Source organism: Planococcus citri, chromosome 4 (genome assembly GCF_950023065.1).
Source record: "Planococcus citri chromosome 4, ihPlaCitr1.1, whole genome shotgun sequence".
Classification (NCBI taxonomy): domain Eukaryota; kingdom Metazoa; phylum Arthropoda; class Insecta; order Hemiptera; family Pseudococcidae; genus Planococcus; species Planococcus citri.
In genome coordinates, this window is record NC_088680.1 from 40,188,081 (window position 1) to 40,307,338 (window position 119,258).

The following is a 119,258-nucleotide window of genomic DNA, read 5'->3' on the forward strand; positions in this document are numbered from 1 at the left end:
AAACTATAAATACTAGTAGTGTATTTGGATTTAGCAATTTAGAATAAATGGATTACAGACAAGCTAGATATTATAAAAGTTTGGAAATATTGCCTATACCTGAGAGGGTTACCTCTGGAAAAGGTATAATTAATTCTGCAATTAATAATTTACCGTTTGAAATGCATATGCCTGGTTATAATTACTTAGGACCCGGTACAAAACTTCAAAAACGTCTTGATAGAGGTGATGAACCAAGTAACAAACTTGATGAGCTAGCTATGCAGCATGATATAGCGTATTCTAAATCTAAAAATTTGGATGATCGCCATGCTGCTGATTATGCTTTACAAGAAGGTGCTTGGAATCGTGTACTTGCAAAAGATGCTGGATTCGGTGAGAAAGCAGTTGCATGGTTAACCACCAATGCTATGAAAGCAAAAAGAGCGTTGGGTGCTGGTTTATTGACAAAATACCCTGTTTCTATGGATGCTGAGGAACACCAGAAACTTGCTGCAGCTGTGCAAGCACAAAAGGCTGTATCGTTAAGGGTGAGTGGGGCTAGAACAAAAGAATCTGTTATGAATGAGACCTACTTGCCTTTAACGAAGAGTCAAATTGCTAATCTCAAGAAAGGTGGTGGTGGTATAAAAACTATTCGCCTTTCTGCTGCACAAGTTGAAAAAGTTAAATCTGGTGGTTATCTAAAGACAATCCTACAGTATGGACCAGCAGCAATTGGTGCTGTTTCAGCGCTTGTTGATCTTGTTAAAAGCAAGAAAAAAGATGGTAAAGGTGTTTACATTAACAAAAAGCCGAAAGGTTCTGGAGTTTACATAAACAAAAAACCTAAAGGTAATGGTCTTTTAGAAGTGCTAATGAAAAAAAAAAAGATTCTCCTCTAAATAATTTGGAACTAACTGAATATGCTGCAGCATTGAAAATTCCATATTTTAGAGGAGTCTTTATGCGTGATGCACTGCCTTCCAGAATTTTTAAAAATGAATCTGCTATTGTTAATTTGGATTCAAGCTCTGGTCCAGGTACACATTGGGTAGCATATGTTAAGCATGGTCCTAGTATAGAATATTATGATTCTTTTGGTGTAGCACCTCCTGCTGAACTAGTGAAATATTTTGGTAACAAATCAACAGTAGTTTATAATTATGAGCAAGACCAAAAGTTGAGTCAAGTAATTTGTGGGCATTTGTGCTTGAAGTTTTTGCATAAATACATGCAGTTAATGTGTGAAGCCTTTATTATTACAATGGATTTAGCACGTGAATTACATAAACCAGTAATAAAGAAATTTAAAACTCGACAGATAATAACCCATGGAATTGACCACATTTGGGAAGCTGATTTATTGATCATGTCCCAGTACAAAAAAGAAAACAATAGTTTTGCTTATATTTTGAATGTTATTGACTGCTTTAGTAAATACGCATGGTGTATTCCACTGAAGCAGAAGACAGGTAAAGAGGTCAGCATAGCATTTGCTGCAATTTTGAAAAAACGTAAGCCTAAACTTCTGCATGTTGATCGTGGCAAAGAGTTTGTTAATGCAACATTTAAGAAACTGCTGAAGAACAATAATATTGGAATCTACCATACGTTTACAGAAATTAAAGCAGCCATAGTTGAGAGGTTTAATCGTACATTAAATGAGAAAATGAAGCTCTACTTTGAGGTGAACCAAAATCATCAGTGGATTGAAATTTTGCCCAAACTTGTGAAGCAGTACAATGAAAAGGACATCCATAGAACCATTGGTTTAGCACCTGTTGAAGTTACTAAGAAAACTGAAACAGATGTGTATAAAAAAGTGTATGGATTGAAGAACTTTAGGCGACCTAAGCCTACATTGAAATCTGGTGATCGTGTACGCATTACTGCATATCGCTACACTTTTGGGAATAAATACTCCAGAAAGTGGACAAACGAGATTTTTGTGGTCGATAAGGTTCACTACACAGTACCTGAAACATATAGCATTAGAGCTTTGGATGACGAAGCAGTGTCTGGTAAATTTTATAAGCAGGAATTGCAAAAAACAAAATTCTGACTGCGCATGTGTATAGTACACCTCACAAGGTATAAATATAGGAGCACCTTGAGATTCTGGTCATTATTGATCTGTTCTTTGTGCAAACAACATGGCGCTCTTGAATTCTTATTATGCGTTACCTAGACCTATTGATGAAACTGATTATGAAATTCTTAAATTGGTGCATCAACCTGGATCAGGTTTGGTATTTGTATACACAGAAAATTTTGCTTACCACTTACCTGTCCGATGGAATAAAAAATGTGATATTGTTACACGTGTCAATTATTGGGACAAATTACCTGGTAAGTACCTCCGGAGCTATTGGTTCAATGATAATGAAATCCGTTGGGAATTGTGGTGATTGAATACGCAGCTTGGATGGTGGTCGTTGTTTTTTAATGATGATAATTAAAATTGTAAAAAAAAAAAAAAACAAAACACAAAAAAAAATATAAAATATAAAAAACACAAAAAAAAAATATAAAATATAAAACCCAAAAAAATTTAGCATTAGTTTTAGTTTTAAGTTAGTTTTAAGTTATTTTTAGTTTTAGTATAGTTTTAAGTTAGTTTTAGTTTAGTTTAGTTTAGTTTTAAGAAGTTGCGCGCGCATCTAGGAGAGGGGTGGGAGAATAATATAAATAGTGGTGTAGGTTGGATAGAAGCTCAGTATTTGCCAACCCCTGGAACATCACATTAGGTTAGCAGAATTGTGGATTGTTAGGTTAGGTTAAAAACTATGAGCTCAGTTCACCTACGTTAGGTTAACCTCACCCCGAACACAAAATTTCCCACCAGCCGGCTGTGGGAACAACACCAACACGGGCACTTTGGGACTGGGGCCCAAGCACACCAACTTTCCACCATGGGAAACATCAGGCTCGGCTCGGGCTGTTCCATAGTGATGTTAGGTTAAGAACTAAGAGCTCAGTTCACCTACGTTAGGTTAACCTACACGGGCGCTTTAGCTCACAGGTCCGAGCACACCAACTTCCCACCACGGGAAACATCAGGCTCGGCTCGGGCTGTTCCATAGGTTAAAAACACAGAGCTCAATTCACCTACGTTAGGTTAGGTTAAAAAAAGGAGTCACTATAGCACATACACTCGCAAAGTCGTTCGCGAAGTGATTCACTTCAAAGTCGTTCACCAAGTGATTCACTTTGACCATTTTGAACGATTCGAGTTAAGGACGGGCAAAATGACTCTTTTGCTCGGAACTGTGCTATAGTGACCCGAATACTACTAATGATGGAAAAAGGTGAATTTTCATAAAATATCAAAATGGCCGTATAAGTTGAGTACGGCATTTTGTGAATGATGGAAAAAGGTGAAAATTTCCACTTACCAAGCACCTATGATTTGTGGAGACTTGGTCAGTGATTTTCAAGAAATATCAAAATGGCCGTATAAGTTGAGTACGGCATTTTGTGAATGATGGAAAAAGGTGAAAATTTCCACTTACCAAGCACCTATGATTTGTGGTGACTTGGTCAGTGATTTTCATAAAATATCAAAATGGCCGTATAAGTTGAGTACGGCATTTTGTGAATGATGGAAAAAGGTGAAAATTTCCACTTACCAAGCACCTATGATTTGTGGAGACTTGGTCAGTGATTTTCATAAAATATCAAGATGGCCGTATAAGTTGAGTACGGCATTTTGTGAATGATGGAAAAAGGTGAAAATTTCCACTTACCAAGCAACCATGATTTGTGGAGACTTGGTCAGTGATTTTCATAAAATATCAAAATGGCCGTATAAGTTGAGTACAGAATTTTGTGAATGATGGAAAAAGGTGAAAATTTCCACTTACCAAGCACCTATGATTTGTGGAGACTTGGTCAATGATTTTCAAGAAATATCAAAATGGCAGTATAAGTTGAGTACGGCATTTTGTGAATGATGGAAAAAGGTGGAAATTTCCACTTACCAAGCTCCTATGATTTGTGGAGACTTGGTCAGTGATTTTCATAAAATATCAAAATGGGCGTATAAGTTGAGTACTGCATTTTGTGAATGATGGAAAAAGGTGAAAATTTCCACTTACCAAGCACCTATGATTTGTGGAGACTTGGTCAGTGATTTTCATAAAATATCAAAATGGCTGTATAAGTTGAGTACGGCATTTTGTGAATGATGGAAAAAGGTGAATTTTCATAAAATATCAAAATGGCCGTATAAGTTGAGTACGGCATTTTGTGAATGATGGAAAAAGGTGAAAATTTCCACTTACCAAGCACCTACAATTTGTGGAGACTTGGTCAGAGATTTTCAAGAAATATCAAAATGGCCGTAGAAGTTGAGTACGGCATTTTGTGAATGATGGAAAAAGGTGAATTTTCATAAAATATCAAAATGGCCGTATAAGTTGAGTACGGCATTTTGTGAATGATGGAAAAAGGTGAAAATTTCCACTTACCAAGCACCTATGATTTGTGGAGACTTGGTCAGTGATTTTCATAAAATATCAAAATGGCCGTATAAGTTGAGTACGGCATTTTGTGAATGATGGAAAAAGGTGAAAATTTCCACTTACCAAGCACCTATGATTTGTGGAGACTTGGTCTGTGATTTTCAAGAAATATCAAAATGGCCGTATGAGTTGAGTACAGCATTTTGTGAATGATGGAAAAAGGTGAAAATTTCCACTTACCAAGCACCTATGATTTGTGGAGACTTGGTCAGTGATTTTCAAGAAATATCAAAATGGCCGTATAAGTTGAGTACGGCATTTTGTGAATGATGGAAAAAGGTGAAAATTTCCACTTACCAAGCACCTATGATTTGTGGAGACTTGGTCAGTGATTTTCAAGAAATATCAAAATGGCCGTATAAGTTGAGTACGGCATTTTGTGAATGATGGAAAAAGGTGAAAATTTCCACTTACCAAGCACCTATGATTTGTGGAGACTTGGTCAGTGATTTTCAAGAAATATCAAAATGGGCGTATAAGTTGAGTACGGCATTTTGTGAATGATGGAAAAAGGTGAAAATTTCCACTTACCAAGCACCTATGATTTGTGGAGACTTGGTCAGTGATTTTAATAAAATATCAAAATGGCCGTATAAGTTGAGTACGGCATTTTGTGAATGATGGAAAAAGGTGAATTTTCATAAAATATCAAAAAGGCAGTATAAGTTGAGTACGGCATTTTGTGAATGATGGAAAAAGGTGAAAATTTCCACTTACCAAGCACCTATGATTTGTGGAGACTTGGTCAGTGATTTTCAAGAAATATCAAAATGGCAGTATAAGTTGAGTACGGCATTTTGTGAATGATGGAAAAAGGTGAAAATTTCCACTTACCAAGCTCCTATGATTTGTGGAGACTTGGTCAGTGATTTTCATAAAATATCAAAATGGGCGTATAAGTTGAGTACTGCATTTTGTGAATGATGGAAAAAGGTGAAAATTTCCACTTACCAAGCACCTATGATTTGTGGAGACTTGGTCAGTGATTTTCATAAAATATCAAAATGGCTGTATAAGTTGAGTACGGCATTTTGTGAATGATGGAAAAATGTGAATTTTCATAAAATATCAAAATGGCCGTATAAGTTGAGTACGGCATTTTGTGAATGATGGAAAAAGGTGAAAATTTCCACTTACCAAGCACCTATGATTTGTGGAGACTTGGTCAGTGATTTTCAAGAAATATCAAAATGGCCGTATAAGTTGAGTACGGCATTTTGTGAATGATGGAAAAAGGTGAGAATTTCCACTTACCAAGCACCTATGATTTGTGGAGACTTGGTCAGTGATTTTCAAGAAATATCAAAATGGCCGTATAAGTTGAGTAGGGCATTTTGTGAATGATGGAAAAAGGTGAAAATTTCCACTTACCAAGCACCTATGATTTGTGAAGACTTGGTCAGTGATTTTCATAAAATATCAAAATGGCCGTATAAGTTGTGTACGGCATTTTGTGAATGATGGAAAAAGGTGAATTTTCATAAAATATCAAAAAGGCCGTATAAGTTGAGTACGGCATTTTGTGAATGATGGAAAAAGGTGAAAATTTCCACTTACCAAGCACCTATGATTTGTGGAGACTTGGTCAGTGATTTTCAAGAAATATCAAAATGGCAGTATAAGTTGAGTACGGCATTTTGTGAATGATGGAAAAAGGTGAAAATTTCCACTTACCAAGCTCCTATGATTTGTGGAGACTTGGTCAGTGATTTTCATAAAATATCAAAATGGGCGTATAAGTTGAGTACTGCATTTTGTGAATGATGGAAAAAGGTGAAAATTTCCACTTACCAAGCACCTATGATTTGTGGAGACTTGGTCAGTGATTTTCATAAAATATCAAAATGGCTGTATAAGTTGAGTACGGCATTTTGTGAATGATGGAAAAAGGTGAATTTTCATAAAATATCAAAATGGCCGTATAAGTTGAGTACGGCATTTTGTGAATGATGGAAAAAGGTGAAAATTTCCACTTAACAAGCACCTATGATTTGTGGAGACTTGGTCAGTGATTTTCAAGAAATATCAAAATGGCCGTATGAGTTGAGTACGGCATTTTGTGAATGATGGAAAAAGGTGAATTTTCATAAAATATCAAAATGGCCGTATAAGTTGAGTACGGCATTTTGTGAATGATGGAAAAAGGTGAAAATTTCCACTTACCAAGCACCTATGATTTGTGGAGACTTGGTCAGTGATTTTCATAAAATATCAAGATGGCCGTATAAGTTGAGTACGGCATTTTGTAAATGATGGAAAAAGGTGAAAATTTCCACTTACCAAGCAACCATGATTTGTGGAGACTTGGTCAGTGATTTTCATAAAATATCAAAATGGCCGTATAAGTTGAGTACAGAATTTTGTGAATGATGGAAAAAGGTGAAAATTTCCACTTACCAAGCACCTATGATTTGTGGAGACTTGGTCAATGATTTTCAAGAAATATCAAAATGGCAGTATAAGTTGAGTACGGCATTTTGTGAATGATGGAAAAAGGTGGAAATTTCCACTTACCAAGCTCCTATGATTTGTGGAGACTTGGTCAGTGATTTTCATAAAATATCAAAATGGGCGTATAAGTTGAGTACTGCATTTTGTGAATGATGGAAAAAGGTGAAAATTTCCACTTACCAAGCACCTATGATTTGTGGAGACTTGGTCAGTGATTTTCATAAAATATCAAAATGGCTGTATAAGTTGAGTACGGCATTTTGTGAATGATGGAAAAAGGTGAATTTTCATAAAATATCAAAATGGCCGTATAAGTTGAGTACGGCATTTTGTGAATGATGGAAAAAGGTGAAAATTTCCACTTACCAAGCACCTACAATTTGTGGAGACTTGGTCAGAGATTTTCAAGAAATATCAAAATGGCCGTAGAAGTTGAGTACGGCATTTTGTGAATGATGGAAAAAGGTGAATTTTCATAAAATATCAAAATGGCCGTATAAGTTGAGTACGGCATTTTGTGAATGATGGAAAAAGGTGAAAATTTCCACTTACCAAGCACCTATGATTTGTGGAGACTTGGTCAGTGATTTTCATAAAATATCAAAATGGCCGTATAAGTTGAGTACGGCATTTTGTGAATGATGGAAAAAGGTGAAAATTTCCACTTACCAAGCACCTATGATTTGTGGAGACTTGGTCTGTGATTTTCAAGAAATATCAAAATGGCCGTATGAGTTGAGTACAGCATTTTGTGAATGATGGAAAAAGGTGAAAATTTCCACTTACCAAGCACCTATGATTTGTGGAGACTTGGTCAGTGATTTTCAAGAAATATCAAAATGGCCGTATAAGTTGAGTACGGCATTTTGTGAATGATGGAAAAAGGTGAAAATTTCCACTTACCAAGCACCTATGATTTGTGGAGACTTGGTCAGTGATTTTCAAGAAATATCAAAATGGCCGTATAAGTTGAGTACGGCATTTTGTGAATGATGGAAAAAGGTGAAAATTTCCACTTACCAAGCACCTATGATTTGTGGAGACTTGGTCAGTGATTTTCAAGAAATATCAAAATGGGCGTATAAGTTGAGTACGGCATTTTGTGAATGATGGAAAAAGGTGAAAATTTCCACTTACCAAGCACCTATGATTTGTGGAGACTTGGTCAGTGATTTTAATAAAATATCAAAATGGCCGTATAAGTTGAGTACGGCATTTTGTGAATGATGGAAAAAGGTGAATTTTCATAAAATATCAAAAAGGCAGTATAAGTTGAGTACGGCATTTTGTGAATGATGGAAAAAGGTGAAAATTTCCACTTACCAAGCACCTATGATTTGTGGAGACTTGGTCAGTGATTTTCAAGAAATATCAAAATGGCAGTATAAGTTGAGTACGGCATTTTGTGAATGATGGAAAAAGGTGAAAATTTCCACTTACCAAGCTCCTATGATTTGTGGAGACTTGGTCAGTGATTTTCATAAAATATCAAAATGGGCGTATAAGTTGAGTACTGCATTTTGTGAATGATGGAAAAAGGTGAAAATTTCCACTTACCAAGCACCTATGATTTGTGGAGACTTGGTCAGTGATTTTCATAAAATATCAAAATGGCTGTATAAGTTGAGTACGGCATTTTGTGAATGATGGAAAAATGTGAATTTTCATAAAATATCAAAATGGCCGTATAAGTTGAGTACGGCATTTTGTGAATGATGGAAAAAGGTGAAAATTTCCACTTACCAAGCACCTATGATTTGTGGAGACTTGGTCAGTGATTTTCAAGAAATATCAAAATGGCCGTATAAGTTGAGTACGGCATTTTGTGAATGATGGAAAAAGGTGAGAATTTCCACTTACCAAGCACCTATGATTTGTGGAGACTTGGTCAGTGATTTTCAAGAAATATCAAAATGGCCGTATAAGTTGAGTAGGGCATTTTGTGAATGATGGAAAAAGGTGAAAATTTCCACTTACCAAGCACCTATGATTTGTGAAGACTTGGTCAGTGATTTTCATAAAATATCAAAATGGCCGTATAAGTTGTGTACGGCATTTTGTGAATGATGGAAAAAGGTGAATTTTCATAAAATATCAAAAAGGCCGTATAAGTTGAGTACGGCATTTTGTGAATGATGGAAAAAGGTGAAAATTTCCACTTACCAAGCACCTATGATTTGTGGAGACTTGGTCAGTGATTTTCAAGAAATATCAAAATGGCAGTATAAGTTGAGTACGGCATTTTGTGAATGATGGAAAAAGGTGAAAATTTCCACTTACCAAGCTCCTATGATTTGTGGAGACTTGGTCAGTGATTTTCATAAAATATCAAAATGGGCGTATAAGTTGAGTACTGCATTTTGTGAATGATGGAAAAAGGTGAAAATTTCCACTTACCAAGCACCTATGATTTGTGGAGACTTGGTCAGTGATTTTCATAAAATATCAAAATGGCTGTATAAGTTGAGTACGGCATTTTGTGAATGATGGAAAAAGGTGAATTTTCATAAAATATCAAAATGGCCGTATAAGTTGAGTACGGCATTTTGTGAATGATGGAAAAAGGTGAAAATTTCCACTTAACAAGCACCTATGATTTGTGGAGACTTGGTCAGTGATTTTCAAGAAATATCAAAATGGCCGTATGAGTTGAGTACGGCATTTTGTGAATGATGGAAAAAGGTGAATTTTCATAAAATATCAAAATGGCCGTATAAGTTGAGTACGGCATTTTGTGAATGATGGAAAAAGGTGAAAATTTCCACTTACCAAGCACCTATGATTTGTGGAGACTTGGTCTGTTATTTTCATAAAATATCAAAATGGCCGTATAAGTTGAGTACGGCATTTTGTGAATGATGGAAAAAGGTTAAAATTTCCACTTACCAAGCACCTATGATTTGTGGAGACTTGGTCTGTGATTTTCATAAAATATCAAAATGGCCGTATAAGTTGAGTACGGCATTTTGTGAATGATGGAAAAAGGTGAAAATTTCCACTTACCAAGCACCTATGATTTGTGGAGACTTGGTCAGTGATTTTCAAGAAATATCAAAATGGCCGTACAAGTTGAGTACGGCATTTTGTGAATGATGGAAAAAGGTGAAAATTTCCACTTACCAAGCTCCTATGATTTGTGGAGACTTGGTCAGTGATTTTCATAAAATATCAAAATGGCCGTATAAGTTGAGTACGGCATTTTGTGAATGATGGAAAAAGGTGAATTTTCATAAAATATCAAAAAGGCAGTATAAGTTGAGTATGGCATTTTGTGAATGATGGAAAAAGGTGAAAATTTCCACTTACCAAGCACCTATGATTTGTGGAGACTTGGTCTGTGATTTTCAAGAAATATCAAAATGGCAGTATAAGTTGAGTACGGCATTTTGTGAATGATGGAAAAAGGTGAAAATTTCCACTTACCAAGCTCCTATGATTTGTGGAGACTTGGTCAGTGATTTTCATAAAATATCAAAATGGGCGTATAAGTTGAGTACTGCATTTTGTGAATGATGGAAAAAGGTGAAAATTTCCACTTACCAAGCACCTATGATTTGTGGAGACTTGGTCAGTGATTTTCATAAAATATCAAAATGGCTGTATAAGTTGAGTACGGCATTTTGTGAATGATGGAAAAAGGTGAATTTTCATAAAATATCAAAATGGCCGTATAAGTTGAGTACGGCATTTGGTGAATGATGGAAAAAGGTGAAAATTTCCACTTACCAAGCACCTATGATTTGTGGAGACTTGGTCAGTGATTTTCAAGAAATATCAAAATGGCCGTATAAGTTGAGTACGGCATTTTGTGAATGATGGAAAAAGGTGAAAATTTCCACTTACCAAGCACCTATGATTTGTGGAGACTTGGTCAGTGATTTTCAAGAAATATCAAAATGGCAGTATAAGTTGAGTACGGCATTTTGTGAATGATGGAAAAAGGTGAAAATTTCCACTTACCAAGCTCCTATGATTTGTGGAGACTTGGTCAGTGATTTTCATAAAATATCAAAATGGGCGTATAAGTTGAGTACTGCATTTTGTGAATGATGGAAAAAGGTGAAAATTTCCATTTACCAAGCACCTATGATTTGTGGAGACTTGGTCAGTGATTTTCAAGAAATATCAAAATGGCCGTATGAGTTGAGTACGGCATTTTGTGAATGATGGAAAAAGGTGAATTTTCATAAAATATCAAAATGGCCGTATAAGTTGAGTACGGCATTTTGTGAATGATGGAAAAAGGTGAAAATTTCCACTTACCAAGCACCTATGATTTGTGGAGACTTGGTCAGTGATTTTCATAAAATATCAAAATGGCAGTATAAGTTGAGTACGGCATTTTGTGAATGATGGAAAAAGGTGAAAATTTCCACTTACCAAGCACCTATGATTTGTGGAGACTTGGTCTGTTATTTTCATAAAATATCAAAATGGCCGTATAAGTTGAGTACGGCATTTTGTGAATGATGGAAAAAGTTGAAAATTTCCACTTACCAAGCACCTATGATTTGTGGAGACTTGGTCTGTGATTTTCATAAAATATCAAAATGGCCGTATAAGTTGAGTACGGCATTTTGTGAATGATGGAAAAAGGTGAAAATTTCCACTTACCAAGCACCTATGATTTGTGGAGACTTGGTCAGTGATTTTCAAGAAATATCAAAATGGCCGTACAAGTTGAGTACGGCATTTTGTGAATGATGGAAAAAGGTGAAAATTTCCACTTACCAAGCACCTATGATTTGTGGAGACTTGGTCAGTGATTTTCATAAAATATCAAAATGGCCGTATAAGTTGAGTACGGCATTTTGTGAATGATGGAAAAAGGTGAATTTTCATAAAATATCAAAAAGGCAGTATAAGTTGAGTATGGCATTTTGTGAATGATGGAAAAAGGTGAAAATTTCCACTTACCAAGCACCTATGATTTGTGGAGACTTGGTCTGTGATTTTCAAGAAATATCAAAATGGCAGTATAAGTTGAGTACGGCATTTTGTGAATGATGGAAAAAGGTGAAAATTTCCACTTACCAAGCTCCTATGATTTGTGGAGACTTGGTCAGTGATTTTCATAAAATATCAAAATGGGCGTATAAGTTGAGTACTGCATTTTGTGAATGATGGAAAAAGGTGAAAATTTCCACTTACCAAGCACCTATGATTTGTGGAGACTTGGTCAGTGATTTTCATAAAATATCAAAATGGCTGTATAAGTTGAGTACGGCATTTTGTGAATGATGGAAAAAGGTGAAAATTTCCACTTACCAAGCACCTATGATTTGTGGAGACTTGGTCAGTGATTTTAATAAAATATCAAAATGGCCGTATAAGTTGAGTACGGCATTTTGTGAATGATGGAAAAAGGTGAAAATTTCCACTTACCAAGCACCTATGATTTGTGGAGACTTGGTCAGTGATTTTCATAAAATATCAAAATGGCCGTATAAGTTGAGTACGGCATTTTGTGAATGATGGAAAAAGGTGGAAATTTCCATTTACCAAGCACCTATGATTTGTGGAGACTTGGTCAGTGATTTTCAAGAAATATCAAAATGGCCGTATAAGTTGAGTACGGCATTTTGTGAATGATGGAAAAAGGTGAAAATTTCCACTTACCAAGCACCTATGATTTGTGGAGACTTGGTCAGTGATTTTCAAGAAATATCAAAATGGCCGTATAAGTTGAGTACGGCATTTTGTGAATGATGGAAAAAGGTGAATTTTCATAAAATATCAAAATGGCCGTATAAGTTGAGTACGGCATTTTGTGAATGATGGAAAAAGGTGAAAATTTCCACTTACCAAGCACCTATGATTTGTGGAGACTTGGTCAGTGATTTTCATAAAATATCAAAATGGCCGTATAAGTTGAGTACGGCATTTTGTGAATGATGGAAAAAGGTGAAAATTTCCACTTACCAAGCACCTATGATTTGTGGAGACTTGGTCAGTGATTTTCAAGAAATATCAAAATGGCCGTATGAGTTGAGTACAGCATTTTGTGAATGATGGAAAAAGGTGAAAATTTCCACTTACCAAGCACCTATGATTTGTGGAGACTTGGTCAGTGATTTTCAAGAAATATCAAAATGGCCGTATAAGTTGAGTACGGCATTTTGTGAATGATGGAAAAAGGTGAAAATTTCCACTTACCAAGCACCTATGATTTGTGGAGACTTGGTCAGTGATTTTCAAGAAATATCAAAATGGCCATATAAGTTGAGTACGGCATTTTGTGAATGATGGAAAAAGGTGAAAATTTCCACTTACAAAACAACTATGATTTGTGGAGACTTGGTCAGTGATTTTCATAAAATATCAAAATGGCCGTATAAGTTGAGTACGGCATTTTGTGAATGATGGAAAAAGGTGAATTTTCATAAAATATCAAAATGGCCGTATAATTTGAGTACGGCATTTTGTGAATGATGGAAAAAGGTGAGAATTTCCACTTACCAAGCACCTATGATTTGTGGAGACTTGGTCAGTGATTTTCAAGAAATATCAAAATGGCCGTATAAGTTGAGTAGGGCATTTTGTGAATGATGGAAAAAGGTGAAAATTTCCACTTACCAAGCACCTATGATTTGTGGAGACTTGGTCAGTGATTTTCATAAAATATCAAAATGGCCGTATAAGTTGTGTACGGCATTTTGTGAATGATGGAAAAAGGTGAATTTTCATAAAATATCAAAAAGGCCGTATAAGTTGAGTACGGCATTTTGTGAATGATGGAAAAAGGTGAAAATTTCCACTTACCAAGCACCTATGATTTGTGGAGACTTGGTCAGTGATTTTCAAGAAATATCAAAATGGCAGTATAAGTTGAGTACGGCATTTTGTGAATGATGGAAAAAGGTGAAAATTTCCACTTACCAAGCTCCTATGATTTGTGGAGACTTGGTCAGTGATTTTCATAAAATATCAAAATGGGCGTATAAGTTGAGTACTGCATTTTGTGAATGATGGAAAAAGGTGAAAATTTCCACTTACCAAGCACCTATGATTTGTGGAGACTTGGTCAGTGATTTTCATAAAATATCAAAATGGCTGTATAAGTTGAGTACGGCATTTTGTGAATGATGGAAAAAGGTGAATTTTCATAAAATATCAAAATGGCCGTATAAGTTGAGTACGGCATTTGGTGAATGATGGAAAAAGGTGAAAATTTCCACTTACCAAGCACCTATGATTTGTGGAGACTTGGTCAGTGATTTTCAAGAAATATCAAAATGGCCGTATAAGTTGAGTACGGCATTTTGTGAATGATGGAAAAAGGTGAAAATTTCCACTTACCAAGCACCTATGATTTGTGGAGACTTGGTCAGTGATTTTAATAAAATATCAAAATGGCCGTATAAGTTGAGTACGGCATTTTGTGAATGATGGAAAAAGGTGAAAATTTCCACTTACCAAGCACCTATGATTTGTGGAGACTTGGTCAGTGATTTTCATAAAATATCAAAATGGCCGTATAAGTTGAGTACGGCATTTTGTGAATGATGGAAAAAGGTGGAAATTTCCATTTACCAAGCACCTATGATTTGTGGAGACTTGGTCAGTGATTTTCAAGAAATATCAAAATGGCCGTATAAGTTGAGTACGGCATTTTGTGAATGATGGAAAAAGGTGAAAATTTCCACTTACCAAGCACCTATGATTTGTGGAGACTTGGTCAGTGATTTTCAAGAAATATCAAAATGGCCGTATAAGTTGAGTACGGCATTTTGTGAATGATGGAAAAAGGTGAATTTTCATAAAATATCAAAATGGCCGTATAAGTTGAGTACGGCATTTTGTGAATGATGGAAAAAGGTGAAAATTTCCACTTACCAAGCACCTATGATTTGTGGAGACTTGGTCAGTGATTTTCATAAAATATCAAAATGGCCGTATAAGTTGAGTACGGCATTTTGTGAATGATGGAAAAAGGTGAAAATTTCCACTTACCAAGCACCTATGATTTGTGGAGACTTGGTCAGTGATTTTCAAGAAATATCAAAATGGCCGTATGAGTTGAGTACAGCATTTTGTGAATGATGGAAAAAGGTGAAAATTTCCACTTACCAAGCACCTATGATTTGTGGAGACTTGGTCAGTGATTTTCAAGAAATATCAAAATGGCCGTATAAGTTGAGTACGGCATTTTGTGAATGATGGAAAAAGGTGAAAATTTCCACTTACCAAGCACCTATGATTTGTGGAGACTTGGTCAGTGATTTTCAAGAAATATCAAAATGGCCATATAAGTTGAGTACGGCATTTTGTGAATGATGGAAAAAGGTGAAAATTTCCACTTACAAAACAACTATGATTTGTGGAGACTTGGTCAGTGATTTTCATAAAATATCAAAATGGCCGTATAAGTTGAGTACGGCATTTTGTGAATGATGGAAAAAGGTGAATTTTCATAAAATATCAAAATGGCCGTATAATTTGAGTACGGCATTTTGTGAATGATGGAAAAAGGTGAGAATTTCCACTTACCAAGCACCTATGATTTGTGGAGACTTGGTCAGTGATTTTCAAGAAATATCAAAATGGCCGTATAAGTTGAGTAGGGCATTTTGTGAATGATGGAAAAAGGTGAAAATTTCCACTTACCAAGCACCTATGATTTGTGGAGACTTGGTCAGTGATTTTCAAGAAATATCAAAATGGCAGTATAAGTTGAGTACGGCATTTTGTGAATGATGGAAAAAGGTGAAAATTTCCACTTACCAAGCTCCTATGATTTGTGGAGACTTGGTCAGTGATTTTCATAAAATATCAAAATGGGCGTATAAGTTGAGTACTGCATTTTGTGAATGATGGAAAAAGGTGAAAATTTCCATTTACCAAGCACCTATGATTTGTGGAGACTTGGTCAGTGATTTTCAAGAAATATCAAAATGGCCGTATGAGTTGAGTACGGCATTTTGTGAATGATGGAAAAAGGTGAATTTTCATAAAATATCAAAATGGCCGTATAAGTTGAGTACGGCATTTTGTGAATGATGGAAAAAGGTGAAAATTTCCACTTACCAAGCACCTATGATTTGTGGAGACTTGGTCAGTGATTTTCATAAAATATCAAAATGGCAGTATAAGTTGAGTACGGCATTTTGTGAATGATGGAAAAAGGTGAAAATTTCCACTTACCAAGCACCTATGATTTGTGGAGACTTGGTCTGTTATTTTCATAAAATATCAAAATGGCCGTATAAGTTGAGTACGGCATTTTGTGAATGATGGAAAAAGTTGAAAATTTCCACTTACCAAGCACCTATGATTTGTGGAGACTTGGTCTGTGATTTTCATAAAATATCAAAATGGCCGTATAAGTTGAGTACGGCATTTTGTGAATGATGGAAAAAGGTGAAAATTTCCACTTACCAAGCACCTATGATTTGTGGAGACTTGGTCAGTGATTTTCAAGAAATATCAAAATGGCCGTACAAGTTGAGTACGGCATTTTGTGAATGATGGAAAAAGGTGAAAATTTCCACTTACCAAGCACCTATGATTTGTGGAGACTTGGTCAGTGATTTTCATAAAATATCAAAATGGCCGTATAAGTTGAGTACGGCATTTTGTGAATGATGGAAAAAGGTGAATTTTCATAAAATATCAAAAAGGCAGTATAAGTTGAGTATGGCATTTTGTGAATGATGGAAAAAGGTGAAAATTTCCACTTACCAAGCACCTATGATTTGTGGAGACTTGGTCTGTGATTTTCAAGAAATATCAAAATGGCAGTATAAGTTGAGTACGGCATTTTGTGAATGATGGAAAAAGGTGAAAATTTCCACTTACCAAGCTCCTATGATTTGTGGAGACTTGGTCAGTGATTTTCATAAAATATCAAAATGGGCGTATAAGTTGAGTACTGCATTTTGTGAATGATGGAAAAAGGTGAAAATTTCCACTTACCAAGCACCTATGATTTGTGGAGACTTGGTCAGTGATTTTCATAAAATATCAAAATGGCTGTATAAGTTGAGTACGGCATTTTGTGAATGATGGAAAAAGGTGAATTTTCATAAAATATCAAAATGGCCGTATAAGTTGAGTACGGCATTTGGTGAATGATGGAAAAAGGTGAAAATTTCCACTTACCAAGCACCTATGATTTGTGGAGACTTGGTCAGTGATTTTCAAGAAATATCAAAATGGCCGTATAAGTTGAGTACGGCATTTTGTGAATGATGGAAAAAGGTGAAAATTTCCACTTACCAAGCACCTATGATTTGTGGAGACTTGGTCAGTGATTTTAATAAAATATCAAAATGGCCGTATAAGTTGAGTACGGCATTTTGTGAATGATGGAAAAAGGTGAAAATTTCCACTTACCAAGCACCTATGATTTGTGGAGACTTGGTCAGTGATTTTCATAAAATATCAAAATGGCCGTATAAGTTGAGTACGGCATTTTGTGAATGATGGAAAAAGGTGGAAATTTCCATTTACCAAGCACCTATGATTTGTGGAGACTTGGTCAGTGATTTTCAAGAAATATCAAAATGGCCGTATAAGTTGAGTACGGCATTTTGTGAATGATGGAAAAAGGTGAAAATTTCCACTTACCAAGCACCTATGATTTGTGGAGACTTGGTCAGTGATTTTCAAGAAATATCAAAATGGCCGTATAAGTTGAGTACGGCATTTTGTGAATGATGGAAAAAGGTGAATTTTCATAAAATATCAAAATGGCCGTATAAGTTGAGTACGGCATTTTGTGAATGATGGAAAAAGGTGAAAATTTCCACTTACCAAGCACCTATGATTTGTGGAGACTTGGTCAGTGATTTTCATAAAATATCAAAATGGCCGTATAAGTTGAGTACGGCATTTTGTGAATGATGGAAAAAGGTGAAAATTTCCACTTACCAAGCACCTATGATTTGTGGAGACTTGGTCAGTGATTTTCAAGAAATATCAAAATGGCCGTATGAGTTGAGTACAGCATTTTGTGAATGATGGAAAAAGGTGAAAATTTCCACTTACCAAGCACCTATGATTTGTGGAGACTTGGTCAGTGATTTTCAAGAAATATCAAAATGGCCGTATAAGTTGAGTACGGCATTTTGTGAATGATGGAAAAAGGTGAAAATTTCCACTTACCAAGCACCTATGATTTGTGGAGACTTGGTCAGTGATTTTCAAGAAATATCAAAATGGCCATATAAGTTGAGTACGGCATTTTGTGAATGATGGAAAAAGGTGAAAATTTCCACTTACAAAACAACTATGATTTGTGGAGACTTGGTCAGTGATTTTCATAAAATATCAAAATGGCCGTATAAGTTGAGTACGGCATTTTGTGAATGATGGAAAAAGGTGAATTTTCATAAAATATCAAAATGGCCGTATAATTTGAGTACGGCATTTTGTGAATGATGGAAAAAGGTGAGAATTTCCACTTACCAAGCACCTATGATTTGTGGAGACTTGGTCAGTGATTTTCAAGAAATATCAAAATGGCCGTATAAGTTGAGTAGGGCATTTTGTGAATGATGGAAAAAGGTGAAAATTTCCACTTACCAAGCACCTATGATTTGTGGAGACTTGGTCAGTGATTTTCATAAAATATCAAAATGGCCGTATAAGTTGTGTACGGCATTTTGTGAATGATGGAAAAAGGTGAATTTTCATAAAATATCAAAAAGGCCGTATAAGTTGAGTACGGCATTTTGTGAATGATGGAAAAAGGTGAAAATTTCCACTTACCAAGCACCTATGATTTGTGGAGACTTGGTCAGTGATTTTCAAGAAATATCAAAATGGCAGTATAAGTTGAGTACGGCATTTTGTGAATGATGGAAAAAGGTGAAAATTTCCACTTACCAAGCTCCTATGATTTGTGGAGACTTGGTCAGTGATTTTCATAAAATATCAAAATGGGCGTATAAGTTGAGTACTGCATTTTGTGAATGATGGAAAAAGGTGAAAATTTCCACTTACCAAGCACCTATGATTTGTGGAGACTTGGTCAGTGATTTTCATAAAATATCAAAATGGCTGTATAAGTTGAGTACGGCATTTTGTGAATGATGGAAAAAGGTGAATTTTCATAAAATATCAAAATGGCCGTATAAGTTGAGTACGGCATTTGGTGAATGATGGAAAAAGGTGAAAATTTCCACTTACCAAGCACCTATGATTTGTGGAGACTTGGTCAGTGATTTTCAAGAAATATCAAAATGGCCGTATAAGTTGAGTACGGCATTTTGTGAATGATGGAAAAAGGTGAAAATTTCCACTTACCAAGCACCTATGATTTGTGGAGACTTGGTCAGTGATTTTAATAAAATATCAAAATGGCCGTATAAGTTGAGTACGGCATTTTGTGAATGATGGAAAAAGGTGAAAATTTCCACTTACCAAGCACCTATGATTTGTGGAGACTTGGTCAGTGATTTTCATAAAATATCAAAATGGCCGTATAAGTTGAGTACGGCATTTTGTGAATGATGGAAAAAGGTGGAAATTTCCATTTACCAAGCACCTATGATTTGTGGAGACTTGGTCAGTGATTTTCAAGAAATATCAAAATGGCCGTATAAGTTGAGTACGGCATTTTGTGAATGATGGAAAAAGGTGAAAATTTCCACTTACCAAGCACCTATGATTTGTGGAGACTTGGTCAGTGACTTTCAAGAAATATCAAAATGGCCGTATAAGTTGAGTACGGCATTTTGTGAATGATGGAAAAAGGTGAATTTTCATAAAATATCAAAATGGCCGTATAAGTTGAGTACGGCATTTTGTGAATGATGGAAAAAGGTGAAAATTTCCACTTACCAAGCACCTATGATTTGTGGAGACTTGGTCAGTGATTTTCATAAAATATCAAAATGGCCGTATAAGTTGAGTACGGCATTTTGTGAATGATGGAAAAAGGTGAAAATTTCCACTTACCAAGCACCTATGATTTGTGGAGACTTGGTCAGTGATTTTCAAGAAATATCAAAATGGCCGTATGAGTTGAGTACAGCATTTTGTGAATGATGGAAAAAGGTGAAAATTTCCACTTACCAAGCACCTATGATTTGTGGAGACTTGGTCAGTGATTTTCAAGAAATATCAAAATGGCCGTATAAGTTGAGTACGGCATTTTGTGAATGATGGAAAAAGGTGAAAATTTCCACTTACCAAGCACCTATGATTTGTGGAGACTTGGTCAGTGATTTTCAAGAAATATCAAAATGGCCATATAAGTTGAGTACGGCATTTTGTGAATGATGGAAAAAGGTGAAAATTTCCACTTACAAAACAACTATGATTTGTGGAGACTTGGTCAGTGATTTTCATAAAATATCAAAATGGCCGTATAAGTTGAGTACGGCATTTTGTGAATGATGGAAAAAGGTGAATTTTCATAAAATATCAAAATGGCCGTATAATTTGAGTACGGCATTTTGTGAATGATGGAAAAAGGTGAGAATTTCCACTTACCAAGCACCTATGATTTGTGGAGACTTGGTCAGTGATTTTCATAAAATATCAAAATGGCCGTATAAGTTGAGTACGGCATTTTGTGAATGATGGAAAAAGGTGAAAATTTCCACTTACCAAGCACCTATGATTTGTGGAGACTTGGTCAGTGATTTTCATAAAATATCAAAATGGCCGTATAAGTTGTGTACGGCATTTTGTGAATGATGGAAAAAGGTGAATTTTCATAAAATATCAAAAAGGCCGTATAAGTTGAGTACGGCATTTTGTGAATGATGGAAAAAGGTGAAAATTTCCACTTACCAAGCACCTATGATTTGTGGAGACTTGGTCAGTGATTTTCAAGAAATATCAAAATGGCAGTATAAGTTGAGTACGGCATTTTGTGAATGATGGAAAAAGGTGAAAATTTCCACTTACCAAGCTCCTATGATTTGTGGAGACTTGGTCAGTGATTTTCATAAAATATCAAAATGGGCGTATAAGTTGAGTACTGCATTTTGTGAATGATGGAAAAAGGTGAAAATTTCCACTTACCAAGCACCTATGATTTGTGGAGACTTGGTCAGTGATTTTCATAAAATATCAAAATGGCTGTATAAGTTGAGTACGGCATTTTGTGAATGATGGAAAAAGGTGAATTTTCATAAAATATCAAAATGGCCGTATAAGTTGAGTACGGCATTTTGTGAATGATGGAAAAAGGTGAAAATTTCCACTTACCAAGCACCTATGATTTGTGGAGACTTGGTCAGTGATTTTCAAGAAATATCAAAATGGCCGTATAAGTTGAGTACGGCATTTTGTGAATGATGGAAAAAGGTGAAAATTTCCACTTACCAAGCACCTATGATTTGTGGAGACTTGGTCAGTGATTTTCATAAAATATCAAAATGGGCGTATAAGTTGAGTACTGCATTTTGTGAATGATGGAAAAAGGTGAAAATTTCCACTTACCAAGCACCTATGATTTGTGGAGACTTGGTCAGTGATTTTCATAAAATATCAAAATGGCTGTATAAGTTGAGTACGGCATTTTGTGAATGATGGAAAAAGGTGAATTTTCATAAAATATCAAAATGGCCGTATAAGTTGAGTACGGCATTTTGTGAATGATGGAAAAAGGTGAAAATTTCCACTTACCAAGCACCTATGATTTGTGGAGACTTGGTCAGTGATTTTCAAGAAATATCAAAATGGCCGTATAAGTTGAGTACGGCATTTTGTGAATGATGGAAAAAGGTGAAAATTTCCACTTACCAAGCACCTATGATTTGTGGAGACTTGGTCAGTGATTTTAATAAAATATCAAAATGGCCGTATAAGTTGAGTACGGCATTTTGTGAATGATGGAAAAAGGTGAAAATTTCCACTTACCAAGCACCTATGATTTGTGGTGACTTGGTCAGTGATTTTCATAAAATATCAAAATGGCGTATGAGTTGAGTACGGCATTTTGTGAATGATGGAAAAAGGTGAAAATTTCCACTTACCAAGCACCTATGATTTGTGGAGACTTGGTCAGTTATTTTCGAGAAATATCAAAATGGCGTATGAGTTGAGTACGGCATTTTGTGAATGATGGAAAAAGGTGAAAATTTCCACTTACCAAGCACCTATGATTTGTGGAGACTTGGTCAGTGATTTTCATAAAATATCAAGATGGCCGTATAAGTTGAGTACGGCATTTTGTGAATGATGGAAAAAGGTGAAAATTTCCACTTACCAAGCAACCATGATTTGTGGAGACTTGGTCAGTGATTTTCATAAAATATCAAAATGGCCGTATAAGTTGAGTACAGAATTTTGTGAATGATGGAAAAAGGTGAAAATTTCCACTTACCAAGCACCTATGATTTGTGGAGACTTGGTCAATGATTTTCAAGAAATATCAAAATGGCAGTATAAGTTGAGTACGGCATTTTGTGAATGATGGAAAAAGGTGGAAATTTCCACTTACCAAGCTCCTATGATTTGTGGAGACTTGGTCAGTGATTTTCATAAAATATCAAAATGGGCGTATAAGTTGAGTACTGCATTTTGTGAATGATGGAAAAAGGTGAAAATTTCCACTTACCAAGCACCTATGATTTGTGGAGACTTGGTCAGTGATTTTCATAAAATATCAAAATGGCTGTATAAGTTGAGTACGGCATTTTGTGAATGATGGAAAAAGGTGAATTTTCATAAAATATCAAAATGGCCGTATAAGTTGAGTACGGCATTTTGTGAATGATGGAAAAAGGTGAAAATTTCCACTTACCAAGCACCTACAATTTGTGGAGACTTGGTCAGAGATTTTCAAGAAATATCAAAATGGCTGTAGAAGTTGAGTACGGCATTTTGTGAATGATGGAAAAAGGTGAATTTTCATAAAATATCAAAATGGCCGTATAAGTTGAGTACGGCATTTTGTGAATGATGGAAAAAGGTGAAAATTTCCACTTACCAAGCACCTATGATTTGTGGAGACTTGGTCAGTGATTTTCATAAAATATCAAAATGGCCGTATAAGTTGAGTACGGCATTTTGTGAATGATGGAAAAAGGTGAAAATTTCCACTTACCAAGCACCTATGATTTGTGGAGACTTGGTCTGTGATTTTCAAGAAATATCAAAATGGCCGTATGAGTTGAGTACAGCATTTTGTGAATGATGGAAAAAGGTGAAAATTTCCACTTACCAAGCACCTATGATTTGTGGAGACTTGGTCAGTGATTTTCAAGAAATATCAAAATGGCCGTATAAGTTGTGTACGGCATTTTGTGAATGATGGAAAAAGGTGAAAATTTCCACTTACCAAGCACCTATGATTTGTGGAGACTTCGTCAGTGATTTTCAAGAAAGATCAAAATGGCCGTATGAGTTGAGTATGGCATTTTGTGAATGATGGAAAAAGGTGAAAATTTCCACTTACCAAGCACCTATGATTTGTGGAGACTTGGTCAGTGATTTTCAAGAAATATCAAAACGGTCGTATGAGTTGAGTACGGCATTTTGTGAATGATGGAAAAAGGTGAAAATTTCCACTTACCAAGCACATATGATTTGTGGAGACTTAGTCAGTGATTTTCAAGAAATATCAAAATGGCTGTATAAGTTGAGTATGGCATTTTGTGAATGATGGAAAAAGGTGAAAATTTCCACTTACAAAACAACTATGATTTGTGGAGACTTGGTCAGTGATTTTCAAGAAATATCAAAATGGCCGTATAAGTTGAGTACGGCATTTTGTGAATGATGGAAAAAGGTGAAAATTTCCACTTACCAAGCACCTATGATTTGTGGAGACTTGGTCAGTGATTTTCATAAAATATCAAAATGGCCATATAAGTTGAGTACGGCATTTTGTGAATGATGGAAAAAGGTGAATTTTCATAAAATATCAAAATGGCCGTATAAGTTGAGTACGGCATTTTGTGAATGATGGAAAAAGTTGAAAATTTCCACTTACCAAGCACCTATGATTTGTGGAGACTTGGTCAGTGATTTTCATAAAATATCATAATGGCCGTATAAGTTGAGTACGGCATTTTGTGAATGATGGAAAAAGGTGAAAATTTCCACTTACCAAGCACCTATGATTTGTGGAGACTTGGTCAGTGATTTTCAAGAAATATCAAAATGGCCATATAAGTTGAGTACGGCATTTTGTGAATGATGGAAAAAGGTGAAAATTTCCACTTACCAAGCACCTATGATTTGTGGAGACTTGGTCAGTGATTTTCAAGAAATATCAAAATGGCCATATGAGTTGAGTACGGCATTTTGTGAATGATGGAAAAAGGTGAAAATTTCCACTTACCAAGCACCTATGATTTGTGGAGACTTGGTCAGTGATTTTCAAGAAATATCAAAATGGCCGTATAAGTTGAGTACGGCATTTTGTGAATGATGGAAAAAGGTGAAAATTTCCACTTACCAAGCACCTATGATTTGTGGAGACTTGGTCAGTGATTTTCAAGAAATATCAAAATGGCCGTATGAGTTGAGTACTGCATTTTGTGAATGATGGAAAAAGGTGAAAATTTCCACTTACAAAACAACTATGATTTGTGGAAACTTGGTCAGTGATTTTCAAGAAATATCAAAATGGCCGTATAAGTTGAGTACGGCATTTTGTGAATGATGGAAAAAGGTGAAAATTTCCACTTACCAAGCACCTATGATTTGTGGAGACTTGGTCAGTGATTTTCATAAAATATCAAAATGGCCATATAAGTTGAGTACGGCATTTTGTGAATGATGGAAAAAGGTGAATTTTCATAAAATATCAAAATGGCCGTATAAGTTGAGTACGGCATTTTGTGAATGATGGAAAAAGTTGAAAATTTCCACTTACCAAGCACCTATGATTTGTGGAGACTTGGTCAGTGATTTTCATAAAATATCATAATGGCCGTATAAGTTGAGTACGGCATTTTGTGAATGATGGAAAAAGGTGAAAATTTCCACTTACCAAGCACCTATGATTTGTGGAGACTTGGTCAGTGATTTTCAAGAAATATCAAAATGGCCATATAAGTTGAGTACGGCATTTTGTGAATGATGGAAAAAGGTGAAAATTTCCACTTACCAAGCACCTATGATTTGTGGAGACTTGGTCAGTGATTTTCAAGAAATATCAAAATGGCCATATGAGTTGAGTACGGCATTTTGTGAATGATGGAAAAAGGTGAAAATTTCCACTTACCAAGCACCTATGATTTGTGGAGACTTGGTCAGTGATTTTCAAGAAATATCAAAATGGCCGTATAAGTTGAGTACGGCATTTTGTGAATGATGGAAAAAGGTGAAAATTTCCACTTACCAAGCACCTATGATTTGTGGAGACTTGGTCAGTGATTTTCAAGAAATATCAAAATGGCCGTATGAGTTGAGTACTGCATTTTGTGAATGATGGAAAAAGGTGAAAATTTCCACTTACAAAACAACTATGATTTGTGGAAACTTGGTCAGTGATTTTCAAGAAATATCAAAATGGCCGTATAAGTTGAGTACGGCATTTTGTGAATGATGGAAAAAGGTGAAAATTTCCACTTACCAAGCACCTATGATTTGTGGAGACTTGGTCAGTGATTTTCATAAAATATCAAAATGGCCGTATAAGTTGAGTACGGCATTTTGTGAATGACGGAAAAAGGTGAAAATTTCCACTTACCAAGCACCTATGATTTGTGGAGAGTTGGTCAGTGATTTTCAAGAAATATCAAAATGGCGTATGAGTTGAGTACGGCATTTTGTGAATGATGGAAAAAGGTGAAAATTTCCACTTACCAAGCACCTATGATTTGTGGAGACTTGGTCAGTTATTTTCGAGAAATATCAAAATGGCGTATGAGTTGAGTACGGCATTTTGTGAATGATGGAAAAAGGTGAAAATTTCCACTTACCAAGCACCCCGATGGTGCCAAAAACGAAATTTTATGGCACTCTAGGCTCATAAAAGTGACATAATTCCGCCATTTCATGACTCTACATTAATATGCTCTAAAAAGTGCACAAGGGATGTAACAGAAAAATGTTACAATTATGTCATGCCATTAAAATTGTGCTTCAATTGTAACAAATCAAACCATATTCTGGTGGCATGAATGTGATTTTAAAAGGTCACATTTCAATACCATTTTTAATGGATCAAAATGTGACTTGAAAATGGCATGGCATGAATTGTGTCATTTTATTGTTACCAATATGAGCAATCATCTTAGTACTCATAATGCCCCCTACAAATGTGTCATTATAGATTTTCATCTAATGCCATATTATGGGCCATAATAATAGCACATGAAAAACTACCTGAAATGGTTCAGAAATGTGACATTATCATGTCATGCAGCAAATCATGTGGTTCAACGTCACATTAATGTCACAATTTATGTTCACATATAAGGGACTTTGATCTATCCCATAATTGCACTCCACATAAGATAATATAAAGCTACCTTACAGCAGTATTCAAATAGGAAGAAGTCTCTTTTCTTGTACTGGCCTATATTGACCTGTTTTCTAATGCATCTAACGTACGAAAAATTCGTGCCCAGCCTGGGAATCGAACCCAGGCCCTCCGGATTGCCGGTCCCGCGTGCATTCCACTACACCACTGAGGCAACGAGATTAGTCGCCGTTTTAGATGCATTATCAAACAAGGTACGTTTCCGAGACCAGTACAAAGACTATACTAAAACCTCCGATGTACCTAGTCTTTGTACTGGTCTCGGAAACGTACCTTGTTTGATAATGCATCTAAAACGGCGACTAATCTCGTTGCCTCAGTGGTGTAGTGGAATGCACGCGGGACCGGCAATCCGGAGGGCCTGGGTTCGATTCCCAGGCTGGGCACGAATTTTTCGTACGTTAGATGCATTAGAAAACAGGTCAATTATAGGCCAGTAAAAGAAAAGAGACTTCTTCTTATTTGAATTATCTCACTGGCCTAAAAGTAATTTCCTGCAGGTTGCCTACCTGTACTTAGTTACAGCAGTATATAAAATTGCTCTAAAAAAGTTACAGGTATGTCATATCAGCAAATTACAAAACAATGCCAATTGTAATGGCTTTGAAAAAATATCATTTCAGAGTGAAATTAAAGTGCTTGAAGTATGACAAACACAGTTTTGCAGGAAGTTGTGTGCCTTAATGCACATAAAGGGCAAATTTTTAGTTGTTATTGATGTCACACCTTTATGCCTCATAATTTTCATTCTTTTATTGTATCATAAAAATGCCAGAAGCAAGTGCATAAAATGGAACTCATAAAAGAAACATTAGTGTCTCATCAGCAAACCATAAAATTACACATAAGAAATTTTTCAGTTTTACAGCACACAAAGACCACATTTTCAGCTTTCATGAATGTTTCTCTTTTATGTCCCATCATGTTCACTGTTTTATTGTATCATAAAAGTGCCGGAATCAAGTGCATAAAATTGCACTTGCCAAAAAAATATTTATGTCCAATCAATATGCCTTACAATGACTCTTTGGAAATAGTGAATTTTTATGACATATTAAGGTCAAATTTTCAGTTCTTACCAACATTTCTCTTTTATCTCTCATAACTTTCATTCTTTTATTGTATCATAAAAGTGCCAGAAGCAAGTGTATGACATTGCACTTGCAGAAGAAACGTTAGTGTCTCATGAGCAAACCATAAGATGACACATGAGAATTTTTCAGTTTTACAGCACACAAAGACCACATTTTCAGCTTTCATAAATGTTTCTCTTTCATGTCCCATCATTTACACTGTTTTATTGTATCATAAAAGTGCCAGAATCAAGTGCATAAAATTGCACTTGCAACAAAAACTTCAATGTCCAATCAACATACCATACAATGACTCTTTGGAAATTGTGCAGTTTTTATACTCAACACATACATTAAGATCAAATTTTCAGTTTTCATCTATGTTCCTCTTTTATTGCTTTTTTATGGTATCAATAAAGTGCCATAAGCAAGTGCTTATAATGGCACTTCCAAAAGAAACATTTATGTGCTATCAGTAAACCATCAAAATAATCTGCAGGAAATTGTTCAACTTTGCAGCAAATTTAAACCAAATAAAATTACATTTTTATGTCCCATAATTTCAATTTTTATATTGTATCGTAAAAGTGCTTTAAAAAAGCTCATAAAAATATACCCAACAAAGTGATAAGTATATCATTTCAGCAAGTCATGAAAGGACACTAATTTATGCCATGATGAAAATAATATCAACAGTATGATAAAATCACCATAAATCCCTTAAAATTAAGTGAAAAAGAAAATTGTGGCATTAATGGCATATATATGTAACAAATTATGAGGACAGTAACAATTATATTCCACTTTTGTCCTTATATGAAATATTCACAGGGTGGCTAGCTGCACTAATTTGTGCTCAGTAATCCAGAGGTGCCAGGTTCGAATCCTCCGTCCAGCAGAAAATTTATTAAAAATTGAAGCATGTTCCAGAAAAGTATCTCATAAATAAATATGTTAAGGATGGTAATACAGCTATAAATGATGAAAAAACTTGAATTAATAATTAATAAAAATAGTTAATTAATAAATACTGCTAAAATTAATAAAGTGCCATAAATGTGACATTAATGTGACCTCAGTATGATATCTTGATGAATACTCTGTGATATAAATATGGTGCACTAGGCACTTTGAATGCCCCACATATGTGACATTAGATCAGATTGGAAATGTGCCATAGCTAATGGCACATAATAGAGCATATAAATTTCGTTTTTCCTGCAACATTTTTGTCACCTGGAAAGTACACAATTTATGTGACATGAGATCAGGCCAGAAATGTACCATAGCTAATGGCACATAATAGAGCATATAAATTTCGTTTATCATGCAACAGTTATGTCACTTGGGAGGGATAAAATTTATGTAACATGAAATTGTACTTAGAAAGTGCCATGGCACATGTCACATAATACAGCCTATAAATTTCATTTTTCATGTGCCATTTATGAAATTTTAACATGATGCAGAAATGTATCATAGATATGCCAATGAAAAAGGCCTCGGCTCATGTTACATTAATGTTGCATGATAAATGAAATTTATATGCTCTATTATGTGACATGTGGCATGGCACATTTATGGCAAATACTTGGCACCGTCGGAGCTATGATTTGTGGAGACTTGGTCAGTGATTTTCAAGAAATATCAAAATGGCGTATGAGTTGAGTATGGCATTTTGTGAATGATGGAAAAAGGTGAAAATTCCCACTTATCAAGCTCCTAAAGATTCATGGAGACTTGGTCAGTGATTTTCAAGAAATATCAAAATGGCGTAGGTATGGGTTGAGTACGGCATTTTGTGAATGATGGAAAAAGGTGAAAATTTCCACTTACAAAGCACCTATGATTTGTGGAGACTTGGTCAGTGATTTTCAAGAAATATCAAAATGGCGTATGAGTTGAGTACGGCATTTTGTGAATGATGGAAAAAGGTGAAAATTTCCACTTACCAAGCACCTATGATTTGTGGAGACGTGGTCAGTGATTTTCAAGAAATATCAAAATGGCGTATGAGTTGAGTACGGCATTTTGTGAATGATGGAAAAAGGTGAAAATTTCCACTTACCAAGCACCTATGATTTGTGGAGACTTGGTGAGTGATTTTCAAGAAATATCAAAATATTTTTGTCGAGGTTGTGGTGTACTATTATCTGTTGAAAATCACTTTCTAAGTTTAATATTCATCGAATTCTTGTGAGTGCTTGTACTTTAGCACCACGAAATATGTTCTGAATGGTCTAGCTACTCCCTGCTCATCGGTTCTACATCGTTCGACTCTATCAACCTGCCTAGATTGTAAAAAAGAAAGGCTAGGGAAGCTTGCAAAACAATGTCTCTTCGTAGTCTTCGTCTGCGATCAGCAGACAAACCGCATCTCTTCACCTTACCATGGCACAACGCGCGGCAAGCCTGTAATGTTCTAAACTATGCGATTTATCAAAACAGCGTACCATATCAGTCAGCCATTTTAAAAAGAAATGTGAAAATCTTATGATGAGCTTTTCAGATAAGAGTTAATAAGGGTTCGCAAATCCCGAGGGCTCGTATAAAGTTTAACAGGGAAGTTGGCGCTGTGCTCTGTATGTATTGTACTCGCAGTATTCTGTATACTTTTAAAATCTGATCACAAAGTATGTAGTACGAGTAAAAGGCCAGGCTACGCTCTCGGTAATTGTAGTACGGCCCCGCACATCTTGCTGGGGTCATTTAAAACGGTCAGCATTTAATCTTTATTAGGACAACATGAACTGCCAGAATTTTATTTTCTTACGAACACGACCATAAGGCTTTGTTCGAGTTTTTCCTCCTTTTGAACGTCTCCTGCGTCGACTTATACCAGTACTACTTCTTTTAACTTGATTTTATCTTTTTGTCGTAACATAAAAGTTGAAAGCAAGGTCGGATTTTTTAATATTGTTTTAATGTCTCGGTAAATGGTCTTGGAATTATTTAAATAGCAATTTTTCTTTGTAAGTCGTCTTTCTTATTTCTCTATCTGTGCCCTTCTATGTCCCCTTTTTCTTCTACGTGGTTCTTTTTCAACTCTTATAAACGTCGTCGTAGTACCCTATCGTTTTAGCTGGATTCGCATTTTTTTCCCTCCTTTCTTTTTCATTTTCCTAATCTAATGCTTTCGCTTATAAACCATCCTCTTCGCTGACTTTTTCTCACTCCAATATCCACGCGTACCTTTTTCTCTCCTTTTTTGCGAGACGAATTTGTAAGTACTTAGCATTGATGCGCGTTTGAATATTTTTTTTCAACTTTTTTTCCTAGTGTAGATTCATCCTCCTTCTCTGATCTCGCGTGTATCTCGTGACTGTGCTTTTAAACGAGTTTATGACGCTTCGTTTTTCAACTTGTGACAAAGTAGCAGAAGAGTTTCATTCCTCTTTGCTTTAGAACTCCTTCGATGACGCGTGTTTTTTTAAGCCAGCGAATTATTTTTCAGCTTTGTTTTTCACGTGTTGATAATTTGTAATAAAAAATGGTAGTTTGGAGGAGACATTCATGCACCTACCCAGCAACCACTTTCGAGTATTTAAAGGTATTTGAGTTGTTTTTTTCCTATTAATTTAATGATTGGTCTAAAACAGTTATTATTGAATCAAGAGAATCAAGGGGATTAATTTTTGCCGATAATCGGTACTGAAACATTTTACAAAAAAAAAATATTGAATTTTTGGAACGAATAAATGAAGACTATGATTAATACTTGCATGTACCGGAGGATTTTGACTAAATTCAGTGGAGATCTTCATTCTGAGTTGAAAGTTGCTCAAAAAAAATTTCTATAGGCCTATGGGTCCATCAAATGAAACCAAGTGACAAAAATCTCATTCTATTCACAATCACAAAAGAATTTCGGAACAGTGAAACTGTTCTGGCTGATAATTCTTCTAATTTCAATTTCTTTCAGCACTTAATGTCTTATCGAATTTTTCACGAATCGACTGGTTTCTCAAAACACGGAAGTTAATTTCAATATAGCGTTTTTCTTGTTCAAACTTTCCAAGACATTGTACAGTATACAAAGCCACAAATCTCGCATCTCGAATCTCGACCTCGTGATCCGTTAACCTAGAACTGCTACCCTAATAAAACACCCTCATCACTAAATCTATTCGTATTAAAATCACACCAACCCAACAGCATCTCATAGACGCGATTATTATCATCATCGTTCATTCTATTACTACACAATAGATACATACGAGTAATCGATTCACCATGCTACAAATACCAAGTACATAAAAGAAGCTCCAAGCTGCGTCCAAAAAAAAAGCAAGGCGAAAAAACGCAAGCGAGAGAGGTTGCAGAAATAGATGTAAAGAAAGAAAGAAAGAAATCCCCAATGTAGAGACTAAAGATATAGCGTAGAATGGAGTTATAAAGCGAAAAAACACACTGCTACAAATGCCGATAGCGTAACATTAAGCGAATGAAACGCGAATGAATACATTAAAGGAGAAACTCCAACTCGTTGCGGTAGATCAAAAACCTGACAAAGCGGAGAATGTGATAAAACGGCAAGAAAAAAGCTCTCGCAATAGACGAAGTTTCAGGGCACACAGATCGTTGAAAGCATCATACACAGGCGAGGGGTCAATTTACGAAAGAAAACTTAATAGAATGAATATAATGGTAATGCAGCAGCGCGGGTTATTCTATATCGGATAGGTACCTACTTTCAGAATACACCGAGAGAAATGCATTTACCGAGTTAGCTTTTTGTTCAGAGGTTGGCTTTTTCTCTCGGGTACGTGTAATAAAACATTACGCCGGTTACTTCGTGTATCCAATCTGATACCAGTTGTTACAATTATTATTCTGTTACCCATACATACAAATACTTACATCAGTTTTATTCTACACTGTATGCATGTACTTACTAGTGAGAGGATTTTGGTGTACCTACCTTTCATTAAAAAGGCTTCATAGTCTTTCATTGAAAATGAACCAAAATTCAGAATTTTTGTTTGGTAATCTTCTTGTCAAGTTTTTTCAACCTGAAATAACAATAATTATTATTTATGAATGTTCAAATTTACATTTTTTTTTTTTTTTACTCTGACCAGTTATTGAGGAATGTGAACTTTTCAAGTGCAAAACGAGACTCTTCACTTGGGAAGCAAAAAGTGGTATAATTTAACTGCAGGTAGGAGTTTTTGGTCTTCCCAAGACATTTTGAGAATGTTTATAAAATCATAACCAAAGGCTGGTAGTAAGCTCCTAAATTATATGATAAGCTCCAAAAAATACCAAAATTTTAGCAAGTGAAAATTAAGGGAAGGGTTTTTGAAGCCCTCTTTCATCGTCTCTGAATATTGATTTGATCACAGTTTGCAGAGTCGAAGGGCTCCTTTATAAATTGTACTTTGCACCAATTCAAATTCAATATATCTTGTGCCAGCAGCATCCACTTTCTCTTTCCACACCCTAACGTACCCACTGCTGGGCTACTGGCAATTGTATGGCACGTTGTATCACCTGTAGCGTGACGTAGCTCCATTAAAAAACCACCAACGCAGCCTAGCGATGTTTTACTCATCAACAAAACACATTATTAGATTTACACATTAAACAACAATTTACTAAATCGTAGGGGTTGGGCGCGTTCGATGTTCGATGCATAGTTTTGGCGGTTTTTCACGCGTGTATAACATCGTGCACCTTGCTCCCTTCGTGTAGCAAAAATGAAAGGGGGACACCACACAGGAGGGTATTTTTTCACCCTTAATATCATTTCAACCTTTACAGCGCCATTCTCGCATCGTGCCAAGAATATGGCTGGGATTTAGCTGGCTGCGTTTGTACCTATAATGTTCGTACAAAGTCGAGAAAATTATATGGAACGTTACGAGAGTTTTGTCAACTTGTACCGCGTTCGTTTATTCATTTAACACGTTTTAATCTTCTTAATTACGAAGGCGAATATACACGGAAATAATTGAATTAATTTTACATCCGAGATCCACGGTAAACGGAAATAAACCTTTTTCGTGTTAAGAAAAGAAGATTATTTTACAAGTCGAGCGTAAAATTCGATCTACTTAAGTGGGTACACTCGACTTTTTGTTTTACTTATTACATTTATACATATTAAACAAACGCTTCAACTGTTCGTTTCACACAAAAGTGACAATTTTTTACGTTTTCTGGACGCAAATTCTAAATTGACCCTCTTTCTATAGCTACCTGTACCAAGTTTGCGAAAATACTCGACTAACACGAACTCACGTGGTGACAAACGTCGCACAATTTATGGTATATTTTTCAATTCCAAGTACCTACGTATTAGGCGGATAGAACTCGTAGGTCTACGTACAAGATAGCTGCACGAATTACATCGTTTGTACCTCCCGTTCAACTGCCTACCTTACTGTCGAATTAGCCGACAAATCTTCTATGCTCCAACAAAAGGGGGTAGGAAACTACCTACGTTGTTTTTAAAACGTCGGTATCTAACTTATATACTTAGTATAACGCAGCACGTGGCGCACAAAATTAAAAATAATCTTACAAATGGAACTTCCACCTTAAAAACTGTACGAAGACTAAGACATTCAGATTGTAAATTTATACCACGAAACGAAGATACTTACCCACTTCTTCGTCGAAACTACGTTTTACGAATAAAACGTCGTTTGTGGGCTTTAAACGTGGGGGTGCCAATAAAACAAATTCAAACCATTAAATAATGAAACCCTCAGGCAACATTTAACGTAGGTGATAAATTTCCTAACGATTCCTCCGGTCTATCTGTCCCCATTGTTCGATCTTCTTGACCCCAAAGTCGTATTGTCTATTGTATTTTCGGTCTCTCAAAGTTGACAAAAAAATCAGTGTCTTTTGTTGTGGTTTTTTCACTTGTTATCTATGATACGGTGGTACTTGACATGTGTAGGCTTTACCTAGGTACTAAAAACATCCACCGGAAAAATTTTCAAAACAAGGAAAAAAATGAAAGTTTATTTTGAAACCAGAAAACCAACGCAGTTGATGTATCTGTGTTCGAGATTCCGCAAATTTTTTCCTTTCTGTGTTACCGCGAAGTAATCCGCAACAAGGATGAAAGAATTTTCGACGTTTGCTTTATCAAAGGCCTACGACGAAATACTTTCCCACGCAGGATGATCAAGGAAATGTACCTACCTGAGTAGAATATGATGCTTATTCTATGTCAAGGCAAAACATATGCGGTGTAGTTTCTTTTACCGAAAATGTTTGCTATGTTTAAATAGTACCGAGTGGGTGTCTTAGGTATCTACTTTGGGAACAAAATTCAACCTGGAAAAAGAACTACTTAATGGAAATGTATAGTTTCAATTCAACCAAGCATACATACTAAAACCATGTTACAAAAACCTGACAACTAACTAGGTAGTGACAGATGCCCAAGTAAATTCTTCAATACTTCCCAGCATAATACGAATAGAAAAATTGATGATAAAATGAAATGGAAGAGTACTCCCCTGAACACTGCCATGCTCTCTCCATCTCCATTGTCTTTAAGGATCGAGGAGGAGAAAAAAGAATCTCTACACTACACCTGAAAGCTGAAACAAAAAATGGATAAAACAAGAGTGCCTACCTCCTAGGTGACAGCAGACTGACAGTGATCATTGTCTTCAACATCTTTGTGGTGGAAAACTGGCTGAAAAATATCTGCATTGCTCCTAAAAAATAAGGCAAACACAAAACAAACAAATATTGACAAGAAATAGCGAGAATTATACTAGATCACACTAGACACAATACCTGCTACCAAGTTACCAACGCCTGAAAGCTGAAACAGAAAAATAGGAAAAAAAACAAACACAAACAAAAAATTAAATTATACTCCTACAATTCAACATAGCCCCCTGTCGCGTCAGCATGTCAACAAGTAATTTTGAAAAAATTATTACCAAAAACTACAGATAATTTACCGGTTTTACCAAAAACTACTGGTTATTTACCGAAATTAACAAGTAATTTAAAAAAAATATTGCCAAAAATTACCGGTCATTTACCAAAAACTACCAGTAATTATTTTTTAAAAAATTATCAGAAGGTACTGGTAATTTACCATAAATTATACGTTTTTTACCAAAAATTACCAGTACCTAATTCACCAAAAATAACTAGTAATTTATCAATTAATAAAAAATTACCGGTAAAATAATCTGTAATTTACCAACAAAATTAACGGCAATTTACCCAAATGTACCTGTAATTTACCAAAAAAATTACAGGTACATTACTAAAAAAATTACCGGTACGTTACCAAAAAAATTACCGGTACTTTACCAAAAAATTACTGATAGTTCTCCAAAAAATTACCAGTAATTTACTTTAAAAAATTATCAAAAGTTACTGGTAATTTTCCAAAAATTACAAGTAATTCACCAGAAATAACTAACAATTTATCATTCAATAATTTAATTTGAAACCAAACATTACTAGTAATTTACCACCAAATTACCAAAAACTATCAGTAATTTATTTTTTAAAAATTATCTCAAGTTACCAGTAATTTACCAAAAATTATACGTCTTTCCAAAAAAATTACCGGTTATTTACCGAAAATACTTAACTATATAGATAATAATTTTATTCACCAAAGATTACTTTTAATTTACCAAAAAAAAATTATCAAAATTTACCGGCAATTTACCAAAAATTGTACTTACGTTTTTGTTTTTGTTATTTTTTTTTTTTACCAAAAATAACTATTGATTTGCGATTTCAATACTAGAAATTTTGAAACGACTTGATTTTTTATTGCAATTTTTTTTACCAAAAATAACTATTGTTTTGTAATTTGCGATTTCAACTAGATAACATCCTTCATACACAAAATAGCAGTTCTGCACTTCTTAAAAAACGAGTTGCCCTCGCTTCATTCAAGTCTATTCACTCTCCTTATACTTTAGAATTGAAATGATTAGAAATCTATTATTCAATATTAAAATCCTGAGGCCGAAAATACTCATTTCCAAAAACACAAATTTTTTACTTGAATGCTTTGCTCTCGCTTCATTGAGACCTCCGTCTTTTCTTTAGATTGAGCTATGAATCTATTATTCAAAATTAAAAAGTATCCTAAAATTTCAAATTTTCGCAAAATTTTTCCGTCGCTTCGCTATTTTTTTGTTTGTTTGTTTTTTTAAAATTGAAATTCTTGAAAACTCATCATTCGAATTCTCATATTTTGAAGCCAAAAAAGTGAACTCCCACCTAAAATAGAAAAAAACTTTGTTATGTCAAATTGCCATCAGATCTAATCTGCATTTTCATACCTATACTCCTGGAAACTAACCAAATGCTTGAAAATTTAATAATGCTCCTGAAAACCTAGCCAAATGTTTAATTGTATCAAACCTAATATAAATTTCATACTTCCGCCAACCCAACTAAATTTTTAGGCATACAAAGGAACCTCTCGAGGTATCTCCCTTAGACTTCGTTTTCTCATTTCCGGTATCATTCCAATCCTGACATGTACCTAGTTTTAATTTGGTCACGCGATGAAGACGGATTTGTGCTCCCACAGAAAAGTGAAAATTACTGCTGCATTGCGACCTCACTTAGGTACACAATTAAACAGACTACAGTTAAGCAGAAAACTAGGGTGGCATAATACTCGTATGTGCTTGCAGCACATTCGACCTGCTTATATCCAACAGTCGCGGTGGCATGGCAGTTAATACCATGTTAATTATATTATATTGAAGCTTTTTTAACGAGCTTTTTCTCAGATAACATCACACAGCTAGGGTAAAAATATGGCCGTTTATTAGTCACTCTCATTAAGTATACACATCGAAAGCTTGAAAAAAAAAACCTTTAAAACAACGACTTTTTAATAATACGCCAAAACAAGGCATATCGTTGTAAAAATTTGTAATCTTTTCTCTCGTGCACCTACATCGACACAACAAGAGTAATCGTTCAATTAACGATAATACACTCGTAAAAATGTCTTTTAGCAGTCATAGGTACGTAAATTTCAACGACAACGAATTATACCCACGTACCTGGTACTCTAAATGTACCTAATCTTGCTTCGCGTTCCACTGAACACCAAGCTCTCAGATCTTTCTTGTCTGGTCCCAACGGAAGTGAAAATTTAGCAATTGAGAATTTTCTCATTTTCAAAAGATAATTAATAAGGCATTAGTAGAGTAGGTAACTTATACTGGCAGGTACTTATTCCGCATTCTAGCTGGAAAAATCGGCTTTACTTTTTGTGTAGCAAGTTAGCAAAGTCTTTGCTTTTAATTTAAATTAACGGCGTATTATTGTACGCCTGTTGATCGCGGATGCCCAATGATGAAGTCAACAGGGTGTCCGGGATCGGAAGCGAGGATGTGAAGCAGGGTGATGTTGTATTTCATCGACTGTCGTAGTTGGGCTTCTCGCCGAGAAAGGAGAAAAGGGGCTAATTTAAACGCGCTCAGCCATGATTCATCGTTTCTAAAAAGGCGGAAAATTCGTTCCTTTTCAATTTACACGTTTTATTGTCGCGTGTATTACACGACGTAGGAGGGAAAAAATGTACAATGTGAGGTTATCTACTCGCTTACTCAACAGCGTTATATACTGGAGAAATGTCGTGTTTGACGTTTTCAATAGTTGTTTCACAATTTTATCTCAATTGACATAGGTAGATGATTGTGTTTTTTACTAGGTGATTCTGTAATCTGTATGCATTACTTTTGGTAATTTTGGATAAATCGCCAGTAATCTAGTATTTCTTTGGTAAATTATCAGTAATTTGGTAATTTATGGTAAATTTTCTGTAATTTGGTCATTTTGATAAATGCGCTGTAATTTGGTAAATCTTTGATGAATTATGTTCTGGTAATTTGGTAATTTCTAGTGAAATTAGAACTTTTGAGAACTCAAATTGCTCCCTAACCCTCAAAAATGACCTCATTCTGGCATTTAGTCATACTTTTAAAAGCTGCATGCCTAAATTAACATGAAAAACTCGATCTAAATCTTAATCTAAATCTAAATACCCTTCTTCTGCCAGTACTCCAGGAATCTAACTGCTTCATCGTCAAGTGTTCCATTTACTTTTCCAGGATTGATTTTTCCTGATAATTCACACTCAAATAAATGTCTGTCAGTCTGAACATCGCTGCATTCACACAGATCATCATCAGCCAACTGGCATCTATGATCTATGAAGGTTGTACTTAGATCGTGTGACTCCGCTCCTCAATCTGTTAAGTGTTTTCCACAGGCCATATTTCAAATATTCTCCGATTGGTAGGGCTTCCTGCCTAGTTCTTCCCTGAGCACCTGCATTTCATATGTGACATCTACGAGTATCTGTGCTAGGAGCAGACTCCCATGTTGATTGTTAGAATCTCAACATTATTTTCATCAGCTAGTGAAGTAAGTAGGTACTTATTACCTCCAAATTTAGCTTAACTAGTAAGTATGGCACTTCCATATTTCTCATGGGGTCTATCAATAATAAGTTTCATTCCTTCAATTTTTGGCTTCTGAGCGATCACATCTATGTTCAGGTTCTTGACCATTTCAGCTAGTATAACTTCCTTGGGCCCTGACAGGCCCTCTATGTTTATGGACATGATCCTTAAGGGAGGTGTCCTCATTGGAGGAAAGGAACTAGATACCAGTTATGGAAATACGCCATTTTTGGTTATAGATTTTGTAGTTTTGACGGTGATGTGATTATTTCATTTCAGTCATACAATGAAATGGAATTACAAAAATGGTGGGAAAATTTCTATTTTGCGTATTAAAATGAATATGAGGTAAAACAAGCCATCAGCTATTCGCTGATTGCAAGAGAGTTTTTGCATTTTACCTTTTGCTTATTGGGTGATCTAAATTCTAATGATGTATGCTTTTGAATAGTTCTTCAACAAATCTTGATGGTATGATCAATATAATCTCACCTCATTGTCAGACATACATAAAATATCGTAATTTATTTTATTTTGAAAAATTATTAATTTTTCTGAATTTACCCTTTCAATTCTTGTATAGATTACTTAGAAAGATGCCCGATTTTTATAAAATTAAATTCAATATAATCTTTGGAATTTTGCTACAAGAAATATCATTATATTTTATTTTGGTAAATTACAATCTTCACTGATTCAATTTGTTTTTTGTTGTTGAAAAAAAAAATGAAAGTAACCTGCCAAAGTTATATCTACAATTTCAGTTTTGGCATATTACAGTTATTGCATACTTTTTCACCGTTTTATCTTCATTTTCATATCAATATTATCTACAATAAAGTTGTGAATTGAAATCGGAATTTAGAAACAAATAAAGGTAGCTAATTATTTTTGCATATTGCTTAGTATTTCAAAAATCTACATGAGGACGACGATGACAACGATGATGATGACGATGATGATGATGATGATGACGACGATGATGATGACGACGAAGATGATGATGACAATGATGATGACGATGACGAGAACCATGAAAAAGTGGTTACAATAGCGTTTTTTTGCGCTTCGCGTAAAAACTCTAAAAATAACGTAAATTGGGGGTATTAATAATAAATTGAGAACTTGTAAATTTTTTTCTATAACCAAAGATGGCGTATTTCCATACCTTATTGGAGGCCCTGAAAAGGGCCGTTTTAACCTGGGCATAGGGTGCGTGTTTGACTGGTGATGGGATGATTGGCCAGTAGTTGAACTACTGTTTCCAGGGGGTGCCAGCTTATTGAGAAAATTTATTCACACTTCTTCAAAAAAAGCATTCGCGGAGGCTCATACCTTGCCTCCCAGCTGAGTTCCTAAGAATCTATGATATTTCAATATTGTTTCAAAAGCATTGACGGTTTTTAGCAAACTACAAATGACTCTTGGTAACATTGACTTGAAACACCAATCTTCCAATATTTCAATTTCTAATCAATCGAATGTTCAACAGCATAATGCAGTCAAAATCTTTGTACCTGAATTATGAATCGAAATTGAATTAATTTCTCATAATTTTTTTAATGCTACATCATGTTACTTGTACATCCTTTTTTGTTATAAAATACCTTGACCTGCCAGTACATAACTTCATAAGCTCGCAATACTCACTATATTCATATATGATATAATACTCGCAAGTTGCAAGAAAAGTTTGAATTCACTTCTAAATACACACATAGGTAGGTGAAAGCGTACACTAGCGCTCTTAACTTATATCATTTGGTTAATAAAAGGCCTATTATGGATCACCTTTTGCGCGCAAGGCACCGATTATTAACGAAGTTAGCTAAATTATCGTTTTTAACCATAAAGTTAGCAAACCTTATTGTTAGGACTTTTAAAGGCGTGTGCAGTGCGATACACATTTGCCGAAGCTACGCACACTGAGGGATCGAGGTATACGCGAGAGAGAAAGCAGCTATATGTACCTTAAGGAGTGTTTAATAGGTCCAAAGATGAATGTTGTATAATAAAAAGTAAAATTATTACTTCGGCCAACAGGGAGCTATATAATTTGCCTAAGATGTCGACTAATTTCTCCCTCGTAGCGTCGTAAATTTTGCGCAGGTAAGTGCAGGTATGTATAGGTACTACATTACTATACAAGCCAGTGAAAGTATCTTATACTTATACCTATCGAGTCATATCTTACGAGTATTTTTTATCGCATATTTAACATTATATGAGAGCTGTCATTTGATATGGTGAATTCTGCGAGATTTACGACTCCAGTGATACTAACGCGTAACACGATCTTCCTTATTCCTATTTCCTATCTGTACCTACTACATAGAGTACATTTTATTCTCTCTATGTACGTAGGTATTATGTCATCTGGGCTACGACAAAATATACACTTTTTCGTCGTCTTTCGTCGTATCCTAGAGGATACCTAATAAAACCAAACAGCTCATCGTCGTGTATAGAATATCGAAAACACACACGCTTCCATACCTATATCTACCTGTATTGTAACTAGGTACGTGAAGCATCGGTGTCGTAGAGGGTTAGGGTTGTTTTGTACTATATACCTACCTATGTGAAACAAAACGCGCAGCTATTCATTAAAATCTCGCAAAACAAAACATTTTCATTATTATGTAAATATGCAGACGGAGGACGCACGCACACGTATGGGAGAGTAGAGTTCAGTGTAGAGTGGTAGAGGTGCAGGGGTTATAATTTATTATTACGGTATTTTTGTATCTGAGCGAAAAATACGAAATAAAACATTCTTCGTTATGGCTAAATTGAAAGCTGTTTTAATAAAGTGCGAAATAGGTACGTGTATCTTTTCGTTCTTCCTTCCTATGCCCTCTCATCATTGTGCTATTTTTCGCATATTCGTATATTATCATTGTACGTATTATTCGCTAGAATACGCACAAACACATAAGAAATACGTACAGAAATTTCACGAATTTTTATACAACTCATTTTCTGGCAAGTTGATGTGAAAAACGCTCAAAATTTTCAAATTGTGAATAAGCAGGGCGAGAGAACTTCTCAGTCAGGCGATCTTGCGATCTTGCTAAACCCTTTTACAAAGTTCTATTGGGAAGTCTCGATAGTCAGTAGTCACCAATTTTCTCGAGGGGCTGAAAACGTGGGGGTTGTTTTTTGCTGATAGTTGTTATTTTTCATCATAATGCCCAACTTTGGAGCTCTAATCTAACAGAAACATGGAGAAAATCAGTTTGCACCATTTTAAAGGCAAATTAAATTGAAGTTGTTTCAAAAATACTTGTCCAAAATTTCAAAAGTTCAAAGTTGAGATTTTTTGGGAAAGTTCAAATTTTAAAAGCTTGCTAAATTTGGGAGCTCATTTGAAAAATTGAAAAAAAATACAGTGCGTAATGTTCTATATGGCCACGCTCACTAGATAACTTGATGGAAGAATCCCCTCCAACGTACAACTGATCAGTCTTAATCATTGTAAGTATGATTAGTTGGTGGTCGAATTTGAAATTTCATCTTTGAAGGTTATATTCGCCAATGCTGAGAAACAATTAAGAGCAATGGAAAGACATCTGCAAAATCCTGCTTATTGTGGAGCTCACAGTTTGCATCTGATTTAAAATTGCCAATTGGTCACAGGTGGGTCTTTGATTCAGCTTCGTGGCGAGGCTCCGAAGTTAACCCAGGATTGCAACCACAAACAACAGTCTGTCATAGTATGTAATTACCTACTTGGTAATTCATTGTTCGTTGCTCGGTATCTGTTTCATTTTGAAAACCTGTTGAATCATTTTATGTTGAGATAATTCAGCATTATCTCCAGGGGGGAGCATTTTCAGAACTGTCGGACATGGGGTAGGAGCAGGAGTATATTTCTTTCTGTAGAACTCCTGCTGTTCATTGCATGTGAATAGGTACACACCACTACTTTCCATAGGCAGGTGCCACTAAATCTGATCAGAACAATAGTTGATTTTATTGCCCATTGTACCCTGTTAAACCCCCAGTCCTTCCAACACCTGCAGGTTAGGAGTTTGCATGACGTAACACCTGCATGGTTAATGGTTGGACCCTCCCACTTTTATTCCTTGAGTACTGCGAGGCCGTAAGTGGCTCTCTGAGTCAGTTCGGCCTTACACTCGGAAGAGTGAACATCTCCTAGAGATTATTACATATTGGCAGCTTATGGCCAGATTTGTAAGTCCCAAAATTACCCTTGACAAGGTCGAGTGGTTTACCTGGTGCATGATTTCATGCCTTCAGGACAGTTTAGAACCAACGGGTTGTGAACCTATTTTATCGAAATCTGGAGGAACTAAAATCCGCCGGAAGGCTTCAGAATGACTCGAAACCATCCCAAATCGATTCAGGAGGTCACACGCTCCTAAACTGCAACTATAGGTATATGAGCCTAAATTGGTTAAGAGGATCACAAAGACTGTGAATACAAGTTTATGGGTGCTGAATTTCATTTTGACTTGATTTATAGCATTTTTTCGAAAACTGGAGAGCGCAATAATTCACTGGAGGCTCCAGAACACCTCCAAACCATCATGACGTCGATCAAAAAGATCACGAAGACAATAAATTTAGGTTTATGGGTGCTGAATCTAATTTTAACCCTATTTGCGAAACTTCTCGAAAAACTGAAGAGTGCAAAATTTTACTGGAGGCTCCAGAACATCTCGAAATAACTAACATGAATCGTTTTCAGAGTTTAGAAAAAAGGGTTCAAAGAAAATTTAAGCCTTTGTTGCGTTAATTACATCAAATTTTAATCTTTTTATTGAAATGGGACCAAATCAAAGTCAAAAAAAAAATATATATAGAAAAATGAATTTCAACAGCGTAAATTTTCAAGGACTGTATTTCGGGATCTTCTATCGATTCTGCATTTTCTGACTCAAATAAGTAAGTACAGTTCGAAGCATAAAAAAATCTCACGTTTTCAAAGAAACTCAATTTCAATAAAAATTATTCCTCATCGTAAATACAACTCAATCTCTAGATTCCAATTACTTCTTTTAAAATCATCATCTCACCTTCAACAATAAGATGAATATGAAAGATAACAATTTTTGGGCTCCAGATAAACTTGAATTCGATGGCACGGGTGATTTTGGAGATCAAAAGATTTACTGAAAATATCTGAACCAAATTTCAACTCCATGAGTTCATCTGATCGTGAAATACATGAATTTTTCATTTTTTTCCAATACCTATTATGCTGGAGAAAAATACCTAGCTAAGTAAGTATTATTGAACCAACAGATACAAAATTTCAAAATTCAATCCAAAATTGATCAAAATTGATCAAAAGGCCATCAAAACTGTGCTTAAATCGAAGTTTTTGAGCAATGATTTTTATTTGAGTCTTTTTATGGGATTTTTTGAACCTAGAAAACGGCTCGAAACTTGACCAGTCGATATGTAATTTTGAAAACAAAAGTGTAAATTACGTAAATTTTAGCTTTATAGCCCAATTTGATTAAATTTTGAATTCTTCGGGGGAAATAACTAGCAACATTCCAATTTTTAAACCTTCGTCAAAAATTCAAAATTAGAATTTACTAGGGAGCTCCACCTCCTGGGTCGCTTCACGGCCCCCACCCTCGCAGGATACCATAGCATACCAAAATATGATATGATTGTATTTCAGTCTCTCAGGATTTTTGGGGAGGGGAGGGGAACCCAATGGATCCAAAACGATTCAAATTTTTGAATTCAAGTTAAAAATATAAAATTTAGAAAAAAACATTTTTCTAAAATTTTTTTGTGTTGATTTGAGGAGCTCCTCTTTAGATTTGGGACTTTTAAAATCGACATTGAGCCTCTGATATATTTTTAGGATTAAGTATTTGTCTAGACCTTTCGATTAAAAAAAAAGGTTAGCCTTCTAGCTGTAAAATAGACTGAATGAAATTGGCTAAACTTTTTCCTCTTCGCGTTTTTACTATGTATTCATATAACACTTGAACTGTTGCCAAAGTAGATTCCCATGGTATTATTAGGTGCTCTTTCGATTTTTTCCCAATTCAAAAACACCTCATCAGTTGGAATATTCCTTTGTGGAATTTTTCAAACCAAAAAAAAAAATTGAGCCAACTGAAAATCAATAAATCTACGAGTAGTAAAGGAGATTACATAAATTTATTTGTTCTATCAATTTAATTTCAATAATTTTGTGGAGTTTGTGAGTCACAGGATTGAGAATTTGGAAGCAGATAAGTATGAAACATTCTAGTCGTGTCCATATATTCAGCGTGCTTGGAACCTTAACATTTTATTTTCAATTTCGAGGAGAAAATTTCCCATCATAAAGAAAAAATTAACCTCGATGATACTTTTAGAAAATTTTAGTTTTCAATCGAAGCTCATTTTCAAAAATTATTCTATAATTTATTAACTATACTGATCCCAAAATGTGATCTATTTGTAAATCGTATTCGTTTACCAAATTTTTCGGGGGCCCATCAAAGTCCACAAATGAAAAAAAAGTTTTTAAAAAAGGCGGAGAGAAGAAAAAGGGGCACTCGGGTACATTACAAAATTTACATTAGTTAATAAGTTTAATAACTGTTATAGGATTAATGTGTTTTATCATCTTATCAGAAAAAGGTGATAAAGCGCAAGCTTCGGTGAGTAACCATAGCGACGTTGGACGCTTTACGATTCTAGCAAGATAGCAAATCATATGTTAAGTCATTATCGTCGCTCGAGTTACGGACGCGCGAAGCGTCTCGCGAATTGCAATTTCGGCGTCGAATAAATACGTAAACCTAGACGAAAAAATATTTAAAAAATGATATCGAGGTGCGCGTTTCGAGTAAAAATTACCAGATCGCTATGAATACCGATTACATAAATGGTAATAATTTTCGTCGTCGCGATTTCTTGCTGGCCGTGCGATTGTCATCGATTCAATATTTACCATGAAAATAAATTGGTCGTTAGTTTCAACACGGTATTATGGATTTAAGTATTCAAAATGTTTGACAAATCGCGTTTATTATTGTGTTTGATTTATTTATGTATTATAAAAAGTAAGTATTATGAAAACAAAAAAAAACCTCAATTTACGTACCTAGTTGTAATATAAATTCCAAATTATAGTATACGTCGGGTACACTTGTAGAACGCTTATCACTGCTTCTTACCTCTGCTTGTTCCTATTTTTTTTGAATTTTTTTCAACCTAACTGTATAATTATTTAGCTCGTTAACAGAACACGAGGGGAGAAAGAAATTAATAATTATACGGTTTGCGAGTATTATGGAGAAATTGCTACTCTCTACTTGGAAATACACGTCGCAAATTCTTAATTACCCTTCAACCTTTTTAACGACAAATTTTCTTATTGTTTTTTAACAACGTCGATAACAAGGCAACAAACGAACTCTAACAGCGAGATGTAAAGAGGGAAAAAACTTCCTTAAGAGGTACCTTACCTCACCTAACCTACACATTGGTAAATTGAAAAGCGAAAAATTACTACGCTTTATTAAATTTGCATTATGGTCCCTAACACGGAAAAACTTTTTTACAAACCCGAACTATTAGCTCTTCTTTTGGCGAACGCGAGAAAAATTATGTTTCGAGAGCACTCATCATCGTTGTTGATGAACGTTTCGTTACCTACCTACGTTTTTTTTATAGTGGAAAAAAAACTCCCCTTATTTTACTATTCTGCTTGTAGCATTTTACCCCAGTTTAGAACTGGGGGGTACAACATTCGTCGTGATACGTAAGTGCATAAAAATATTACAAAACTAGTGCTTTTGTTAATAAGGTACGACTCGTTGAAATTGCCTTAAATCTATCCCCCATTTCTCGCTGTTTGGATATATCCGTCGTACGAGTAATATGAACCCTCAGACGTCAAATTGCCATAAACTAAGTACCTACCATCGTGATATACGTTATACGATGTGGCTTGGCGGTCTCAAGCTCCAGTATCTCCACAGTCTCACCGTCACACATTAACTATATAGGTAGGTATCTAAAAAAATTCTACGAGTGGTGTAACCCTTATAATATCGTAAATGGCGAATCTGAAACGCTCCAGGGAATTAGTTTGGAATTTCAGACGACGCCGCAGTTACCGCAGCCGATGCTTTATAGAAAACTTGCAATCGCACACCTGTTTTCTACCAATATTATGTATCAATTGGTACTTCGGTCGAGAGAGGTCACACATAAGACTATATGCATGTACATTTTATATTTCATAATTTAGTATCTACCTACTTGGTTTCCTCGTAAAATATGTGGTAATAACATAAGTACTTTCAAACCACTTCTTTCTCTGGCACTCGTTATCATTTTATCTACATATTTTTACCAAAGTTGAACCATCGTTATCTACGTACTCACATGAGGGTGAAAACTTTCCAAAATTACAGGGTAACCACCTAAGGTATGGGTACCTATCCACTTTCAATTTTAATGAAATGTAGATTTTTAAAAAGAAATCTTAGGTTATGAAAAAGTAAATCCTTCAGTTTTGGTAATTATTTTTTCCTTGCTCAATATTGCATTCTGTACTCGAATTTCAAAATTTTCAACCAATATAGAACCTTCAGCTGCATTTTGATTTCACTCGCACCCCCCCCCCCATAGATTTTTGAGATGATACTGAAAACTTGGAGTATTGATATGAGCAGCTGAAAATTATGATATTCGATTTAGGTGCGTCAATATGAGCTGAGTAATCAATTTTCGTGAATTCTACTCCAAGTACATTTCATTTCAAAAACAGAAAATTCTCGCTGAAAAAAAAAACAATTTTCATTTTTTAACAATTAATCAAAAATCAAAATTTAAAAAAAAGCAGAGTTGGTCTTGGTAAAGGGAGAGGAAAAGCTTTCGAAAATTTATTTTTAAAAAAACTTAGGTATTTACTGGTGTTGAAGTAGATTTTTTTGGATTTAAATATTTTTCAGATTTGATTAAACTTGGAGAATATTTGAAAAAAAACAACGCAAGGCAAAAACTTTCCAAAATTCATATTTATTCAAGAAATAAAACATTATTTTTGATGTGAGTCAATTTATTGACTCTTGAGAAATATTTGCCCTGTAAAGGAAAAAATGAAACGATTTCGGTATGATTCAAGAATAGGAATTTTTTTATACAACAAGAAATTACCTACTTCCAAAAATTTTAATTTCATGGCTGTTTGAACTGATTTATAATCCCTACTCACATTTTTGACACAGACAAGAGTGGGATCCAAGGCGTCTAAACAATTTTGGACTGGATTAAATGAAAAAAGAAGCCCAAAATACACATTAGCAGAAATTTCAGCTGCGAAAAAAAAACACATTTGTTCAAATTAACGTAATTTGCCCCCCCCCCAGTTAATTTTCGGAGTATTCAGTTTTTAGAAAAATTCTTCCAAGTACATGGGATAAAACAAAATTCAGCTCCTATAAACTTGAATCAACTCTTGACGAGAGGTCAAAAATAGGACACAAACCAAATGTCAAGTATTTTTTTTTCACTCGATCGTGAATCATCAATTTTTCATTTTGTTTTAAACGTACCTATAGGTAATATGCTCGAGAATAATTATATTGGATTTGAAGTGGCACAAAAGAATTTCAAAAACATGTGGCAAAATCAGTCGAAAGGGTGACAAAGATGGTAAATCCGAGTTTCATATAGGGGCTGGATTCCATTTAGGTATTTTAACACGGTTTACAGGCACAGTTTTTGAGTCGTTTTGGAGCCTCCAGCGACTTTTTGAAAATTCCTGAAGCCTCCAGCAGATTTTTGAAACTTTGAATTTTCACAAAATTTCTTCAAATGGAGATGGAAATCTGAAATTCACTCTACACTCCAATTTTAACACCCTCTGAAGACAACTTCAGGTGGGCTCAAGTAATTTTAGGGCCTCCAGCGGCTTTTTTTTAAATTACTGGAGCTTCCAGCAGATTTTTGAAACTCGAAATTCTCACAAAATTCCATCAAATTGGAGTTGTAAAGCTAAAATTTATTCTAAAAACTAATTTCAATACGCTACGAAGTACTGAAGGTGAATTTTAAGTCGTTTTGGATCCTCCAGCGACTTTTTGAAAATTCCTGAAGCCTCCAGCAGATTTTTGAAACTTTAAATTTTCACAAAATTTCATCAAATGGAGATGGAAATCTGAAATTTACTCTACACTCCAATTTTAACACCCTCTGAAGACGACTTCAGGTGGGCTCAAGTAATTTTAGGGCCTCCAGCGACTTTTTTGAAAATTACTGGAGCCTTCAATTTTCCAAGCCACAGAATCCAAAAATCTGCTGGAATCTTCACAATGGCTCAAAACCCTCACCAATTGACTCAGAAAAAACAAGAATAGAATGTAAATAAAATTTCACCCTTTGACGTCAATTTGATCAAATTTTCCTTTTTTAATGAAAAATGGTTCAAATTTGAGATTGTAAAAATTCACTAAAAATCAAGAATTGAATTTCAGCAGCTGAAATTTTCACATATGGTGTATTATTTAGAGATACTCTTTTGATTTCCTGCTGCCCAGTGAACAGTTCTTCGGATCAGTTGCGGTACTTCCCTTGTAAGTTGGGTTTGAGAAAATTGTCGACTCAGCATGTTGAAAAAAATCATCGAAAGTGAGAAATTTTCAATTGTTTGAATTTCTTATAAATTATTGTATGCTCTCAAAGTTTTTTGTACTTCTTAACTCTTAATCTCTCCTCGCCCCCTTAGTGAACGAAATTATAGATTCAACAAAAACGCACTCAAGGGGTATTCCTTGAAATCGACCCAAAATGTGGATAAATTCGCTTACTAGCTTGAGAATACCTGCAACTCGATTTTTAGCCTTTTCTGGAGAAATAAAAAATCGATCTGTATGCTCTAGAATGTCTGAAAATATGGAAACTCGGTTCAGGAGAATTAATATCAGTTTCAGGACCGGTTTTCGTAGGCCTATAGGTACAATGTTTTTTTAATGTATACATCGCCAAAAATGGTCATTTTTAAATTTTCAAAAATTTACCCAAAAATTTAACAGTCAATTTGGGATGCTGAAATTTTGGGTTCGGAGGTTTCAGACCATGTTTTCCAAAAATCTTGGTCCCGTTCAAATTGAAGGCAAACACTTCGATAGGATCCCTATTGTAAGTTGAAGGATGTATGACAATCCTTCCTCGGAAATCATTTAAAATTAGTTCCTCGCCATCCCTCTATAAATCCACCATCACATGACTTCCGCACCCGAAAAGACAACCACCAGATATTAAAAACTCGGAACAAAAGAAATCATCATACATATTTACTGGAATCAGCGCGCAAAAGAATTTTCCATCGTTATAAAAATATGATTTTCTCATCGTAATTTGTTCTTTTTGCACTCGCTCGACGAATTGTTTTCCATATGTATATAGGTTTTTGCTTTCAACCATGACGACGTCGTCGTCGTCGCCGCACCGAGAGAACAATTTAAACCCCATTTGCTTTTCCACTTGAGCAAATACCTTGGCGATGTCATATTTTCGCATACAGAATGCTGCACTCGAAAGAAACCCCAGATATGGTATATATAAAGACATTACGTATCATGTAGGTAGACGTGGTATGAAGAACACTGTGGGAAGGGAAATCTCCCAGACGACTGCTCGCATTACACATCTTCTCCTGTCAAGTCTACGCATTAATGCACTCCAAAAAAAATACAAGAGTGTGGTGTCGGACACGCGTTCGTATCAAAATTGAATAATTCACAGTGGCTTAAAAAATATACCACGACGAAGAGGGATAGGTTCATACGTGTGGGTAATATTTTCATCATTTGGCCGAAGGCGTATTATGTCGTTGTTTGTTATATTTACTCGGATGAAGGATACATTGTACCTATTTGCACTCGTGGTATGTGTAGGAAGAGGATATACAGAGGGGAGGGTTTACCTAAATGTTCGCCACGTGTGTCTGTATAACATCGTGTTTCGTAGTAGGGGTGGGTGAGGGAGGGGGTAAAAAACTGCTTAGGTAGAAATTAGGCAACACATAGCGAATCTGTGTTTGTTTGTTTGTTTGTTTGTTTGGCCTCTGGGCTGTGGGGGCAGAAGAGCAGTTTTTTTGGAGTCATAATTTTACTCTTGATTTAATTGAGGTAGGTAGAAGGTTTGAATTTACGTCATTGAAGACAGCAAGTTCCTTTCGAGACGGCTGATGGCCTTGTTGTTGGAAGGATAGGCAAGCATTCACGCATATGATATACTATGTCTTATGCTTGAGCTTCTTTCCATTTGGAAAGCTTTTCTTCTACTATAAAACACCTTGTACAATGTACATACTCAGTCTAATAATGGAAAGATTCCTCGCGTACATCTCCAGGACAATTAACCACATCCGTTTTGCTGCAATGAATGGGATGCATTTTTATTCATCAGATATCGACACTTTTTTTGCCCTCATTATGAGCATCATCGTTGCACATTTCGCTTTGAAAAGACAACTCATCCGTGATCTCAAAACTAGAAAAAAAGAATGGAGAAAAAGAAAACCTAAATTATACATAGCCATTACATTACTGGAAATTACAACGAGCCCGGGCGAGTGGCATAATCTCATATTCAGCTATTCTCGACCTAACACGACGTTCACATTGAAGACGTTCACGTTGCTTTTAAAGTGTTGGATGCACGATGCAGGCGAATTTCGCGTACGTTTACGTCTTTGTTTTCGCCGAGCCAAGTATTCTGCTCGCATTAACATTAAACGTGCCATAATTCCGATTTATTAGCACAGAACGTTAAATTTCGCGTACAAACGTTCGTCCTCGTCGTCGTAGTAGTCATCACAGTAGTCGTGTACTTTGCTTACAATTAACGTAGTAGAAATAAAATAGTACGTTGTACTGAGCAGTGCCTGGATACTAAGGATACAGAAGTGGTACGAGGGAGCTTTCCTTTCAACGCTGGGTTCGTTAAGAGAAGGCCTTATTGGTGGATTTCTTTTTTTGAAGATGATGGTGACTATTTCCGATCGGGTTTCAATTTTTTCTATGGACTAATTTACCGATACCCATTTCATATGCCTTTCCCATGTGGATTATTTCTGCGACTTCTTCAACTTCTTTGCATGAAAACTGACCCAGTTGAATGTTATCAGATTCACAACAGGTTGTTTATAAACTCGAATTTGAGTGAATAAAAATTTTGAAGAAAGTTGGTAGCTACTTGATTCTGGTTGATTTTTGATTAAATGAAAAAATTTCATCAAGGAAGCATTTCAATTTTGGGTCCATTTGAAGCATCACCGCCGTAAAAACATGAAGGACAACTTTTTGTCAATTCACAAAAAAATGACATTCTTCGGCACTTTTGATAAAAAACACGAATTTTTTGACAATTTTCGCAAAAAGGGATAATTTTGGGCAATTTTGGCAAGAACAAGACTTTTTCACTATTTTGGCCAAAATTTGACGTTTTTTGAGAATTTTACTAAAAATGGACATTTTTTTACAATATTGACAAAAGTGAATACTTTTTGACAATTGTGCTAAAAATTCACATTTCTCGAGTAGGTACATATTTTGCCAAAAATTTCACTTGTCAACTTGAGCTTTCTGAAAACAAGATAGACTTTCGAAACCAAAATCTTGACTGCTCAAATTGCGACCTTTCAATTTATTGAAAACATTTGAAAATCCAAAATTGACCATGATTTCTTTTAAAAATAGGTAGGTACCTATTGAGGACCTATTCCCAATTTTTTTTAGTAAAAATGATGAAATAGTGAAAATTAGTCCTGAACTAATTATCAACTTCCCCAAACCGAATTTCGCCATTTTCGATGATTCTGGAGTCTCCAGGGCGATTTTCGATTTTTCCAGAATGTTTGAATTTCTCTAGAAAGTTTGAAAACAATTTGAGCAGCTTCAAATCGAGTTGTGACTTATTCTCGACCTGATCATCGTGTTTATTCACATTTGAGTCGATTTCTAGGTGAACACCCCCATTATGTTTTTTTTACCATACTCTTTTTTTTTTTTTTTTTTTGCAGAATTGGAATAATCAGAACTTGCATCGCCCATACGGCGTAAAAACTAATTTAATTGTAGATAAACTCATTGGATTGATCGAAAAATAAGCCACAACTCGATTTTTAGAGACTCTCAAATTAATTTCCACACCTTCTGGAAAAATTTAAAAGTTCTGGAGAGTTCCAAAATCACATTTCAGGCTCTAAAATGGCCAGAAATGGTAATTTGGCCCCACGGAGTTGGTACTGCTTTCAGGACTGATTTTCATAATTTTTACCAAAATGAACAAGTACATAAGTACATTTTTTCTACCGTAATTTTCTGAAAATAGTCAATTTCAGATTTTTATAAATTCACCAAAAATCGAAAAATCAATTTCAGCAGCTGAAATTTTGGTTATGAAGTCTTCGAACCATGCTTTTTCCAAAAAGTGCGATGACAAGGCGAATGGCTCCCTTGTAAAATGAAATTTGGATACAAAAATACCAAACTGAGGTAAAAGACACTGATCTCAACCCAAACGAGCATTGAATTTCATTTGATTCATTTGCACTGAATTTTTAAAAAATCCTGCTGGATAATTTGGATGACTGATTCAAAACCACGAAGAATCAATTTTTCATTTGTCAAGTCAACGATACGAGTAAAATCAAAAGCCCTTTGAGGTAATTCTCAGGAAGTAATTTTTTGGTAAAATACCTAGTCAAATACCGTAGCTGTAATTTTTGCCAAAATTACCAAGAAATTGGAATGTGTTTTTTTTTTTTTTTGCCAAAACGTACATAAAAAGCAGTAGTTTTTACCTTGCCTGCCTAAAAAGTCTCTTTTCAACCTGCTCAAAAAATATGGGAAAGTTTGAAAATATTCCCCTACTTGCTTCAAAAATTCTCTGGAAAAAAGGTCATTGAACATACTTAATTAGCCTGTGTTATTTTATTGAAACGTGATTTAAAAAAATTGAAAGAATTTTTCGGTGTTTTGACAAAAACAAAAAAATCATCTGGAATCTGTTTTGAGGTAACTCTCCAAATGGGTGGGGTCACATTTCAGAATCTGGCTAATTGTTCAAAAATTAAGAGTGATGAAATTTTTTTCAAGTTTTATGTAATCATTTGTCCTGCGATTTCCACTCAATATTATGCATTCATCTCTCTCCCTTCTGGCATTAATTTGAATCAAATTCTCCTCAAAGTTCCTTCAGCGTGGCTGAATCCACTCACGCTTTTGAACTTCATTTCGACAAAATTATGTTAATTCTGCATTGTTCCTGAAAAAAAAAATGGGGAAAAAATTTATTGTCAAAGTCAAAATGTTCAAAAATAATCCATTAATTTGCACAACATTGATTTTTGGTTTCATTCTTGCGTCATCGTCGCGTCGTGGCATTTGTTGACCGTTCCTGCGTCGTGGTTATGTGTCTTGAGTGATGAATACGTATAGTCCAAATTTTTGAAATTGTGTTTTTTCTTTCAATTTTAATCAACATTGCGGATCTTTGTAACTCTGAGGGATATAAGGATCCATTTCGAAAATCATTCTTTTTTACAAAAACTATTTTTAAAAAGTCTTTATTTTCAAAATGTGTTGGATAGTTTGCTCTTTGAAAGTTCAAATTAGTGATTTCCAAATTTTAATTAAGTGCTGATTTAAAATTTCTGATTCATTCTATTGAAAACTCTACAATTCTACAAACAAGCATTCTTCAAGTTGATTCAACCTTGAGATACACACTTTCAAGTGAGAAAAATTGTGCACAATTGGTAGAGTGATTTTCCAAAATAGGAAATTCACCCCTTTCTGTCAGCTTTACAACCATACCGAGTTTTTATTCAGAACACAACGCAGCTCGCAATGTGCCGCTCCGAAATCCAACAACGTCGTTACACAGCTTTCAGTGCACTCGGACTCGGTACGTTTACATCTCGAATACCAAATCCTATTCCTATTTACATGCCCTTTTACTTCTCAGCAGCTGCCATTAAAACTAAAGCATGCCTACAGAAATATCAATCAAAACAGTCACATATCCTTGATGCAATACCTGTTACCTCGTTGAATATCGCTATCACTACCTATTTGTAATATAAACAGAGATTAGAATAGACTACATGTTACACACGTGTACACTCGGTTGATTATTGTAATTCGTCCCCTCCGCCTTAGAATACTCTTAACCAGGACGGCGTTGATACGACACAACCAAATGACTCGATTATCACCTTTTGATGGGATTTTGGTTCATATGAAGTACGATATGGTCGTGGCTTTTCTCATTACTGCGATACGATGCGATGCCTCTCGTGTAATTGATGTAAATACGACACAGCCTTGTACGTACGTACATATTCGCCACCGTGTAATGAAACCATAGTTCGCGTAAACCCAGATTCTCATTGCGTGGTAATTATTATTAACGACGACGACGATGACCGAATCGAGAATATGGGGTTACTCTCAGGTCGTAATTTTTGTCCGCCATCCTTTTATAATTAGTAATCTTCCTCATACCCTTCCAATCATCCATTTTCCAGTCCTGCTGAAGTTCGAGTTTGTATACTCCAGATTTCTACACGTTGATATAGCCTCTTTAGAGTACTCGTATATATAGGCTTGTGTAGGTACGTGGAGTTGAAAAATCCATCAATTATGTTATACACTTGTACGTTCTTACATATAGAAGTGATGGCCTCTTGGGTGCACTAGCCATATATATGTTTCCATTGACGAATATGTCAGATTTTTCGATGACCAGTCCCTTAGAGGATTTGTAATGCCACAAGCCATATCACACGGCTAGGCTGAGCGTTCTTTTTACTCTATATGACTTGAATTCAACCGCAGAGTTGTCTCCCTTATTTTGGCCTTCGTTTTGAGACGCTTTCGAACATACATCGATGATGTCGTGAGATAGAGGAAGAATGGAAATATATTTCCAGACGTTGCGAGACATTGGTATAAAATGGTGAAGGAAGAGGTGCGGAAGAGAGGAGAGGAATACATGTGTACGACAAGATTACAAGTTTAAAGTTTCAGTAAGCTTTTCTCTAGGAAATACATACCGTGTGCTTCTACATATTATACGTGTCATTGTGTATTATTTTCGAGAGTCTTTTTTTCTTCTCATATTAACTCAAGTAGCTTGGAGAAATTAAACAAAGGGCATGTGAGAAAGAAATCTTTCATAACGTTGATTTTTTCAAGCAAAATAATTGAAAATGAATGTAAGTACCTACTATTAAATCGAAAATTCTCAAATACATCACAGATTTGAAATTTCAGTAAAAGAGTATCTAAACATTCCGTAAAAGATGTATTTAATTATACTACTCGTTGAATTAATTAATAAGATTGCAGTATGCAAATTGAGCTACATCAGTGTGTGGAAATTTGTCTACTCGCATGTTTGAAGGAAAACACATCGCATTAAGAAATTAGAAGACTGTTTTTCGACTGAGCATCAAGGCTGAGTAGTCAATGAGTTGGCCCCATACGACTTACGAGATATATGTATTTGCGACTGAAAAGTAATTTTCACCTTTCCCTTCCACTAATCGTCCCCTATAAATACCAGTGAGTAGCAGAATGCAAAAATGTAAAATTGTGCAAATTAGGGATTAGATGCATTCGTTGAGGTTCAAATTATTATTCAATAAATCGTACGAAATGCCTTCAATTTCAAGATTATGATTGTTAGTCGCATGCGATGATGTTAATAAAATTGCATACTCGGTTCGCCGTAAATACGATATCTTTACTCTAGTATTATCATGTGCCTAATGAACCGCTCTCTCAGTTGCATCGACAAGAAAATAACATATGTAGTGTACATTTTGAAACAGCCTGAAAATTTAAAATGTCACAGAATGAAAATCAGATTCAGGCCAAAAATGAGAAAAAAACTCGAAATTTTACCAAATTGACCTAGAAAGCTGAGATTTGGGATACATCCTATTTTCGACCTGCCAAATCGATTGGAAACGATTTCAACCCGTTTTGAGCAGTTCTGGAGCCTCCAGCTGAATTTAGAAACTGCAAATTTCCACAAAATTTTACCAAATGAAGTTGGAAATTCGTCATAATGTGGCAAACATTCATAAGAATTGAATATGACTCTTGGAAATCAAAACATTACAGAAGAATCAAGGAAAATAATGACAAAAAAATCTTCCAACTTCTGCAAAAAAAAAAAAAAAAATAGCAAAATGCCAGAAATAAAGTTGAAGGTTACTCAAAATGGCTGAATATCAATTGCAAAAATTGCCTCAGAATGCTCACAAGATTGCTTACAAAATTTACTTATTTAAAATCAACAGGGTCGAATTAATCAATGACAATAATTTTCAGATATTGAAAATGTGAATTTTTTTTAAAACCGAATTTCTATGAAAGTCGTGAAGAATAATTGAAAAAAATTGTGTTTTGGAATCATTAAAATTAGTAAGTGAAATTCCGAAGAAACAAAAACTTGAAAGTTGCATAAAACAAAAAAAATAGGACAATGGTATACTTGAATAAATGTTTTAGGGTGAATAAAACTTGATGAAACATCACAAAAATTGTGATAAATATAAATTAGGTTACAGCTATTGCGAAAGAATTGCCTAAAAGTACATGAAAAACATTTAAAATGGCAGAAAAGAAGATCTAGGAATTAAGGAAGGGACGGGACTCCTACATATATATAATTTTCGTGCATTTGTTATATTTTCTGGAAAAAAACTTCCAAATTACAAAAATAAAAGCTCATTATTCCAAACTCGGAAAAGCATTACTTAGTGCAAATTTAATTTGTATTCCAAACAGAATAAATTAGAGATTTGAAAACCAATGAAAATGGGTGCAAACAAAGTCTCCATGTTTAAAATTCCAAAAAGTAAAAGAAAAATCTGACAATATGTATATCAGAGAACCATTTTTGAGATTCTGGAATAATTTTAGCAATTCGTTGACTTTTTTCCAAGTCCTTGAAAATCAGATTTGATATAGGTACCTAGGTACATATAAAAGTCTACAGCAAGGCTCAATGTTATTTAAAATATCAGAAATTGACAATTTTTTTCACTTTTCAAAAGTTTGACATAAAATCAAGAAAGAGCCAGATAGAATTGTGAGATCAGATGCACCCCGAATATTAAAAATTCAATTGATCAATGTTTTTTTCAGAATTTGTATATTTTTTAGTTTGACATAATTTTAGCCATCTGATTTTTTACAAGTACATACTCATCAGAAAAAAATTCAAAAAAATTGGGAAAAAATTCAATTGAGGAATCTGCTTGGAAATTGGCTCAAATGCAGATACACCTTTCAAAACTGGTCTAGGGTAATCCATAGCTTAATTTTTAGCTGCCCAAATAGTTTTCTACGTCTTTTAAAGAAATTTTAAAATTCTGGAGATATCAAAAATCGAGCTAGAGGCTCCAGAGTGGCATGAAATACATTGGTAAAATTTGGTTCAAGACTCTTGATATTAGTTTTAGAACTTATTTCCATCATTTATACTATACCGACTAAGTATAAATTTTTTGACAAAGCATAAATCGTTGAAAATAATCAATTTTGATTTTTCGAAATTCGCTAAAAATTTAAAAATCAATGTGGGTAGCTGAAATTTTGGTTATGGGAGTTTCAACCATGCTATTGTATTTCCAAAAATTGCCATATCGTTCAAATTGGAGGCAGGCACCTCGAGTTGTCGTTCCCTTGCTAGAATTTTAGGAAAAACAAGACGTGTGGGTAGAGTTTAAAATTTCCTAATCCTAGTGAAATTTCAAATCTTTGTAAAAAAAAAAAGTCAATTTTGCAAGAAAATATGACACATATTCATGTACATAATAATTATATGCAGGTATTTTCATATTTTTTTTGTTCTGTTTTTTCAAGGAAAATTATTTTTGATGAAATCGGGCTCAGAATTAAATTTTGAACAGCTGGAGTTGATTTTTTGATTTTTGGCGATTTAGTATAACACACTTTTCTATTGAACCACATTTCTCGATCCTTCGCTTCTCCCATAATCGACCAAAAATCATATCTTCATCATCCAAAAAGTAGGTTCGTGATTCAGTATCTTCACCAAACCCACCTATAACCTTTCATCAGATCACCATCTTCATTCACAGACCATCGAGATAAAAACTACTTCAACTCTCTTCCTAGCAAAAAAAAAAAAAACATCGAATCCGGCTCGTCTATCAATAAAACTCCTCCCAGCTCATTCGACCCTTTTCGAATTCTCGACATCGTTAAGACAATACGTGCAGAGCGCAATTCGCCTGAAACTCGACTAAATTAATTTCAACGCTTATTACAAAAATATTGAAGCTTTTTTTTCTCCCGAACTAAGCGGAAAAAACACTCGTACCTACCTAAAAAAAAAAAAAAAAAAAAAAAAAAAAACGCCGCCAGAAGGTAAAAAGTATACAACGATGTAACTATTGCTACAAAGAGATTCTACGTTTTTTTCTCTCGCTTTCCTTGCTTTTCTCTCGCTCAACGAATTTATATTGTAATTTACCTGACCCCTTATCAGATTCGTAAAAATTTGAAAATTCTTTCCTCGGGAAATATTTTTCCATCGTTTTTTAAAGATGCTTTCAAAATCTTTTTCTTCGCTTACAGTATCGTTTTTTTTCACCACCTCGTCTCCTTGTCTCTTATTCTACTCATCCGACCAAAACGCGAAAAAAGTTTCTCTCGTTTCAAATACGTTATGGAAAAAAAAACAGTCGAAAGAGAGGTATCTGTGAAAATATTTCAAATTCTTGCCAACAATACAATGTACCTACGAGTGAGTGAGACGGAAAGCAGAAAAAAGTATTTCTTCTATGTTAAACAAAGTATTACATTTTGTAACTTTTAAGCGATATCAGCGACTTTTTCCTTTTTTCCTACACGCTGAGAGTATATGTACGTATGTACATTCGCTTTCACACGTCTATGTATAATGCCTACCTAAAAATACACATAAGTTGCGAGGATGAGGAAACCATATAACCCGCATCGCATCGTCAGCCATATCTACTTTATAAATGTATAGTTGATATTGAACCTGCAAGTAGAAAAAATTCAACCTTGTTTATTTTCTTGCTCATGTGGTGAGAAAAATCTACACCTATCCTTCCTATATATGTAGCATAATATACCTTTCTGACCAAATCTACTCACCATCCCTATCCCCATTCTGTTCCGTCATCGTGTATCGTTATATACGCAAAGTAGAGAGTTACCAAATTGTAATTCTAACCGTTAACAGGTATAAATTATCGTGATTTACGGTACGCTTGTTAATAAGAAATTATGAATTATTATCAAAACGTTACACTCTCGTTAGTCCACCAAGTTGCCACACTGCGCCGTGTATACCCATAAATTCCCATAGCCGCTTTAGTCTCTTATGCGTCGTTATTGGTAATTTAGGCAGCGAATTTAAAATATATTGTTCATACGTGAGATAGCACGACGACGACGTAGGTAGGTACAGGTACTTCATTGTTCCTCTTGTCCCTTTGCCATGACCTAACCATTCCTGTGACCACCGAGTATAAGCTTCAACAGTGTCGTCATCGCTCTTTTAGTTAGTCTATTATTTAACGAAAATCGTATGTATATAGCTACCTGTATATTTTATAATAACCACGTGTACCAAACTATACATACATAATGTGAATTATTTACAGCGTGGTACTTTTTCAAACATACGTTTGTCGTATTTTTACTGCCTACAGGCGCTGAAAGTATAAAACTTCTACGTATAGTTGTACCACCGTATAAACTACGAGGTGACCAGGCTATACTAGAATGTCACTACGAACTCGAAGGAGATTCCTTGTACGCTGTCAAATGGTATAAAGACAACGAAGAGTTTTTTCGATACGTGCCCAAATCGCAACCGCCTCTTTTCTCGTATAAGCTGGACGGCATCAAGGTTGACGTAAGTAGATACCTAACTTTATTACTTTTTATGATAATTCTGCAGATATTATTAATACCTATGATTTTTTGAGGCATCTACAGTTTGTTTGTTTTGTATGATTCGTAGCATGAGAACTCAGACAGCAACCATGTGACGTTGAAGTCAGTGAACCTGCGAACCAGTGGCACGTACCGATGTGAAGTCTCAGCCGAAGCCCCATTTTTTTCGTCAGCTCAAAAAGAAGGTCGAATGGAAGTTGTATGTGAGTACCTATACAAAAGACAGATCTTTAAATATTACATATAAGTACCAATTTTATAAATGTAATATTAGTGTGTAATATGAAGCTGCGAAGTTCCTCAATGTGGAGAGAAAAAATTGAAGAGGAATGATAGATTGAAAATGTTAGGTGCCTAAGGCCAATTTTGAGTGATATAAAAAATCAATGTTTAACCCCTTACTGTCCAAGTGTCCAATGAAAATAATGGATGAAAAAATTGGCATTTTTCACACTCCTTACTTTTTTATACAGTTGAATATGTTCTAAAATCATCGGAATAAAATTACTTCACCCAGGAAGCAGAATATTAAGAAAACCATTGTCATGATTTTTGGGACACCCTGTATGTAACTTTTTTGGAAAATATGTTGTGGTTGGAAAGAGCCCTCCCCCCCAAACGAAATCCAAAATCAGCTGAATCTTATTCAGAACATCATAACGCCTTCAAATTGATTCCTAGGTCTTACGTAGGCTGCGTTGAAAAGATGTTAATAAATTTGCATAATCAGTTCGCCGTAAATATGTACGATAAGATGAATCCATTTCATTTCTACAAGGCAATTTCGTTCCAAGATGAACAACTTCAGGCCTTATTGTCTAGTCTGGAAAAGTTCCTGTCGAAGGTTCGGTAAAATGACCACCAGTATTTATGTATGTAGATACCAATTCTCCAGGGGCCGAAGTGAGTCTCGTAATTTTCATGTACTTACGATTTGATGAGAAATGGATGAATTTTGTCAGCTCAGATCATGAAATTCGTTGAGCTTGGAGCAGATTAGTTTACTTGGTGTTCAAAAAGAATACATCAAGTAATATCGCGATCACTTTGAAAAAAATTTCAAAATTCATACGCCAGACACTGGAGGTCTGTTCAGCGTGACGCTGACTTTTTAAAAACGAAAAAAAAAATGTACCAATCTAATATAAACTCCCACACGACGAGTGTAATATGTAATCATGCAATTATAAACACCTCCCCCCCCCCAATACCTACTAATAAATCAGATATTTATGCGCCTCTACTTGGAAAATTTGGAATTAATCAATTTTTTGAAAGTTTTCAAAAGTCTGATAAAATATTGAAAAACTAATAGGATTTTTTCTACCAAGTTCTTGAAAGTCAGATAGAATCAGATACCTTTTACGAGGATGAGCTATTGTAATTGATCATTTTTTTCAAATTTTTCCAAACTCTGGAATGATACCAGGAAATTGATTTTTTCTTCCTATAGTTCTTAAAATTCAAAGGGAAAGATGTTGGACGTTTGTGAATTCTCCTTGGAAATTGATTAATTTTTTTCAAAGTTTTTAAAAGTCTGATACAATATTAGGAAATAAGTAGGGGTTTTTCTCCAAAATAGGTACTTAAATCCATGTCAAAATCCGTCAGGTACGTAAGATTTTTAAAAACATAGAAGAAACAACCGTTTTCCACCTACTCAGGGCACATCCAATTTCACTATTTTCTGTCTGACTATCAAAAATTTGGAAAGAATTGTAATCAGTTCTTAACATTATGTCAGACTTTTGAAAATTTCAAAAAAATACCAATTCTCAACATTTCAAGTGAAGTTGCCAGCAGACTTTTACACAATGTCATGCCTTTTTCGAAACCACAAAAAACCATCAATTAGTTATCAAAATTATGCCAAGTTTCCAAAAATTTGGAATGCCAGATGCAATATCAAAAAGTTTGTCGGCAACGTCCCTTAAATTCGCAATGCATGGTGGCGATCAGGAACTTCAATTTTTCCACATTTTTTTAAGGTCTGTCAGAGTGTCAGACGGTCGTGTTTTAAAAGCTTGCCCTCATTTAGGAAAATCATTGATTTTTGATAAATAATAATTATTATGTAGTATCAAATCGTTGGTAATTAATTACTCCAAATTTTTCGTAAATTACAGGTAATTTTCTGGTGAATCACTGGTGATTTCCTGGTAAATTACTGGTGATTTTCTGGTAATTTCCTGGTAAATTACTGGTGATTTTCTGATAATTTCCTGGTAATTTCCTGGTAAATTACTGGTAATTTCCTGGTAAATTACTGGTAATTTCTGGTAAATTACTGGTAATTTTCTGGTAAATTACTGGTAATTTTCTGGTAAATTACTGGTAATTTTCTGGTAAATTACTGGTAATTTTCTGGTAAATTACTGGTAATTTTCTGGTAAATTACTGGTAATTTTCTGGTAAATTACTGGTAATTTTCTAATTTTCTGGTAAATTACTGGTAGTTTTCTGGTAAATTACTGGTAGTTTTCTGGTAAATTACTGGTAGTTTTCTGGTAAATTACTGATAACTTTTGGTAAATTTCTGTTGATTTTTGGTTTGGCAAATCATAAGTAATTTTTGGTGAATGAGTGGTAATTGTTGGTAATCGAATACTGGTGATTATCTGGTCAAGAACTACCCAACAATTTTTTGGTAATTTCTGGTAAATTTTGGTATTTTACAGGTAAATTTTGGTAGTTTACTAGAGTTTGGGTTATTGGTAATTTGTGGTAAATTAAATTACTGATTGTTTTTGATATGTACATAAATTACTGTTATTTTTTGGTTTGGCACATAAAAATACTGGTGATTTTCTGGTCAATAACTAGCAATTTCTTGTTAATTGCTGGTAAAATTTGGTAATTTACTGGTAATTTTTGGTAAAATACTTGTGAGGATATTAAATAAATATTGATAATTTTAGGTAGGAAATGATGAACAGGTATTTGATATATTACCGGTAATTTTTGTAAATCATTGGGAGCGTCCAGTAGATCTTGTAACTTGGTAAGGTATAGTGAATCACTGGTAATTTGATGATGGTTAATTGTACTGTTTACTTTATGATTTTTGAGAATGGAAAAGTGCTAACATTATTGACGAGGAATCGTTATTTTAACGATCCTCCAATCACCAAGTGTTAGGTGGGGGTCATAAGTGTTATCGAATTTCAAAAACAATGTACATATCAGGAAAGTTAGGTTTAGAAACTCTAGTCGAAGTTTTTCAGGAGGGCTACCGAGGTACTGCACAGATTAAGTAACACTGAGTACCCAAAAATGGAGAAAAATCACTTCTTTGGTGATCCCCTGCTCATCACGTCTCCTATACGGTTAGAGAGCTCAGCATTGTCTGGATACTCTCCCACTCAACGTGATCATTCTCTGTGCCAATTCTTTTCAAAATCCAACATACCTTCATGAACATGTTTTTGTCAGATAAAATATTCTTAGAGCAATAGCTACTTTTAAGAAAATAAGGAAATTCTAAGGAAACGTTTGAAATAGTTAGGCTTTTTTGAGGAGAAATAATGAACAATGATGCTATTTTTAAAATTTTTCAAATACTATTTCCATTTTACTTCAAAAAAAAAAAAAAGAAAAAAAAACTTGTTCCCTTATCAGAAAAGTTCTACGAAGTCGAAACAAAATTTTCACGGAAGAGCTACACCAATGAAGAGGTACGAGTATTAGCCTATACTTAGGCTCATATATCGTGAAAATGAGTACGAGTAGGTAAGCAGCTAAGAACTCGTCGTCGTTTAGGAACATAGCCTACACGAGGGGAGAAAAATAGATTAATTGGAATTCGCGGCTACAGGTGTTACGGAGACGCGAGAAATCAACGGGGGCCACTGCCAACCCTTGCAGTACCAGTATGATTCTGGCTGGGTGAATATAGAGATAAGGGAGGGAGGTTTAGGCTGATATAACTGGGATCGGTGGCTGCGGCAGGCACTGGCAGTCGTACGGCGATGTCGGCGTGAAATACGATAATTTATGAGTTTTTGGTCGTGTGTGTATACTCGTACTATAACTATAGGTGCTCAACACTACGTACGTGCTCTGTACGTAGTATATACTTACGACGACAGGCGCAGGTAGGTATATTTGTCTGCGTAAATTTTGACGTTTTGTTGGAAGCTAAAAAATGACTTTTTATTTCGCGTCTACTCTCGTAAAGCGTAGCGGCGGTGGCGGCCGACGGATATGTATTATATACGAGCTCGCGTTGAAATATTGAATTAATTCGAATACGTCACCGGTAGTCATCGACAGATATGAAAATGTCAACTGCGCTCGACGTATTCTCGCGAGCTTCTCTCTGTGCTACTGCTCATTCCCCTTATCCCACGGGCAGGCGTTGCATTGTAACGCTGCTGCGTACACATTCAGATTGGCAACGACAAACAGAGGTATTTCCGAGTGATAGCAGACGTTTGTGTACTTTTTGTTAAAGATGTAGAATCGTTTTGCTTGCCTTGCCGTTGTCGATGTCGTTGCCAACAACTTTCCGAGCAAGAATGAGACGCAGCCGGTGACAAGTTTTTCTTCCATTTTTTCACCCTTCTCTGACTCTCTTTCCGTTCTGGATGCTGCTTTTTTTGCGATTGTGTGCGATATTTGCGTACATTGTACACGTCGAATTGGTTGCGCTATTATTAAATTTGTTTAGACCATTGATTTCGCACCCGATGAGATGTAGGATTATTTACGGTTTTCAGTTCTTACCCCATGTGTTCCCATGTAACATACTAAGACGCTTCTTTAAGCTCTCTACATCTTATCCACATCTATAGTATGTACTACCGAGGGTGAAAAATTTTGACGGTGACGACATACCTAGTCGAATATCCTATCTACTTGTAATATACGTGTATAACACAGCAGCAGGTGAAAAACGTGATTCATTTATTCTACATGTTTTTTTCTTAGCGTTTTCTAGATACCTACCTATGTATTGTGTAGTCGGTAGGTACTGAGATTTTGATTAAATGAATACGTTGGATGTATAAATCAGAGGGAGAGAGTAGTCGTCGCAGTATTCCAGTAATAAACAATGCGAGAGTTGAGAGGGTAAGTTTCAAGCACCAATTTAAAACTATGAAAAGCCTTACAGTTGTCTTTTGTGAATAAGCATTTCAAGCACCCATGTTATGGAAATGTTTAGCTCGAATAATACTACCGATCGTGTTAGCAAAATAGTTATTCGATAGCCTCTTGATTTTGAATCCTTGATTTGAAATGTACTTGAAATTGATGTCGGCTTTGTGCAATTCGTGTTCAAATGAATTTATTGAATTGCTTGTCTGATTTTTTTTAAAACCACCTGTTGTTTCTTCACGTACCAGAATAAATATCAACACCTCTTACATATAGGTATCTACTTATGTTACTGTATTTTTGTTTCGAGCCTGCATATGAATGATATGTTGATAAAATTATTTTTCATTTTAGTGCATTTCATAAAAGTGTAAGAAATTACTCACGAACGATTCGTTTAAAAAATTTTAGACCATATTTTCTCTTCTCTCTCTTCTTCTATTTTGGTATCCGAATTGGTTTTAGTAAAAATGAATACAGAAGCGTGACGAAGTGATGTGTCATGAAAGGAGGGGAGGGGGGTTGAGACTGACATTTCAACAATTACTCAAGCAACAACTAAATTTGCTAGAAGACATCAAGATCGTTTGCAAGATCACCCTAATCAACTTGCAAATGCTTTATTAGAACCAATTATCAATCATAGATTGAATAGAATTAAGCCTATAGATCTAAGTTTTTAAAATAAAAGAGCTTGTCACACTTATTCAGCATTTTTCACGTAAATCAGCCAGATGTGAATCGAACAAATTTTGGAAGGGGAAGGTTGGAAATGAAAATGTTGAATAGTTTTAAAAGTTCAAAAACGATTTTTTTTATACTCGTAGAAATTTGGTAGTGTAGGTAGGTACATACATGTAGGTAATCCAAAATCCAAAATTTGCATTTTTTTCGCGTTTTTTTGAAGGCTTTTGGCCTTTGAAAATCAAATTCATAACGAGAACAGAACATTTTCGATTTTGCCTGAGCGAAGTGAGGGCGAATGTTTCAGAAAATTTACAATTTGTGAGGTGCAAAAAAATCATGATATTTTTTAAAAATATGAATGGAGCTCGAGCGAGGCGAGGGCAAAAGCTCTCAAAAATTCACAATTCTTCTTCTTTTTTCAGTACAATATAATTTTTATACATATTTTCAAAAACAACCAATTTTTACAAAAATTAGAAATGATTGTTTCCGAATTTTCGGTTAAAAATGGACGTTTTTTTGATAATTTTAGCAGAAGTTGGGACTTTCTGGAAGTTTTGACTGAAATGTAGGTTTTGAAGAGACTTTCTTTTTGGAATATTTCAAGAAAAACATTATTTTTTAGGTGAGAAAGTCAATTTTTCTGCTCTCTAACTTTGGTCGAACGTCGAAGAAAGGAAAAGGGGAATGATCTGGCCCACGCGAAGCAAGAGCAAAAACCTTAAAAATCATAGATACATAAATGTAAATCAAGAAATAAAAATCCACGATTTTTTGCAACTTTTTTTTATGGGGGGGGGTGTTTATAATTGCAGGGGTTTAAATTTGGTTTATTAAGTTGGTGTTTTTTAGTAGGGTTATGAATTTTTGGATTTCAGAAGGGTTGTCTGGGATAGTCCTTGAATTTGGGTCTATTTTGAGAGATAGTCTTGTTTGCTGTAATTTAGGACAAATGAATAGTAAATGTTGGATGGATATAGGTTCATTTTCAGTTTTCACAGAATTGACAGGGGTTTTTGGAATTTTTTGATAGAGATTGTTGTGCGTGATTTTAGAATGACCTATTCTTAGACGGGTTGTAATTATTTCTTCTCTTCTGTTTAAGTGATCAAGGTTCTTCCAGGGGTAGATTGTTTTTTTGTGTTGAGTTTGTTTGATATCTGTGATGACCAGAAGTTTTGCCATTTAGAGTGAGTATTTTGTGTAAAGAACGATTTTGTATCGTCAGGGGTGAAAATGGTGATTGGTGGGGGGGGAGGTAGTGGCTGATTTTGCATGGGTGTCAACAATTTCATTTCCTTCAATGCCAACATGACTAGGAGTGTACATAAGGTGGATGGTGTGGTTTGAATTTTGGAGATCTAGCAGAATTTTGTGAATATTTTGTGATCTGAAAAAATGTTTTGTATGAAGATCAATTTTCCCTGCTGACAATTTTTTTCCAAATTTCTCAACTTCTTCCAACTTACTTACCCAATTTTCCCCAAAAATTCCCAACTTTTCGTATAAATTTTTCTGTTGGGGGAGAGGGGGGCGTTCGTCTCGTCTCTGAATGAATAGTCTATTTCAACCACTTAGGATTTTGATGGAAATAATGTTATTCATGAATTATTCTCATTTTTGAGATGCATAAAAAAAATCCACTATCCTCTCTGCAGTTGGTGCTAATCGAGGATGAGGTAAATCTCCATCAGCACGTCATTCTAGGCAAATTATTATTGAAAGAAAAAATTGGTTACCTGAAAAATAATAATATCTAAAAAGAATAGAAATTCCTATCTCAAGGTATAAGGTGGGTATTTGAAAATGATGTGCTAAAAAAGGTATCCCTATCAAATACTATACCATATCGTCTAAAGAGCTACCTCCTTCGTAGAAGTTGCGGAAGAAGAAGAACGCATCAAAAATGAGGTAAAGGGGGCAGCGAGACGATATAATATTAACCTTCGCGACACGTACCGGCAATGAAAATCATTGACCGTCAAAGTTATCGAATACATGACAAAAAGCTCGACGAAAATTCTACGTATTAAAGGTTAAAAGCGTGGTAAGAAAATAGGTAGTAAATCAAGCGACGACCTGAGTTGTAAAATACCCCCAAGATACGTTCGTCGTCGTCGTAAAAAGAATGAAGCCTATAATTCGAAACATTTATTCGGACACATGTAGAGTCTCGGTAAATGTATTTTCGTCATAAGGTTTAACCTAAGAAAAAAAAATGTAGCAGACACGTACTTACTGCTTTTTGCCTTCATTTTTTTCAATTTCGTGAAACGTGTGTAGGTAAGCTTTATTTTTTATTTTTTAGAATTGACTCTAAAGTTCACTTCGAGTGAAAATTTCATTAAAGGATTCTCGCATGGAGATGTTTTGCGATTTACGAGTATCTATACCTGTAGGCTTCATTTTGACATTCTCGACATGCAGATATAGTGGTCGAAAAAAATTTATTTATACAGGGTGTCTCATCAGTAGAGTGAACCAATGTGAGTAATTCTTTCAATTCAATTGTCAAACATCAACATTTTCTAGTTTTGAGACATTCCGAAGCTTCCAGCGACTTTTCAGTTTTTTCCAGAAATTTCAATTCTCTCAGGAAGGGTCAAAAATGAAGTTCAGAATCCATCATTTTGGTCAGTGCTTATTGAACATCCTCTTGACAGTCGCGAGTTCCAAAGTTGATTTTTAGACCAAATTGCAAAATCCATAAATTTGAAAAAAAATCAAATTGGTTAAAAATCACTTTTGAATTCACACTCTTGGAATTTCGCCGTAACCACCTGAAATGGTCGACAGGGTGCCTAATAAGCACTGAGCAAAGTTATGTGTGCCAAAGATCATTATAGGCCCTCTTAGGGCGATTTTAAATTTCTAGATATTTAAAAAATTGCTGGAGGCTCTACAATAACCCAAATGGAAGTTTAATTATTGAAGAAATTATTTACAAAAAATTCATAATTCATGAAAAAGTTCAAAAATTGCCTTTAAAATAGCTTTTTTGAATTTTTTATTTTTTCAAAAATTCTCCAAGAATCCACAAATGAACTTTAGCACTTGAAATTCTGGTTATTGGAGTTATTCGATTTCGCTTGATTTCGTTCAATTCTAGGAGCATGAGTTTAAAAAGTTCCCTTGTTAGTTGTGCTAGAATTATCAACCCCAGAGATGAGTTTTTCGCTCAAAAAGTCAGAAAAGCAGTTCAATATTAATGCCAGACCCTCCCATCTGATGTCTGGTGATATTCAAATACGAAATATGGCTGCCGTTCGACAGGACACCCTGTATAAAACCCCCTAAAAAACATGTTACATTATATTCAAAAATGGCAGATGTAAATAATTGGATTCGCGATAGGAGAGAAATTACACCAGACCGATGATGTTGTCGTTCTTCGTCAGATAGGTACACCGTGAAGCGCGCAGCCAGGCAGGCAGTTTCATTATATACTGAGTGAACGATTATAAATTTTCATTTTGTCGCGTTGCAAGCTGAATTAAGATTGATCGAAGGGTCTATTTGTAGAAGGGAGACACGTTCAAGGCACGGTAATTGCTCTCGTCATAGGATCGTTTTGTGTAAGGAAAGACAAGAAGGGGTTGTCGCGCGGCTCAAAGTAAGAAATTACGATAGGATATAAGAGGCTTGCTACGTCGACGAACGAAAACCAAGCTGGAAAAGAGTGAAAAAGAAAATACACTTTGAAATATAAACGGTTTATCTGTTTAAGTAACACGATACATTCGTTAAAACTGCCTTAAATTTCCCATTACACGTTTTGTTTAACATTTAAAAGAACCAACTCGCAGGGAAAATATAAAAACCGATCTAAGATATCGAGCAGCCCAAGTACGTAGTAGGTGTACTATCGTATCGTGTATGTGTTTGTAAAGAAAGGGTGAAGGGTAGCAGACTAAAGAAAGCCAGCAAAAAAAAATACCAAGACGACGTGGTATTACCTGTGAGAGAAAAATAGGGGTTGATTTCGTTTAAGGGAAAACAGGTCATATGATTGTTAAAGGTTCACACACAACAGAGAGGAAACACCACCAGTCGCAGTCGCTAGTTTACTATCGTATCGTCTCGTATAAATATATCAAACGAGGAGATTTTCTTTTCTAATAAATAAACGAGAAAGAGACGAGAATTTCCAACAAATTTTACCTCGTATCCTCATTACTTTTCTTTTATCTTTGGGAATTTTTTTTTCCAACGGGTTAACAATACGTATAGAGCTACATAGCTTCAGCAGCCTCTGCGTGTCTGCGTGAAAAGTCGTCGTTCGATTGTCTAGGTTTTTTTTTGTTTTTTGTTTATAGACGATGCAGTTTGCTGTGTGGTTTTTTGTTTGGTCTATTTTTTTTCCTTTTGGTTTTACAAAGCTATTCGGATGCGTCCATTTTTTATGCTCTGGGTTAATTTCCCGTTGAAGTTTGTGTAACCAAGACGTAGGTTATATGGATTTATATGTTGTAGGATGTGTTGAGGGATTGGTGTTGCATATCTTATGAGCATAAATGTCATTCCATTGCTAAGCTATTGAGGGTGATTTTTTTTTTGTGCGAATATCATCAATTTGCAACGAGATTCAATATGAAAAAAATAAGTTCGACAGTAAATTAAAATCCGCAACCATTACCTTTAGATATCGTTTAAAATGATTTCATTCTACCGATCATATTTCCATAAGGGTGTGAATGTGAATTTCAACCTAGTCTGGCTGGAATATTATACAAATAAGTACCTCCTAATAATGGCGTCGGCGTCAGCATCGTCATTGACTATGCATAGAATGCCTATTATAAAGATCCCCCATTATAAAGCGTTGGCTGGCTGCCATTTATAATATGCAAACTGTTGATTGACATTTTGTCGTAGACGGTGAGTCTACAACAATATTGGCGTGCTTATAAGGACAACTCGTGTCAGACATTACACAGATAGGGAAATGTTATCAGGATCGGTGCGAGAAAATCCTGTCACCAGATGGGTAGCTACGCCATAAATGCATGTATAATACGTGTATTTTAATTAGTCTACTTGTGTATAATTTGATAAGGGGTATTTTGAAGAGTTGATTATATGAATTCTATGGTGTGAACGTACTCTTGTCGGTTGGACCACCTACGAAAAGGTTATCTGAGCGAGAGTAATTTAGGAATTGTGTTAAAAATTCAGATCTTAGCATTACATTTTTTGTTCTTTTTTAAAAACTACTTACCCATTGTGAAAAAAAAGTGTGGAAGAATAAAAAAGTAAAAAAAATGAAGCAAATTTTAATTTTTTTCAATTTTTTAAAATAATTTTGCTTTTTATGATTACTTAGTCGTAAAAGTTGGCAAAATAAGAGAACAGAATGGCTGAAAATAATGAAATACCTAATTAAAATTGCTCATCAAGATAATTACCTATAATCAGATCATAAATTTCTCTGGAGGTTTATGGAAAAAAGAAGTATTTCATTTCACAATTTTAATGATAAGTATAAGTCGAGAATAGAATAACATTTTTATTAAAACCATCTCTTTAGAGTAGGTATATGAAGGAAACCATACTGTCAAGAGAGTTGGGTGGGGAGGGGGTCAAGACTCACGAGATGGTCCCTGGATCAGACTTCAATAAGAAACATAATCAATTATGATGGAAGATGGTTTGTTCTCCTATTCGAATTGAATTTACTCATTGATAAGAGGGAGGGGAGAGAGATAAAAATTCTTATTGATACGCGTTGAAGAGGTCAATGCTCCAACTGTGCATCATGCATGTAACTGAAAAACAACCACATTAGTACCATTATTTTGATTCTGTGACGGTGGATTTCAGGGCATTCCATATTATCACATCAGCACAGTTTTGGGTTTACGTTCCCCAATTTCGCTCAAATTTTTTTAGTAGGTTCCTCGGATTATAAGAAAATCACCTCCATTGACTCCCCCCCTCCAATCATCACCCCTTGAGCAGGTGTTTTTTTCATTAAATTGCCTATTTTGGAGTTGAATTATTCTCAAGACTGCTTCCACTTGAAGAAAATCTATTTTGGGCGTTTTAAAGACATTTAATTGAGAATATTTTAAAATCCTTGCCAAAAATGTCAAAAGTTCAAAGTCTAGCCTGTTTTGAAAAATTCAATTTTCGAAAGCTAGCCAGATTTTGAAGCTATGTACTTAACTATGCAATTAAAAAATTCGTAAAAAATTCTTGAAGCATAAGTATACTTTTATGAAATCATTAGTCACACAATTTTTTATATTTTCACGATATTTGAAAGACCAAAAGGAGGGAGTTGGAGGGTATTGTACGAGTATATATTTCACAAAATTTGCGAATTATAATTCACAGATCACGATTTCAAAACTTTCAATGCGCAAACGATTTCAAAAAATAGTCGAAACTTTATATTTTGTAAAATGTGCACTTACGAATCATTTAAAAAGAACAGATAAGTACCTACGATATTTTCCTCCTCATGCTTTGCGTTCAAAATTTTCATTGACTGGCAACTTTGTCAGGGAAAATGTAGTGGGAGGGGGAATTTGACTCATTCCAGCAATATGTAGCACAATTTTAAAAATTAAACTCAAACTTTGCGCTATGATTTAGAATTTTGAAAAAAAAACTGTAAAATAGTAAATTCTCCCAAAATCCTTTAGTTGGAAACATTGCATTTTCGAAATGGACTCTTTTAATGAAAAAAGGACCACGTCCCCAGTGGGGCCAAGATGAAAACAAAAAAGGTCAAAATTATGCAACGTATTTTGGTCCAAAGATACCCCCCCCCCCCTCAAAAAAACGCTTTTATTCAACAACTCGAATGACGTTCTGAAGAACCAGTTGAATTTGTTTTTGAGGTTGTACAATTCAAATTTGAAATTTATTCTGTGGGTGGGGGTGGAAAGGTGTATTGAAGAGAAAATTGAAATCACACATAAATGACAAATGTAGGTATATCCACGAGTGACATGTCGAAATAGATACCTACATGTTTTCAAGGTCGTAAAATTAAAATTTGAAATCAGTTTTTCAGTTGAAGTGAAGGATGAAATGTGGGAGGAGAAAAGATCAAATTTCACGAACATCATGAACGACATATCGATGTAGGAAGGTACCTACATTAGGATGGATCGCGAAAAAAAGTCTGTGGATTTTTATCAAATTCTGCAGCAGAGTCCTTAATTTTGAGTTGAAAGTTACCCGTGAAATTTTTTAGCTCCGGAAGTACATACTCCTGGAGAGGAGATTTAAGCCTTCAAAGAGAGGGAATTTCCGAAAAAATCGTGGTTTTTTGCTTATGCCGCTACACGACCTGCTTTGGAAATAATGGTCCAATCTCAAATGAAAGTATTTGAGATTCTGCGTTGACCTATGTTATTGCTGTAAAAATTCAAGACCACTTTTAGGGTTCTACTGAGCGGTTGAAAATTAACAAATAGCTTATTTTCGCATAAATTCGTGTTTTGAAATTTTTTTCTTGGCAAATACATATTTCGTATTAATTAATTAATCATGTTAAAATATTGAAAGAGATCTATCCCAAAACTGGGGAAATATTTTTATGCTCAGTGGTGCTAATTTTTTGATCATTTTTGCCAATTTCAAAAAATCAAAAAAATGTCATGGTTTTTTTCAAAACAGACAAGAGCGAAAAACCACGATTTTTCCGAAAATGGCTTCTCTTTGAGGGCCTCAATCTCCCCTCCAGGAGTACCTCGGGAGCTAAAAATTTTTCTATATAATTTTCAACTCAAAATGAAGGTTTCTGCAGAATTTGGTCGAAATCCACCGACTTTGTTTTTCACGATCCACAAATGTTTGGAACAAAATTTCAAGGTGTGAATTCATTTTTATCCTATTTGAATTTTACGCTCAAAAACGGTACCTAAAATTCACTTAGGTGTAGGTAGTAGGTACCAACGAGCAGAAAAAAAATTCTCATAAAAAGTCGGTAGAAGCTGAAGAATTTAGATAAAAAATTTCAGTCATTCAACTCGAGGGTACAAACTTTGGAAACAAAGACATTTGCCAGTTGCTGTATAATATTCAAAAACCACCACCCACCGTTCACCGCTGAAAATATAGAAAAAAATATATATACCAAAACCGGACCCTTTTTCCAATAATAAAACACAACGTGGTCGTTTAATTATAAAGGTACCTAGGTCATCGTATCACTGTCGGTATAGTTTTTTTACAGCGTGTACTAAAGGTATGTACTTGGCTATGGTTAAGGTAAAAGGCCTGATATAAATTCTTAATAGATGGATGAGAAAAATGGTAGCTAGTATAGGCTTAATTGTATACCTGTTCTCTTTGTTCCGTGTCATCAGTTATTGACGTAGGCCGATTCGACGATTAATGTTGACCAGCGTATTAAAGCTTGGAGAAAAGTTGTGCGGCGGTGGTGTTTTACACGCCAACACAACCGTATACCCTACACGAGTACCTTGCCTGGCTTTGTAAAAGTTCACGCCGCCATTTCTATGCAGCATTATACGCTTTTAAGCATCGCCGAACAATAAAGCACGCGACATTTTAGCATTTTACAGTTTTGCAAAATTCGTCGAACGTAGACGATGAAGAGAGTGTAGTATGCGGACGTACAGATGAACCACGAGAGGTGGTCCTTGACAGAGGAAAGTGTCAGGCTACCAAAATGATGTAAACGGTACTTGTCGCCAGTATATAATACTCTATGTATGTGGTGCGGTTTTAAGTGTATGCGCCAAAAAAAATGGCGAGAAAAAACACACCAACAAAACAGAACTGACTGAGTGAGTGTAGCGTAGAATTGGTTAAAAATATAGGAAAAATGAACCCAAAAAAGGTACACGGGTGAGTTGCCGGGTAGGCTACTCTTCATTAACAAGGTAAAAAGGAAAAATAAGTACTTTAATAAATGTGAGTGCAAAAGTAACAAAAGAAGAAAAGCGCGGAATTAAGTGGGCTTCATTCGATAAAAAGAGAACCAGTAGAGGGTTTTTTCACCCTTCGCTCTACTGGCAGCTCTTACGTGTATGTGCACACAGTTTCAATAAAGCGGAGGTTTATTTCGATTGAAACCCCTCTCTCCTCACGTCTCCAAACATCGTAGAAGGCCAGATGCTGGAGTTTTCGCGCAGTTTTCCCCCTCTTTTGCAACGAGTAAATAGATCTAATTTCATTACCTGAAGATGGTCGTATTTTCCAAAGTATTCTTCGAGGTATTTTTTTTTATCTTTTTTGATTTCGCTAATGCGAGTTTTTTTTTTTCTTCGGCAGTGTTATTGGGTGAACAGCCGGGCTGCGTGATTCGATAAAAAATGAATCGAAAGAGAGCCTGAAAAGGTTCATTTTACGTCGGAAAACTCGTCGGTATATGAGCACTGCCGCGGATTGGAATGGTGGAAATTAAAGGTACCTGTGGAGCGGCGGCGGTGACGCCAGATGAAAGGTGAAACAATAAAGCATCCAAGAAAGCTTTTCTTTAAACTTGAACCGTAATTCGTTTATTTAAGAATTACAGTCGGCGAATGCTATTAACTCGGTTACCGGTACTCATGAAGATATTGTATTATATTTCCTCGTATTTTATTCCCTCTTCTCTCTGGCTCTCTTATCGGTTGGTCTCGCGGAGCTCTTTAATACCTTCTTTCTGCTATCCACTCGAGCTCAACAAATTCATAGTAAGTATACATACCATACAAACGCACACACAGCTACACATTTGCTAAAAAAGACGTTTCGATTTATTAAACGTTTGCCGAGCAAAAGGAACGATTTCACTCGACGAAAGGGTGGTAAAATTGTTTAAATGTTATTTTTTACCAGCTTCAAAAAGTAGGTTGCTCGAGGAGAGCGATGCTTCTAAGCAACGCTGAAATTAATTTCTTCTCTTCGACGATGTAATCGAAAAAGCGTTCGCGGTTTCAGAAATAACTTCAATTAATTCCCAACGCGAACGAATATGTTGATTTTTGTATTGATATTTGTGTAAGTGAAGAACCCGTTTTGAGTAAATAAACCATTAACAAGCGGCGGAGTTTGACCTCGGGTAATTATTCGCGGTTGATGGAAAACTACGTAGGTATAGGTAGGTACTTGAAGAAGCCAATGGTGAGCCGAATTTGGCGAAATGTACTGAGATGAGGGTTTTTGTTTTTTGTACGATTCGTCGAAGGATATTTAAGGAATGACTGAAAATAAATCTCATAATAGGGACTTAACTAGGTATTTTAGGTTAAAAATATGTCAATAGAAATGTTGAAAAACTGACTAAAAATTTATAGGTAGGTACCTAATATTTTTGGATATTTTCTCAATTTTAAATCTGAGTAAATTATTTTCATCGTATGGATTGAGAAAATCGAAATTTTTGCCCCCTTGTCAGTTCAATTATTGAAAATTGTAATTTTCGTGTCTTTCTACGTACGTAGCTTGAAATTTCATTTTTTCCAAAAATGTTGATCTTGAAAGTCCAAGTATGGCGAAAAAGTACATTTTAGCAAGATTTTGGTTTTTTGAGCACGTTGCACCGATTTTTCAGCTCCACAAAAAATAGTTGTTATATGTATCTACCTTAGGGTGTCACTAAATTTCTGAAAAAAATTCACGGAGTGTACCCTCCCCGTTTTTTCTCTCGAATTTTTGAATTTTTCAACCCCCCAACCAACCCCTTCAAAAATAAAATCTATAATGATTGAACATTTTTTTTTTTTGAAAATAATTTTACACGAGCATCTACCAATGTGACTATTTTCTGTGAAAGTTTTAACGTTTTTGGACCATCACTCTCCATGAGAACCAGAATTGTGCTCGGGTTGTGGTGAGAGGGGGGGTCGACTCAAAAATTTTTGGAATGGTTTTACCTACATTCAAACTAACATGTTAGGTGCTTTTCATCAAAATTGGAGAAAGTGCCGATTTCACTATCTTATCCTGAAAGGCTCTGTACGTAATTCTAATCTGATTACCTGGGTATAAGTAGGTACATATTACCTAGGTACATACATTATTATTTTTCAATTTTCATTAAAAATATCTAATGAACTGTCCTGTGATAGCGAATCTTATAAAAGGTCTACATACAAGTAAAAAGAAATCAAAGGTACCATCTAAAGATTGGTATATCATAAATAGGGAGTACGAAACGAGCCATACCAGCCTTGTACACATTTGTCGCGACTGACGTTGATCCGGAGAGCTCGAGTGTCCTGGACCAAGTGATTTTTCTAGCATCACGATCCTTGCAACAATGCTCGGATCGCGAGTACATTACGTAGCTATTGCTCCTCCCACAGGACGATTACAATAACCTACGCTTACCAAGAAGTTATATTAATAACTACTATAGGCGAGCAGGGCATATCCGCTCATCACAAATCGAAAAATTTGATGAGCTTTTGGATATTCTCCTCCATTTTATGGAATTGACAATCATGACCCAAAAACTCGTACTTCACTCGCATAATACTTACTCTAGATCTTCAACGACACTGCAGAGCCACAAAAGTGGCTTTGGATTTGAAGCTGAGCCACCCCCCCCCGAACCAGGTCAGGTAGAGGGTAAGAATAAAAAAAACCGTCGATCGTGTTCAAAAAATGGCTCATCTTTAAGGACCATATTGCCTTCCCATAGACACCTCTGGCGGCTCTGGCAATAAAAATTTTTTCTGGAAGAATATTTCAACTTAGAGTGAAATTATTCATGAAATCTGGTCAAATTCATTTTCTGTTTGGTGATCTAGGTACTCTAATCTGGAAATTTTGCCACTCAAATAAAACGAATAAATAAAAAACATAATAACTTCCCACCCCGAACAGGTATCGAATTAAATCGAATAGAAAAAATGATACCAACAAATCCTTCTTTAATTATATTCAAATTCCAAACTATACCACTGGACTTATATAATATTTGGAAATTATACGTACCTATAATTATCTTTGTAACTTGACATAAGCGTGCCTGGTTTTAACGCCGTAATGCCTTTGACACGTGTAAACCGACATCGAAATCAACTTTTATCATCATTCGAGGTATAATATTTCACAACGAAGGGAGTTACATTTCAACATGCCCTGGTATGATATCTTTCAAATTAATCAAAGGTTATAAATAAGTATAAAGGGTGTCTAGTTGTATAGGTACTCGTACACCAGAGTTGGCAATAAAAGGAGGATAGAGAAGAAAGGTATTTTTTTTCAATCGAGTAAATCATAAGGTGGTAAGTTGTATTTAGGAACAAATTCAATAACTCGTTACCTTCAATTTACTTCACCTTCTCATCGTATAGCGCAATTACCCCTTGGCCAATTTCTGTTCTCTTTTTCGGTACTCTTCTGTGTGAGTTCTGTGTGAGGTCGTAGACGGTCAATTTCTACCGTAACGATTTCGAATATTAAATTAAAAATGCTGCTTTCGAATTTTCCTAATTTCGCATTCTTTTGTACTCGTACAACAATTATTTTACTTATATACGAAATAAGCAGCGTGGCAAACGCTCACAAATACACTTTCTCACAGATGAACAATCTATCGCAAGAGTAGGTAGGTAGTAGGTACGCGTTTATTGTGCTCGCCAAAAAATATCAAAGAAATGTCGCCATAAGGAGGGAACAGGGAACGAGAAAGCGCCGAGTTTATTAAAAAATTGTGTACCTTTATTTCTGTTTTATTATAATTTTCATTTTGTGTCGTGTTGTTGACACTTTTGTTTTTTTTGTTTGCTCGGTGCAGTTTTACCAAGAAACGGACCGCAAATTACCGGCGAGAGAACGGAATATCAAATTGGTGACGAATTGAATTTAAATTGCACGTCGGGTAAATCGTATCCGCCATCTTTGCTCAGGTGGTACGTGAACGAAAAACCGGTGAGTGAATTTTTTATGTTTGTATGAAATTCTTTCTAGGTATACGTATTATGCTGAGTTGTGGTAGGGAATAAATTTAAACTTGATCGTTTTGAAGAAAAATAAGTTTGGTGAGGATCTAACTCCTTGCAAAATTTTATAATTTCCCACTTCAGCTATTTTGAAAATTCATTTCAACTACAGAAGAGAAGATTTCTTCTCTTTTTTGAAAATTATATTGATATGGTTTTGTGGATTCTAGAAATTGAATGGCTAAAACTGAGACAAGTTTTTTTAAGGAGGAGGAAAAATTAACATGGGCTCATCATAATAATATGTAAAAAGTGATTTTCCTCCACGCAGAGGGGGTTGAAGGGAGGGAGTTCAGAGCCCGAAATTTTAATAAGAATTGCAATAATGTGTAAAATTTCAGATTTTAAAAGGTACATAATTCTCAATCTGATTATCGTTGGGAAATATATAATCGCACGACAGAAAAGGGTGTTTGAACGACAACAGCAAACGACAATAAATGCTGTGGTAGCGACAACTTAGGTCTTTACAACGACAGGTTTTCAACGACAAAATAATAAATCAGCACAACTATGTTTAATTATTAATCACGACAACTTCTCCCGCCAAAAAAGCATGTCTAAGCGACAGAATAAAATTTTAAACGACAGAACAATGTACGACTAATTTCATATCAGAAAATACATGAAAAGGCGATAAATGAAATATTGGTTTGGAAGCTAGCAAAAATAATCAAAAATTGACTGCAAAAACTGTGTGACAATTTTCAAATGTGAAATATGAGCTTCCTATTATGGACTTATTGAATATTGAGATTGCAATTTGCACAATAATACCTTTTTGTTCTATGATAATGAGAATGTTTCAATTTTTCCAAAAAAAAAAATGGAGTTCATGACACTTTATGACATTCATTTTCAAAAACATGGCGTGTGACATACAAGTCGAAGGACATTTGGGGTATAAAATCGAATGTACACCAATGAAAGGGGGACTAAAAATATGTGGAAGGTGATGCCTGCATGGACCAAAAAAAACCATGCTAAAACCGTTGAGAAATTTGCTGTGTACCTAGACCTACATAAAATTTCGGTGCATATTCGAATGTACCGATTAGTAGTTATCAGTAGAACCATGGGGGGTAAAAACTGTATCTGAATGTCCGCTGCAATATGACCGCGAATGTCCCAAAAAGTGTATCTGAATGTCCGTTTTGGATTTTTGCGCTTACAGGAGTTTCTAAAGTAGGTCTAGGTACATCTGTTGAATATAATGTACCTAGTTCAACAAATTTTTCTTGGCAAATATTTCGCATTAATTAATAATTATGCTAAATTGTAGAAAGGTATCATTCCTGAAACCAGGGAAATATTTTGTTAGGCAGTGGTGCCAATTTTTAAATAATTTTTGTCAATTTCAAAATTTTGAAAAAAATAGTTGAAAACTTACTTACCTGTGAAATTGTTTTGATTTTTGAAATTGGAAAAGAACATTTAGGTTTACTTACGTTTTGAAAATTTGGAGATTATTAAAATGAATCGTAGGAGCCTATAGGCAAATGTTAGATATCAGAGAAAAGGTATACCTAATAGTCATGAAATGATCTACTCGTAATTGTAAGATCAAGAAAGATATTTTAGAATTTTCTTCAGTTCTCAATCAAGTTATAGGCACATACGTTTTAAACAATTTTTTTTCATCCCTCCCCCTCTTCTTGGACTATAAGAACATTTCAGCTTTAGCCAGAGAAATTTCATATTTTGTGTGATTTTATGTTGGATTTGAAAAATATGAGTAGAGATTACTTTGGCTAAAAAATTGAGGTATGCCCAAATTCTTGAGAGGGAGAAACAAAAGCAGGCGATAAAGGTCAAAAAAATCAAAATCAACTTTTTAGAGTAATTCGGAGAAGAGAAACCTCACAAATCTACTTGGAAGGCTAGAAAATTTGCATGTGCGTTTTGAGGGGGTCCTTGATATGCCTTTTAAGGGTTTAGACTTTTCTGCTGTAAAAAAGTAAATTTTTGTGCCTTCTCAATGGTTTTTAGCCTGATTTTCCTGAAGTAAAAATGCAATAAGGCTTAGGCTATACAGTCGATTATAATTCCAGGATTGGGAGTGGGGCCTCTCGTAAATCTATTTTGGGATTTCATGAGCCCATCTTCATCGACCTTACGCTTATCTAGGTATTTTTATGCTACATGCAAGGTATGTAGTTGTACTTTCCATTGGGTTCCATATTCGTCAAAACCCAGATATGTTTGGGAATCCCTAGTCATACAAGTTTTTTTTTACTTCGGACATTCGGATACACCTTTTGGGACATTGGCGGTCATTTCACTTCGGACATTCGGATACCGTTTTTACCCCCTGTGGTTCTATTGTATTCTACTAATCGGTACATTCGAATATGCGGCCTAAAATTTACTACTTTTTGAGAAGTACCCACCGGCCACCTATCATTTTACAAAAATTTTTAATTTTTTTTTTCATTTTATTCGATTTGTAACTTTTTTGATAAAAATAGGCGTGTTGATGGATTAAAATAAAAATAAAAATAGACGTGTTAACAGATATTTCTGTCGTGATTTTTTTTTTTACTATTGTCGTTCAATTTATTTAACTGTCGTTCAATTTTTTATTTGTCGTTGACATTTTTTATCTGTCGTGCAAATATATGATTGTCGTTCAATTTCTTTTTCTGTCGTTCAATTTCTTTTTTGGTCGGGCAATTCTTTTATTTGTCGGGCCTGTCGTTTAGACCACCTTTTCTGTCGTGCGATTCACCTATTCTGTCGTAACGATAAATCATACCCATTATCGTTTACCCCAAAAATAAAAATTGAACTGAGGTCCAATCCGCTACCAACTAATACATATTAAGTATATTGAAAGACAACGATTTTCAGTATGGGAATTAATACCTCCAAAAACAGTATGTAGGTAATTCATGACCTACCCTTATCACTTTTTTCAATTGGTTTGAAATTTTTTCGTCTGATTTCCATCCCTTCCTCCTTCACCTTTCCTTCCTTTAAGGATTAATATTTCTCAAATGAGATCTGTCAGGAGAAAATCAGGTTAAGATCCAAAACATAAATTTTACATGGCAGCTGTTTGAAGTTTCGAATCTATGTGTTAGGTGATGTATGGGTCGGATTTCGGTGAAATTTGTACCACTTTTGGCCATCAAGGGTACCAATATAACCTGACATTTTTTCAAAATCAGGGTTGCCAAAGGCCGGTAATCAAAATTTCCCTAAATCCATTTTTTTGTTTTTTATTGAGTTTTTCAATTTTTTCAAAAAAGTTGTTCAAGGTGAAAAGAGTTGATTTTTCCAGCTTAAGCCTCATTCAAATTTCAATAAAATGACGCTAATCCTCCAAATGTGGGCCGATTGCCCCAAAAATTTGCATATTGACTCCCCAGAACATACTTTTCAAGAAAATCACAAAAAAAATGTTTAAAACTTTTTTTGTAGTTGCTCTATTTTTATAACCTTGAATTTAGGGTCAAAAGAATCGTTCGCGAACGTTTTAACCACCACAGGCGGATTCTGCACATTGAGTACTACCAATATCCTGACAAAAAAAATCGATTTTTTGGATCTTAACCTGGTATATTTCTCCTAACAGATCACAAATATGGCAAAAACAGTGCAAAATTTGGTTCCTAAAAAATTTTGAAAAATTATTGAATAAGAATCATCGATAACACCGATTTCAAATCTTAACCTACTTTTTAATGAGGATTCTTTATAGACTCCTCAATAACAGACCATCAAATTTCTAAAAAAAATTGGCCAATTCGTGTGACATAAAATTTGTTGATTTTTTAGAGGTATTAATTTTGAATTTCAACAATTTTTTTCCAATACAGGCCTCCTCAACCTCATAATAAGCCCTCAAATTTGAAAAAAAAATCAAAAAATATGAGGAACCTGTAATTTGTTGCGATTTGAGAGATTCTAATATTGATTTTAAACTCATTCAGTGGTATATGAGTCCCTACGGGGATTGAATTTCTTAGTAGCCCTCTTGATCTCAAAAATATTGAGAAATTCGAGTAACTTATGGTTTTTTTAATTTTCGAGGGTACTGAGTACGCCAAATTTTAGGTGTTGAACTTTATTTTTTGAACATTGGTAAATTTTCGACAATTCAAAACGCCATTTTCTATGAAAAAAAAAAGAAGCTGAAATTTAGTTTATCTAAGTCTTATTTTTGTCTCCTAAAAAAATTAATGGCGGTTTTGAGGCTTTTTGAGACCGCTTGCTAATTTTAAGATTTTATATTCATGGAAAAATGGTCATAAAAAGGACTAAATGAAATTCAGTGGAACCGTCTCTAATGAACTCAAATTTTCAAGAATTTCATATACAAAAACTAGAAGCTCTAGATCAGCTTAAAATCGTCTTCAATCGACTAGGCGTATTAGAATTAGGGTATAAAGTAAACTTTAGTTTTCCAAGTTCATTTAGTAAGTAAAATTTTTTCTTATTTTAAATTTTCAAAAATCTGCATGAAGGTTTCAGAACTGCTCAAAATGGTTCCGAACAGATTTCAATTAGGTAATAGAAGGAGTCAGAAATAGTGTGCGTACGAAATTTCAGCTTTCTAGGTCAATTTGGTAAGATTTTTATTTTGTCCTTGCCTATTCAGTATTCATGGTTCAAAATTGATTCATCAAAAATTGAAAGATGCGTTTTAATTTCACTCTGTCCAGTTCAAAATGTTTTTTTTTTTTGCAGTTGAGATATCTGTACCCTTGTTAGGCAGAGGTTCTGTCATCTTAGTATATTTTGCTTGAACCATGGTACTGCACCGTAATGATTTGAAGTCTCCATTTGAAATTTTTAGAGAATATTGAAAACACGAAAAAGATTCCAAAATATCTCAAAAGTGGATGTTTTCCTTTTGGAAGTTCAAAATGATGTGATTACACTGGTTTATTTTATCAGTCTATTCAAGTTTTCAAGAACTCACGAAACCCCCAAAAATGAACTTTAGCAATCACCTTAGTAAAATTTGACATCAGTGAAGAGAAAAAAAAATTTCCAGCCAAACATCGCATCGATCTCGTAGTTATTGTATTCGCTGGTCGCGCTGTAACTACACAAAGAAAACTTGTACACGTAGCACATGCCTATCCTATCGCCCCCGAAGACGCGCCCCAACTCGAATACAAAAACAACCCCGGTATTATAAACGTTTCGCAGAATTAATTACGGCAATAGGTTGTACGTAAAAGTTGGTGGCACTAATGAAGCGAGATTTTATACAGGATTACAGGAAATCGGGTACGGAAAAGGCAAGTCTCGAGAACGTACCACGCTTCTCGACTCAGCCTTGGGGTGCGGTGGCAATAGAGGGGCCGTAGCGAAGGGCCTCCGCCAAGGAAGAGGCCGAAATGACGCGTCAAATCAGTATACTTAATAACTACCCTAATATTATAAGTCGTTGGAATAAATGAAGATAGATTGAGACGGATAAAATGATCGCCATCCGTTTTGCTTCGTCTCTCTAGCATTGCCCGCGTCCTCTTCGCCTTGTTTTCTTCTCGATCGCGTTCTATCGTCGTAGTGTAACACATTATAACGCGATCATAATTGCGATAAGCTACGTGTTTGTCTTTTCGCATGCAATAAAGGCATTAGCGAATATCGAATTCTTGTAAATTTACCACCACCGCCTCCTCTCCCCACATCTCTCATCCCTCATCGTGTATCTTCTTCATTTGCTCGCGCTACCGCGTAATTATCGCCGATATATTTTTTACTTCGTTACGTTTAACGTAACCCTCTCCCCCTCCTCCTCCTTCGATCCTGCTCGTACACACCCCTTCAATAAGTAGTATACGATGATTTTAGTAAATGCTGCTCGATTCGCCTCGGTAATTGAATTAATATCCGAGCAAGGAGCGTACGTACAGCGAGTCGTAGAGAAAAAGAGTAAGCAGTTAGAGGGTATATACTTGGCAAGATTTATATCGAAAAATTTACCCCCTCGGTCATCTCCATCTGTCGTATAGAACATATTAACGCCGTTACTCGTCGCTGTAAACGATGATGTAACGTACATAGTGCTATATAGCACATACCACCATGCATCACCGTAGAGTAATTCATGCGAGAGATATGAAAAATTACATATTCTCTTTGAAGTCGTATTTCAACGCGCGATTTTTCGGATGAATCGGTAATATCGCGCTGCGTTAAGTAGGTTCGTACCCCTTGTACCCAGCTCCACACAAACCGAGCGGACGATGACGTAAAACGTTTGGAGAAGGATGATGAGTAGGAACTGAGGTTCGAAAGAGGAATTTTCTCACGCTATTTACAAAAAATAAAAAATCTCTCACCGAATACGAGCTGTCGATCACTATAATACTTGTTTTTGACGCGATGATCGAGTTACCTACCTACCCATCTCTATCCTTATACACGTGATGTTCATTTATGATGAGGGTGGTCGGTTAATTATGTTCGTACAATGAGAAATCCAGCCGGAAAAATTTTCCACGCCGTCATTATTCACGCTAAAATAATTATTTAAACTAGAAATAAAATTTGCTTTAAAAAAAATGAAGATGCGGTGCCAAAGGGGGCGAGATGTAGGTGTACATTTCCAAATGAATGTGTAGGTGTCGCCTACTTATGCTGTCTGAGCTTGGTTTATACGTAGCTGTTCTACAAAACACGGCTTATATGTACCTACCTAACCATCGAAAGTATATAATTTTCTTTCGTTTAAAAATCCCGCTTACAAATGTTTACAAAATTTTTAATTTATTCATAAGGTAATTCCAGCAACACCGGCGGCTCGCGGAATAACTGTTTCAATTTAATCGACGTCGCTGTCGTCATTGGTTCAAATGAACAAGAAGATGAGGTGAACAGGGGTTGAAAATTTACTCGACTTTTCCGCCAGCATTAAAATACTTACCTTTTAGGCTGTGGAAAAGAAATCGGTCCTTTTTAATTGCCGACTTATATATTGGGGTAAGGTAAATGGTTCACCAGGAAAAGCTACACCAATTTAATAATAGGGTCGAGGTATCTAACAGAGGTTAATTATCGAATACTGAGCTATTTACGAAAAAAAAATATATACAAATAGTGGGGTAGGAATTGATCAAGCTGACTAATTTAGTCGGTTTCCGATTGAAAACTGGAGGCGGAGTGGGTGAGAAGTGGAGGACGAGGGAGGAACAACGTGAGTTTATTTCGATTTGGGTTTCAATGGCACGATTTGTAGGTGAAAGTAAGAGAAAATTGTGAAGAAATTTTCTATTCGTTTGGGTGCTTTATTAAGGGAGAGTGAAAAAAACGTTTAAACTTTGAAAATGAAAAAGGGAAAAATAAGTAGGTATGTATGTACTTGAAATTGAGCTTACCGTATCAAAATACAATCTTTTCGGATCACATCAACCAAAAGCTCTAAAATTGTTTTTTAGCCCTGAGGTGAAATTTTTCCTTGAAAACATTGTTCAAAATGCACTGAATGAAATTTTTTTGAATTGCTCCCAACTTGTTTTATTTTTTGACTTTTTCTGCATTGGAGAGGGCTTGGTATGTATACAGAAGGATCAACATTGTTTGGAGGATCAAGAGAGAAAGAACAGCACTAAGAATATTCCGAGGTAAGGTACCTAGGTAATATGCCCCTGTTTCCAGATTTAGGAAAATATGTAGTGCGCATTGAAGCTAGTATGGAGAGGAGTGCAGCTGGAGAACTGTGAAAATTCCAAGTACCTAGGTACTCGTTGGTATCACCCTATTGACAAAAATCGTGCCTACAACATGCTGAAATACAATGCTTTTTTACATATCACAAGCATGTGTGAATTTGGACTTTTTCAAAAAATCGCATGCTGTTCATCAGCCAGTGAATAGCATGCTTAAAGGTAAACTAAAAGTATGTACAAAAAGTGCGGAAATTTTAGTAGAAAAATTGCTCATAACTCACAGGCAATACTATCTACCAATTAATTGTGAATTTTAAGGCATTTTCAATAGATAATTTTTTCAAGAAAATGAAAAAAAAAATGAAAAATTTTTGTGTGTGGGGATTGATACCCGGTTACTGCATTGTGCAGCCGCTTAACTCACTCGGCCACCTCACAGGTGATCAAACAGAGGTTATTTTTGCATAAATGTTATCAATTTTTGGACTTGGAAAATTTTTTACTCACTGGTTGTTTTTAGAAAATACTTGGTTGCTAGATTGCTTCTGCTTAGCATGTGAAAATGCACATTTTTAACGCGATAACGCACGCTTTTACACCAGTCCAAAATCATGCATTGTTAGGTACGCATAAGCATAATTTTGTCAATAGGGCACGCTCAACCGAATATAAGTGACATTGTGAGAACACAAAAATGAAGGTGGATGCTAGAAGCAACTTACTGCAGAAACTTGTATCAACTAGATGGGGAGCAAAACCAAACATGTTGAGAACAACAGCCATGGTACTGTGCTACTCTACAGGGGGGGGATAGACAATTTCAATGAAACGTCACAATTACATCACTGGATGGACAGCTGCAATGTGATTGGCTAATGGTAAAGTGACAATAGTTCCAAAGCGCTTTTGACAACATTTTTGGCCCTAAATTAGCAGTACATTAAAAGGGGAAATTAAAATCTATAAAGAAATAAGGAGAAAGCTAGGTAGTATGAATTTAGGGTCTTTTTCAACGCAGAATCTGAATGTAACCAGCGTGCCCCTTAATTCTTTACAGATTTCAAATTCCCTATTTAACATAATGCTAATTTAGGGCCAAAAATTGTATTTATAACGGGATCAGCCAATCACAGCACAGCTGTCCGTCAAGTGACATCATTGTGACATTTCATTGAAATCATTTATGGAAGTGCTGCTTGGGACTGATCCTCACATGTCAAGAAGATTGACGTTGTTCTCAACACCACCATGAGAATTGTGTCTAGCTGCTGCAGACCAACCAGTGTTAAACACCTGACTGAAGTCTAGGAGTTTTATGAAGGAGACACACCTAATGGTGGACATACGCCATCTTCAGTTATAGATTTTGTAGTTTTGACAGTGATGTAATTTTTTCATTTCAGTTGCATAATGAAATGGAATCAAAAAAATTGTGGTAAAATGTCTATTTTGCGTATTAAAATGAATATGAGGTAAAAAAATAACGTAAATTGGCAGTTGAATCCTTAAAAATTTCTTTTTATAACCAAAGATGGCGTATTTCCATACCTGGTGTAATGGATGTGAACCCAGGGAAGGGAAGAGAGACAAGATTGTCAGATCTGGAGGAGACCACATGTAGCAAGAACTTGGCAAATGGACACAAACTGCTGAATGTAGAGTAGCTCACACTAAACCAGATCCGAGCTGGATGCACCCAGATGGCAGTAAACCTTACCAGATGGGGCATACAGGACAATGTGAAGCATGTGAAGTGTCATGGATTGTGTGCATACACAGAATGACGACCGCCTCATCGAATGTAATGCTAGCATTGTGTATACTACAGAGGCGCTGTGCGGAGAAATGAACAGACCTGATGCAGAGATGGAAGGAAGAATGTGAGAAAATCTGATTGTCCCAGACACAAGAAGAAGAAGAAGTTGGATACCTCTGAATTATAGACACTGGACCTGCGTATAAGACAACCAACTGGCAGCCATCTTGGCAAAATATCCTGTGTAACGCCAATTTACCCCGCTGGGTGCTCTTTGCAGCGCTGTAGTTGATTTTGCAGGCAACAGGGAAAAGGGAGGGTTGTGTAGTCCGCGAGGAACTACTCCTGGCTGCGCGCGCAGTCACGAGTTTCTTGCGGAGTACACAACCCTCCCTTTTCCCTGTTGCCCGCAAAATCAACTACAGCGCTGCAAAGAGCACCCAGTGGGATAAATTGGCGTTACACAACTTTTCTTTACCGTTTCCGTTCCCCTCGGCCTGCAGTTGGTTGTCTTATACGCAGGTCCAGTGTCTATATTCTGAATGAATTTTCGAGCTGCACTTTGGTCTCCCACCCCACCCCTCTTGGTCGGTATAGCCGAAAACATGTTTTTTTTCGGGGGAAAATGTATTCATGAGTAGGTATACTTACTCTAGGTAAAATTTAGGTACCACTTGGAATACGTAGAACAAAAGTGAGTCTTTTGACACAATTTTTTTCCGAGTTTCTTATTGCAGTGGTAGGAGTAAAATTGACACAATAAAACTTTGAACCGCTGTAAATCCAAACTGAAGGGATGGGTGTAAAAACTATTTCCACCAGAATTCGTATTTTTATTAACACGTTTCTTTCAAAATACTCGCACATAAAATTAGAAATTTGCCTGTAACATGGCTCATTTCTTCAAAAAACCAACAAAAGTATCTACTCATATATTTTTTGCTTTTTTTTGCAACCGATACAAAATTTTTTGAACCAGACAACGGAGAATCGATAGAGTACCTCAATCAACAAGCTTTTTTGAGACTTCATATCACACCTCCAGGGGCACCTTCGAAACTAAATAATCTTCTGGGTAACTTCCAGCCCAAAATAAAAGTCTCTGCTGAATTTGGTCAAAACCCGCCTACATTTTTTCATAATCTCGGGATCAGTTCAAAACCATCACCAATCAACTCAGAAGGTTGAAAATAGTCCAAGAAACTTACTTTAAAAATACGAATTTTAGCGGAAAAGGTACTCTCACCAAGGCTCATATTTTCTCTACACATTTTAAAAGGTACCTTAATTTTAAATCCAACTTTTATGGATTAGAACATACCTTTTTTTCTCGCAAAAAACGTTTTTTTGGCAATTCCGGCCGAAGTGGTGAGGTGGGAATAGTAGGTACATACCTATTGTAAACAGAAATTTTCTCATCACATTTTTGAAAAAATTTCCAATGTGGAGTGAGTCTTTTGACACCACTTAGTTTTCAATTGAAGAGCTAAAATTTCGAATTTTTTTCTCACAAAAACCCTCATTTTTTTAAAATAGGAGACAAGTGTGAGAATCATGGAAAAAATTAAAAAGATCACCCTGATATGCATAGGCACCAAAAGTCTTAATGTTGTCACTTCTAGCTTACACCCTCCTTTACTTCAACTCGGTACTCCAAACCCTGAAACACCCAAACATCAAAATATTAAATATTTCCATCAGTGACAAGTCTCGTGACACACATGAAAATTTTCCAACTGATTTGTCCAATCCAAAGTGATGGTGTTAGCTAAAAAAAAAAAAAAAAACTCCAAGTATTTTTACAACAACCGACTTCGTGCTTAGTTTTATTTGTCGAGCAATTGAAAAAAGAAAAATAAAGTTTGGAAAAAAATCAAACACCAAAACTCAAACATACTTTTAAGACAAGGTTTACTTTGAATACACAAAGTATACATATAGGTATATAGTACACATAAACAGGCCCCACTCGAACGGCGTGTGAAGAACGTAACGCGTAGATGATCGATGGGGGAGGTAGGTTGAAAAACACGGTAGATATTCAAAACCACACCGTAGCATTACGAAAGCAAAATAATGAAAAACCTTTCGCAAAGAAAAAATAATGCAAGTAAAAGAAATACGTTAGTTTTAAAACATAATGTAAAAGTTTTGTACTTATTTTTCAACGAATTAATTTATAAACTATTTTAAACTCGGTGGTGGAAAAAAGCTCGAGAAAAAAAACCTAACCAGGCAACACACTACGTTAAAAGTACTTTGCAAAGTTAACAGAAAAAATTAAAATTTACAGTTTCCAGATTTTCATGAAAGTACCAACGACGACCGTGAGACGAGAATTTTTATCACGTCAAGAGGGTTTTTTTCCTCGTAGCTTTTAAAAACATAACGCGATGGAAAACATCTGAATTTTTATCTGATGATTGGGTAGAAGGAAGGGGGGTTGTTTTTCATATTTTACATTCGATCAATCCGTATTAAGGTTGTCATTTGGCACGAGGTATGGGAAAATACTTACACATGTAAGAAGAGTCAACAGGAAATCTCTGAGACCTTGTAACTGGACTTTTTATATCGTAGGTAGATATTCTTTCGAAGACAGTAGAGAAGAGAGAGGGAAGCTTGGAAAGGGAAATGGGTACAGGAGTTTGTCCAGCATCAGGACGATGGAACGATGGAGACGACGATGACGTCGTCGAAGATTATTTAATTTGCAAGTTTTGCTTTTTCGCATTCGCGTAAGAAAAACTTTATTTAGAAGCGACCGCAGCGGTCGCCCAATGAAAGATGTTATCGATGTGACTTTCTGACTGTTCGAACTTTACGCCCAGCTTTCTGGAAACTTTTAATAATTAATTGTTTTTGAAGAAAGTAAAGATTTTCTTCTTTAGGGTTGCGGTCGACGGCTTCTTTTCGTCGCGACCATCGCACCTAGCTCTCTGTTCGACTCTCTGCTACCATCTTATATGTATTTTCTCTTCGCAACATTTCACCGAGAAATTACAACGACCCTGCGGTTTACTTTCTTCTTCCAACACGAATTTCTCAATATACTAAGTAATCCGAAACCAAGTCAGGAGATACAGAGATAACCGAATGTAAAAGTATACTAATTTATCTTACCTAAAAATAAGCTGACTTTGCATCTCGTCTCACGTATCAAAAAAAAGAAATGCTTCTCAGTTAACCCGAATTTATAGCTCATCAATTGGTTAAGTTTCAACTTACGGAGGGAAAAAATGATTAAATACGAAGGAAGCTAAATCAACGAGAAATTATAAAACGAAAACAAAACACAATTTTCCATCAAGATCGCTATATTTTTGCAAATAAATATTTTCTTATTTCGCGATAAACGAAAAAGAAAATAGGAGAAGGGCCACGGAGAGAACCGGAACAAGTGTAAATACGAAAGGAGGAAAAAAATACGTAAAACAACGAGAAAAAAAAGAGTAAAGATTGTTGTAACTTCATGAAGTATCTTATTTCGCGATCTTGGAAATCGTGTACGTTTTGATATTTCTGTTCAATCGGCTCCCCAATTGGTGTTTTATTTACTCGTTTCAGTTCGTTTATTTTGTTCTTTTTCTTGGCCTCTTTATTCGCGCTTCTTTGAACACAACGTATTTACTTTCCGAGGCTTTTTACGTGTGGTAGTATCCGTCAAATGTACTGGTACATTGTAGTAGTAAGCACCAGGTATTTATACTTGGTACCTTATACACAGTGTTCTACATTTTTAGGTGCTCCTGCTCACGAGAGTTGGTGACTGTGTAATTTTTCTAACCTGAATGAAATAAGAAAGGAGAAAGGAAGCAGGAGACAATACAAAAATTGTGTGTAGACCTTAAAACATTTTAAGTAAAAATATTATTCTATGACTCAACCTTTCCCCTTTCACCAAATTGGGCATTTAAAATATCCAAGAATATTGCGAAAAAAAATTTCAAAAATTGAAAGTTTTTCCCAATTACACTCTTGGGAAAAAATAAGCAACATTATGTAAGAGTTTCTAAGTCTGGAAAATCATCAATACACTCGTACATTAGATCCTGTAGGTACCCTTTGTACGTATTTAAATTTCTCAACTCAAATACACGTAATTTTAGTTCATCGAAGTAAGATAGAGAGAGAGGAGAAAAAGAGTTTATACGATTAGGCTATAAGCAAGTGTATTAAAATTTTCCATCGCCAAGTTTCCAGTTGAATTAATAACTTGCCTCACTTTTACAGATTAAATTAGCGTAAGCTGCGAATTTAATATTGATTTTTGCTTTCCTCAAAATAAATAAGTAAGAATGTTAAGCAATTTGTTGTGAAATAATTTTCACCATATTATTTGAACCACGAAATCGAGGTTTTCATAGGAGAAAAAACAACTTTTATTTAGTTTGATTATTTTTGAGCCCACGGAAAATTATCAAAAAGCTGTGTCTTTTAAGTTGATTTTATATTTTATCCTTGGAGAAGTTTTCAAGTATACGAGTACCTTTGAAAATAATGACCTATCGAAGTAGGTACCTAAACACCTACAGTTAAATTCCACTTCGGAAACTTGGAAAGTGAGAAAATTATTCCGAGTAATATCCAACATGAGCTTTGGGTTGGGTTCAATTATGATTTTTTTTCTTCGCCACAACTTACTCATTGCCGTGCATAAAAGACGATTATGAAAGTCGCGACGTCCAATATTAATGGTGTAGTGAACATAAAATTATTACGTTCGTTAAAATGGTAGAAAAGTAAGCTATAATATACTGGTGTATTTATACCATACCTACAGCCCTGTCGAAATCGTTATATACGACCAAGTTCCCTACCAACTTGGTGATAATTTTTATGCAAATTCAACTCATTTAGCGTCGCTATTATTATACCTATGAAATTAACTTTCACCGAGAACGTAAGTTTACTTGGCAGCTGTTTTTATTTCTGGCGTTTTGAGACGTCGAAACTTCACCTATATTATTTGTACTTATAGGAAAAATCGAAATGTAGAATTTAATCATCTAAGAAATTCAATTCGAGTTCCCCTTTTTCTGTAAGTCCATGTCGAAGGATTTTGACTAAATTCGGTGGAGACTTTCATTTTGGATTGGAAGTCATACAGAATAAAAAATTTAACACCGGAGGTGGCGCTGGAAAGGGGAGATGAGCCCACAAAGAGAGGGTTTCCAAAAAAATTGTGTTTTTTTTTTATTCTCTTTTAAACTGAAATTCCCTATCACTTTTTTAACGAAACTAACGCAGATTTCATCTGATTTTTTTAAAAGTAAGAAGACCTTTAGATTAATCTACCATAAAATTTATAGCTGCCCAACCGTAAAATTACGAGTTCCACGGGTGTCCAAAGGTCTCAAAATTTTCGTCTTTAGTCGATTCCGCTAATTAAAAATTGAGAAATGAGCCAACAGTAAAACAGTAATTTTCAGAATATATCAAACGTCAAAAAGTAATGGGCCCCATGAGGTATGGAAATCGTCTTTCAAGTCTCAAATTGAGTTTCAGACGATCCCAAACTGTCCAATAAAATTGCATTTTCGGCCATTTTTGGAAATTCTTTTCTCAGAGAAACAAGAGACTTGTGATTGGAAAAGATGATTCCGAAACCTGTAGCTGCCAAATTACATTTTTCGACCATTTTGAGACATTGAGCATTTTGATCCTTAAATACCTTAACTGACCAGCAGATTCGAAATCGTGACTAAACTCTAGGAAAATCTACTTGTAAATATAAAAGACGATTTTCAAAGTTATTACAGCCAAGTCACATTTTTCGATCATGTTTGCTCAATTTTTAAAAATGTTTGGGCCCAAGAAATACTTTTTCTCAGATGCGAAAACTCTAAATCGCGTCCAATAACCCTACGAAACTTGACTTGTGATTAGAAAATATGAAACCCAAAATTGAGCTACCCATCAATCAAATTTTTGTCCATTTTTTGGCATATTTTTAAGAGTTTTGGGCCAGAAAGTATCTTTTTGGAGGAGCAAGATGTAAATTGCTCACAAGCTCCAGGAAACTCCAGTTGTTACTGGAAAATATGATTCCCAAAGTTGCAGCAGCTCAATCGCATTTTTCCACCATTTTTGGGAAATTTTTCGAATATTTATGGGACCCAAAAATACATACCATGAATAATGCCTTATGATTTTTTTAATTGCTATTTTACTATCTGAGGCACATTTTTTCATTTTTTTTTATTGGAGGAATTGACCTAAAACCAAAAATTTGGGGTCTCTGAACTCGTGTTATAAGGACCCCTAGTTTTCTGACTGGGCAGTTGAATGAACTTCGTGGAAGATTTCACTCAATGGGTCCCCTTAATTTTGAAAAAAAAGTAGGTCAAACTTGTTACTGCACACTCGTGTGGTTCCCTGGTAAGCTAAAACAAAAAATCAAGCCTTAAATGTAAGAAAAATTGTAAAAAGGCCAAAATTCATTTTGAATTTTTTACGTGGATGTGTTTTGTGGAAGGGGGGTATTTCAAAAATTGGTGTGGTCACGCTGATTTTTGAAAACGAGGGGAAAAATCCAGTCGACTTTCTGACTTTATTTCAAATTTTCAAAAATTTGGAAGAAAATCGATTGATTTTTAAAGACGCTGACGTTTGAAAACTTGAAAAAATTCTATTGCAGTCCTGATAGGTACATATTTTTTCATACTGGTTTCCAGCATAGCACTGTTGAGAGCAAAGTCTCCCATGTAGGGGTTCTGGAAACATCTCCTTCATTCGCCCCGGAGTTAACAGGACATCGAGTAGGGTCCTCAAAATTGTATCTCTTCCTCCTTGGCTGCCATGCAATTGCGCCAAATATACCCTGAATTGCGCCGAGTAAAAAAATAAGCATACCTGCAATTGCGCCAGATAGAGAAATGTGTTCATAGGGAATTGCGCCAATCAAAAGAACGAATCTTCCCGATCCTTTGCTCTCACTGCGGACCGCCAGAATCGTAATTTTGGTGTAGTTGAATAATTCGTTCTTATAATTAGGCGTAAACATTGTAGACGTAGGGGCATGAGGTACTTATTGCTATTATATTTTCACTTTTTATAAACATAAATTTTTGCAATCTAAAAACATCGATTTTCTACTTCTCGAAACAAGCTTTGTCCTCGCTTCGTTCACGTCTGTTTGATTTTCATTTTCAAAATTGAAATTTTCAAAAACTCAACATTCAAATTCTAAAATTCTTGAGCAGAAAAAGAAATAAGTTTTTAAAAAACACATTATTGTTTTTCACTTCTTGAAATACAAATTTTTGAATACTTTTGACCTCATTTCGCTCTGACCAATTCCTATCTCTTTCCCAAACTAAAAAAATTTCATATTTGAAACTTCCATAAATTCAAAGGGGAAAATTACAATTTTTAAATAAGCTTTAATGGATGAGTGAGTACCTATTTAGAAATGCATCATTTTATTCGGCAAAATTGGTAGGTATTTTTTCCTCATACCAATCGGAAAATTATCATTCACCCTCCCCCACCCCCTCTCGAACAACCTCTAATTTTGTTCCTGTTCGTTGAACCTATTTTTTTGCGACATTAGGTGAGGGAAGATTCTGGAGTGGGTGAATAAATCATAGATAACTTTTGCGACTGAACGATTCATTCATATCTTGTTCGTTTCGCATTTTTTAAACTCGGCGCAATTGCCAGTATACTTTTTTGAACACCCGGCGCAATTCCGGGTACATGATTTTGGTGATTTGGCGCAATTGCAGGGCTCCCTCCTCCTTAAGAATCTTTCTCGTCCTGTTTTCTCTCAGGTTTGGATACTTGAATGCAAGTTGGGCAATTGATTTTTGTTTTTGTCTTTTATTTTCAATTTTACAAAAATTAGTCAACCCGATGGGAGCAAAAGTAGGGGTGGTTTTTTTTAGAGAGAGTGAGGGAAGCTAAAAATTTGCCATGAGAAAAAAATACCAATTTTGCCGAATAAAATGACGAGTTTTTAAAAGTGAAAGAAAAGATGAAATGAAAATTTTGCCAATTGATAGATATACTCGTAATTCGCATTAAAGCGTATAAGAAATTATTATTTTCTCTTTTGAATTTATGGAAGTTTCGAAAGTGGAATTTTTTTGGTTTAGAAAACAGATAGAAATTGACCCGAGCAAAGGGCAGAGGGCAAAAGTTTTTGAAAATTTGTATTTTGAGTGATAAAAAAGAATGCTTTCGAAAAATTTGTTCACTTTTTTACCTAGCTCAAAATTCTAGAATTTCAATGATGGGTTTTCAAAAATTTCAATTTCGAAAACTAAAAGCAAGCAGGCCAGAACGGAGTGAGGGCAAAAGCTTGTTTCGAGAGTTAGAAAAACAATGTATTCTCAGATGAAAAGTGTGTTTTTTGGTTTGAGCTTGAAATTTGAATTTTTAATAGATTTTTATAAAAGTCTGATCTCAATTTGAAAAAAAAATACACAGAGGCTCAAGCGAAGATGTTTAGAGAAAGGGAAAATTATATTTTTTGGTTTCATCATGGCCTGGAAGGTCTCTTGATGTCTCGGGGCCCCTGACGACCACTAAGTAATACGTATCTTGGGCGAGTCAGCCTCTGCAGGAGTGCGTATAAAATTGGTCAGATTTTGTGTCTTTTCATGCCGGTTTCCAACAGAGGAAAACCCTGCCTCCCTCCCCCCCCCACCACTCCGTCAAACAACCGTAATAGTACATTACATTACTAGATTAATAATGTGGGTGATTATGAACGAGTGCAAAGTTACTGCACGAGTCGAAGACGAGCGCTGTAACTTTGCACGAATTCATAATCACACACTTTATTAATCGCGTAATGTAAGGTGCTTTACATAATAAACACTCGTAACCTCACCATTTTACACTTCTGTTGTTTAGATGCAAAAAATGTGCGTCTATGAGTGACCAAACTTCACCAGTTCACCGGTTAAATTATGTCCAAACGTAACGCGTACGTAATGAGGAGTTTCGCGGTGTTGCCACATAACACCACGTACATAATACGGCTATTATGTACGTGTTTGACCCGGCATTAGGTCGCTCATAATGACGTACATTTTGCATCTAGCGACAGAGGTGTAATGATGAGATTACGAGTGTGTATTACGTAAAAATATTTCACGATCCTTCGTCATTTTTTTAACCATATCAGTGCTGACAAATTTTCAAATCGGCGAATGCGTGTTCCTAATATTAAAATCTACAAAACTATAACAACACTTTTTCGACACTTCACCTTCAAAAATATGCTCTCGCTGGTGAATACACGCTGTAAGTATCCTCTCAACCATAGCAAATTCATTTATTCGCACTTGATCTCGTCATCGTCGCCTCATCGGTCAGCGGGATAATTTATTAACTCGATAATTCCGCTGCTATCGAAGCCGGTCGCGCTGATAACTCGTATAACCCGTCCACTAATTCCTTTTTTCAGCCATTAAATTATCCCTCTCTGGGCGTCGCGTCGTCCGATTTATTGACACGTATGCGGTCACCGGGGGTATGTGAATTTTTTATTAATTTATCGAAACGCGTATAGCACACATACGTAGCTAGGTAGGTAGGTACCTATCTACACACGTATGGTGTACGTTTTGTACTCCACTGTCCACATATGCATATACTCGAGTTGGTATAGGACACCGACGACGATGTGACTCGCGCGACGACGCCGTATATAATTTAATAGCGTCCAAAAAGCGTCGGTAAACAACAAACGAGCCATAAAAACGTTACACGTCGCGTCGTAGGTATATGTATATAAACATACATAGTATACAACCAACTCGAGTAGGTACTACGTATTATACTGTACAGAGCAGATAGACCTTTTCAATAATCGTGATTCGCTCCTCTTCTCGCATTTTCGCCTTTTTCGCCGCACCCCGCCCCGCTCTTCGTGCGCCACGTACACTGCGATATGGCGAAACATTTTCACGTCGTCCGTCGAAAATTTATGTTAAGTGTAGTTCTCCGGCTTGTTTCATTGATTCCACGACACTTCGCCGTATATACTCCATATATTTCCCTTGGTATAGAGTCTCGTATACCATTAACGCCTTTCCCATACACCACCAGTCGTATCTCATACGAGGACTAATACGTGTGAAGTAATTAATTACGTATTACGTAGTCACACTTTGTACATAAGTATGAACTGGTGAAGATGGAGGGGAAGAGGGTTGATTCGTTGATGCAAATGCATACTTAAAATGCTTACGATATGATTCGAATTGAGCATCTTTACTTCCGAAGAAGGGGTTCGTTCATTTTTTTTTTTTTACTCAAGCATAGTCACCCTCTCCCATAGGGTAGCATAAAAAATTTTAGTTGAGCAATCAAAACATTCAGAATCCTACAGAGCACTTTTAATATGTTCTTTGGAACCGGAGATTTTTCGGAGGTACCTACTCTTTCCATTATTTTTTTTTACTTTTCTTTGATTAGGTTTCTCAAGAGGCCCTCTTTTGAAACATAGATACATACAATCCCCATGTGATACCTACTCATTCACTCACACATCAAATTTCAAACAAAAAAGGTAACCGATGAGAAAAATTGATCCCCTAATAAAATTCAAATTCACTTCGCACGATCTGAACTTTCCAACACAAAGTACGAATTTTCTCCTCGTTGAAGAGAGAAAAAAAATTAGGGTGAAAAAATTTCGTCGGTATCTAAAGCTACTAACGTTCAATTTACGAGCTCCTTCTGGCATAGCCATCGAGAGAGACTTTCACGCGAAAGGCGAAACGTTCGGTGAAAAGTGTAAAATAGCGAACCCGTTAATTTTATTCAAAATTACAAACTCGATTACCTCTTTTTTTCACGGTTTAGCTCTCGTACCTACATATTTAGAATGGTGTTGTTGGTGTTGTTTTCTAAAAGAAGAAAAAAAAAGGTGAAATGAAAAAGAAAAGGCTCTGTATAGGGTTTTCATTTCAACGCAGTACTTATATACCCCTTAACTTTAACTAGGTATACGGGGTGAAAACTTAATAATGCGAACTCATAAAATGGACTTTCTAATTGATAAAATAAACGCGAATTTTCTACTCGGAGATGCTCGAGTCGATCTTCATCTTTTTCTAGTCTCTCATCTCACGTATTTCTTTTTCTCGTTGTAGAAGTACCTACCTAGGTATTCGTCTCGAGAAAAATATAAATAAATTTAAAACTAGTTAAAAATTTAGAGAATATTTTCGCTCACTTGTCGATACGTTTGACGATAGAAATAGGATAAGAGATAGACGCAACCTGGCAGAATGGCGATGTAATTGAAAATTTTGAGTGTTTCTATATGATATGTATGGGTACGAGCGTCTATTATAGCGAGTAGGTATGGTAAAGGTTAGGTTTCTTCGCTCGTGTCAACATGTCAAGACGTCAAGATCGTCATAGATACGTACGCTTAAACCACCAGGATTAATATTTTCTTCTGCAATTGATCCTATACACTATACAAAACTGCAGAAAAAGAACGAGGTAGGGATGAGATTCGTTCATAGGCTGACGTTTTTTTTCTTCTCGTATATATTTGGAATTGAACGGTTTTAGAATGAGTAGAGATATGCCAATTAATGAGTCTATTCGTTAAAATGAATGAAGTACGTCAGTGTCGTGGTGTGATGTTCCAAGTGTTATGGATTTTGGTAAGGAAAAGATGAGTGAAGTTGGCAGATTTGTTCTTCCAAAATATGTTTATGTAGGTACCTTGGTGAACTTTTAAAAAAAATGTAAAAGAAAAGTCAAAAATTGTTAAAAGCAAACAGTTTTTAAAATTTTTTTAATTTTCAAAAAAAATCAAAGATGAATTTTAGCATTTACAGGGTCTTGGAACATGTTTTTTCCATCTAGCTTTGTTTCGTTTAAATTGGAAGTGCGAATTCGGAAGGTTCCTTGGTAAAACTCAAATTGGTGGAGGAGAGCAAAAAAATTCAAAAATTTTCAAAAACACTAGGTAAGTAAATGAGCATTGAATTATACGTTTTTGAAAAATTCTGACTTTCAAAAACTGAAAATAACCTTACGTACTAATGTTGGAAAGGGGAGGTTTAAAATCCAAAATTCCTATGTTGGTATGTACAATCATGGATCTAATTACAGGTTTTCGAAGAGACTGATTTCAATTTCATCGACCACTCGTCCTATCCATACCTATGCGAAAATGATTCGATAAAATTAAATAAAAATGTATCCAAATTTGATCAAATGAGATCAAATTGGATCAAAGATTTAATCAAGTTTAATGAATTTTGATGAACTGAAAATAACTTTCATATGACAAGATATTCATCTTGGTTAAGTACATATGATCAAGTTTGATGAAGTTTGATCAGACTTAATCAAACTTGATCAACTTCAATCAGATTTTATCAAATTTGATCAAACATTCCCCTGGTTAAGAGAACAGACTGAAGTGTATAAGAGTTTGGAGGTTCAATCCCCACCACAGGTAGTCAACTTTCGAAAAACATTTTTTTTTTTTTTTTTTTTGATAATATGTATTTACCACACTACTTTGCATATTTTGAGCTAAAATTACATTTTAACGTTAGTTAGACCATTTTTACTAACAATAAGTAATTGAATATAATTTTTTAAAACAGAAAAATAAGAATTTGATAGAATTTTATCCGCAAGTAAATCAAATTGTATCAACTTGAATAAAATTTTATAAGTATATTCTGGACGTAAAATTCTACAGAGAATTTTTCAAGTTTTTTTTTATAGATTTTTGGAATTTTGAAAAAAAGAACGGGCGAGAAGAGGGTTAAATTTGGAGCAATTGTATTCCCATTTTGAAAATTTTTTGGTTCTAAAAAGGATGAAATGTGTTTTTATTATAACCTTTTCAAATTACCAATTTTGGATTCGACTCTTTTTAGGACCTAAGGTAAGACCGCCTATTAGTACGCGGTTAAGGTTTGAGACGCTCCAGCTCCCAGAGTTGTGCATAAAAATTTATGAAATTTTGTACACATAAACTTTGAACCCTTGGCTACATAACTGCTTACTCACTTTTGAGTTTCCCATTGCTGTTTTTTTGTAATAACGCAAAAATGAGGGCAACTCAAATGCGTACTAATAGGAAGGTACCTTCCTATTAGTACGCAAACGTCCGCCTATAAGTACGCATGAGTAAATACACGTTGAAAATGGTAAAAAATCCAACAAAAAGCACTGAAAAAGTGTAATGGCATATTTAGAGGGAATTACTGTGAAAAAAACTAAATTAGCAATTCAAATATCCGAAAAAGCAAAGTTTTCAGATTTTAAAAAAATACATTTTTTTGACATCATTTTTTTTGTCCATTTTTTTGAAATTAGCGTCAGTATCATGATCAGACTTCATAATCTTGAACTTAGATGGACTAAATACCAATTTCAGCTAATTTTATTCATTTTAATGCAAAATGATCAAAAAAATGAAAATTTACATGCAAAAATGATGCGTACTAATAGGACTTAGGAGGTGCGTACTTATAGGAAGTTTTTTGTTCTGACATAAAATGATGTCTAGCTCTATAATAAAATAATATTTTCGAAATGTCTTTTTTTTCATAAGAAACTACATAAAATTACGGATCGATTGGTATAAGATACTTACCAAATAACATTATTTTAATATGTTCAATCTCATTTCCCATTTTGATGAAAAAAAAATCCAAAACACAGTTTTTCATTCAAATTGTTCTCAGAGACAGAGTTTTCAATCAAACTGCGTGATTTTTTCGGAGAAACTAGGGTCATTAGTCAGCTACGTCATGGTGTGGTCAAATTTTCGATCAGTGTTACCAATCGCGAGAAAAACGCAATGCGTACTAATAGGCGGTGCGTACTAATAGGCAGTTTTACCTTATATTGAATTTTAGGGTGGATTAATGCTCTTCAAAAATAAGATCTGTGTTCTCAGAAGCTCACATTTTGATGCAAATATTGCATTTTTTTGAAAATTTTTAGTTTAGTGAAATTTCTTCCTCTTCTTTTCAGGGACTCAATTTTGAATTTGTGGCCAAATAGTCATCAAGAAGAAAACTAGCACCTTTAAATACACTCGTGACAAAAGTTTGGACTTTTTGTTTGAAACTCTGTGATTTTCAAATTTTTTCTTCCAGTCCTTGGGAAATACTTACTTATCCTTTGATTTTTTTTGTTTTAAAAAGAATGAAAAAATGATGGCTATTAGGTAGATATGCAGGTAATTTTGAGTCAACTTCACTTTCAGTGTGAGACCTGAAGTTCTACTTTTAAACAGACTTATGCATAAAGCAAAAAAAAATTCAAATCACGCCGTTCGTAAGATTTTAGAGAATTAAGTGAGAAGTCCTTACTTCAAAAAGAAAAAATTCCAAAATTCCCTCGATTCAGAATTTTTTGTAACGAATTGGGCTACCTGAAATCAACGAGATCAAATTTTAAATGCTTCCATGACTCATCCATGAGCCAAGTGTGAGTCTTCATGAATTTGCCAAAAAAAAAAATCAACAGGCTGGTGATCAGTTTTGGGGAGCCTAAAAACTGAATTTTGGGTTCAAAACGAAGCTAAATGAAAAGACCAATCATAGATAGATACATAATTCTTAGGGTTGAAGTTAATTTTTTGAATTTTGAAGAATTGAAAAAAATAAAATTTGAGCCAAAGCTGAACTTGAGAAAAAATATGGATTTTGACTAATTGAGGTGATACCTAAAATGTGATATACCTACCTACGTACACTCTATTTTTGAACCCTCAAATTGATTGAAAACAGTTTTGAGTAGTTTTGAGGTGCTGTGAAGCTTCTAACGTAGCAAATTCTTGAAAATTATAATTTCCACAAAAATTTACCTAAATTAAAACACAAAGCCGAAATTTGGTAGGTGGAATAACTATGCTTTGTATGTAATGTACTTGTAGGTACCTACCTCAAAAATCGATTGAAAGTATTTACGAGTCATTCTAGAAGCTCTAGCAGATTTTTAGTAAATCTATAATGTGCCAAAAATTCTCCAAAATACTTATGTCCAAATGAGCTTAATCATGCATAAATGCAAACCCTTGAGTTAAGGACTTACTCAACCGATTACTCTCATTTTTTTGGCAGCACAACTCCTCATAACGAGATATGAAAACGATCCGCATATCATATCATACTCGTATGTGCCTCACACGAATAAAATCTTCAACAGTCACCTCATCGTCGTCGTATTTTCAAAAGTAATTGGCAACCGAGATATTTTATACTTCGCTATTTATTTTTTGACGTACGTATCCGTCAATATTTGACGAGCTCGAATAACTCGTATACTCTACTTATATGTGTAGTATGTTTTAAGTATTTAACACATTCTGAGAGCACGCATCTCTCAATTTTCGACGCACATCTTTTTACTATCTACGAGTAACGTTTCCTGGTAATATAATTGCACGTACTTAAAGGTGGTTTTATACGCATGGAGAAAGTAGTTTCCACTTTAGCCCATCTGCAAAGTTTATTCCTCCGCGATCCTCTCTCATTTCATCCCTACATATTTTCCTGCGATGACTCTAACGTATAGTAACTATCTCTCGAAAAGAAAAAAAATCCTGCGTTTTCTCAAAATTTAATACACATAAGGAAGAATGAAGAATACTGAGGAAAAAAACTCAGTAGGTATACATTTAGGCTTGTACATGTTTATTGCATTTGATTTTTGTTTACCTTCCAAACTTCCGGGAGAAAAAAAAATAAAGCAAAAAAGTTGACGAAATCAATTTCATTTGTTTAGTGAGTAGTCTCGTGCGTAAGCGTATCCCTGCATATGGTCTACTTTCTTTTCGGTATAGGTTTATTTTTTTTAAGGGATAATTTTTCGATTTATTTAAACGTACGTAGGGAACGTATAGACGGATTTTCTCCCTGCCTGATTTTTCTTCAATTTGTTTGATAAATGGTTATTTGTAACAAACGATTAGATTAGATAATTTTGTTCCCAGATATAAGATTTTAAATTAATATGAAGTTATCAATAAATTTTTCCTGATTAGGTACCCCTGCAAATAGCTGAAAAAATCCAATCATAATCTTCATTTCGTTGAAAATCTCTACGCATGTACCTAACTTTCAAAACATCGAAATAATCACTTTCGAATATACCCCATGGTCCCCAGCTGCATCCAGCTGTCAGCTGTCACCCTTGAATACCCTTTCAAGTTTCCATTTCTTATTTCTTGCACCTTTTTGAACCCATTACACGCCGCAAAGAAGAAAATAAGGTCGTCGAACCCAGCACAATCAATTCGAATTGATTAAACGAAACATTGTTCGACCAGAACGTAGTCATCTTAACAGAGAAATATGAACGGTTATTAGGAAATTCTACCCTAACACGAGCTCTCCAACTTATCCTTGTTTTAAGACATTGATCCTACAAGCTGGTTGGAATTAGACTTGGTTGCTTCTGCCACAAGTGTAGGTACTTTACCTTTCACGAATCCGAATCATTTTTATACTTCGAATAAGGGGTAAAACCAAAGGTACATTACGATACCGACCTAAAGATAAACTGTAAATTAAAGATTTACTCGAGACGATTAATTTCCTTCTTTTTTCTCTCTCCGGCAGCTCACAAGCCATCCACTTTTTACCTTCCTACACAACAACTCATTGTAAATGTTTTTTTCCCCTCTGTGTTTCAGGTAAAAGACAAAGATCTCATTCATTACACCGCCCATACGTTTGCACATGGTTTGGCAGCATCGATACTGGGCTTACGACTGACCATACTGAGCGATCATTTTGTCGACGACGGTAGCATGAAAGTCAGATGTGTAGCTACGGTGGCACCTTTACTATGGCAAGGGGATCGAGAAAGCGTGCTGCAAAAGATAGACAAACGAGAAGCCTTATTACTCGGTAAGATTTAAATTTCTCAAACAACCCTTACAAGACTAAGTTACTCCTTCGTCTCATCTTTCGTAAGTTCATCCTTATCTAAGAAACTACACATGTTCTCCCTTTGTACACATTCGAAATAGACCAACTGTGTGTGTTTATTTTAGAAAATACTCTCCCCTCGAACTAAGTTTACCATCTCTTCGATACATTTCCGAGCTATACTATGTCTAGTCAACCATGCATAAAATATCAGAATTTGCCAGTTTGTTGCTGGGGCATCCAACGCACATACACACACACGATACGTAAATAATTTCATTCGGCGTAATTTTACACGCGAATACATCAAAGACACGTCAAAAATTTACCCAAATACGCTGCATCCTATTTTAATACGCCTACGGTCTCATCTGCCCCCAAATTTCGTTCATCTTGTGTACTTTTCTTTTCGCGTCTGTCCCATCCCCTGCGCCTTGATTCGCGCTTACGTAAACATTCGGTGTAAAAATCTTCGTTATACGTACTCGTCGTATATATTATATTACTCGTATCTACGTCTTTGGCCCAGCTTCTATTGCTCTTGCTTTATAAACAGTTAGTTTATAATTACGTGGTAAGTTAGCGTATATGCAACGATAATAGTTACATAAGGAAATGAATTATTGCTTTTGAAACGCTCGCTCTTGGTCTATACACATTAAACTATACATGTACCTACTTACGAGTATATGAACATATACACGAATATACGCACTCTACCATTACAAATATTTATTCGTCTTTGGGGTATAAATACATTTCGTAAGATGTTGTACATAGTCGAATGATCCATTCGAAGATAGAAATGGATAAGAAACGAACGCAAACACTTAATTTTATTTCCGCTGCTAGTTCATATAGTATATTACGAATACAATTTAATTCTACAATTGTATGTACCATCATCTCTATGCTTTCGCGCCTGTATACCCTGCTCCTCCTGGCGCAGAAGCGCGAGATCACAGTGCCACGTCAGTATTCCTGAGAGAGACTGGGAAAAACTCTCAGACAAACGTACATTCTACATGGAGAGTAAAAACTACTGTAAGATGTACTGGATGCTTAATAAGTGATGACCAGCTCTTATACCTACCATACCCTTCTTCAACAACATAATGAATATGAAACTCGTTCTAAGTTCAAGTACCATACAAAATACAAAATTAATCAAAAATTATATCAAAAAAAATAATGCTGAAATTCGTAATCAGTGTTGTCAAAAATATAACATGTAAAATAGGCATGTCACATGATCTTTATTTTTATTTTTCCAAAATTCGACTTGAATGAAAATTGGCATGCTGAATTTTTCCACATTTTCAAACGATACAGCCCCCTTTGACATCCGTTTTAAAGCTGAGATTTTGCCAAAAAATTTCAACTTTGAAGTTTGAAAACTGGAAGGAAATGAAAAACTGAACAAGCAGATTTCCTTCAACTTTATTCATCAATTTCATAAGGCTCCAAAATTTTAACAAAAAATTGGAGCTGCACAAAAACATCAACACTCCTGTCCTCAACCTTCGGTAGCGGGTGGAAAGGTGGGGGGGAGAAATTATGACGGCTCTCTGAACCATCCAGCAATAAAACAAAAAAATGAGCAAAATCGGAATAGGCCTATATACCTAAAGCGTGGAAACAGCGTACCCAACTACCCACTGATCGAATATAAACTTCTGTATTTACGGCGAACTGAGTATGCAATTTTATTAACACATTTCGCATGCATCAGACAAATGCTCAAAAATGAAGGCATTTTATCCTATAGGCAGCTTGAGTCGTTTAAGATAAGTCACATAATGGCATTTAATTGATTGTTTTCATATTTTACAATTTTCATTTTCTTCCACCTCTCATTCACCTTGAGGTAGGGGAAAAGAAGGACGTAATATTTTCAGATTAGGTACCTACGTTAATAATTTTTCGCAAAACAGCTAGATATACTTTAAGGCTCATTTTTGTATGTATTTGAAGACTGGTTCAACTTGACTTGAAGCAAATCTGTTAGTTGGGGTTCAAATTGAATAATTGGAAAATTCCTGATTATTTCATAATTAAAGTTGAAAAATTCAAAATTGATCTTTTTATATGAAAGCTCAACTATCTATAAAGAGAGTAAAATTCGAGAACCGCTACTTAAAAATTGAAAAAAGAAGTAAGTATGTACTTTGGAAATTTTTTGCTTTGTTGTAAACAAAACAATTTTTTAATTTGAAATGGAATCTCTGCATTGTTGGAGGAGAGGAGACACAAAAGCCCGCAATTATGGTAAAGGTCAATGTTCCTTTAAAAAAATTTAAAGTCAAGTTACATTAATTGTTACTAATTCAAAGATGTTGAGTTCAAATTGGCCTATTTTTGGATCCATTCTTCTCCCATCACCACTTTAGGTGTCTGCCTAGAAATCGGCCCAAATATGGATGAACTTGTTGAACTTAGGTAAAGGATGAACCAAAACTAAGGAGTCCAATAATATTGGAAAAGAAAAACTCTCCCCTTATTTTTCAAGCATTTCTTATTGCAAAGATCTTTTCAAAAAGTACAACTTTTCATCATCAGTCAAGAGCACTTAATAAACTACATACAAAGTGTACATCTTGAAGTAAAGGTTGGGTGTGGTCATTACTTAGTGTATCAATTCCTCTGTGTTGTGATTGGTCCTAAAACTTAGGTGTGGTCATATCGCACCTCGGGAGTAATAAGGTCACATCTCAAAAAAGTGAAATTTTACAGGAGAGTGATTTTCTTTTTTTTAAAAACTTGATTCATTATTTTTATCAACTTATAATTAATTGTGAGGAATGAATAGCACCTCATTTTAAAGATCTGGTATCCTACTTTCATTTAGCATAAGAACACTTTGAAAAATAAAATCTTAAAGAGGAAATATTTCAATGTTTGGAAAACATTTTGAGTTAGAACCTTTCATTAAAGTTGATGTGGAGGCGAAAAGAAGCGTTCAAAAAAAAATTTCATGACAACAAAGTTGTAGAGAATTAAATTTCCAATCGACGTAATGTCGTTAGTTTTTTTCTAGAGTGCTTAGTTTTTGAGTTTTTCTCAAAAAACTAAAATTTCATGATACATATGTGCAAATTCATTTTTCTGAAAAGTGATCAATTTAAAAAAAAATTTCCATTTGGTACAAACCAATAAAAAATGCACTCCTTGTGACTATTTCTAACTGACAAACATTCAAAACAATCAAAACTATTTGTTAACACTTTGTATGTATGAAATTTGCTCAAAAAAGGTGGAGTTTTTTGAGATGTAACCTTATAACTCCAAACAACTTGCAATGTTGTTGAGATTTTGAGTTAGGCCATTTGCATTTTTTACAAGATCTAGATAATGTACCCAACTCAAAGTGTAATTTTTGGTTGAGGGGGGGTCATACAAACCCCAAAAATGCAAAAACATCAAAATCAATTTTTTTTGAGATGTGACATTATTACTCCCGAGGTGCGATATGTACCAGGATGGGTGTGTCTGTTTGTTGGAATGTGTATGTGACTGGTTCCATGTAGGCATTTGAGCTGGTCAACGTCCAAAGGTCCCAAGTCATGATTGAGGAGTTTTTCTCTATTGTTTTTGTGCATGGCTATTAGGGTGAGTCAGGTTGATTTTTTTTTTTGAAATATTGAAGTGTTACCCGCGTAAAATGTTCATTTTTGGTTCAAATGGAACCCTTTAAATTTTTATTGAAAAATATTAATATTTAGGGGTGGCGCACAAGCGTTATGAATGGTGAGAGCTTCGAGCGAGTGCAAGCGCAATACTTCCCACGATGGTGCAGTTGGAAAAGCAACAAAGTTTGACGGGGTTCATTCCACGCAACTATAATGAGAGCGGCATCCCCTCTACAACTCATCAAGTGATGCTAATCTTTCTTGGATTTTTAAAACAACTCGGCTGTAGAATTCATTTGAACCTGAATTGTGGAATTTAGAAATCAAAACATTCAATTTTCACTAAGTAACATTCAAATAACTCTTGAAAACTCTTCTCAATTTTGATCACATGAACTCAGGAGTCAGGAGTGTGGTGACGGTGTATTCTTGACGAGCGATTTGTCGTTGACGATTTTGGGCAACAGTGGGAAGTTTTCACTCGATGCACTCATGCCTTCTCAACATTCAACTCTTCTGCACCACCAGTAAATATCATTTTTTTTTAGCTGAAATTTTATATGACCTCTTTTTAGACATAAATGACTACTTTTAGGGGGTAAGACTTTGAAAAATGTGAAAAAAAACATTTCCTATATAAAGCTGACTCATCCTAATGGCTATTGCTTTCCTAATTGGCCTGGTTGGCCTAACGGCATTTTTTAGACAGTGCATCTGAATAGGGATATGACCACATATCAGTCAGAATGTATTTTCTGACTGCCAAAACGGTAATATCTGACTGTGGATCTGAGTGTGGATCTGACTAGTCAGATCCACACTCAGATCTTTACTCAGTCTTCTGACGAGTCAGCGCCATCTTGGAATATCAAAAAAATACTTGTTTCTCATTGGTTGGTTGTAGTCAGACTGCAAATCTGACTGTCAAAACGGCAATTTCTGACTGCAGAAATGAGTAGTCAGATATCACCAGAAATGTGCCAATCAGGTGGTAGTTCAGATATTCTGGTAACTGGTTTTTCTAGGGACAAGTTGAGTTCAGTTATTGTGCATGCAGTTGCTATAATGTGGCCTCCTATTGCAGATTTTCCTTCAATATTGTATCTAGCTTTGTGCATGTGTTCCTTGTATCTAGTTATGATGTTTCTCTTAGTTTGTCCTATGTAAAGTTTGTCACAGTTAGAGCAAGTGATCTTATAAATTCCTGATTGGTCAGCTTTTGGGTCCTTGTCCTTGAGGCTTCCTAGTAGGGTTTTCAGTTTATTATGTTGATTAGTTGTGACTGGTTCTAAATTGTTTTTTGTGAAGATCTGGCAAAGTTTGTTGGTTATGACTGCGTAGTGGGTCAACTTAATTCTTCTATTGTCTGGTTTGTATGTGTCAAGAAAAAGCCCAGCTCAATTTTTAGCTGCCTAAATTATTATTTTCACGCCTTCTGGAGCAATTAAAAAATTCTGGAGGAGTTGAAAAACACGCCGGAGGCTCCAGAATGGTCAAAAATGAACGAAATTCAGTTCAGGAAAGTTGTTATTACCTACTTTCAGGACTAATTTTCATTACCAGATAGGTATTACTGATTAATTTCTTTCTTTTTTTTGACACGAATCAACCAGTTTTCATAATGCTTGTTTTTGGATTTTCGAAAATCTAAAAATCAATTTTGACCACTGAAATCAAATCTGTTTTGATCTCTGCCATTTAGTGATTGTGCAAACACGCATAATTATCCTCCATACCTAACTATCCTCGTTTAAAAGCTTTCCAGGGGAAACCACCATCGTTTTCTTTACACATGATTCAAAAAATTCGAAACGAAATTCAGATCATTAGGCCCCTTTTTATCACGCTTCACCATCAGGTATTTTATTTTCTTCACTTCTCTCCTCTCACTTTCACATTACGTGGAATCGTTTCAATTAAAGCACATTACATTTAAAACCATTCCAAAACGCGCACGTTTTTCAAGGTGGAAAAAAGTTCATATTACAGAATGACATCACGAACACGCTGGTATAAGTTATATATTAATATCGTGTGGATGCCAGCAGGGGAGGGCGAAATAGCGTATCGTTGTTATTATTAAACGTGTGCACGCTGTATGTAGGTTGGTTAGGTTAGGTAGATGGGTAGGTAGAGCGATGATGAGCGAAAAAAAAGACAACCATAGCGCCTCACAAAACCGTAAAAGTTTTTTTTTTTTAATACTTCATACCTGTAGTATAAGGTACATATAGGTTCGCAAGGTAGGTACGAGATGGATGGAATAAAATTTTCGTTCGTGTTCGCGATAAATATCATTTCACGCGATTGAGGCTTCAAATAACGCGTTATATTACGCTGTTTGATAAACGATTGGCAGTTTGTAATATTATGCGAAAGGTAAATTAACCCCGGAAAAGGTAACCCTTAACTTGGTTACATGTCGAACATAGTAGGTTTAGTATGGAGGACGTCATCCCCATACACGGGACTCTTTGTGTATCTATCCATCGCTCAGTTCATAAGTATATGTGTTCTATGTACACTTTAACCATACACGATACCGTCCGATAGATATTACAGCTTGTGTCAATCTACTAATGATTATAACCTTTTAAAAAGGTCTACCCGTCCCTCATCCTGGCGGTTAAATACTGTAATTATCGTAATGAAAAGGTAATTTAAATGTCGTTACGATGGTACAATTTGGACAAGCGGTGGTAGAAATATTTACCTGTGGATATCGTCTGTACTATATAGGTACGCATAAAATATCTACTTGCCTAGCCAAACAAAGGTAACTAAACCTATATCACTTGATGACGATGATGACGACAACAACGACGACATTTTACCAGCCAACTACGGCTACGTTATATAAATGAGCATCGTGTGAGTGTGCTTTTTATTCTTTTTCATTATTCGATGATGAAAAGAGCAACATGGTAGAGGGATTCAGCTCGCGATGATTAATTTTTAGAACGCGGTGAAATTTTGACGCGTATATATGACGTAGCGTGGTTACAGGTGAACTGTGTGATAGGTGGGGAAGGATTGAAGGGACAGGGTGTATACAGTGTGTATCGCACAGTTTAACATCAGCCGACGTTTTTAGAGTTAATATTTTGGTAAAATGGTAAAAAGTTCTTCGGGGACCTGTTTTGTGCTGTTTTCTCTCTCTCTCCGTTCGTCTCTCTCCAGCACAGCGTTTTCTCTTTTTACCTCGAGTTGTTTATGTGATTACTGAGGACTGTACAATAAATACGTGGCGGATGCTTATTTGGGCGAATGACTCTGCTGCGATAAAGCGTGAACTGCAGTCTTACGTTAGATGTGATGGACCTCTTTACTTTATTAAAGTTAGATATATGAGAAGAGTGTACCATTAGAGGTCTAGCTCCACCAGCTCCACGGTACCATGAGATTCTCAGCCATGACGTCACTTAGAATCAGAATACTGCCAGTAGCCTGTGTACACTACGATTGGAACTTACCTATGAAAAATTACCACAAAACGAAGCCAACTTTTTTTCTATTACGCTTTTTCGAGAAAAATTCAAAGTTGTTTTTCAAAAAATGTCGTAGATATGAAATTTATAGCCTTGTCAACGGAAATTTTACCATGAAAATTCATGAAAATTTCCGTTAACACGGTTATGGCCTCTCCAACTGTACCGATTTGCTTGAAATTTTGCACAGTGATAGCAAATGTGATGTAGATGACCCTTTTCTTGAGGCACAAAGAAAAATTTTCATTCTAAGGAGGTTTTAGGAGGAAGAAAAATGTTAAAATTGAGAAAAGGAGTCAAAAATATTTTTTTTAAAAACTGGCGTTATTTCAAAACAATGCCCCAATTTACACCTTTGAACGAAATTGGACTCATATCAATTCGGTAGCGTTCTTCTAGTGAGAAACTTCGTGCTTTCAAAAATTACTTAATGTACCTCTCTCGTCATGAAAATTAGTCCTGAAAGTAGTATCAACTTTCCTGAACTGAATTTCGTCCATTTTTGACCATTCTGAAGCCTCCAGCGTGTTTTTCAATTCTTCCAGAATTTTTTAATCGCTCCTGAAGGCGTGAAAATAAATTCAGGAAACTAAAAATTGAGCTGTGGCTTATTCTCAACATTTTCAACAAGTTTATTCATATTTGGACCGATTTCTGAGCAGACACCTAAAGTGTGTTTTTTTAGCTGTCTACTTTACTTTTAAGGAAAAAAATCAAAAAAGATTATTCGTGGTGATGTGAGAAGAACGGATCAAAAAATAGGCCAATACAATACTTGAACTTGGCATCTTTGAATTAGGAACAATTAATGTTGCTTTATTACTTTTAAATGTTTAGAAAAATTGACCATAATTGCGAACCTTTGTGCCTCCTCTCCTGCAGAGATTCCATTTTAAAAAATTGGTTTGTATAGAACAAAGCAAAAATCTTCATAGTACATACTTCTTTTTTCAATTTTTGAATGGTGGTTCTCGAATTTTACTCTCTTCATAGAAAGTTGAGCTTTCATCTTAAAAGTTCAATTTTGAATTTTTCAACTTTAATTGCCAATTTAAATCACCCCATTTAGGTATTCTATTCGAAACCCAGCAAACCGATTAGCTTCAAGTTGAACAAGTCTTCATAATTATAAGCCTTCAAAGTGTAGTTGTTTTGCGAAAAATCATTAACATTAATCTGAAAAAATTACAAGTCTCTCTTTTTCCGCACTTCAAGGTGAATGGAAGGGGGAAGAAAATGAAAATTGTAAAAATTTGAAACAATCAATTAAATGTCTTTTGCCTTATTTCGAAAAACTCAAGCCACCTATAGGATAAAATGCCTTCATTTTTTAGCATTCGTCTGTTGCTTGCGAAACGTGTTGATAAAATTGCATACTCGGTTCGCCGTAAATATGAAAATTTATATTCGATCAGATCGGCGCTGTTTTCATACTTTAGGTGTTCCGATTTTGCTCATTTTTTTGTGTTTTATTGCTCGTCGGTTCAGAGAGCCGTCATAATTTCACCCTCCCCCCCCCACCTTTCCAAACTCCAACGAAGATTGAGGACAGGATTCCTGATGATTTTGTGCAGCTCCAATTTTTGAGTTAAAATTTTGGAGCTTCATGAAATTGAATTGATCAAAGTTGAAGGTAATCTGCTTATTAATTTTTTAATTTTTTTTTCAGGTTTTGAACAGAAAAGTTGAACTTTTTTGACAAAAGTTCAGCGTGGATGCCAAATTTTTAAAAATTTGAAAAAAAAATGCCAATTTTCTCATGTTAATATTTTTTATTCCCAGATCTGAGCTCCGTGAGGATCCTTCCCTCAATTTCAATAGAATTTTGAAAAAATAAAAATGAGCCCTCTGCCTATTGCATTGCCGGGTAAACTGAGTGATTTGGCCCTATCATCGCACATTGAAACCAACCCACGGAAATTGTTCCTTATAGCCCAAAACCTCTGTGATGAAATTTTCAGACCACCAAGATACCTTTAAGCCCTTCAAAAAGAGCGAAATTGCAATTTTTATGTTAAAAATCTCTAACTTTGGCAGTTTTTAACCGAAGTTTTTCAAACTTGCAGGAATGTTAGACACTAAGTATCAAGGGCTATTTATGGAAATTTTTTCAAGCATACGAGTATCTTCTAAGAAAAACGGGCATTTTTAGCTTTTAAACTGTATTTTTTTCAACTTTTTTCAGAAGTGCAATTATGAAAAAATATCTATATATTATGTACCTATCTCATACAGATGTACAACATAAATAGGTATATTTTTTCTGAATTTTTGTAGATGTGGAAGACCTTCAAAAATGCAAGAAATTGATTTTTCCACGGTTTCCCGCCCAAACTAGTCAATTTTGACCGAAAAATTTTTTCTTGCAATACATATATCATGGAAGATGCCCAAGTACACTATCAACTCGAATTCGTACCAAAATTTTTCAATTTTATCCAAGTTATATTTTACCTATAATTTTTACGGAAAAAAATCAAATTCCACTATTTTGGGAAACCCTGGACCTCCATCCGGGTCATCCAATTAGTCAAAATTTTTGTCTACACTAATATTAATTCAAATAGGTACATTATATGTACATACATATATTGCAATTTCAGATAAATAAAAAAATGATCGATTTTTTCACTCATTTTCGTCAATATCAGGTTTTTTCAACTGAAAAAATGCACTTATTATCACAGGTGAAAAAAATGGAATATTTTTCATGTATTTTTGACGGGGTACGTGATCCGAAAGATGGTTCAGTGGACCCCAAAACGAATGAAACAAATTGAATTCATGGGAACATAACGGGACAGTCTCTCTCCTTTCTCTTTATTAATACGACGAGGTTTTTATTTTTCCAAGATGATCCAACTCTCCACATCAATCCATACATCTGGATTTTCATTCACTCTGAACATTCGAATCTAACATCTAAATTTGCTTTCTCTGTTCACAGTGAAAAGTTCGAAAGCAGTAGCGAATCGACTGGACAGAACGATAATCCTACCAATTCTGAGCTACGTATTATGTCTGACAATGGCTTTATGAACAACACTTACCTTCTCACCATCGACTCGTAGCTGGCATTTCCGGTTAGCTGAAAAGTTACGCCCAAGTCTACGTTCCTTCACGTGTATAGGGCCCACCATTTTCTATAATTTTCGTACATGTACATAATATTCTTTCGAAAAATGTACATACAAACAAAGATGTTCGACGCAGCGCAGAGAGCTTTTGTAAACGCGCGAGAAATTTTTTATTATTATACCGTTTTTCTACCTAGTACGTTTATATCCGAACGTACGAGCGGGAATTAGAATTGAAGCAAAGTTGTACGTATCATTTGCATTTCGTTGTGTTTTTCTTCTTCGTTCGTATAAACACGTAGAGCGTTAATTCTCTTCGCTCATCCGTTTCGTGTGTCTTAATTAAAACGCTGCTCTGCCGGTACACTACACATCCTCCTTCTGGTAGTAGGTACTCTGCTCCGCACACTTGCTCTATATTTCGACGACTTCGACGCGGAAACTTCCGGTCATCAGATTTCAACTGTGCTGGAGCTTTTCTAACTATAAACCGCGTTCGTTCTCGTGAAAGACTCGTACAAACGTGTGGAATATTTTGGAAGATGAAGAAGACGTTGACAATATGAATGATACTCTTTTATAGCGTATGGTACCGCAAAAGTACCTAGAACAACCTACAAAATACGTGTACTACGAGAATTCAACAGATGGTTCGAGATGAGCTTAGCACGACGACGACGACGTAGACGATGTGATACACTCGTACTCTGCTCATATAAAGCAAATATTATACACATGATGAGATGAGAGCTCAATAAACGAAGTACAAGAAGTAAAGAAAAAACGACTACCAGATTCTACGACAAATAATCGTATTACCTTGTTCAACCGGAGGTAAATACGTTCAGAAATTTGGCATTTGTGTCTGCATGGTGTATTTATAGAGGTAGGTGGATGGTATAATACCATTTGTACCCAACTACCCACATTTATGCGTCAATCACACCCACTCAAATATCCAACGAAATAAGCCAAATAGGAATATGTCAGTCCAATCAGAAGCAATTTTACTTCGTTTGGTCCTACTTTGACGTATTTTTGCAATATGTACAGAAGAATTAAATCGTCGGTCAATGAATTTCTTGCTATAATTGATAAACGGTGTAATTAATTTTTTTTATTGAAATTGAATGAAAAAAAAAACTGTTAATGAAATTTTTATTTCTAATCGAATGTAAATTTTGAACAAAAAATTGTACAGCGTGTTATAATAAAGTATTCTACATACGTATTCATATGTATTTGAGTGTATGTTGCATGTGGTGTAGGGGCGCCTTCTCATTCCCCCTCTATCTCTCGAATTTTCACATCCTTCGCGAAATAATCGTTATACCAATCGAATAAATCGAGAATAAAATAAACGTACGTGAATTCCAACAAACATCACATCCCCTCTCAGCCTTCTTCATTCATTGCACCATCTGCGAGGCGAGCCAAAAGCTACGCCAAATTAGCGTATGTGTTCGTGGAAAAAAACCGCCAACAGGCATGTTAAAAAATGAAAACTAAAAAAACGCGCCGCCAGAGATAATTAAAAACCATATTTCACCGAAAATGTGTTCGACGAATTTCCATCGTGGCGAAAAATTTCATAAGAGAAACAAACGTTCCACGTATAAGTATTCAAAAACCAGAGAAAATGGAAGGCGGAAAGGGTAGGGGAGACGATGGGAAATTTTAGATGAGTTGAAATCAGATTAAATTACATTTTTGTCTGGTGTGGGCATTTTATACTTGCATATACTGATGTATTTGAAGGAAGCCTGCCTATTTCGTTGGATGTGTTTTTCCCTCAGCTGAGAAATTTTGACGCCAAGTTTGTTAAAATTAACTATAAAAAAGATTACGACAAGTAAGTTTTATTATTTATATAAAAAACCTTATTTTTTTTTCCTTCGCCGGAGTAATATAAAATAACGAAGAAAAAAATAATTAATGTTGCAGCTCAGAGCTAATTTTGTACAAACGCACCCACGAGAGGTGAAAGATGACGAATCAGTCATAAATTGGACTCTAGTCTGCTTTTTCTTGCCAAAATTGTAATGTTTTTCATAAAGTCTTTCAAAAAACTGTAACCTCTTTATAAAGACGGATGTATTTTGTGATTTCTGCCAATGCGAAGTGAAAGCAAAAATTTCAAAAAATTATATCTTGAAAGCAGAAAAAATTATACAAAACAAATTTAGTGAGAAAAAGTTAAAGATCACCGTAATAGCTTTTTTGATATTTTGAAAGTTAAAAAATTTACCAAAAAGCCAAAAATGAACTCAACATCTGAAAATTTGGTTACAAGCATCTTGGTACATGCTCTTCCATTCTACATATGTGGCTGGGTTTCGTTTAAATCATGTTAGCAAAATTTAAACGGCTGGAGAATTAATATTTCATACTTCCAAAACACTTGTAAAAAAATTTCAACTATCTACATTAATTTTTCAGTTCTTGGTGTTCCTAGGATTTTACAATATTTGAAAATTACTGTCCCTCTGCGACCCCCCCCCCCCCCCCTATTAGAAATGGCTACCTTTTTTTAGTGACAATTAAGTGAAATATTTTTAATATTGAGAACATCCTTATAAATATTAAAAGATGTTTGAAGGGAAACCTTGATAGAGTCCGCCAGCCTTTTACTACTGAACCGATTTCAACAAATTTTTTTTTAAAACGTTCGTTTTGACGTGTAGATATGTCATCAAGAAAAAAAATCGAAAATTTTGAAATTAAGGGCCGAAAAAATTGAAAAAACATGTTTTCTATTGTGTTTAAACAATAGAATTTCGAGTAGAAACCTTGATAGAGTTCGCCAGCCTTTTCTATCAAACCGATTTCGACAATTTTTTTTTTCAAACGTTCCTTTTGACGTGTAGATATGTCATCAAGAAAAAAAATCGGAATTTTTCAAATTAAAGGCCGAAAAAATTGAAAAAACACTTTCTCTATTGTGTATAAATGCATGTATTACAATGCACACCGACAACAATACACTCAGAACGTTGCTATGCGGGCGTGTTTACAGCGTAGGGGTGTTGAGGAGGGAATGATGTTGTTGTTTGTTGTGTTGGGAGTTACATTCATTGCTATAGTATTTAATTTTTTTCAAAACTGGAATGTAGTGTCTGTTCAAATAATAAGGAGAGAAGGTTCTACACTTGAGATCATTTTTGGGTTAGGACTTTATTTCAACAGCACAAATTTAAATGTTTAGTGGAACATTGTTTGTAAAAAAGTTAAAGTGAAGATGAAGAAGGGTTCAGTACAGTGTAGCCAGAAT

The 119,258-nt window shown here is 35.2% G+C and overlaps 1 protein-coding gene across 1 annotated transcript; it reads left to right on the plus strand.

Annotated features, from left to right (window-relative positions):
- The first annotated feature begins 45,577 nt into the window (after nucleotides 1-45,577).
- Nucleotides 45,578-117,218, plus strand: LOC135843654 (uncharacterized). Its single transcript, XM_065361606.1, has 6 exons — nucleotides 45,578-45,900; nucleotides 60,582-60,787; nucleotides 60,896-61,031; nucleotides 79,322-79,455; nucleotides 105,556-105,772; nucleotides 115,858-117,218. Exons 1-6 carry the CDS (start codon nucleotides 45,846-45,848, stop codon nucleotides 115,947-115,949), a joined length of 840 nt encoding a protein of 279 aa, XP_065217678.1. The 5' UTR covers nucleotides 45,578-45,845; the 3' UTR covers nucleotides 115,950-117,218.
- The last annotated feature ends 2,040 nt before the right edge of the window (nucleotides 117,219-119,258 follow it).

Bases quoted from the DNA above. Each gene is read 5' to 3' on its own strand.
- LOC135843654 (XM_065361606.1), top strand. From the start codon at position 45,846: ATGTTTGACAAATCGCGTTTATTATTGTGTTTGATTTATTTATGTATT. The intron at 61,032-79,321 runs GTGAGTACCTAT...TGCTCGGTGCAG, and splicing joins AGGTCGAATGGAAGTTGTAT to TTTTACCAAGAAACGGACCG. The intron at 105,773-115,857 runs GTAAGATTTAAA...CTCTGTTCACAG, and splicing joins ACGAGAAGCCTTATTACTCG to TGAAAAGTTCGAAAGCAGTA.